We start from the raw sequence: 115186 nt of genomic DNA on the forward strand, positions 1-115186 counted from the left end.
AATAATTGAAATTTGCAATGAGTTTATTATTTATGAAAATAATTGAATTTCTAAAAAGCATTTTATTTATTTAGGAAAATAATTGAATCCCTGTAAAAATTTTATTATTATGAAAATAATGAATTATTGCGAAGAAATTTATAGAAAATTTGTAAATAATTGAATTGCTGTGAAATTTTTATTATTTTATAAAAATAATTGAATTTTTGCGAAGAATGTTATTATTTCTAAAAATAATTGAAATTTTGAAGAGAATTTTTAAAAATTTTGAACATAATTGAATTTTAGGGGAAGAATTTTATTACTTTTGAAAATTATTGAATTTCTGTAATAATTTGTAGTTTCTCTAAAATTCTCCCAAATTATATCGCACAATTTACGAATTTTGCATCCTTTTTTGAATCAAATACGAACTTTACGGATTTTTACGGACTTGAAGCAAAATTTACGAATCTAGTTCGAGCCCTGATATTCTACTTTGAAAAATTCAAAAACATTATTTTTTTCTTCCATTTTTAGATACGGAACGAAATACAACATCAAAACGGGAAATTACACAACACATCAGATTGATGATATGTTAAAAACTCTAAAGGACAATCATATGAGTCAAAATGTGACCTTTGCGGTTAGAGCTGGTTTAGCATTAAATAGTATCGACGCAATGGAGAAACTTGTCGCTAATAATACTAAAGCAACATTGACGATTTGGTCCAGTGAAGGCGATGAGGTCAATGGTGACAAACTTACGAATTTAATCACGAAATTGGATTTGACAAAGTATTTATCGATGTGCCAGAAAGTGTTTGGAAAACTTTGCACTTTAATAAACCGAAACCTGGTTCATCGAATTATCTTACTTCAAATGTTATTTTAACCTTTGCGACTACAATCTTGTCATTTTTACTTGTCACCCGGATGCTGTGAAGATAATGTGTTTTAGTAAATAAGTAAAATTCACACATAAAATGAAAGATGCAGGTGAAGGTTTAAGTTTGCTGATGATATGAACACTGCATCGTGGCAACGTCAGTTTGCAGAATATGCGAAGGCTTTTTTTAAATGCCTTCAAAAGAAAAACGAATATTTCCTGCAGTATTTTTCTTTCTTTAAAAAAAAAAAATCTTTCAATTTTTAACTAACAATATAGATTGATTTTTTGAAATTTTAAATTTCTTAAATTTCTTTAGATTATTGCAAAAAAATATTGTTAACTGTTAGTTAAATTTTTTATCATTCTATTTAAAATTAAGTTCTTCCATATTAAATGGTGCAGAATCTCGTGTGCTTAAAAAAAAAGGAAACAGTCGAAGAATAATTTTCTTTTTTTTAAAATAATTGTTTCCTGCAAAATATATCTACGTGTGCTTACAGTTTACATTTAAAATTCCTAGACACACTGGAAGAAAAAATTTATTTTAACTTCAGTAATTATTTGACAAGAAATAAATCACTTTTTCCAGTAAATATAGGTAACTTTTCGTATGTTTGTTCTTATAAAGACAAAATAGAATTTAATCTAAAGTGGGTCATTTCAATGAAAACAAATTCAATTTTCAAAACTCATTTAACTTTTCCTTGTAATTAAATTTTCAAATTTAAATTAAATAAATTTTTAGCTCGAATTTGAAAGTTTAGTGAATTATCATAAAAGTGTTAAATAAAAAAAAAAGTAATTTAGAAAATTTAATATTAAAAAAGAATGTTTCGAGACGAATATAGTTGAGTCTACATAATATGTAGTCACCTTTTTTGTCGAGCGAACTTATATTTTAATATTTGTGTCCGTGTTCAAATTTTTCCTTAAAAACCCATTTTCAACACACCAGAGACTTATAGAATTTATTAATAATAATAATTAAGATTAAAATAGATTTTAAGACAAATAATTGTGTAATTATCAACGAATTCGTAAGGTTCCATTTTTAGATACTATAATAAATATTAATGTAGAAAAAAAAGTGCCCTCCCCCCAAACCCTACCTGTTGTTATTATAAATAATGTTTCCTCCTTTTCGAGAAATATACAATTTAGGAATAAATGAATTTTGAACCTTACGAATTTGTAACAACTGTCGTTATATAAATATTCCCAAGAAAAAAAAAACAAGTAAATTCTTGAGTTTTGTTCAAATGAATATATTTGTCAATCAACGTCCAAAAATTTTTATGTCAATCCATTAAATTTTTGAAAAAAAAAATTCATTTTCAATTGACTGATGTGTTAATAAACCATTCCAACGAGATATTTAAAAAAGAAACAGAAAAATAATTTGCAACTGTTTTAATTAAACTTTTGCATTTCAATTGCAATTTACATTATTTTTGTACTTGATTATATTACATAGTGATGACTATTTTTTAAAATATTATGATTCAAATATAGAATTTAGTTTGTAAGTTGGTTCAATTTTCCAACAATAACTCTGTTATATTATTAAAAATTAATGAAAAAAGTAAATTGTGAAAAATTTCAATAATATTTTAGTACTACAATATTAGTACTATAATAAAAAAACATTAAAGCCAAAGGATTCAGTAAATGTCAAATTATTAACAACTGGACACACTGTGTTTGATATAATAAATAAATAAAAATCGTTTACGAAAATTACTCTTCTTTTTTATTTTAGTGTATTAGTTTTTAGAAATTATTTCATTATTTTCAATTTTTCAATTGTTTTCAGTGTAGAAAAAAAAGTATTTTAAAAATAAATTAAAATTAATTGATTAGAAATTTTTTAAAAATCTTTATTATATTTAGTAACAAAATATGTATGAGATCGACTTTAAGGCGCAAAAAAAGTCGCTTTAGTCTTTAAATGTACAATTGAAAAATTTCCAAATAATTGAAATTTGATAAAATCTATTAAAAATAATTGAAGTTTTGATAAATAGTTTTAAAAATAAAAGAATTTTTGAAAAATATAAAAAAATAATACAATTTTTAAAGAATTTTAATTATAAAATAATATGAATGTTTTTTTTTTCAAATTTTATTAAGTCTAAAAAATTAAATTTTTAAAATTTTAATTTACTTTGTTCGAAGATATTTGAATCTTAAAAAATTATGACAAAACATTTCTAAGAATTAGATTTTTAAAAATATTGTACGTGTAATTTTTTTAAAATAATAATTGAATTTCTTAAAAGAATTTCTGTAAGTTATAGAAAACTAACAAATTTTTTTGAAGAATTTTAATTAAAATTTTTAAACATAATTGTGTTCTCCAAAATGTTAGAAATAATTCTAACAAATTTTAATGTTATTATTTTTGTGTGTATTTGCATTTTTTTGAATTATGTAAGTGCGAAAATATTGAAATATTTAAAAATTTTAAAAATTAGAATGGGAAAATTCTAAGAATTTCTTTTTTCTAAATTATTTTAATATAATTTTTATGGAAGCAAATTTTCATTAATTTTCATTTTTAAATTTCCACTTGAAAATTTTTAAGAATTTAATTATTTTAAAAATTTGCATTTCAAATTCTTCAACAATTGTAATAAATACTTGAAAAAAATCCATTATTTTCAATTAAATTTTACAAAATTTCAATTATTCTAAAATTTTTTAATTATACGTATATTTTTTAAATTTTATTATCGTAAAAAAATTATTCAAAAATATAATGTTGAAAAATTTGTTTATAGTTATTTTCACACTATTTGAAAAAAAGTTGCAATTTTTTAAAAATAGTCGAAAAAGTCAAAAAAGTCATATTATCCGAGGCCTCAATCTGTAATTTGGTCAAATATATATTGTTATATTTTGATAAGAAAAATAAATGTACCAAAGGATTTTTCAAAATTGTGGAAGTTACGCCATAGTGGATTTTTTTAAATGTTAATATTTCCGAAACAATTTAACGAATTTAAAAAAATTGAAATGTTATACTTAAAATCAAGTCCTTTCAGAATTATGCAAAAAAAACTTTTTTTACAAAAATACAGTAAAAAAATTGTTTTTGAATCGATTTACTAAGCACGGGACCGATTTTTGAATATTTATTGTAAAGAATAAAATATTCTTTATAATTTCACCTTTCATTTAAAAAAAAAAGAAAGAACGATGGAGTTTCCTACCCATAATACTCAGATTATACGATTATAGGCTAGTATACACTGATCTCTTTTGTTTTAAATTTAATTTGATAATAATAATAATTATTGCTACATTTAGAAATTTACATTTCGTTGTAGGAGGGTTCCGCTTTTCACAAAAATAAATTAACAAATCAAAAGAAACAATAACAAAAAACAAAAAAAAATCTCTTACATTCATATAGACACTACTCATTTAATATAAAAGAACGCAACAGTAAACAATTAATTATGTAGAAGCAAATACTTTTAATAATTGCTTCATCCGACACGTTACAGAGTTCAGTCATTCTTTCCAAACCTTTGAAATCTGACGTTATTTTAGATAGATAGAACTTCCTGTACCCATTATAAATTGGACAGTCAAAAAGAAAATGGTTTAATGACTCTAATTTCATTTAGATTGCACAAAGTGCATATTGAATTTTAATCCCATTATATATGTTTCCCTTATATGTGAATCTAAAAGAGTAATTTAATTTGATAAAGAAACTAAAATAATTATTCAGCATTATACATGTAATGTTTTTAATAATACAACAGTGTGTAAAATATTTTATGGATTCTATGCAACAAATAAACAAAATATAACCTAAAAATATACACTTCAATAATATGTTTATGTATTTACTATTTAAATATGTACGTATTTGTGAAAAAGTTTCTTTTCACCTTTTGCCTCTTTTTACCAGAATATAAACAAATTAACACCATTTTTGTATTTATTTCCCAAAAGTTAAATTAAAATTATAAAAACACTGAATATTTCCATGCAGTTGCTATGACGACTTACCTTGAATCGTACGTCACTCGTTCCTCGTTCGGTTTACATCTGTTTTACACGAACTCACACGAAATTTGCCGATTTAGTAAAACACCACTAAAGTCAAAGGATGAAAATTTAAATAGTTTCTTATTGATCCCAGCGGTATTGCGTGGCAGTTCTGACGTCATTCAAAATACTCGTGACACCTGCTTGCTTGCTGTCAAACAAAATGAACTATAAATCCAACTAAATTATTATAAACGATATAAACACTTGTCTAGCTTGTCTAACTTGTCTACAATGGAAATATAATAAAAGAACAATTTTAAAAAGTGTGTTAAAAGTGTCACAATAAAAAAAAATTGTGAAGAAATGGGCATTGGCAAAGTACGAAGTGTATTATTTTTGCTAATAATTTGGAGGTTATGTTCTGTTTTCGTCGTACAAACATTTCATGTTCCCGATGAATATTGGCAATCTCTCGAAGTCGCACACAAACTAACATTTAATTATGGTCATCTAACATGGGAATGGACTGAAAGAATTCGTAGTTATATTTATCCCTTTCTAATATCAATTCTTTATAATATTCTTCATTTTCTATCTATCGATTACACGATACTTTTAATTTATCTTCCGAGAATTTTTCAATCACTCCTCACCGCTTATTCTGACTATAGATTTTACATTTGGTCCAAAAGTAAATGGAGTCTTTTTATTCTCTCTATAAATTGGTACTGGTATTATTGTTCAACACGAACATTAATAAATTCATTTGAAACATCATTGACAATTATTGCCCTCTCACATTTCCCATGGAGAGAAAAGGAGAATAATTATTTTTTCCTTTGGATCGTTGGTCTTTTATTTACAATTAGACCAACTTCGGCAATTATTTGGCTACCGTTGTGCGTCTATCATATTTGTACAAGATCAAAAATTTCTATCCTAATTAATTATTTTCTCATTGGAATTACTTGCCTCACAATTTCCACTTTCATCGATTCTTTCTGTTATGGAAATTTCGTGATTACACCTTGGGAATTTTTTAAAATGAACGTTTGGAATAATATTTCAAAATCGTATGGTGTTGAAAATCATTTTTGGTATTTTTTGTCAGCATTACCGGTTTTATTGGGCATTGAATATTTTACCCTAATTTCATCAGTTTGGCGAATTTTTCGACATTGGCGACAATTTCATTGTGAGACGATTTTATTGATCACTTGTTTTTGGACTATTCTTGTCTACTCGTGTCTTGAGCATAAAGAATTTCGCTTTATTCTTCCACTTTTGCCAATATTTATCTTTATCTGTAATTCGAGAAATTATGAGAGAAAAAGAATATCCGAATTGCGGAGAAAACTATTTTTGGGATTATTTATTGTCAGTAATTTAATACCCGGTGTTTATTTCTCACTGATTCATCAAAAAGGTTCATTAAATAGTTTGGAATTTTTGAGAAATAATTTAAATCAAGGGGATGATATTCTCTTCTTGACTCCATGTCATTCAACACCACTTTATAGTCATTTACATAAAAATGTTTCCACAAGATTTCTAAAATGTGAACCGAATTTAAATAACACCAAGGATTATATTGAAGAGGCTCAACAATTTTTTGCTAATCCTCAAAAATGGATTGATGAAAATTACACTAAAGGAATTCATCTTCCCACATTTCTTGTTATTTATGACAATTTTCAAAAACAAATCCAATCATTCTTATTAACCAACTATCGAGAAATTTACAAAACATTTGATTGTCACTTTCCACAAAAAAACTATGGAAATTATATGATTGTTTACAAAAAAAATCATCCTGGTTGAGTTACATTAATTTTTGAGGAAATTAAAAAATTCGTTCAGGTATTTTTTAAGCGAAATAAAATTTATAAATTAAAATTTTTAATTAGTTAAAAAAATTGAATAAATAAAAAATTAAATATTTAATAAAATTAAAAAAATTGAATTGAAAAAAATTTTGTTTGAAATATAAAATTATTCTTCTCTTCTTTTTTTGCAGGAGAAAAATATGGAGGCGATTTGTGAGAATCTGGATAAATTAACAATGAAGAATCTCGAATTAATGGAGGAGAAAATTTCCGCAAATATTGAAATGGAAACAATTTTACGTGATGGTCATATTGAATTGGCAAAGGCTCGTTATATACGTGGAAAAGAAAGTATTGGACGTTTACAAATTCCCACCGCAGACGAAGAAATAGAATCACTATTTCAATTGGAAACAATAAAATCAAATGAAATGGACGTTCCAGTTTTTGATATTAGTCTAAAAAAATCGACAAACACCGAGAAAGTAATTTCAAATCCAATAAAAAGATTTGGAGTTCTTGTGCCTCAGAATTTGAAGAATGCTCAGAAACGTTTTCAAGAATCACTATTTATCGCAGCTAAAATTGCAAATGTTTCCGCACAAATTCTCAACAATGAAAATGAATTTCAATCATTAATGAAGGAGAAAGAAAAAATTTCAAGTACCGAAAATAAAGAAAATAAATCCAACTAACAATTTTTATATTCGTTATAATTAGTAAAATTAATAAAATTAATAAAATTTATATATAATATTAATAAATAAGTTAAAATAAAAAAATTTTTACATAAAATTTTTTTAAAATAAATTAAACACTATTTACGAAAATTGAAAGAAACAAAAAAAAATAATGTAAATATTAAAAATTGTTTTTGTTTAAATATTGATATTTAATGAAAAAATTTTTAAACAGTTGTTTCTGTTAAGAATAAAAAAATAATTGAGTGATAATTATAGAAATACTTTCCTATGGACCCTAATTAATCACAAATTTATAGTAACGTTTTACAGATTTGAAATTGAATTTATTTTAAAATAATTCAATTCTCGAATAAATATCGAAAAATGATTATTTTTATAAATTATTTTGTGAATAAATTGTATTTAAAAATTCAAAAAATAATTAAATTGTTTAAAAATCATGCTTTTAATTTTTTTTATAAATAATATAAATAACTAGCAAAACCAGAGATTTTTAATTTATTATGTAAATTACAACATTTTTTATATCAACTTTAATTTTTCAATAATTTCAAAATTGAAAATTGAAAAAATCTATTCATTAACTAGGTAATTACTTGTTATTTTCAAAAATTGTAATAAAATTCTTCGAAAAAAATCAATAATTTTCAAAAAATAATAAATTTCTTAACAGAAATTCAATTATTTTTAAAATATAATTTTAAAAAATTTCAATTATTTAAAAGAAATTATAACATTTTTCGAATAAATTAAATTATTTTAAAAAATTTTAATTAAATTCCTAGAAAAAATCCAATTATTTTCAAAAAATTTTGATCAAATTCTTTATAAGAATTAAATTATTTTCAATACAATTGTAATTAAATTTCTCGAAAGATTATTATAATTTTAAATATTCTTTCGAAGAAATTCAATTATTTTCAAAAGTTATAATAAAATTCTTCGGCAAGAATTGAATTATTTTCATTAAAATTTTAATTGAATTTCTTAAAAGAATTTATTTCTATTTCAATTATTTTTAATACAATTTTAAAAAAATTTCTGGAAAAAATTCAATTATTTTGATAAAATTCTTTATAAGAATTCAATTATTTTCAAGACAATTTTAATTGAATTCCTCAAAAGATTTTATTTCAATTTCAATTTCAATTATTTTAAATACAATTTAAAAAAAATTTTCTGGAAAAAATTCAATTATTTTGATAAAATTCTTTATAAGAATTCAATTATTTTCAAAACAATTTTAATTGAATTCCTCAAAAGAATTTATTTCAATTTCAATTTCAATTTCAATTATTTTCAATACAATTTTAAAAAAATTTCTCAAATGAATTCAATTATTTTGATAAAATTCTTTATAAAAATTGAATTATTTTCAAAACCATTTTAATTGAATTCCTCAAAAGAATTTTTTTATTTTCAAAAAATTTTCATAAAATTCTTCAAAGGAATTCAATTATTTTCAAGAATTTTGATAACATTTTTTTCAAAAATAAAATTATTTTATAGATTCAAAATTATAAAAAGTTACAAAAATTAATATAAAAAGTTATTAAAAATGTTATCTTTTTAAAATAGAAAAATTTTCATATACGAAATAGTGGAAGACAAATTAATTTCTAAATTTTTTTTACCATAATATCATCACAAAATATATCAAAAAATTTTCTAAATTAAAATTAAGAAAAATTTGAATTATTTATTAGTAAACATTTATAAGTAACTATTTTTTTGATTTTAGAATGTTAAATTAAAAATACAAATATTATTAATATAGATTGAATTTCAAAGTTTCATATTAAAGTTTTTAAAAAGTTTAATTTTAAAAAATTTTAATTAAAAATTTTGAAGAATTTATTTTTTTGAAACATTTTTATTCAATTTTTTTTTAAATTAGTTTTATTTTTTTAATACATATTCAATTGAAAAATTTTCAAATTATTGAAATTTCACGAAATTATATTGCAAACAAGTAGATTTCAGAAATATTTTTGATCATCTTTTTTTTAATTAAATAATATTGAATAATTAAATTCTTAAGAAACTTTCTAGAAAATTATGAAAAATAATTGAATTCAAGAAAGATTTTAATTGGAAATTCTAGAAAATAATTGAATTGAAATCTTGAAAATAATTTTGAATAAGTTAGGTACAGAAGTAATTTTAAAAAATTAATAATAACGATTCAATATTGATCTAAAAGAACTTATATAGACGTTTTCGAATAATTTTATAATTAAACTAAAAAATTTCAAATATTAAATATTTTTCTGTGTTTTTAATTATATTTATAGAGTGAATTAAAATATTCTTTAACGTCAGGGAAACAGTAAAATTTCTATATGTAAATCAGGGGAAAATAAATTAAATTTGTATTTTTAATTTTATAGGGAAAATAATTTGAAAACCGGAAGTGCGTCATTCGTAAAGAGGAAGTGAGGAAACGTTGAGCGCTGATTGGTTGATGAATTCGGGACATTTCTCGGCAAGTGTCGTGTAACATCGCGAGTCGATATTCAGTCGATATCAACCGCATCGCATCATCGTTCTTTTCGAAGCGAGAATTTTCGATAATATATAAATTTTAAGGACAAAAACAAGTCCATTGTAAATACGATTAATTTTCCCGCTAAATTTCTCAAATATAAAGAAATTTACAACAATAAAAGTGATAATAGGGTGGAATTTATAAAACAAAGTGTTTAAATAGTGGACAGTAATTTCTAAAAACGTGTTATATGAATATCGCGTCCATTTTGTAAAAATGGAATAATGTTAAAAGTACAATTTTTCCCACGTTTTTTTTCCAAGTTTTATTTATTTGAAATATAAAAAAAAGAGGAAAATAATAATAATAAGAAAATATGTCGAGAAAAATACAACCTGTGCCTGTATTGAGTCCAGAATTCTTTGAAGAAGAAACAACTGGTGCCAATGTATCAGTGCCGAATCTCTTGGAGGAGAAACATGTTTACACTTACAAGAAACTCGTGGTGCCAATGTCCATGCGAAGTATTTATTGGAAATATTTTGGTTTTCCAGCAACGGACGATGGCAGTATTCTCACCAAAGTGAAAATTGTTTGCATTTTATGCAAAACACAAATTGCCTACAATCGAAATACCAGTAATCTTAGGTAAATTTATAACATTTTTTCTTTCAAAAAAATAATTTAAGTAATTTAAAAAAATTCTTTTTTAATTCCCATTATAGTTTTAAAATAAATTTTCCAGAAAATTTTTTATTTGAAAAATAGTCAACAGAGAACGATTTTTAACAATCGTTTTATTAGCATTCTTTTTATGTTTACTTCACGATTATTTATATATTGTGAAAAAAGTAAGAATTTTCTGGAAATTTTTGTCGAACTAATATTTGTTTTCTAATTGTAGGGAAATAATAAAAGAAATAATTTGGACAAGTCGTTTTTTTTTTAAATAAAAATTTGCTTCAAGGTTTTTTGAAATCTAAATGTTTTGCTCTTCAGCAAGTCTATCAAAATAATAATACAAAAAACAAAAGTTAACAAACAAACAAAACTAAATTAAAAAACAAGTTCAAAATAAAAATATCAAAAATACGATAATCGAGAAAAAATAAATTTTAAATGAAAATATCAATAAGAATTAAAAAATTATTTATCTTCTTCACCATAAATTTAATTCAAAAAGTTGAATTTAAAAATTTTGCAAACGAAAATTTTTAAGTTTTAACATTTTTTTAAAGTTTCTTCAAATTTTTTATTTCCATTTTTATTCTAATTGTTATTTATTGTTTTTTAAAAGACAAAGTACTCAAAAATAACATGAATTTGAAGCCAAAATAAAATTAATCGTTTCGTTTTTGTTTTAAAAAACGTTGCGTTTTTCAATTTGAAATTTTTAATGAATTTAACTAAAAATTTTAAAGAACTTAAATTTTTGAAAAATTTTAATAATTCAAATTCTTCTGAAATTAGTTACATTTTTAAATATATATTTAATAAATTATTAAAAATAATGAATTTGTAGAAGAATTTTAGGTGAAAATACTTATAAAATTTGAATAAATAATTATTGTAATAAAATTATTGTAATAAAAATTTAGTTTGAACTCTAGAATCATTAAAAATCTTTTTTTTATAATTGATAGAAATTATTGTAATAAAAATTTAGTTTGAACTCTAGAAACCTTAAAAATCTCTTTTTTTAAATTGATGGAAATTATTGTAATAAAAATTTAGTTTGCACTCTAGAATCATTAAAAATCTTTTTTTTTATAATTGATAGAAATTATTGTAATAAAAATTTAGTTTGAACTCTAGAAACATTAAAAATCTCTTTTTTTAAATTGATGGAAATTATTGTAATAAAAATTTAGTTTGCACTCTAGAATCATTAAAAATCTTTTTTTTTATAATTGATAGAAATTATTGTAACACAAATTCAGTTTGAATTCTAGAATTATTAAAAATCTCTTTTTTTTATAATTAATAGTTTTGTCTGCATAAAAAATTTATTTTTCAGAATGCATTTGCAAAATAAACACGCGCAGGAACTTCTTGAATTGGAAACGGCAAATCCACCACGAAAACCAATAATATCACAAGAGGCCAAAGAACGAAGAGCTCAAAAAAGACTATTGAAAGCTGGTTTAGCAGCAGCTCAACATATTTACACGACAAACACCGATGGGACAATACAAATTGACAGTGACATTCAATTTGTAACCGATCCAAATGTCAGCCTAACGGGCATTGAGGAAGATGTCAATGTAACATCACCAGTGCGTGTGATGATTAAAAATCCAAATAATTCCTGTAATTTAAATTCAAATGTCGCTTTTCTCATGTCCGACGATACGTCCGTTCAACAATGTGGCAGCACTGAATCAAAATCAGCAATTTTAGACGCAATCGCTGAATTTGTCATCGTTGATCTTCAATTACCAGAAATTGTTGAGGGTCGTGGTTTTCAAAAATTGGTCGCCACTCTTAAATCACCTTGCGAAATACCAAGTAAAAGTAAATTGGAAGACGATTTATTGCCAAAGATTTATGACAATTATAAAGAGTCAATTGTACAGAATTTATCGTGTCTCAATACGGAAATTGGACTCGCTATTGAGGAATGGAGATCGAATACTAAAGAGAATTTCGTTACATTTTCAACTTATTATCAACATCCTGGTGAAACAACACTTGATTATAAGGTTCTTTGTACATTACACGCGCCCGACGATTGGGATGATATTCAATGGGGTATTGTCGTTGATTCCCTACTAGCCGAATGGGAATTGAGAATTGAAAAAATAACTGCCGCTGTGATTGCAATTTCAATACCAGGATTGATAACAGCTTTGAATAATCGTGGTTTAACTCTAGTTCCCTGTTTACTTCACACTCTACAAGTTTGTGCCTTGGCCTGCTTTCAAGATTCGGATATTGCGCCCATAATCTCCAAGTGTCGAGCAATTATTGGAGTGATATTGGGACATAATGGAGCGTCCGCAACACTTGCAATGCAGGATCAATTATTAGAGGTTCATTACTTTTTTTTTATATTTCTTCGCACTCATCTACTAAAACCTACTATTTACTAATTTTCTTTACGTTATCCTACTATTTGGGTGCTTTTTTCGATTTCAGCTACTAAAAGATACTATTTCTGTTTTTTTTTGAGAATTTCCACTACTTTAAATTCGCTAATACGAGGACTCAAAAATTATAATCAAATTCTTTAAAACGATTCAATTATTTTAAAAAAATATTCGAAATTCAATTATTTTCAATATATTTTCAAAAAATATTCAAAATTCAATCATTTTCAATATATTTTCAAAAAATTCAATTCGAAATTCAATTATTTTCAATATATTTTCAAAAAATTCAATTCGAAATTCAATTACTTTCAATATATTTTCGAAAAAATATTCGAAATTCAATTATTTTCAATATATTTTTAAAAAATATTCGAAATTCAATTATTTTCAATATATTTTCAAAAAATTCAATTCAAAATTGAATTATTTTCGATATATTTTCAAAAAATATTCGAAATTCAATTATTATTTTTATAAAATTTCGCAAAAGAATTCAATTATTTAAAAAAAATTGATAAAATTCATCTAAAATTCAATTATTTAAAAAAAATTGATAAAATTCATCTAAAATTCAATTTTTTTATAAATAATAAAATTATCACAGAAATTCAATTAATTTAGAATAGCATTTTCAAAAAAAATTTCGAAAAAATCAATTATTTAAGAAAATTTTTATATAATTCTTCACAATAATTCAATTACTATCACTAATAATAATAACATTTTTCATGGAACTTCAGTTTTTTTTTTTTAAATTTTTGATAAAATTTTAAGCAAGAATTCAATTTTTTTCATAAATAATAAAACTCATCGAAGAATTTCAATCATTTTTAATTTTTTTTTAAATCAATTAATAAAAAAATTCAATTATTTTTACAAATAAAGTTTTCCACAAGAATTCAATTATTTAAAATAAAATTTTCATAATATTTATTATATTTCGAAAAAATTAATTATTTAAAAATTTTTTTTTGTAAAATTCTTATGAAGAGTTCAATTATTTTCAAAAATTAAAAAAAAATTTTCTCACAGAAATTTAATTCTTTTTGAATATTTTCATGAAATTATTCAATTATTTTTTAAAATTTTAATAAAATTGTTTAAAAAAAATCAATTATTTTAAATGTAATTTTAATTACATTTTTTTTAAAAATAATTCAATTATTTTTTTAAACTTTAAGAAAATTCTTCCCAAGAATTCAATGATTTACATAAATAATTCTTCGAATGAATTCAATTATATCAATAAATAACAAAATTATTTCAAAATTCAATTATTTTCAAAAATTACAAAATTCCTCACAGAAATTAAATTATTTTTAATTATTTTAATAAAATTTTTCGTAATATAGTTCAATTATTTTCATAAATAATATAAAATTCTTCTCAGGAATTCATTTCAAAAATAATAAAATTCTTCTCAGGAATTCAATTATTTTTCGAAAATTTTAATAAAATTCTTTGCAACTATTAAATTATTTTCATAAATAATAAAATTCATCGCAGGATAATTATTTTTAATACAATTTGACAGGAATTGCTGGAAAAATTTAATTATTCTTAAAAATTTAATTTCAATTCCTTAAAAAAAAACAATTATTTAAACAAATTTTCGTCAGAATTCAATTATCTACAACAATATTAGAATTTTTCACCAAGAATTGAATTATTCTCAAATATTTTAATAAAATTGTTTGAAATAAATAAATTATTTTAAATACAATTTTAATTACATTTTTGGAAATAATTCAATTATTCTTTTAAATTTTAATAAAATTTTTCCCGCAAGAATTCAATTATTTACATAAATAATTGTTTGAAAGAATTCAATTATATCGATAAATAATAAAATTCTTCTCAGGAATTCAATTATTTTTGAAAATTTTAATAAAATTCTTTGCAAGTATTCAATTATTTTTATGAATAATAAAATTCATCGCAGGATTTCAATTATTTTTTATACTATTTTACAGGAATTACTCAAAAAATGTAATTATTCTTAAAAATTTAATGATTCTTCGAAAAAATCAATTATTTAAAAAAATGTTTTTTTTTAAAATTCTTTGGAAGAATTCAATTATTTACAAAAATATTAGAATTTTTCACAGTAATTCAATTTTTTTAAAAAATATTTTAATAAAATTGTTCGAAAGAAATCAAATGTTTTAAATATAATTTTAATTAAATTTTTTTGAAACAATTCAATATTATTCTTTTAGATTTTACAAAAATTTTTCCCAAGAATTCAATTATTTACAAAAATATTAAAATTTTTCACAGGAATTCAATTATTTTCAAATATTTTAATAAAATTGTTCGAAATAAATCAATTATTTGAAATACAATTTTAATTACATTTTTTTGATATAATTCAATTATTCTTTTAGATTTTAATAAAATTCTTTCCAAGAATTCAATTATTTACATAAATAATTCTTCGGAAGAATTCAATTATATCGATAAACAACAAAAATATTCCCTGAAATTCAATTATTCTGAGGCATTCTAATAAAATTGTTTGCAAAATTCAATTATTTTTAAAAATAATAAAATTCATCACAGGATTTCAATTATTAAAAAAAATTTTAATAAAATCGTTCGCAAGAATTCAATTATTTTCAAAAAAATTTAATAAAATGACACACAGACATTCAATTATTCTCAAAAATTTTAATAGAATTCTTTGTAAAATTAATATTTTTTTAAATCTTTTCACAATTCAATGATTTTTAATATCTACTATTTTCATAAAATTTCCAAACAGAATTCAATTATTTAAAAAATTTTTTGTAAAAATCTTCGTAAGAATTCAATTTTTTTTCATAAGTAATAAAAATTTCTCAGGAATTCAATTATTTAAATTAGAATTTGCATAAAATTAGTCGAAAGAAATCAATTATTTAAAATTTTTTTATAAAATTCTTCTCTAGAATTAAATTATTTTTATAAATATTGAATTCTTTCATGAATAATAAAATTTGCTTGTTTAATTTTTTTTTTTTTTTGTTTAATTTTATAAGTTTATTAATTAGTTTTTTTAGTTACTTTTTTAAAATTAATTATCGAGTGCGAAGTTTTTATTTATGGAAATTAAATTTAATTTCCATTTAAATTCTCTTATTTATTATAATTTCTATTATTTTTCAGTTGGAGGAGAATTCGTTAGTAATGGACTATCCATCGGTGTGGATTTCAACTTACAATATGCTGGAGCAATTGGCATTGCGTCGTAGTGTATTGAGTAATATTCTCGATACCGTCGAGAGAGCCGATCACGATACAATTGATCTCACTCAAGATGAATGGAAATTAATTGAAGATCTTGTCACTGTTCTTGAACCTTTCAAGGTTACGATAATGACCGTTGGCGAGGAGAAAATCCCATTAATTTCCCTATTAAAACCATTATTGTGGCAATTGGTTTCTTCGCATTTGAAAGCAAAAGAAGCGGACAGTGGTACAACGAGAAATTTTAAGGAAAATTTATCAGACATGTTGTGCGAGCGTTATGCCGATAGTAATGTTACGTTACTTTTGCAAATTGCAACAACACTCGATCCAAGGTATGCTTTATTTTCTTTAAATTTTTTTTTTTTTCAATAATTAACCAGTTTTACAAAATTTTAATTTTTCTAAAACTTATTTTAGATTTAAGCAACTTCCTTATGCAACGGACGAGGATAAAACACTTGTTTCGGCACCAATCAAGGACATGTTGACGAAGCTAATTGAGGATGAAGGCGGAAATCGAATCAGTAAAATGGATGATATTCCCGAGAAGAAGAGACGAATGTCTAGTAAGAGAAAATATTTTAATGAATTTTGATTAGAATAGAGATTGAATATTTATTGAAAGATAAAAGGGAATTTTTTATCTTACAGGAATGGAACAATTGTTGGGTGATCAATTTTGTAGCTCTAAAAATCGAATGCCATCGGAAGAGAAAGCGGATTTGGAATTAGTTCAATATCAATCGGAAGCAACGGCTGCATTGGATCATTGTCCCCTGCAATGGTGGGCAAATAATGTTGCGAAATGTCCTCATTTATCGAAACTAGCACAAAAATATAATTGTGTACCCGCGTGTTGTCCACCGCCATCACGAATTTCAGCCGAGGCACAAGTTATCTATGACACGAAACGTGCAGCCCTACCGTCACATTTAGTTGATAAACTGCTTTTCCTCTACGGTAACTACAACGTTTCGGAATAATGTAAATATTTGCAAAAAAAAAAAGAAAAGAAATACTTTTGTACATCCTAGATTATGAGATTAAAATTTATTTGTAAAAAAAATTGTGATAATTGTCGAAAATTATTCGAAAACATCAATAACTTCATTTTTAAATAAGTATTTAATTACTATTTTTCCATAGGAATTAAAATTCTTCAAAACATTAAAATTCAAACATTTTTAAAATTCAACAACTTATAAGAATATTATTATAAAACATGAAGATATGAATCACTCCGAGTCTTCGACTCGGAGTAATTCATATCTTCATGTTTTATAAAAATTTAGATTTCCATAACATTAAAAAAAAAAAATTGAATTATAATAAAATTCGTTGCAAGAATTGAATTACAATTTCACAAATAATGAAATTCTTCGCTGAAATTCAAAAATTTTCAAAATTTACTATTTTAATAAAAGTTCTAAAAAAAAATGTAGTTATTTTAATAAAATGTAATAAAATTCGTTGCAGGAATTCAATTACTTTTACAAGTAATAAAATTTTTCACATGAATTCAATTATTTAAAAACAATTTTTTAATAAAATTCGTTATAAGAATTCCATTATTTTTATAAATTATAAAAATTTTCTGAGGATTTCAATTATTTTTAATACAATTTAAAATAATATCCCAGAAAAATGCAATTATTTTCTTATATTTTTTGTAAGAATTTAATTACATTTCACGAATATAATGAAATTCATGGTTGAAATTCAATTATTTTGAAAATCTACTATTTTAATAAAAGTTCTCAATAGAATTCAATTATTTAAAAAAAAATGTAATAAAATTGATTGCAGGAATTCAATTATTTTTATAAATAATAAGATTCTTTACATTATTTCATAATTATTTAAAAAAAATTTTTGATAAAATTTGTTGCAAGAATTCAATTATTTTCATAAATTAATAAAATTCTTTACAGGATTTCAATTATTTTTAATACAATTTATAATAAATTTTTCGAAAAATGAAAATATCTTCAAAAATTATTTGCAAGAATTAAATTACATTTCACAAATAATGAAATTCTTCGCTAAGATTCAAAAATTTTCAGAATTTACTATTTCAATAAAAGTTCTCAAAAAAAAATTTAGTTATTTAAATAAAATGTAATAAAATTCGTTGCAGGAATTCAATTATTTTTACAATTAATAAAATTTTTCACATGAATTTAATTATTTCCAAAAAAAATTTAATAAAATTCATTATAAGAATTCCATTATTTTCATAAATTATAAAATTTTTCTGAGGATTTCAATTATATTTTTTATACAATTTAAATTAAAATCCTAAAAAATGGAATTATTTTTTAAAATTTTTTTTTGGAAGAATTTAATTACATTTTACAAATATAATGTTTCGTTGAAATTCAAATATTTTGAAAATCTACTATTTTAATAAAAGTTCTCAATAAAATTCAATTATTTTTAAAAAAATGTAATAAAATTCGTTGCAAGAATTCAATTATTTTCATAAATAATAAGATTCTTTACATTATTTTAATTATTTAAAAAGAAATTTTGATAAAATTTGTTGCAAGAATTCAATTATTTTTATAAATTAATAAAATTCTTCACATCAGGGTTTCAATTATTTTTAATACAATTTATAATAAATTTCTCGAAAAATGAAAATATCTTCAAAAATTTTATTAATATTCTTCGAGAGAATTCAATTATCAATTATTTTTAAAAATTTATGCTATAATGCTTTTAATATATATTCATTAATATTCATTTTAAATCAATTTTTATTGAAAAATTCGACAAGAATTTTATAGTAATTAAAATTTATAAAATTAAAATTTTATAATAATTAAAACTTGCTACTTTGTTAGTGTAATTTCTTCAAAAATTATTTTCATCATTACGATTATTAATTTCTAAGATTTTAAACTAAAATTCTTCTTTAAGTCCATTTTTTAAAAATAATTTTTTCTTCAATGAAATATTTATTAGAAATTAAAAACTTCAAATAATTAAAAAAAATTCCATTTAACATTTTGAGAAAAATTAATTCTACAGAATTATTAATTAAAAGTATGAAAAGTTCAAATTTTCATAAATTTTAATTTGAAATTTATTTTTAAATTAATATTTATTAGAAAATTCTACTAGAATTCAATTATTTAAATATAAAAATAAATATTTCAATGAACAATTGAATGTTTCTTAAATATGAATTTTCACAAAGAATTTTATCAAAAAAATTTTTAAATAATTGAATTCTGTTGACAAATTTTAATAAAATTTTTAAGAATGATTGCATTTTTCAAGAAATTTGATGAAAATTGTATTAAAAATAATTGAAATTCTGTCAAGAATTTCATTAAAATTTTTGAAAATAATTTTATTCTTTAAAGAAATTTAATTAAAAATGTATTGAAAATATTACTTCAATTCTTATAATAAACTGTAGCAAAATTTATTAAAATAATTAAATTTTTTTGATAAATTTTAATAAAATTTATAAGAATGATAACTTTTTTCGAAGAATTCCATTAAAATTGTATTAAAAATAATTGAAATTCAGCAATGAGTTTTATTTTTTATGAAAATAATTGAATCCCTGTAAAAAATATTATTATTTATGAAAATAATTGAATAATATATGAAAATAATTTGTAAATAATTGAATTCCTGGGAAATTTTTATTATTTATAAAAATAATGAAATGTTTGCGTAGAATTTTATTAAAATTTTTTTTACTTTTGAGAAAGCGAGAAAGAGAGAAATTTTTTTTTTTTAAGTAAAGAAATGATTTTTTTCTAAATAATGAATTGTTTGGAAATATTTATTTTTAAATATATTATCAAAAATTATTTGTTATATTTAAAAAAAAGAAAAATTTGAATAATTTGATACAATAATACATGTATTACTTTTAATATTATCTTTTACTTAAAATTACCATTATTAATTATATTAATCATCTTCAAGCTCGAACACATTTTTCACGTTTTGTTCGCCTGTCTAATTCACATTTTTCACCTTTTTGGCATTTTACTCCTGCGCAATATTTAACATCTGCAAAACAGTTTATAATTTTAACAATATTTAACAATATATTAAGTAAAAATTTACAAAAACTTAAAAAATTATTTTGAAATATATTAATTTATTAATGAAATTTATTAATTTTGAATATAATTTTTTAAAAACAATTTAACATTACTTATTAAGTGAAAATCTAAAAAAAATTTTTAACTATTTAGAAAACAAAATCTAGCATTACAGGAGATAGGAAAGGACAGAAAATTTATCTAACCTTTTCTCTCTCATGTAAATATTCTATTACGATGTATGTACGTTTCATGATTATTTCAATTGGCCCAAAGTGCTCAATTCTAACGGTTTTCAAAGTTTTAATAACTCCTCGAAATTGACGATTCAATTATTATTTTAAATATTTTTTAATAGTTAGTAATTTATGTATAGTGAATGATAAATATTTATACCATCGTAAGATGACTTGTAACCTCCATCCGAGCCGGTGGAGAAAGCAGTAGCCGTGGCACATGAAGTATCGCCGCAGACATTTGGACAACATTTTTTATTGAATCCACAATCATAATCACTTCTACAGTGGGGAAGACATTCTTTCACGCTGGTTCTGTAAGGACAATTGCCCTCCTTATCTAAAAATAATATTTGCACATTAAAAATCTTAACCATTTTCATTAGAATGGAAGAAGGATAGAGCCATCATACTCTCCTTTCCATTCTAACGAAATTCTATGCTTTGCTAATTTGCTTTACGTTTTCTGGTAAACATATGGAACTAACCCCTAAGGATAGATTCTTAATCAATAACGTAAAAGTAACCATAACGAGTGATTCCCCGATTGCGTTTCCGGTTAAAAATTTATTATGTATTGGCCTTTAGAAAAAAATTGTTCAACAGTTCAACCCGAAGACACAGCAGCCCAGACAGTTATCGCCATGTGACAGAACCAAGGCTCTCATATGTACCAGACAATACGGGCAAGAGAGACGTTACAAGGCTTTTCCCGGCATTTCGAGTGTGACCTTCAAACTATTTTTGTCAGTGACGTGACAAAAGAAATGAACAGAGTACGTAGCGCAGTTATTGGAGAAACTCCGAGGTTATGGGTTTTATCATCGTTGGACCTCAGAAATAAGGTAAAAGTATACAATAAAAGTTTTTGTCGTCGACCACATGGTCGGCAAACTCGTTGGCCGTTAAATCTCCTAGAATATACAATTTCGACCTATGATATAGAACTACGGAATATTTATTTCCAAATGCACTATTGAGAATATATATTTGAAATCGGATTCCCATTCGAAAAAACTGAAGAACCGTAGAAAGTCCTCCAAATCCAAATAATTTTAATATTTCTAACCTATAATCTAGCGATGATCGAAAAAAATGTGTCTCACGGGGTGTTTTCGGCACTCGCTCTGAGTTAACTCTAGAGTTGACAGGGGTGCTCAACTAGTTTTATGAGTAAACTTTTACTGTTAATGCAGCTGGTGGTTTTCATTGGCGCAGAATTGAGAAATGACGGTAGCGTATGAAAATCACCTAATATTCTAGTTATTAAAAGTTAAGATATAAAATATTCTGCTTATTTTTCATAAAATTCCCTAAAATTTTGTTACTATAAGCCCCAGAGTTAACTCTGTTTTTTTGCGAGAGTTTAACGAACGGGTAATATCCTAACCTATAATTGACACACGTGATTTGTGAATTTGAATTACTGGATTTGGAGATTTACAAATTATTCAAAAAAGAGAATATATTTATTTGTATATTCAGGAAAATGGAAGAAGGTATGTATTGCTTAAATAAAATTAGAAAAGTTAATTAATGTTTGAATTCATGAAATAACAAATATTTATTAATAAATAAATTGCATTTAGCAATTAAAAAAAATTTGTTTTCTTTAATTGGTAAATGCAAATAATATTTATGAAAGTTTGTTAGTTTATGAAAATTTTTTGATATAAAAATGCAAATTTTAAATTTGATTTTTGTAAAAACTGTTATTTCGTAAAATAAATATTATTTTCCAGGTGAATGAAAAACATTTTAAAAAATATAATGTATGGAAACTTAACAATTTTTTTTATATTTTTTAAAAGATGATACAATTTTGAAAATAATAAGATCTTTCCGGGCCTCGCACTCTATCAATAATTAACTTTTAATAGTAGCAAAAAGTAGCTTTTAAGATTGAAAAAAGTAGTAAAGAAGTAGCTATCGAAAAATTAAATTTGACGACTGAAAAACTCGTTTTAGTCAATTCACAAAACTGCCACAAATTTGATTTTGCATTTCCCTGAGACATTTTCCTTATTTCAATAATAAAAAATTTACTTTTTTTCTTATCCTGGTAATAACTTTAATTCTACATTTTTATTACAATTATTTTACAGAGTTTCAGTTAGAAAATTCTACAAATTTTCTAACTTTCTAATTAGAAAATTTCACAAATAAGAATTCAATTATTTAAACACAAATATAAATAATTGATCGTATAATTGATTATTTATTAAAATTGAATACTTGTAAAGAATTTTATAAAATTGTTAAAAAATAATATTTATTTCTTTCCAAGAGTTTTAATAAAAATTTTGAAAAAAATTATACATATTCTTCAGGGAATTCATACAAAATTTTATTTTAAATATAATTGAATTCATGTGAAAATTTTATTATTCAATTAATTGAATTTTTCAGAAGAATTTTATTAAAATTTGAATTATCCCAGAATTTTTCACAAAACAATTGTCAATTATTTTACAAAATAATTTAATTCTTTTGAAAAAAATAGATATAAGAAATATTGGATTTCAGCGAAGAATTTCGTTATTTATGAAAATAATTGAATTTTTAACAAAGATTTTCCAAAAACTTTTGTCAATAATAGATTTATTTTGAAGAATAAAAAAAAATTTTTGAAAGTAATTACGTTTAAAAATTTATTAAATGAAGCATTTTATAATTTTTAAAAATAATTGAATTTTTGCGAATGATTTTGAAAAAGAATTTTATAAATAATTGGATTTTTTTGAATGATTTTATAAAAATTTAAAAGAATAATTCAATTAGGATCGAATAAGCTAATTAAAATTATATAAAAAATAATTGGATTTTATTACTTATATATGAAAATAATTTATTTCTTCTAAATAAATGTTATCAAAATTTTAGAAAATATTTAATATCTTTCAAAAAAATTCTTTGAAAATTATTTTAAACAATTGATTTTTTTCGAAAATATTTCTCGATAACACAATGCAACACATAACATTTGCACTAAATTTTGACTTTAGTTTCTGAGAGTACTTATTAAAACTAGAAAATACCTATTTCAGTTTTGCTAGATTAGCTCGGATTTCAATTTTATCGACTTATGAATTTTTTTTAAATTTTAACATTTTTCGGCCTTTGATACGGGTGGGTGGAAACGCTGGCTATTAAAAGTTTATTAAAAATATTTGCAATGGCCACATTTTGAAGAGCAAAAATGTATTTTTAATTTGTTCAGAAAAAAGAAAACAGTATCGTTTAGTGTCACAAATTTAAAAAAAAGTATCTAAATAGTAGCTAATCGTAAAAAAAGTAGTAAAAAATAGGTTTTAGTAGAGGAGTGCGAAGCCTGTCTTTCAGAAATCACTTGGCCAATATAAGAATAACTTAATTAAAAATAATAAATGGTTTTTGATCATATAATATTTTGATGTAATAAATTTTACGAGGCCTTATATAATATTTTGTTCAGAATAACTAAGTTTTATGTTGTATTTTAAGTTAATGTTATAGCAATGATGGCTATGGCGGCTTATAATGTTATTTTCGATGAGGAGGAGGAGGATGAGGATGACCTCGTTAATCTATGTCTTCGAAATTTGAAAGAGAAAGAAGAACATCCAAAAATTGAAGATTTTTTTGAAGAAACGGTCCCAAGATATTCACTTTCGGGTATAAATAATATAACAAGACTTATTTTCATTAAAAGAAGTTTAGGTATTACTGTATGTAACTTAGAACTAATTTTAAATTAAAAAAATTAAAAATTACATTCAAATATCTTTAATATCTCCCGCTGAAAAAGATACAATTGCATATTAAATTAATTTTTATTATTTTCTAAGCCGGCAATGACTGATTTTCAATTTTTTAGCCCTCTCAGGTGGAAAGATTTTATGAAAATTTATCTTCTGGAAATTTCTCGTAAAATTTTTGTTTTCGACTTCAACATAGAATATTTTTAATATTTAATGATTAAAAACGAGTAAAAAGAAGTTCTATATTTTTCCTCAAAATTAATAAATAGCTATTATTTTGGAATTTTAAGATTTCTATAATGATTTGAATCTAATTATAAGGTTTTTGTGTCAACTTATTTGCAAAATTATTCTTCCAATCAGTGTTAAACATATTATGTAAAAAAAGTTTGTGGAAGATGTAGATATAAACTTAAAGAATTTGTATAATGTTTATAAAAAGTAGAAACTGTTGATGATTTTCTATGGAAACTCCATTAAATTTTCCTGCAATTTATAAGGGGTATCTTACAAAAAAATTTTTCACGTGAAGCGTCTTTTCCTAATTTTCGAAAAATCAATCATAAGTGAATGCTTCGTCCATGGAGCTTTTTTAACGGAGGTCGCTTTGTTGTTCCTTGCAAAAACTTGTATTTAAAGTTTATGATTATCTATCAAAAGATGATTTATTTAAAAATTGTAATTTGTATAGTACTAAATTTAATTTGAAAATTAAAGATTTAAATATCTCAAAACTTATTCATATTTTTCTAATTATTTTGTATAACTCTTAACAGATTTTCAATCTCATTTTCGAATGACGAGAACGACTTTTGAAGCATTGAGCCTCATGTTTGGACCAGATTTAAATACGCCATATCTAAATGTAACGGTGACCAAGAAATTGGCTATTGCCATCTGGACATTTGCAAATCAAGAGGTCTATCGGTAAGACTAAATATAATTATTTAATGATATTTTTTTATTAACACGAAATTAGTTAGGCGATTCAAAGTAGAATGTTATTTTTATCAGTCATACGAGAAAAGTAATGTATATAAATTTATATAACGAAAGCATCTCAGTCAATTAATTTTTTTGATTATCTTCTTTCAATTTGAAACCTCTAGCTACAAAAAATACTTAAAACAAATTTAGCATACAAATTTCGAAAAGAAGTTAAAAAGTTTTTTTTTAAATATATGTTCTGTTCGCATTGAATGTCTAAGAATTTGTACTTAAATACATTTCTTACATTACTACGAATTCAAAAAATAACATTATTGACCGCAGGACGAAAACGCACTAGTTCTTAAAAATTAAATTTTTCTGAAAAAATTTAAATTTTTGTCCTTGACTTTTTTTAACTATTAATTTTTGCTCAAATACATTTGTCGGATTACTACGAACCTAAAAAACAACATGACACCGCGGAACTAAAATTGTAGGTCTTAAAAATTGAAGTTTTCTGAAAAAAACTCGATTTTAATTCTGAAAAAATCAAATTTTCTTCCTTGATAATATTGTTTTTTCTTTGTCCTTATTATTTTGCTTATTTTTAAAAGCTTTTTGAACTTAAATATGAAAATTAACTGTGAAAGAGAATAGATTCAACACATCTTATTTTGAATAAGTATACAATCTTAGGATAAGTTGTTTTAATGCAAATTTTTCCTAAAATAAAATTGGCTTCATAGAAATACAATAGATATTACTAAATTGCGAAGAATATTCATTCTTTTTTTGTAGCAGATATTTTTAAAGTTTTCTAAAAGCTATTAATTATTGATGTCTAATATTTGCTTTTTTTGCTTTTAATAACAGATCTGTTGCTGATCGTTTTGGCGTAGCCAAATCAACTGCTTGGCAGTGTGTTCGTGACGTAGCAACTGTTCTCTGTACGCGTTCATCAGAATTTATTAAATGGCCTACTGAAGATGAAGTGGAAAGGAACAAGCAAGAGTTTCAGGCATTTTCTGGCTTTCCAAGTGTCATTGGGGCTGTGGATGGATGCCACATCCAAATCAGCGCACCTCATGAAAATCCAGCGAGTTACGTAAATAGACACGGCTATTATTCAATAAATATGCAAGGAATTTGCGATGCTCAAATGCGCTTTATTGATGTTTATGCTGGTTGTTGTGGCAGTGTAAATGATGCAAGAGTATGGCAGATGAGTGATATTAGGAACGAAAGTGAACGCGATAATGAAAAATACTTTCCAGGGCAAACTCACATTTTGGGAGATAAAATATATCCAGTAAACTTTAATTTGTTGCCGCCTTACAAAGAGTACGGCAATTTGACCAGAGTACAAAGGTACTACAATCTGTTGCATGCAAGAACACGGCAAGTGATTGAAAGAACTTTTGCGTTGCTTCTGTGTCGTTTTAGACGACTTAAATATTTATACCTCCAAAATGTGGAGTACGCTTCACTCATTATTCTTGCTTGTTGTTGTCTCCACAACATTTGCATATCCTTGAATGACATTATTGATGACGTTCCAAATATTCAGGAAGATGACTTGGATGAAGAACTCAACGATTATGAGAATGAACCGATACCAGAGGGACAACCAGGAAATCAACGTTTTAATCCGGATATTAAGCGTAATATTATTGCCAACACGCTGTATATTAATCGCGAGTGATAACGTACATTATATGACGTAATTAATTCATGATTACGGCATCATGTATTAAAGCTTCGTATAGGAAATAAGTGAAAAGTGTCTAATAATAGCAAAACAATCTTAAGTGCTTTCAAACAGCAAAACAATCTTAAGTGCTTTTTTAGTACATTATATTGTAAATAGTTATTAGGATAAGATTTTACTAATGTAAAATTACTTACGTTTGCGTGCATGAGTGTGAATGTATGTATATATTTTGGTGCAACATTTAGTTATTTTTATTGTTTCTATATGCGTGTACGGGTGTGATTTATATGGAAGAGCGTAATACATATGCTATGTATAGTTTTTAAGGATTTGAATTTGTAAATATATAAGAAGGTTTACTTTCAAGTAACAGTACATATACATATAAATTTGTATTATATATATATATAAATTTATATATGGAAATATGACTTTTCCTTGAAGGGTTTCCCTTTCCGTTTAGTAACGGAAACATTGCCTTTATTCATTTTACCTTTTACACGCAGAAAAAAATGATTCGTAAGAAATTTGTACGAATTTCGATCAGAAATCTGGTCAGATTCGTACAGAATTCCTATCGAATTCGAATGAAATTCGTGCGGCGTATTAAAACGTTTTTTCGCACGAATAGTACCCAGCTTTTTTAAAATGGATTTTAAAAAAATTTTGGTTCGGAAATCCGTATGGAAATTCGCACGGAAATTCTTTTGAAAATTTCTTAAAAATTTTTTTGGACAAATTTCCTTACGGATTTCGTTTAAAATTCAGGCGAATTACGAACGGATTCAATTTGGAAATTTTTTATAAAATTTTGCTTGGAAATTCGTATAAAATTCCGCACGAAAATTTTTAAAGAAATTTGTAGTTAACATTTCGTGCGGAATTTCATACGAATTTCCGAGCAGAAATTTTCTAAAAATTTTACAAAATAAATCCATTCGTAATTCAATCGAATTTCATACGTATTTCGTATGGAAATTTCGCCGAAAATTTTGGACGAGATTTTTAGCCAAAATTTCGTGTGAAATTCTATATACGAATTTTCGAATGAAACGAATGAACACGAATTTTACTAGTAATTTCATTCGAATTCGATAGGAATTCTGTAGGGAGAAAAAAAATTCAGGTCTAGAGGCCTCAAAATTTAAAACGTTTTTTGGAGTAGGTAAAAAAGAAAGATTAACAATTTTAGTATTTACTTTTTTTGCAAGTTCTTTATTAATGTTCAAAGAAAACAGAAAAAAAGTAATAAAAAATTTTATAAGTTATAAACTGGTGAAGTGGAAACTGAAAAAAACTGGTTGACACGATATCTCAAGATCTACTCTACCGATTTATTTCAAATTTTGCTGAAATTTTCTTTGTATGTCTATTTATGGTCGGAACCTTGGATTTCTTTTCTTTTCTGATATACCGGCTGTAGTAAAGCCTTTAATAAAATTCTTTTTAGGAGTTGAAGTATTATAAAAAATAAAACTCATCACAGAATTTCAATTATTGTTAAAACAATTATAATCAAATTCCTCGAGAAATGTAATTAATCTTAAAAATTTTATTTACACTCGTCAAGAGAATTCAATTATTTAAATTTGTTTTAATAAAATTCTTTATAAAAGAATTCAATTTTAAAAAACATTTAATTATTCTATAAATTATTTATTATTTGCATTTAAATAATTTAATTCTCGTAGAATTTCCTAATAAAAATTGATGTAATAAATGATTTTCAGATAAAATTTTACATAGTATTTGAATATTAAAAGCATTATACAATATATAGCATCAATTTCAAGAAATAATTGAAGTTTGGAAAAGTTTCAATTTTAAATTAATTTCTTTGAAAATCTAAATTTTTCACACTTAAAAGTAACAATCTGAAGAATTAATTGTTTTGAAAAACTTTAGTTGAATTTATTTTAAAAATTATTTGAAGTGTTTCTTTTTTAATCCGTACTGAATAGAACAATTTTTGAATAATGGAAATTTCGTACAATTTAATTGTAAAAAAATAATTTGAAAATTGAAAAGAAATTTTTTAAAAATTATTGAAGACAATTGTTTTAAAGAAGAATTTTAGTTGCCATTTCTAGAAAAAAATAGTTGAATTGAAATGATGAAACTAATTTTGAAAAGATTACAGTAAAAATATTTCTATTATTCAAAATAATAATCTCATCACTCGGTTGTCTTTAATTTTATTATAAAGAATATTTATTTAAAAAAGTAGTTATTGATGTCTTCGAATAATTTTGCAATTAAAAAAAATTCGTAAATAAATGGAACAGAACATTTTTTGGATTATCTAATCATTTTTAGAGTAAATCAGAAAACTCTTTAGGGAAAAAGTCAAAATTTTGTCTGGAAATCAGGGAAAAACAAAATTAAATTTTTGTAACCTGCCTGATTGAGTAATACATAAATATAATATTGCAGAATATGGTATTATATGAAAGTTACATATATTTATTAAAATTTATTTAATTTATTATAATTATTATAAGCAATGTTAATTAACAAATATATAACTTGTGTTTTTTTTATAAATAAATTATCTTTGCTGACAAATTTTAGGTTTAGTTAAGTAATTTATATTCATAAATTATTCTCGTCTAAATGATTTTAAAGTTAAAAATTACGATATTGTTATTAATAATTATATGAACAATAATCAATTTTCTTTTGCATTTGTAAACATTTTCGACATTTTTTAAACATAAAATGTTAATATCATATGCACGTTTTTTATAAACTTTAAAAATGTATTAGCATTTGTAAACAAATTTGTTAAACAATTGTTAAACAATTACATTTGTTATAAACAAATTTGTCGGCAAAAAGGCAATTTTTTAATGAACAAAGACCAAAGTTATATAATTTGTTAATTAACATTGTTTATAACAATTTAAATACATTGCATTATGCATTATTATTTATTTGGAGATCATACTAGACTACTTAAAATTGATTTCGATGATGTGAAATGAAAAATTTTAAAAATTAACATGATTTTTTCTAAAAATATTGTTAATTGTTTAGAAGGATTTTTCAGAAATTTTATTCTATTCAGTTTAAGACTAAAAATATCAAAAGACGATAAAATTTGTAGACTGTAGACAATTTTTAACAGTAAATTGTAAAAAAAATTCCGCTGCTCGGAGCGAGTTGTAAAATAATATTCACGTTAGAATATTTTGTGAAATATTTATTTAAAAAATACAATATTAATAAATTACTCTAGATTTACACATTTTAAATTAAGTATTGCATCTCACAGCACTCATTTTCTTATAAAGTATTCTAATAGACTACACGAAAGGCTTGAATAATGTGCCTAATTCTTTGGGCATCTTACATTTATTTTTATCACAATGTAATCAGTCTTAACGTCATTAATACTTTCAACGTTTGCTTAAATTTTATCTAGAGAAATTATTAAATAATTAAAAAAAATAATAATAAAATAAAAGACTGAATCTGACACCCACTTATTAATATAAGATTTTCAAAAATTAAATTTTAAAGTAAAATATTTCTATTTTGAAAGCAACACAAAAATTGGAAAATTAACTGGGTGCCAGTTTTAGCTTTTATTTTGAATTGTGAACTGTAACGAAGACAGAATGGTCGGAAGAGATGAAGAAAGAGTTTTTTAATTATCAGAAAGAAAAATATTAGTTATTTTTTCCATTAATGTCTTTACCGACTTTTTGGTGACCCCAATAAAAAATAAAAACTGACGTATAATAATCAGTAGTATGAAATAAAAAAAACTTTTAACAAAAAAACGCTCCACTTTTACTGTTTTTTCTTCATCACGTCTACTAGTTCTGTAAAAGTTGAAACGAATTTATTCTTACACTCTAAATTTTGCTCATGGCGCAAGGCCGCATCTTTTCTCATTTCTTGCAACCATTCTGGTTCAGTTTTAATTTTTTTATTTTTTGATGAACATGACGGTTTTATTTCATTTTCTTCCTCCACTTCTTTGGCAATCCTTTTTTTGTACCCCGAGATATTGGAGGCTGTTGCGACCGGATTTATTTCCGGCTTTTTAAATAAAATTTCATGTAACTGATCAAAATATGGCCAAGTAATGGGCCCTGTTCCCGTTTCCTTCTTTTTGGCAAGATTAATTTTATAGGTGCGGTTTAATGACTTCCATTTTTCCTTGCATGAAAGCCACGTTTTTTTCAAACCATTGGAAGCCAATAAACCGCTAACCTTCTTCCAAAAATCTGGACTAAGATTATCTTTTGATGATTCTGCCACATGTGGATACATTTCAATTAGAACTTTCGTTTCGGCATCTGTCCATTGCCCTGAACTTTTAGTAGCTAAAACAAATAAATTTTGTCTAATTAGAAGATATCCCGATGATATTACCCGATCACAAACGCCAGAAGAAAGGACTTTAAAATGAATTCGATGAATATTATTACGGTTTATAATTTCTCAAAATAAATGAAGGTACTTTGGCAAAGCTCACAGCATTTATTATCAACGATTGAAAGAAAAAATTAATGAATTTTACTCGAGAAAGAATATTTTTTATTTATAAATTTTTCATTATTAAGTTATTCATCAAGAATTATTGTATATATTTTTCCAAACAAAAATTCCGATTATAAATATTTCAGGGTTGCCACGCTTTTCCTCATTTCAAATTCCCTGACTTTTCCAGGTTAAAAAACGGAATTTTTCCAAGTTTTTAAAACTACATTTATATTTTACCAAATTTTGTTTTTAATTTTAAATTTAATTTCACCAAACTCCTTGATTTTCAGCCAAAACGACTTTTTTCCTGTTCTATAATATTTATTTACGAATTTATTTAATTGTAAAATTACTCGAAAACATCAATGACTTCATTTTTAAATAAATATTTAATCATTATTTTTTTTACATAAATTGAGATTTTCAAAAAATTTTAATTCAATAACATATAAGAATGTTTGTTTATTATAAAACATGAAGATATCGATCCGAGTCGAACACTCGAAGTAATCGCTTTCTTCATGTTTTATAATCATTAAAACTTGATACTATAATTATTTTATATTATAAAAACATTATTACTGTAATTGCTTCAAAATTATTTTTATTTCATTTTAATTCTTTATTTAAAACAATTTTTTTTAAAACAATTTTTTTTAATAATTTTTAAAAAAGTTCTTCTTTGAGAATTTTAAAATCCATTTGTTTACAATTCAATTTTATCAAAATTTTCAATTATTTTGACATTCTTTAATTAAATAAATTAGAAATTAAAAACTTCAAATAATTAAAAAAAAAATTCCATTAAACTTTTTCAGAAAAATCAATTCTAAATTTCCTTAAAAATCTTGTCAATTTAATTATTTTTATAAATAATAAAATCATTTGCAGGAATTCAATTATTCTCAAAAATATGAATAAAATTCTTCGAAATAATTCAAATTGATAAAATTCTCAGCAAGAATTCAAATATTTTCAATATTCATTTTTACGTGATTTAGATTATTCTGACATTCTTCAATTAAATAAATATATAAGAAAATAAAAAAGTAAAGAATTAAAGGAAAATTCAATTAAACTTTTTTTTAAAATGAATTCTACAGAATTGTTAATCAAAAAAGTACGAAAATTTCAAATTTCCAAAGATTTTAATTTCAAACCTTTTCAAAATTCAATTATTTCTAAAAACTTACGCTATATTGCTTTCAATATTCAATAATAATCTTAAATTTTAACTGCAATTTATTTTTAAATTAGTTTTCATTAAGAAAATAAATATTTTACTAAATGATTTAATGTTTCTTAAAATTAAATTGTCATAAAGAATTTTATCAAACAAATTTTTAAATAATTGAATTCTCTGGACAAATACTAATAATATTTTATTTTTTGGAAAATATTTGAATTTCAGAGAAAAATTTATAAAGATTATTGAAATTTTGACGAGAAATTTTGTAAATTGTTGAAAACAGTTAAATTTCGGTAAAGAATTATATTATTTTTGAAAATAATTAAATTCTTGAGACGAACTTTATTAAAATGTTTATTTAAATATTTGGATTTTCTTTTTGGAAAATTTTATTAAAATAATAGATATTGAAAATCATTGAATTGAGGGAAGTTTTTGAAAATAATTGAAATTTTGCCATGAATTTTATTAAAATTGTTGGAAATAATTGAATTTCTAAGAAGAATTTTACTATTTTAGAAAATAATTGAATTTATGCAATCATTTGTAATTGCTTCAAAATTTAATTTGTTTTAGTGTTTTTAATTAACATTCTTCTATAAATCCATTATTTTTAATAATCAATAAAAAATATATACAAAAAAAATTAACTAATTTCAGAAGCATTGGAATAATTAAAATTTTTCAAAAATCTACGTTCTTTGAGACGATTGAAAATTGAAATTTTAAAAAATTTCGAATTATAATCTTTTGAAATTCATCTATACTTATGAAAATTGTAAAAGTAACTCTTTTAAAATTCAATTAATTTTGGAATGTTTATGTAAAATTAGATATCAAGAATAAAATTTAGAAAATAACAATTTTCCAGGATTTTGATCAAAATTCCCTGACTTTTCCAGGTTTTTTCAAGGTTTATAAAATTCCCTGACATTTTCAGGTTTTAAAGGTTTCCAGGTTGCGTGGCAACCCTGTTATTTTTTATTCAAAATCTTTCATAATAAACATGAACTTTATCAAATTATATTAAAAAGTAATATTAATTTCAATTTAATTGTCCTCCTACTTTCTTTCTCCACAGATTTTTGGTTCTCCATTTCTCCTTTTGCTATTTTATCTTGCCCCACGCCGATTTCTTCTTCTTCCTCAGTAGTCCCATCATTTTGTTCCTCATCGATTCTATTATTTTGATCTATTTCTGAAGATTCTTCTGAACATTGGCGGCTACATAACATTTCATGATAATCCTCCTGCGCAACGTAGCCCATTGTTTTTTGTCCTAAAACAATATTTTTAAGAAATATCTATTTAAACAAAACTCTCTAAATTTGAATAACTTAAAAATAACTGATTTAGAAGCAAAAAGGCTGATTTTTTAACTGATTGTCAGTTAAAACAATGAATTTTAACTGATTTAATTTAAGAAAGTAAATAAACTTAGGAAAAATTAAAAGCTGAATAAAGTAATTTAATAAATTAAATATGTCGAACTAAAAATTACTTTTTGGTTAAATAAATATTTAATATTTAAAATTTTTTTAAAACAATTATGTTTATATGTAAATAGTAAAATTTTTTGCAAAAATTAAATTATTTTCAAAAAACTTCAAGGATGAATTCAATTTTTTCTTTATTCATTATAAAAATTTTTCAAAAGTATTCATTTATTTTCTAAAATTTAATAAAATTCAATAATTAAATGTTCAATTTCGCAATTACTAACAAACAAGATTATTTTCAAAACTTCAAAGAAATTTTTCATAAAATTCAATAATTCTCAAAATTTTTAAAAAACAAAGAAACTCCATTATTTGAAAAAAATTTAAAGAAATTCTTAAAAAATAATTAAATTAGAATTTTCAAACATTTTAACTTAAATTCTCGAGAATTTAATTATTTTCCTAAATAAAATTCGATGATTTTCAATACATTAATTTTAAAATTATAAACATTTTAAATAGAAAAATTATTAAAAAAGTTACGAAACATAAAAGCAAACAATAAATAATATCAAATTGCGAACGGATTACTGGAATACAACGGTTATTAATACATATGATGGATAGAAGATAGATATAGATTGCAATTGAAACAAAAAGCTTTGTGGAATGAAACATCACTTAGTTATAAATAATTTATATTAAATAACAGACTAATTAAAAACAATAACAAACTAATTACAAACAAAATTTTAATAAATAAATATTAATTTAATTAAAAACAAAAAAATTGTAATTGCAATAGAACTTACCGTTATTCTTCAACAGATAACATAATACAGTTTTGTCACTTGGTCGCAAAACTAATTGCCCCGTTATATCGACCACAGCATTTATTATTTCAAATGTCTCATTGGTCTCAGCCATACTTTTTAACTTTTAAATTGAAACTAATTAAAATTAGGGATAACAAAGTTTGTACCTTGGTTTGTACCTTCAACGTGCTAAGAAATTTTAGTCAGGTTGGGTTAGGCAGATTACCTTAAACACTGTTCACAAGTGAATTTCACGTTCATTTTAGAATGCGGTTGAGCACCCTTGTTAACTCTAGAGTTAACCCAGAGCGAGTGCCGAAAACACCCACGGTAACAAAAATATCTTTCGACGGAATTAGCTTCAATCAATGAGTAAAACAAATTCTATTACATAGTTTGTTTGAAAAAAAGTTGTCCTTATTCGAAGGAATTAAAAAAATATCACTTTTTCACAAAATGTCAGCTTCTCAAAAAAATTTCATTTCCATGAAAAAAAAATTGTCTTAAATTGTTGATTAAACTAATAATTTTTATCGTATTTAAAAAAAACCTTTGATCAATGACAACAATAGTAGTTGTTGAGCTTGTGTGAAAATTTTAGCTAAATCGGTACAGCGATTTTTGAGATATTGTGGTCAATATTAAAAAAAATATTAAAAAACGTAGTTTTGAGAAAAAATAAGATTAAAGTTTCACAAACAGTCTACACCGCACGGCGCCGCATTGCTAATTATGTCTGTAGCTTTAAAAATATTTCTCGAATCTCAATAAAAATTATTTTTACAGCAGTCAAATATATATACGTTAAGAAACTGAAAAAAAATTTTTTTTTTAAATCGTGACTATAACCTCTTAATTTTTGTCAATTTAATTTTTCCGGAATAAATTTTACTATTCGTCCAAAGTGCATTTTACTAATTTTTAAATTTTACTGAGGAAATAATACAGTCTATTAGAATTATAAAGGAGCTGAAAATATTAATTCTTAATTTTTAGTAAAAAAAAAGTAAATCTAGGAAATATTTCTAATCAACCTAGACCTGAACTAAAGTATGTATTTGATTGTATAATTAATACTCATTTTTCCAATTATGAGTTAATAATTAAATAATAATACTCGATCATCAACTTATGAGTTAATAATTAAATAATAATACTCGATCATCAACTTATGAGTTAATAATTAAATAATAATACTCGATCATCAACTTATGAGTTAATAATTAAATAATAGACCTTGACCTTGCCAGAAGCTTATTGTTACAATAACTCTGAGTGTGCGTAGGTGGAAAGTGAAATCTTTAAAGTTTTCTTTTGACTAAGAAATTATGAGTCAGTGATGAATAACAAAAGAACATATACACGTATAAGTTACATTTACGTGAAGACGCTTTTAATAAAGAGTCGTTAAAAAGACTATATTTTTGTTTTTAAAAAAATCTGTTTCCATACTCACGTGACAAAAATGATTCACTTGAACCAATCACTAGAAGTGCAAGTAAAATTGATATCTTTCCTTTAAAGAAAAATGAATAAGTTAATTAAATTTATTTATTATAATTATCAAATTAGAACAAAAAATAACGACATTAAATAAAATAGGAAATTTTTTTTGAAATATTCTACAACGCGATACACAAGTACTCTATTAAATTAAAATCTAATTGATATTGAATATTAATAAAGTGAATAATTGTTTTTATAAAATTATTAAAATCATTAGTGTAGCTATTAAATAGCATTGCATGAAACTTTTTATATTCTACAGGTACTTATTAGTAATCCTCTAAACTTTAATTTTCTCAGTAAATTATTCAACAAACAAATCAAATGTGTTTTTCTGTTAGAAAACTACATATTCTCATCTTAATTACACTTTTCTGCTAAAAATATATATTCCTTTTATTTATTTATATACACACAAACAGTTTTTAATTTCCAGTTTTATTATAGAATATAATTACGTACTTTTCATCTCTAAAGTTATTTATTTAAATAAATATTACATACCTATCATGACGTATGTAGCGATGTTTGAACAATTGTATGAATCTATATTAAAAAAGTGTTTTCGATGCGTCGAAATTGGAACTGCGTAACTTAATAGAACAGAAAAATGGAAAATTGTAATTATAAATAAAACGTTACTCTATGGTTTTATTGTTAATAATGAATACTAAAAACATGAATAATTAAGACAGTACAATTTTTCTCAACAAAGAATATATTTTTTTGGATAAATCATTCAAGAACAAAAAAAGAAGTTTTTTAGTGTCAAAATTGAACTGTCTCATATTAACTAATATTGGTAAAATTTCTGTTATATAATAAATACTATTAAGTAGCAAATATTAAGTACTTTTAATGTTATTTATACTTATTTACTTACTTACGACAACTAAGAAAGTTAGTTGATATAGGGACAAGCAAAATCTAAGCACTGAGTTTCAGTACCAAGAAGAGTCGTTAGCGGAAGAGTTTTATGACTCTGATAAACCCCACCTTTCATAAAATTTCCATATTCATTCTACCGGGGATTTCCGTGCTTTCATTTTTAACAATAATTTTATAATAAATTTTTTAAAATATTAAAATATTAATAATAAATTTTCATATTTCATTTTATTTAAAGCTTATGTTAATAAGTAAATTAATAATTTACAATAAAAAATAATATAACAGTATAAATTTTTTTACTAAAATTTTATATATTTGTGTATAATTTTAAAATTTTATTTTCTTCTTGTTTTCCACACTTAAAAATAAATATATGTATAAAAATATTTATTTTAGCAATTTATTTACATATATAGTGAAAGTATTAATAAAGTTTATACATTTTCATAAACCAGGTGAGGAATTGAAATAAATTTATTTATGATCAGTAGAAGAAATGAAATTATCCAGTTGGAATTAAATTAAAAGTTTTAATTCTTTAAAATAAATTTATTTGTGATCAGTAGAAGAAATGAATTGTCCAATTGGGATTAAATTAAAAATTTGTTGTGTAAATTTAAAAAAGATAAAAGATTAAAATTAATTTAGTTATCGACTTCTTTATAAATAGTGAAAGTATTAACCTAATTTTTACATTTTTAAAAAATTGGCACCGTTAAACTATCGAGTATAGTTTTTGAGTTGACTCTTAATCTAAGAGCAGCAGATGTAATTACTTTGTCAGATTCTTGATCTCTGCAAGTTTTTTCTTATCTATTTAATAATAGACAAAACTATTTAAGATTAAAAGTTCCACTTATTATTCTTAAATTTGTCGCACAAATTCGTTTAATAAATAATTATAATAGCAGAATTTTTGTTTTAAGAGGTAAACGGTTTCAGACTTTGTTTTTTCTATAAGGATAATGATGTGAATGTAGAGAGTATATTATATCGTGTTTTCGTAGAATGAGAATTACACAGCAACCTTTAAAAAACCTATTTTTTCGATTACAAAGGAATACTTAGTTTGACATCTTATAATTAAAATCTTAATTAAAATTATAATTACAATTAAAAATATATTTTATAGGAATTATTTTTTAATGTTGAATATTAGTTTTCTGAAAATAATTTTCAATATTTCTTTGGCACAGAACATCGCCGATTGGAATGTAGGATCCAATTCCAACCAATTGTAAATCTAATTCTACATCAAGATATGCGTCTAAATTGCATGATTCTTCCTTAACAATTTGCAATGTCCACTCGGTATATGGACTCAAAAGAAAATCATTTTCATCTTTACTGGTTCCAATTATGTTACGCCAATTAGTATAAAATTCATAACTTCCCGTATTGATAACATACATTTCGCCATTATATCTATAATACGATTTTCCACTATGAGTTAAACGAAAATCACATGGTTTCACACTTTCGACGATATTAGATTTTACTTTATGATCCTTGGAGGCAAGTTGTAAATTAATTTCTCGAAATTTAATAGCATCGTAATTGGGATGCATTGTAATTGTTGAATTCAACTTAATTTTTTCACCCTTCAACAATTGAATAATATCCTCTCGATATTCATTATATTTCCAAATAAAAAATGGTTTTACATAAAAATCATCCTCCTTTCTAGTTGCTATAACACCTTGTGATGATGTTTTCTCAAAAATTTCATTCATTACATTTTTAGCAATTGAAACGGCCCTGCTTAAATCCATCGCACTACGAAGATCCAAATCTAAATTTTGAAAATAGAAATCTCCACAAGGAAAAGCAAATAATTTAAATGACTTCACAAATTGACGATAATCATAAATCAATTTATTGTACTGTTCATAGAGTTCAATTTCCGGTTGAATTGTTCTTAATTTATTAAATGATTCATAGAGAAAATTTGAATCACTATAGTCAACGGATGTTGCTGTATTAGTTATAAAAGTTGCGAGGTCAATTGTATCATTTTTATTTTTCATATCCTTATAAATTTCGATCATTGTTTTAAATGTATTTTGTATTTTATTGAAAATTCTGTTAATATTTCTTTCATTCTGAAAGCCTTTAACCGATTCAACAAGATTGTATTGCATTGTCTCAAGATTAGAAAGAATTTTCCATTGTAGATGTTGTAAATTTTGATTTTGAATATTAATATTCCTTAGGTTTGTTGTATTGTGAAGTGAATCTAAAACTGGTATTAGAAATTCATAAATATTATTTTCATAATCATCCAAATGAGTTAAATCTGTTTTTGTTTTTGTTAAAGCAGCATCTACTTCCACTATAGCTTGATCATTAATTTGTGAATGAGCCCACGATTCACCTTTGTAGAATGCTGCCTTTGAGAGGATTATCAATCGATCCAATACACTAATTGATATTTTATATCCATTTTTAAGCATCAATTCATCTTTTTCCTTTATCATTGTATTTGTCTCATTTCTGAACGGATTTTGCCAGGTATGAGACGATGCTGTATCCAATTCTATTTTCTTCAATAATTTAATAATTTTATTTAATTCCTCAATTTCATTTGGTGCATCCAATTTAACTTGTTCAACATAATCTACATGACTTTTTAATATTGAAACCCAAGAATCAACATATCCTTGATTTATCAGATTTATTGTCTTCAAACTTGTTTCTACAGCTTTTGGAATAAATACTATTTTTGGTTTTTCTTCTTTTTCATCGAATATATAGGGTTTAATTGTCTCTTGAAATGAACTTACAATACCGCCAATAATTGCAGCCTTCGGTCCAGCTAAACTCGCTACTTTTGTGCAGAGCTGCCAGAATGCATATATTCCTTTTAATATCATCATTTTTTTTATTTCCGCCTGCTTCTCTTCTAACTCTTTACCATTTTTTTCCGCATCCTTCTTTAATTGGATTGTTTCAGTAATCAATGATTCGATATTACGATCAGCTTCATCATCAAGTTTTTCAAGTTCTTCAGTTATTTCGTTATCAATTTTACTTTGAGCATATTGAATTTCCGAATTAATTTTACTTTTAAAGTTTCGCAAACTATTAACAGTGTTAATGAAACGTGTTAAATTTTGAATGTCATTCAATTCAGATGTATATTGATTAAACTGCTTTTTTAGATTTAATATAATAATATTTTCCTTTTCGAAATAATTTATGTGATGAATTTTTGCTGATACAATTTTTTCTAAATTATCAGCTATATCTTTGTAGAATGGATAATGTTGAATTTCTGTGGATGTATTTTTGTAGTTATAAATACTTTCCTTTAGAATTTGATAAAATGGAATAGTATCTTTCTTAACGGTAAAATAAAAATATTGTTTTTCTAGTAAAAGTAATTCGTTAGCTAATGCCATTATATTATAAGTATTTTGTACTCCTTTGTTACTACTTATTAGATTGTAAATATTAATAAGTTCTTCCTTTCTTAAGGACTCTTGTTCCTTGATGAAAGTTGCCATAAGAAAGTTCTTATACTTATTAATTAGTAAAGGAAAATCTTCAGGAATGTTTGCTTCCTTAAGGGGTCGTTGCTTGAAGGTGCTGGTTCCATTAGATCCATCAGGAGATTTTGGACTGTATTCACCGGTTGAAAATTGACGGTCTATTGTTTTATCATATATAATTTCGTTGTCATTAATTCTAAATGACAATGTTGTTTCATCTCCTTTAGGTCCATTTTTACCTTTTCCGCCAATCCCATCAAGACCGTTGGATCCCATTTTAGCGATTACATTAATTCCTGTTGGATTTTTAAGTCCAATTAGTTGAACATCTCCTTTTTTGTTTCCTCTTCCTCCAATACCACCGTCACCGCCTCTTCCACCAAAGGAAAATCGACCAGTAATATTATATCTTTGATAATCAACGCCATCATTTTTAAGCAGGCGAAAAATGTTTGGAATATACTTTTCAGGAATAGGATCAGTGTCTTGAAAATTTCTTGGCTTTTTACCTTCAGCTCCATCACCACCATTTTGTCCATCACCTCCATTTCCTCCATTAGCGAAAATTTGTAAATTCTCACCAGAAATAAATAATTCTCCAATTCCGTAAAATGATCCCGATGGTCCACCTGGTAGTCCAGCTTTTCCTCGTACACCATTTTTATTTCCATTTTGATTACCATCTCTAGCTTTATTATCTTTCTGAGATTCTGGAGAAATTCCATTTAGAACTATTTTTCGTTTGCCAACAATTTCCCACACTGGAGAAATGATAACGACTTGTAATTCATCACCAATTGCAATCAAATCACTGTCTATGTATACTTTTTCAATGGCAAATAACATAATTTGTTGTATTTTCAATTTATGTTCGTTTTCACAATTATTAATTGCTGCTGGTATGTCAAATGTTCGTAAAACATTTCCTAACATTGTAAGTTTTAAAATATTATTCTCATCAATAACACAAGTTGGTTCTTCGTTATGCACGGTTTCAATTAAAATTTTCACAGTGTTTATAACTTTTCTCTTAATTTCCGTATCGTAACCATTCATTGCGTGAAATTCAAATTCTTTAGTTAAATTATTATTTTGTTTGATACTCACTATTGATTTATTATAATATCCAAGTAAATATGAATACCACATTTTGTTTTTAACAAAAAATTCCTTTAACGTTGAGAAAAAGTTATTATCAATGTATAAATCCTCTTCCAAAAAATTAAGAATTTGTAAATTTCGCACTAAATCCAATTGAATATTTTCCGATAACTGAATATTGTAATCTTTTACAATTTTCATAATACTTCTGTGATAGTTTTTAGAATAAATTGCCATATTTGCGTGCTCTGTAGAATAGTTTTTGTAAACATCTGGCAAAATATTCACAACATTTTCCATTTGTTCGTAAAAATAGAAGATGTCTGTTAATTTTGAACTACTGTTATCTTCCATTTTCTTAAAATGATTTAATATCTGATTTGACAAATCTTGTTGAACTTTTTCAAATTGAACTTTATCGAGTTTATTGTTTATAATTTGAGCTATAGAATTAGTTGAATTTCTACAATTATTGTCGGCCATGTAATTAAAATCATTATCCATTGTTTCGTTATTATAGTTGATATAATCCTTTAAATGATCGTTAAATTCACTTCCATACATAACACTATAAGCATAATGTGCCTTTGATTTTATTCTTGAAATTATCTTAACGGCATTGGAACTAATATCCGTCATTTTGTCAAGAAATTTCATATCAATTGGCTTCAAATATTGAGCATCAATATAATGGACTTGTTCATGAAGATTGAAATCTTTAACTACTTCGGCTTCAATATTATCTATAAATTTATCAACATTAGGAATTAAACGTGAAGCATATTCAATAATATTTTTCCAATTTAGTTCTGTAATATAATTATTAGGATTATATGGTCCTGGTAATTCCACAAAAAGAAGAATGAATTTTACATTCTTGGCGTGATCTATTAACATTTTTGCCAAATATCGGGTCATCAATTCATTACGATCAGAGCATAAATTATAGTACAATGTGTTTGTTTTGGATGCAACATATGCTTCGAAGTAATTTTCCAAATGTTTCAATTCTTTTGGAGCCAAATTAATTTTATTCCCTGTTACCCATTTTAGTATGGAGAGTGAAGCATATGATTCTGAACCCAATACTAATACGATGTCATCATATTTTGGCTTAAAGAAAGTTTGTACTAGGTAAAAATCATCTAATTCTGACGTTCCACATTTATCAGTTTCTTGACTAGATGAATTTGTTGCCTTAAAAAAATAATAAGATTGTTTTTATTGAATCATTTTAATACTGGATTAAGTTAACTTTATGTTGCTTACCTCTGTTGATTCGCCATAGCAGGTTTGTAGTAACAAAACTACCACAAGGTAGGATTTTAATCCCATTATGCTTCTGCTTTAAATTGAATGTAGTTTAACGTTTTAAGATTTTAATTTCATAATTCATGTATTATATTTATGAAAATGTCTTGACATCAAAGAATAGTTTCGAATAGAATTATATAGTGACAAAAATCTCCCACCGTTCGCAATTTTTTGACGCATTTTATTTATTTATTATAATACAAATTAAATTCGACAGGAAAATGAAAAGGATTCAGAATATTTACAATAACTAAATATAATAATTTGAATAAAATCGAATTCATATGTAGTATATGTTGTTTATACAATTGTAATTGTATATTTTCTAGTCAAAATTATTAGTCTAAGTTTAGATCGTTCTAAAGTTCGTAATGTAGAATTATTTATCAAGAAAAATGGAAAATGTTTGTACAACTGTGAGTGTACATTTCCTTATTAAAATTATAATTGTTTTGAAGTTCGTAAGGTAGTATTATTTTAATAGAAAAATAGATAATGTTTGTACAATTGTGATTGTGAAATTGATTAGAAGAGCGTATAAAGTAAAATTTTTATGACGCAAATCTGTTATCTGATGTGCTTCTCCATTTATTAGGCATATTTTGTTTTGGCTACTTGAAGTTGGAAAAATCTGCATATTTAACTATTACCGCGTAATTTTTACGCCTTTCGTTTGTAGCGAACTTCGCGAGACTTTAAAATTTTTGAATTTATAAGAAAGGATAGGGGTTCTGCTCACGCTCACGTTTAACCTGGAGTTCAATCCTATGAGCAGTCGGAAATTAGTTCTAAGACGAAACCAACACTGTAAAAAAAAGGTTCTAAATTAGAGATGATTTCGGTTTTAAAATAAAACAAAGTTACGATTTAGTACAAAAATTGGTACTTAATTAGTAACCTTTTTACAGTGAAGAGATGAGAAAAGAAAGAATTGAACAAACTTACCAAGTCGTGGATTGTTTAATCACAGCGCAAATATTTTCTTTGAAGAAGAATTCCTATTAATGTATGGAACAAAAAACACAAACAAAATTAATTGTAAACTAAACATTTAATTAATATGAATAAAACGCATTAGAACAATAAAAATAGGATTTATAATTCGTTTGACGACCGTTGGACTTTAGATTTATAATCAGCGACCCCAAAAACCTCCGAATAATAAGTTTCAAGCGAATCTAATAAGTTTTTAGAAAGATTGTCCGCCATATTGGATCCGCCATTTTGAATTTTAAAAATTGAACTTCATATTCATCATCAGCGACCTCTAATACTCCCGTGTAAAGATTTCAAGCTAATCTAAACATTTTTAACAATTTCGTACTTTCGAGTGAAATTTTGCAAAAAAATTTGAACTTCAAACTCCATTTTTGAGCCGCCATTTTAATTTTTAATTTTCTCTACAGTCCTATCTTGTAGCTTATGTATTTTTGTCACGTTATTTGTAACATTTGGAATTATTTTTCTGCTATTTCGTAGTAGAAAAAATTGAAAATTAAACAAAAATTTGAAAAATATCAGACTTTTTTAAAAAAAATACATTAATAACTTTTTGATTTTTTTTATAACGCCATTCGATAGAACGCATATGAAAACATAAGAAATGATGATTAATGAATTTTTCTATTGATTTTTAACTACCGAAATAAGTCGTCAAACTTCATGCCAACATTTTGCATATTTGAGCGTTAAAGGGTTTAAGTACATAGGAAAGGTTTTTGACATAAAGTGGAATAATAAAGAAACATTTTTAAAAACTGTTGACGGAACTAATTTTATTAACTAAAAATAACATAACATCTCAGTCTCAAATATAGAGTTAATAAATTAAATAAAAATAAATAGTGTCATACGTAGAGAAAGAGATTTACACTAATTAATCACATATGGTCGCTTAACAATTATAAATATTTAATGAGCATTCTTTAAGTGAAAGGCATAATTTATAAACGTATAAATTAACATCATTATAAAAATTCATGACAACACTAGCATAGTCCGGGAAAATTCAATTTAAAAATGTTTGTATAATTATTTTTTTTCAACACGGTATACGTATAAGATAATGAATAAGTACTATAAAAATTATTTTTGACTAAAGTTATCAAAGTTTTAATGACGGAATGAAAACTAGAGAATTTGAAATTTAATTTACATTATGGGGGTAATAAATTATGTTTAACGAGATCGTCGAAATAAAAATGGATTATTTCGATTCGCCCGGAATGCAACGTCAAAATTATTATTGTTATTATTGTTGCCATTATCAAATGATATACTATTTGAATATATATCAATATCATTATTAACAGTGTCTTTTTCTACTTCTTCTCCTTCTGTTATATGTGGTTTTTTACATATATTACCACCGCAACGAGTTTTACAACATTTCTTTTTCTCTGGACAATCACTGTCATCAATGCAGGTCGATGAGCAGATCCAACGTTCGTTTGATGTTTGTGGACAAACCCCTGCTTTTATTGTTCCTGAAAATAAAACATTTTTTTCTGTTTAATTATTATATTATTATTATGTGTAAAAAATAAAAGTCTTTAACTTTTGTATACACTTTCCATAATCAGCTTATTAATCTAATTATTTTGAAATTCGTAAAGAATTTGTTTCTTCACACCTAATACTATTTAGAATTAAATAAGACTCGCAATTAGATCATTTCAACTTAATTCGCAATTGCGCTTTTTTTTAATTGGCATTTAGTTTAATTATCCCCGACAATAGAAAACGCAATTTCGAGTTAAAATTGGCTAATGAAAAGGAGAATACATCTTCAATTTAATATAATAAGTAACCGAAGAATTCATAATTTCTGCGAGAATAATGAAATTACAGGCTTTGCACTGTAAAAATTATAATCAAATAAAATTTTCAAAAAAATTTCGAAAAAATCAATTATTTAACAGAATTTTTATACAATTCTTCACAATAATTCAATTACTTTCACTAATAATAACATTTTTCATGGAAATTCAATTTTTTAAAAATTTTTGATAAAATTCTTTGCAAAATTCAATTATTTTTATAAATAATAAAACTCATCGAAGAATTTCAATTATTTTTAATGATATTTTAAATTAATTAATCGAAAAATTCAATTATTTTCAAAAATAACAAAATTTTTCACTGAAATTCAATTCTTTTAAAACATTTTAATAACATTATTCGCAATAATTCAATTATTTTCATCAATTATAAAATTCTTCTCAGAAATTCAATTCTTTTTATACATTTTCATAAAATTTTTCAATTATTTTTAAAAATAATAAAATTCATCGCAGGATTACAATATCATTTTCAATACAATTTTACAGGAATTGATCAAGAAATGTATTCATTCTTAAAAATTTAATTTCGATTCCTCGAAAAAATCAATTATTTAAAAATTCTTTGGAAGAATTCAATTATTTTTTCAATTCAATTCAAATACAAAATATTAGAATTTTTCACAGGAATTCAATTATTTTTAAAAATAATAAATTTTGTTTTGGAAATTCAATTATTTTAAAAAATTCTAATAAATTTCTTTCCAAGAATTCAATTGTATCGATGAATAACAAAATTATTCCCGAAAATTCAATTATTTTGAGGTATTTTAATAAAATTCTTTGCAAAATTCAATTATTTTCAAAAATTTATCAATAAAATTCTTGACAAAATGTTTAATTATTTTCAAAAACTTTCCTCAATTCAATTATTTTTAATATCTATTAATTATTTAATAAAAATTCCTTAAAGAATTCAATTATTTAAAAAATTTTTTGTAAAAATCTTCGTAAGAATTCAATTCTTTTCATAAATAATAAAAATTTCTCAGGAATTCAATTATTTAAAGTAGAATTTGCATAAAATTAGTCGAAATAAATCAATTATTTAAAAAATTTTATAAAATTCTTTGCAGGAATTAAATTATTTTTATAAATATTTAAATCCTTTCATGAATAATAGAATTCGTTGCAGGAATTCAATTTATTGGCAGGATAAGAAAGAAGTAAATATTTTTGATAAAAATTAGGAAAAAGTCAGAAAATAAAATATACAATGGAATTTTTGTCAGTTTTGAAAAGTGTCTAAAACGAGTTTTTTCGGTCGTCAAGTATAATTTTTCGATAGCTTCTTTTTTACTACTTTTTTCAATTTGAAAGCTACTTTTTGCTACTTTTTTAAAATTAATTATCGAGTGCGAAGTCTAAAATTACGATAATCAAAAATGAAAAAATAAAATATGTTTTAACAAAAAACTACTTTTAAATTAAATATATACCTATTGTTGCCGGATTTCTCGTTGTCACCGGTCTGGAACAAACGGATCCACCACAACTTGTAGGACAACATTTTTCAATTCCTAAACATTGATTGTCCCAATAACAACTTCTTGAGCACACATCCACTGCCAATGGTGGTGCACAGGATCCAAGTTTCGGTCGAGGATTATAGCTCCCATACATTTGTGCATAACTCACGGTTATAATTACCGTCAATATTAAAAATAATACCAATGACGTCATTGATGTTTCTCGGATAAATTTTTTATGATCAAATGTGCAACCTGAAATTCTTTGAAAGAAGATCTCACGTCAAGAATTAAGATATACTTATTCAAAATGGTTAAGCCATTGGATGTGAATTTAGTGCTTCATGAATATGTAATTCATTTTACTGTGAATATTTCGAAAGAGGAAAAAGAATCTTTTCTTAAAAAGTTGATGATTGGAAATTCCCAATTTAATTTTTATTTATATCCCTTTAATCTAATATTAGATTATTTAATAATTAGAATTAATTCTGAGTATCAATAAATTAGAATTAATTTTTGCAAAGCTACAATTTCAAAATAATTATAGAAATTTTTAACTATAAAAATTAAAAATACAATGTCCAATAATATAGGTATATTACAAATACATTATACAATTGAGGAATTTAATTTTTTTAATTTCAATTTTTTACGACTCTAAAGAATTATAAATTTTTTTAAAAGTATTACTTAATATAAATTAGATACAATATGTTATTAAATTTAAAAATTTATGTTTTCAATATTATAGTTTTTATTTAAAATATTTAAATATATTTTTAATTTTTAATATTAAGTATCATCCTTATTATATTAATTTATTGTATAATAATAATAACAACTCGACTTCTATTGTTATTATGATAAAAAATTAATTTATAATTATTGTAATTATCATATTATTTGGTCATTATAATAATATATAATAATATATTAAATATTAATATAATAATGAATAATTATTATTTATAAAATTAGACAATATTAATAACAATAGTAAATAAATTTATTTATGATTTATAAATTAATTAATAATTAATAAAATAAATCATATTAAAATTGGTTGTTTATTAAAAAAATAAATTTTAAATAAGAAAAAAAGAAGTTAAGAAAAAATGTCGACTATTTGAATTTTTTTGAACAATTTTTTAATTTTATGTTTAAATTAAAATATAAATGAAGAAAATTAAAAATAAAAAAATAAAAATACTCACATTCGAAAAAACTAAATACGTCATAGAACAACAAATAACAACACTACTGGACAAATGACAAATGCTTTTTGCATGAGGCCAGAAACATTCACTTCTATTTATGTGTCCCCCTCCCTCGTGCAAAAAAGTCCTCGTGTCGATCAATTTATAGAGTAACTAAATTAATTCATGATGGACATCCTTCAAGAATAAATTTATTGACAAACTATAAGAAATTGACGAAAAAAAAAGTTAAATTTCAACATTATAATTCAAATTTTTCGAAATTTTTTTTGTCTTTCAATTAAAAGAAGAAAAACAGTTTCTAAAGTGTTTATGAAAAAATTATTCAAATTAATGAGTGAGTATTAATTAATTTGTTTAATATTATAAATTGCGTTGGCGTCGGAAGGAAGTTGTTTCTGGAATGACGACTTCCTTCCTTTGCCTTGAAAGAAATTTTCGCGATAAAAGAAAAATATTTCGTTTATTTATTTTTTTCCACTTCATTTGTTTTGAATATTTTTTTTTTTTGTTTCTCGCGTAAATTTTCAAAACGAAAAATTGTAACTAATTTAAATCTAATTAAATAAGTTAATAGATAAATTAATATTTAATAAAATTGATCTTTAATAGCCTTTATTTTATAATTATATAAATTAATTAGTAGTAAAAAATTAGATAATTAATGTATATGAAATTAAAAAGACAAAATAATTTGTTTGAATTTTAAAAAATGCTAATAACTTATTTACTAGAGAAAGAGGATTTCATTAAGGAAAATAAAATTAGTCACAAATGTTAGGAATCTTTTAATGTTTATTCTTAAATTTCATTTACTAAACATTTATAATAACAATTGATTTTAGACATAAAAAAATTTTTCTTCGAATGTTTTTTTTAGTGCTTTTTCAATTTCGTAAATATCTTTTCTTTTTGAGGTGAAAAAATTACAAAACTTTATATTTTATATTGAAATTTTTGGTATATTTAAAAAAGACACCACAAGTTCAAAAAGTACAGCGTTTATTATGCAATTGATAAATATAAATAACATAATTATAATTTCTATATTTGTATAAAATAAATGTAAAATATTCTATAAAATGAAAATTTTAAATAAAAATAATATATTAAGCGGTAGTAAATGCACATCGGTACATCAATTCAAATAATTTCTAACACTAATTATTTATGTAATCAGATACAACGAAGATAGTTTTAAAAATTAATTTTAGACATTCAAATAAATCAATAGTATAATACATAACGCTATAGAAGAAATTAAATAAAATTACTTAATACGCAAGAAAAATATTAATTACAAAAATAACTACAGACGAAAAAATTATAAATTATAATGTATATTGTGTAAAATATTTCTAATACAAAATACATAAAAAAAAATACATGCGAAATAATACATAAAGTAAAAATTTAGGTCTAAAGCGAAAAATTAATGACGACTCTATATAATATTACGAAAACATATTAACATTTTTATTCATTTTAATAGATACAATAATTGTTACGTATGATTGAAGGCTACTCTGTGTTTGACGTAAAAACAGTTCGGAAATTCCGCGCGCGAAGAAATAAAGGAGATAAAATAATTTCTATTCACTTTTTTACAGTCTTAATTCCTTTTTTTATTAAACAAAAATTATTTTTTTTTATATTGTAAAATAATATCAAATAGTTTAAATACAAAAATTATCAAATAATTTTAATTAAAATATATTTATATAGAATTTATATAGAAATTAATAGAAGTAAATTAATTAAAAAAAAAATATACATTATCTATCGGCAAAATTGCCGAATTAGTTAGGAAAAAAAGAGTTTGATTTGGTGCTCGCTAGCTTTGTATATATTTCGAATTTTCGTTCGAAATTTAATTTTATATCAAAAAACGATCATTTATTATAATTGTTGAATTTTCATCGAAAACTAATTTTAATTAATACTGCGGCAAATATTAAAAAAAAATTGTGAAATAAGATAAAAATTTAATATAAACAAAAATAAGTAAATAAATGACGAATATACAAAGTAAATTTTTAGCAAAATCTTATAATCAATTTATTTTAATTGTAAAAAAATTATAAATTTTTTTAAAATTATAATAAGATTTTTTTAAAATAAATGATCGTATTTTAAATAAATAGACTAAATATGGCACAAAGTGTAAAAAACCATAAATGTAATACTATCGACAAAAAATTCTTAATTAATGTGTAATATGTAAATAAATATAAAAAAGATTTTTTCCATATAATTATGACTGAGAGGTGGGGGAGAGCGTATAAATATTGTTATTTAAAGGAAAGTTTCTAAAAGTTAATGCCATAGAGGTATAAGAATAGAGGAGGCCGAATCAGGTCGATAAAAAGAGTCATGCGCATGCGTCTCTAGAGAGAGAAAGAAGAGGGGACGATAAGTACACTTGCTGTCTCTTTCTATCGACTTGACGCTTCGACCGACATGCGTCCTACATTTCTATAATTATATGGCTAATGCATGCAAGATATATTTTACATTCTTTTGAATTAATATTCTAAATAGTACCCAAATGACGCAGAATAATGCAACTATATTTACAACATATTGCCATAAGATTGAATGTATTGCCACAATACTGTCCTTAATATTATTGCAATATTGCCACATTACTGGCTGTATATTGCCATATTGCTATTGTTGTATTGCCACTATTTTGCCATAATACTGTCTTTATATTGCCGGAGTATTGTCCCATAACTGTTTTTATACTGCGACGAACTTTCTGAAATTTTCATTTTTCTCTGACTTAAGAATGACGAATGCTACGCCTGCTAATTGCTTCTTCAGGGATGTCGTCATACATATTTTTTGTGAACTACAAATTAGATATAAAAATATAATAGAAAATCGACTGGAAATTTATTAAATACTTATTTGAAAAAAATTAATTAGTCTCGATGCTAAAAGTGATGCTAGTAACTAATATGGCCGACCGAAAATGCAAAACGTTATTGGGTCGGCCATTTTGAATTTTGAAAATCTGACATCAGATTCGAGGCGCATGATTATTCCCGAACTGTCATTTTACCGAATTCCATTTATCCAAACTGTTATTTTGACGAAATGTCACTTTTGCGAATCGTTATTTTTACGAATTTCCACTTTTGCGAAATATCATTTTTACGAATTGTCATTTTTAAGAATCGTTTATTGTTCCAAAATATCAGTCTTTCGAATTGTCATTTTTACAAAATGTCACTTTTGTGAATCGACATTTTTACGAATTGTCACTTTTGCGAAAAGTCATTTTTGCGAAATATCATTTTTACGAATTGTCATTTTTTACGAATAGTTATTGTTCCTAAATGTCATTTTTGCGCGAATTGCCATTTTTGCGAATTGTCATTTATGCAAACTGACATTTTTTCACTGTTGACAATTGTCACTGTTGCGAATTGTCATTTTTACGAAAATTGCTATAGTAAATCTATATATGCATACAAGTTTACTATAGCAATTTTGGCAAAAATGACAATTCGCAACAGTAACATTTCGTAAAAATGACTTTTCGTAAAAGATACAATTCGTAAAAATGGTGATTCACAAAAGTGACATTTCGTAAAAATGAGAATTCGAAAAAATGACATTTCGGAACAATAACAATTTGTAAAAATGGTATTTCGCAAAAGAGGCAATTCGTAAAAATGGCGATTCGCAAAAGTGACATTTCGTCAAAATAACAGTTCGGATAAATGCAATTCGGTCAAATGACATTTGGGAAATAATCATGCGTCTCAGCTGTCATACAGGATCCGCCATATTAAATGATTAAAATCGGACTTCAGATTCGTAATTATAGCGACCCAAAAAACTTCAAAATAAGTAATATTACCTAATTTAAGCCATTTTTCTGGTTTACAGACTAAAATTTGTGATATTTTTGATGAAATTTCTGACTTTTGACGCTGATTATTAACCTTAAAATTTGTTAACCTCGTTTTTGTATAATTTTCCTGTATTCTGCATTTATTAAGCTTTATTGTCGTCCAAGAACCATTCAATTTCGTTAATTTCTTCAAGAGATACTAGGTTTTGAACACATTTTTAGAAAAAGGCACACATTACTAATGCCATTCGACGCCTTCTTCACTGTGCTGAGATTAGGAACTAAAACGGTTCCTCAATAAGACGGGACTCGTCACTGTAGTACCATTTTTCGACACCCCGTTAAAAAGCTACACTGATTGGTGGAAGCTGATCAAAAATTAGAATTAGACAAAACGATCTAATCTCAATGGTTACAAAAATTTTCAACAGAGAGCGTCTCGCAGTACAAGAGATCCCAAAAGATGTGCCTAATTTCTTGCAAGCAGAAGAGAATTAGGCACATCTTTTCGATACAGAAATTCGACTCATCCTTATATTACTTCTTGATTGTCATAATACTGCTGCAATATTCTGTCCCATTTGGGTAATTATTAATAGTTAAAATATATTCGATTTCTGAAAATAGTGTCTGTATTAAAGTCGTTTAGCAGAATTAAAGATTTCTTTTTATTAGATGCACAAATACGAAGCGCATTCATATTAAAATTAACTTAATATCTGCCTAATACAATTGAACTTTATATTTTTATTATTTACATAACTGCTGTAGGAGATAACAATTCGAAATTGTAGTTCCATTTTGCTTATTTTCTCATTGGAGTAACTGAAATGAAAATTAATTTTTATTTCTATAATTTTTATTAATATGTAGGGCCGGTTTCACCAACACCGATTAAAAGTTAATCAATGATTAAATCCTTAACCGAATAATGAGCGGTTAAACTGACGTTAGTCATTGATTAAGTTTTAATTGGAGTTGGTAAAACTGTCCTTTAATGTTTAGAAAAGAAATTGTTTTAATGCTTACATCGTGGAGGAACAGGTGGTGCGATTTTTTTCTGTACCACTCCTACAACTTGAACACCTTCATTTCCCGGTTGAATGTTCATGTAATCATGAGCATCCGCATTTGATACTCCATCGACAACATCTATGGAAATCTCCTCTAATTTCCCTTCCATATTCTCTTGCAGATTTTTTGCACTTTCTTTGAGTTCAATATCGATAGTGGTCTTCAATTCTTTTTCCATATTTAGCGACTCTTCAATTTTTTGTGTTTGTAAATCAGTTTCTTTATTTTCAATTTTGTCAAAATCTTTGGTGATGAAATTGTTTTCGTTTATGGTTTCAATATTTTTTGTACATACTTCATGATCAATTGGAGTTATTGTGTGCTTTGTGTCGATTTTATTTTCCAAAGGCGTTTTTGGAGTCGATGGTGTAATGTTCATGTACTCGAAGGGAATACACATTCCTGGTGGTGGTGGAGGAGGAGGAAGTGGGACTGATATTGCGGATGGATTCAAATTTGCGTAACTGTGCGATTTTTTGGGTTCATCTAGATCGAGATAATCTGAGTCTTCAATTGGGGAACTTGACATTTTTAGATCCCTTAATGATCCGTCTGCTTTGAAAGCTGGAAAAATTTCAGTGTTTCAAATTTGCTTCTTCAGGAAGAGCAAGTATTTTTAGGGCTAATTCCACCAAGCTCAATTAAAAGTTAGTCGATGACTGAAGCCAATTTAACGATTCATGATTGGTTGATTGAGGATATCATTTAACTTTTAATTGGTATTGGTGAAATTGATCCTTAGTTTTATATACTTACAGTGAACTGGTAGACCAGATGGTGGAAAAGCGATGTAATGTTCGCTATTTTGAGGATTTCGAAATTCGACTTCATTGTTAATTGGAGCACGAGGCGATGGTGTATAACGTGCAGGAGAGTACCTTCCAGTAAATGGTTTTGGTGCAGGTGGAATTTCATAAGACATCATGCCTGATTTATCCTCCCTCGTATTTTGTATCTGTAATTAAAGTTTCTTTTTAATTTCACTCTTGAATTCACACTTGTATTTTCTCAATTAGAATCAAGAAGAATGTAAAGCCTATTAGTATAAATCAAAAGTTGGAAACTTTTAAAAATGAAATGATGTAATTTACCCTTCTGTCTTCAGTGTCAGAATGAGTGCCACTATCTCCAAGACTTGTTCCACTGCAGCCACTAACTGTACTCATTCGCCCAGAAGACGAGGAACCTGCAAATAGGATTTTAAAATTAATGATCATCTATCATACCTAGAATTTTATTATTTGAATAAAAGCGAAGAAAACTCACTTGAAACGCTATGAAGACTTAAACTGCTGACCGGTCTTCGTTCAGCTAGCGTTCCATTGATGTTTTCAATTTTACTGGTCGATGATGAATCATCATTAGCGTGAGAAGTGTCTTTCGAGGAATCTGTAAAATGAATCGCTGATCAATAAAAAGTGTATAAATCTAAATATAAAGGGTAACTTTATAATGGTAACCCTAGGCGTCAAAGCGACATTCTACCTATTCTGAAGATGCTTCTCAAGATGCGGTCATTATCTCCTTCAACTAACTCACCCTTAAAAAGTAAATTCGCTTATGTCAAAATGACCCCTAATGCAGATATTTGCCTTAATGCAGAGGGAGGAGATTCAAAGAGTGAGGGAAGAATAGAATCACGTCTATTAGATATAGAAATCAATGTGTCAACGGTTTACCGTCGTGGAATTCCTACCATAATTAAAATCCCTCCTCGGAAACGCACATCTACTTTTACAGTTTAGATTGAGGCGTGTAAGAAGTAACTGTTGTAATTTAAGAGTCTGGCTTAAGGGTGACAGCCAATGGCCTTCCTGCATCCTAATAGAGGAAGGCTACAACACTTTAAACGTTCCACACACCATAGTGGAAAATGGAGGAGGAAGTAGAAAGGAAGTGCATCTAGCCTCTTTAAGTGCAGCAGCAGCAGCATAGCTGCTGTGATTCTGGTGCCTTTGAAATAGGGTAATCAAAAAAAAATAAAAACCACAAACCTTTCTTTCCTTTCGAAAATAATTTCCGAATTCTATCAAAAGGTGTTGGTGCTTTCATATCATCCTTTATTTTCTTTTGAATTCTCTCGTACTCCTCTCTCATTGCAGTCAATTGTCGTTGTTTATCCTTGAAACTCTGTTGAACGTCATTTCGATTCTTCCAATTATCAACAAGTCTCTCGAGTTCCGATATCGTGAAGACATTATTTTTGAAATCATTTAAAATCTCCAATAATTCATCTTGTGGTCCCGAATTTTCTCTTGAATTCGAGCTAGATGGCGATTTATCGTAATGAAATTCTTCACGAATTCCCGCCGACGAACAATCTTGACGTGACGATTGTAAAGTTAAGCGGGACGATGACGGTGTACTGGACAACATTGGTGTCCTCGAACCTTGATTATGTAAAAATACCCAATTGTTTTTAAATTCAATCACACAACTGGTTTAAAATTTAATTACTAAAGTGAAATAAAATTTACCAGCTGGATGCATTTGTAAATATCCAGCAAATGTTTGATCCAATTCATTAAAATGATGTGTCGAGGTTGGAGTTGATGGTACTGTAATCGGAATTGGTGATGGTGCTATAGAATAATTTCCTTCAATTGGGGAATTAATTGTGGGATTTGGCGGTGGTAATTCAGGAGGTGTTGTGAAACTTGTCGATGATGTAGTAATTGGTCTTGCAGTAGGCGGAACTGAATAAGCCTCGCTAATTGGTCGCGGACGACAATAATCCTCTTTATCACCGTTTCGCAAAAAAGGCGATACACTTTCATTTCCTAGGAAAGTAAAATTTTATTGCTTTAGAAAACTACTTATTTGAAAAATTGTAATTTTGTTTCAATGAGATTTGATTTCAATGAGATTTTCTATGCAAATATTGCTTTCGCCCCTCACCTGTTTCTTCGACTGGTGTTTCGCTCATGATTTTCAGATAACTATAAATGTTGGTGAACTCATTCATTTGCTGAAAAGAAATTGAAAATAAGCATTCAAGTATGAAATTCGATATTAATTAATTACAAAAATGTCTAATAATTGCAAAACAAGGAGTTTCTGTCTGGGAGAATATTTTTTTATTTTCGTTATTGATGATGTAATTTGAAAACAAGAATTAAGTTTAGATTTTTTTTAATGATAGAATGTAAAAGGATTCTTTTGAGGAAATATTTGTTGAAAAATCACCGAAGTGTATTGACAGAATCACTTGGTTGTTTAAAGCCACGTTTTTAAAGGCGATGCTTAGTGTACCATGTAGCTGCGAAGTTGATGAGCCAATCGAGTGTGACCCGCTTGTTCAGCTAAATCCGCTGGACTTAATTCCGAAACATTTTTAATGTCCGATGCCTGTTCTCCACCAGGACTCTCCAAAAGTTGGAATGCCAATTTCTCGAGACCAAATCGTGCCGCAAAATGCAACAAGGTTGGATACTCATCCGGACCTGGTAATAAGAAAATTAATAAATATTCTCTCGAACACTTCGTTATTATTTTGTTTAAAAAAAAGAAATTACTTGTATAATTCTTGGCAGCTGGAATCGTTCCACTGGGAGTTGAGAGAAGATTAAATTGTGGCGGTAAATTCCTCCGAAAGGCATGGACCATCCAGTTATCCAATTGTTCCCGATCTCCCGGACTGAAACCTATTGTCTAAACAAAAGAAATTTGTAATCTTTTATTTTCTGGTGGATCTTAAATTATGTATTGCGAAAATGATGAAATAAAAAATACCTGACACATGAACTCTAAAGGATTATCGTGTGCTCTTAATATTTGATCCAATTCTCTCAATCGACTTTCGCACTTGATTTGACGAATTCCTAGAGGACTACCATTTTTCAAGATTTTTACTCCAACTAGCATCGATTTTTCTAAACACTTTTCTGGAATAGAAAATTGCAGTGAATAAGGATTTCGCCTCTTTACGTTTCCCACTTCAATCGCATCACCACAGCGATCGACAATTATTGTAACATTATCTTCCACTCTCAATGGATCGTTCAAAAGGGCGATCACTTTACTATGACCCTGAAAGATGAAATTTTTTAATTTAGAAATAAAAAAACTTCGAATCAATTAAAATATTTATATAGTTTTTTCCCCTAACCAGTTTCACTTTCTTCGGATGAATCGTAAAGGCAATTTTGTCATTCTTTAATGTTGTCGGTGGAGCAGTGCCTAGAATGGCAAAAACAGCACCAAAAAATTGACAAACAAAATCCTCATCTTGATCCTTGACGGGGAATTTTTTCCAATTTTGAAATGAAATTAAAGCCGACTTGTGACAAGATGTGAGATGATCCTCCTGTACACCAAGCATCATTGCCAAAACTTTATCCGGCATCAGATGCCTGGAAAGATTCATTGCCTGTTCGGGTCGCGTTAAAATACGTTTCAAAAGAAACGGACAAATGACGACAATTTGCAAACGTGAAGATTTCAACCTATCCTCTGTGCTTGCTGACAATGAATCCTCCACTGTCACATGCCGCACTCTAAAGGAAAGATATTTTAAATTAATAATTTTTCAACAACATTTTTTCGAACATTTGTTTATTTGTTCAAAAATTTATTTCACCTGAAAGGTGGTCGTCCTTGTTGCCTGCTAATTTGTTCAAAACTTCCCGTGAGATAATTGACCCATAATGTTGCCGCTTCACTCTCCCGACTAGAAATTATCACAACATCATCTTCAACTGTTGTTTCTTCCTTTGGTGTCGTTACCAACCCATGACGAGTTCCTGATAACAAAAAAGAGAAATTTATTTTCCAATTTTTAAAAATACTTATAAATAAAATTTATATAAATTATAAACTTATAATAAAACAAAATACGGTGATTATAAATAAAAAAAAACAACTGAATCACATAAATCTTCTTTCTCCTCATAGACAAAGACATGGTGAAAATTTCTAAAAATAAAGAAATTAATTACAAATTGGGAGACAAAAAAGGGACTCTCGTTGGCTTTTATCCAATGAATATAACAGCGTATGAGGAAGTGTACGATATGAGAATTAAAAGAAAAAAGAATAAAAATTGTAATTTAAGAAATAACGTATCGCTAATAGAGTTGATGATCGAGAAAAAGAGAGAGAGAGAGACCCCTTCTGCTTTTAAACGCCGTATGTCTGTATCAATTAAAAGCAGTTAAAGTGTCTCAGAAATAAAAGATTATATCTACAAACACTGACATTCCAAAGGCTAAACCATTGCAGTATAGTTTATTTTATTTTCACCACATTCCAGTATATAGCTAAAGGCTAAATTTAAATATTCACCATTATTTTTACATCCTCAAATTCATTACAATTTTGAAGCTCAACAGTTATTTCCTGTTTAATACAATCGAGGAATTCAAATAATCAACAAATTTGAATGGCAAAGTTTCTCTTTAATTAAAATTTATCTACTTTCTAACAATTTTTGTAATAATATAATAATATTAATAAAAAAACAAATATAATCACTGTCGATAGATAGACGCTATCAAGAAGCTCAATTTAGAGCTTTTCACTAAAGGACATCGAATCAGTAAGAATAGAATCATCAAATTCGAGTTCACTGACAATAATAATCCTTTCCGATGAATATCCACTACCAACAATCTCAAATATTTTTGATAGACTTTATGCTGGGACTTTTCACTAAAGGACATCAAAACAGTAAGAATTGAATTATCGAAGTCGAGGTCAATGGTAATTTTAAAAATAATCCAAATCGTTGGACTGTGGTTCAAAATTACAATTTAGTGTTCATAATCACAGGCAGCAATTTTCGATGAAATTTAAGGGGAGACCCCACCTTTATTTTGACCCCTTTAAAATAAAATTATTAAACGATGTAATATTTTTTTTCTTGCACCATTTTTAACCTGAAAACATATAAGATGGTCAAAAATATTTAATTTTAATTTTTGAAGAGGTTAGAATTTTTTTTCTTTTTACCTATTGCATATTATTGCAAATCCATGCGAGAAGTTGTTTAGAATGATAAAATATGTATGGAAAAAAATTTTCGTTGAAAAATATTAAAAACTGTAAGAGAAGATCAATTTTTAATATTCAAATCTTTAAATTTTGCCGAAATGTCGAAAGTCCTGAACCTTTAATTTTTTCCAATTTTGATGCTCTGAGTCGAAAAAACATATAGTTAAAATTGACAATTAGCTCATTTTCTAGGTAAAAACTATAAAAATCATGGCTTTTTTGCATTTATTACAGTATATATAAAGTATACCATAAAAACTTCGGACTATGATTTTTATGGTTTTTACCACAAAAATGAGCTAAATGTCAATTTGTAACTATGTTTTTTCGACTCAGAGCATCAAATTACGTAAGTATACACAGTTTGGAAAAAAATTAAAGATATAAGGCTTTCGAAATTTCGGCAAAAGTTAAAGATTTGAATATTAAAAATTGATCTTCTCTTACAGTTTTTAATATTTTTTAACGAAAATTTTTTTCCATGCATATTTTACCATTCTAAACAACTTCTCGCATGGATTTGGAATAATATGCAATAGGCCAAAAGAAAAAAATTCTAACCTCTTCAAAAATTAAAATTAAATATTTTTGACCATCTTATATGTTTTTAGGTTGAAAATGATGCAAGAAAAAAATATTACCTCGTTTAATAATTTTATTTAAAAGGGGTCAAAATGAAGGTGGGGTCTCCCCTTAACATTTCTTTTTTTAAAATCTTCAGAATTTTTTAAATTCCCTATTGAGCCGGAATTTTGAATTTCATTTTGCAATATTTTTTATTTAAAAATGTAAGTTAAAAAATGAACCTACAATGTCAATGTTTGTTGAATATTTTTGAAAAAAAATTATTAAATCAACTATTCAAGTATCTTAACAATAACATATATGGCCGAAGACAAAAAATTCATAATGAAAAATATTATTCCAATATTGTTGTTAACAATAGTTTTAAACAAATATACCTATAAATAATCCAAAAAAAGAAAAAATTGCTTATTTTTGCTGCAATTATTGAAATAATAGTTTAAACAAAAGTTAGGATAGAAAAATAAATGTTGGATTGGCTTTAAAGGTTTTTAAAAATTGCTAAATTTTTATTAATTTGTGTAAACAATTGAAAATTAAAAACAAAAGAACAGGTATATCTTTTTTTTTCAATTTTCCTCTGAATCCAATTTGTTAATTTCAGTCCAAGTTGAACTTAGGATTTAATATCTTCTCTATTTTTAAAAATTTTTCTATTCTCAAAGTTTGAAACAAAAAGGACATCTTTTAGAGAACTTAAAGTTAATATCTAATGGCAAAGAAGAAAAAAAATGTTTTTTTTTTGCGCACGACAAATTGAACACAATATTTATAAGTAGATAACTACAAGTGCCATCCGTTCGTAAAAGGTAATTAAAATAATTTTCCACGCAATGCTTAAATTGTGTCTAAAAGTATAATAATACGACAGTTGCATGGAATTTCTCCGCTGATGCACACATATATTCCACATGTACAATATTCTCGTTAATCTAAAATGACATGCTATCTTTGCTACATTGTCTCAGTTTGTTGACTACATCAAAATTACATAATTTAAAAATAAATCATTTTTTTTTTTAATATAAAAATTACTTTTTTTTTAAGCAATCATTTTTTTTAATGTCGCGAAATCTAATTTTTTTAAAAATAAAATAAAAATTGAACAAAAAGTGTTTTTTTGACAATATCTTGCCATATTTACGTAAACAAAGTGACAATATTTCTCCCATTAAAAAAAATACTCATTGAAATTTATTTTTAAATGCATCTCTCAACGTTACAATGACTTCTAATTTGCATTTAAACAGACTGACCGCACAAAAGCATTATTATTAGCGGCTTATTTTATTGCTCTTTTCTTACACGTAAAGTATATTTGAAAACAAAAAACTTATAATAATTTAAAAAGAATATAGATAAATTTTTAAAATATCGAATATTGAATGCAATAAGAGTATAAAAGTATTAAAAATAAACAATTTTAATCTTTTTTAAATTAATTCTTTTTATATTTTTATCAAATGAGAGACACTAATTAATACGTTTCTAAGGCCTTGTAAAAATATTTAATTCAATAATTCATTAAGTGATGGACGTAAAACTATATTTAATCAAAATAATTCATTGTCAATAAATAAAAAAAAAATAAATAAAATAAATAAAAATAAAATAAATAAATAAATAAATAAAAATAAAATTTCTATAAGTATTTTAAACTATTAAAAGTATAACACGTATGCTTCCTTTATACAAAAGTAGGTTAGTAATTTTTTGTTTATGAATAAAAAATTATTGATAATTTTTCTTTTTCATATTTGAATAATGAAATTTTCAATTAGCTGCACAATTAAATTAATTGAAAATATTAAGTAGTGTGTTGAGGAAGGTGTAATGCATTAGCATATAAAGGGCTAGGCAGGTCAAAGGCCACACCTATATAAGCCACCGACTTAACAATAAATATAATACAAATAAAAATTTTTTAGGGCTCGCACGTGACATCCTTATTATAAGGAAAGTTATTTTAAGACTATTCTTTTTTTTTCATTACTTTTCCATCGAAATTTATGGACTCTGACATTAAAAAATTTATGTAATTTAATTATAAGAAAACACGCTTTTCTTAAATTCAAAAATTATTATTTACATCTATTGATTTTCATTTATTAATTGCAAATAATGTACGTATAATTAACGATTAACAATAGTAATTAAAAATCAACAAAAATTGTTTTTTATAATAATATTAATACACTAATTAATACAAAGAAAACATTATTAGATAAGATTATTAGATAAGAAAAAAATATTAATACAAAGATAATACAATAATACACTGAAAAAAAAAATTATTATTTGATTCAAATTTGATTACATGTCTATTATCAAATAAACATTTACTTAAATAAAGTAATTTTTATTTAAATCAAATAAAAGTTATTTAAGCAAATAATATCATAGTATTTATAGCAAACACCATTTAATTGATTCAAATAAAAATTATTTTATTCAAATAAAAATTATTTGATTCAAGTAAATATTTATTTGTCAATAGACAATTAATTGTTTATCTGTATAAAATTAATTTTTTTTCAGTGTAAAAACTAATTTTGAAAAAAAATTTTGAAAAACATTTTAAGATCGTTTACTGATCAATAAATTATAAAAATATTTTTAAAAAAATCAGATTTATTATGCCACTATATATATTTATGCACGGTCATAGAGCATTGAACGTTTATACTTTTCCAATATTCATATTGTATACCGGAAATATCGAAATCACATGTCACTGATAAAAGCCAAATTAGATAAAGAGACATAGTATATATACACAATTTATGGCAAATTTTATTAAAGAATATATGATGAAAATATCACACATTTTTATTGGCTATTAAAATTTTTTACGATAAAATTATAAATAAAAATTGTAATTATATTTAAATTAAATATAAATATTCTTTCGACTAACCGTCCATCCCGTCTTTCCATTTTATTTTTTATTTTATTTAAAAATTTGAACCTTTTGCAAAAAATTAGCTTTATAAATTATTAAAAAAATGTTACACCGTAGCTAGAAAAATATTTTTATTATTAAGTATAATTTTTTTTAAATTATGCCGCCATTTTGAATAAGGTATTTTGAATTTTGAAAATCCAAACTCAGATTCTTATTTAGCTATCCAAAAAAAATCCCGAGCAAAAAGTTTCAAGTCAATTAGAGAAAATTTTAAGAATTATGCCGCCATATTGGATCCGCCATTTTGAATTTCCAAGATAGTAATATACATTGCTTCTTAGGGACTTTAAAAACCTCTTGAAAGCCATTTTTGTAGTTTTTAAATTTTTTATTATTTATTTTTTATTTAATTATTTATTATTATTAGTTATTTGTTTTTATTAGTTATTTATTATTATTAATTATTTATTATTATTAATTATTTATTTATATTTTTTATTATTTTGCAACCGCATTGAAACAATTTTTTAATAATTTATAAAAACCACTTTTTTCGATAAAACTTAATTTTAAAACAATTTTCACTTATAAATATTATTTATTAATATATTTATAAAGATTTAATCACTGAAATCAATCGTCTTTCAGCGCGTCACTCGAAGCTTCCGTTTTCGGTATTTCCGGTCACTTTGTATAAAATGCAGTTAACTTGCGAGACTTGCCTATAAAACACAATTCCTCTTTAAAGCAATCAATAAATATTAAGTTTTATTTTGAAAAAAAAAATGTTTTTTTTTAAATTTACAAAAAATATTTCTTTAAACTATCAAATTAAATAATAAAAATTCAAAAAAAAGGATATATGAAGAATTTATTTTTAGAAAAATATGAATTATAGTTATATACATTAAATAAATAAATCTCAAAAAATACACTGAAAGAAAAGTTATTTGATTTAAATAAAGTTTTGATTAAATAAATTTTGATTAAAGTAAATATTTATTTAATAACAGACAAGTGTTTTTTTTAAATCAAATAAATTTTTCTTTACAGTGTATATGATTAAACAAATAAAGAATTCGTTACACTGAAAATATGGGTGTGTGTGAGACAAATAATTTTAAGATAAATAATTTTTTTTTGTCATAAATTAAAAATATTAAATTTTTAAAATATTTCAAAATGCACAGAATTTTTCAGGACATAAATTTCTTTTTATATATGCTTACAAACACATACGTTGTGTTCCTTTTACGGTGTTTCATGGGTTAGTTTTACGGTACTTCCGCTCCTCTTTTTTTTTTTTTGTTCTTTTTATTATATTTCTGCGAAATTTTTTGTCTCAATTATTAAAATCAAAGTATCCATTTACCAGTGCGAATGTCAAGTAACTAACACATGGAAGTAATAATTTTTTAAATTACTAATTAAAAAAAATACTCCCTCCACATCCCTTTGTAAAAAATTATAATTTTTTATTTATTAACTTACGATTACAAATTCCCGATAAATCCAAAAATGTTGGTCTATTTCTTCTTCGAGTTCGTGGCGATTCACAATACATTTTTTTAAATAAAAAAAAAAAATTTTTTTTTTGACAAAAAGAGAATATTTAATTATATTCAAATTTGGCGATTCATTCAGACAGAAAATTTTATAAAAAAAAAAAAGAATTGAATTTTTGTTGAATACTTTCGCTTGAAAATAAACGATAATCTTAAAATTTAAAAAAAAAATAATTTTGTTTGTATATTAAAAATTTTTTTTAAATATTTTTAATTTTTCTTTGTAAAAGTTTTTTTTGTAATTTAATATTTTTTTGTGCTCGACAATTATTTATTGTAATTATTTAACATTATAGTAATTATTTAATAATAAATTTTTTTCTCAAAGATCAAGAAAAAAATTTTTCATCACTCGTGTCAAATGCTTGTTTCATAGCTAACCACTGACTGAAGGAATTGCTGACAAGAAACCCCCCACCCCCCTCCCTCACATCAGTTCACATATTATTCAAACCATTGTTTTATGTTGCGCCCTCAAATTAGGCGATGACCACAATTTTATTATAATGCGAAACCCGAATGGAATTGTAAAATAATATTCTCACTCCGCCCAATTCAATAAAGAGAAGAAAATCCATCATTCATTAGAATATTTATTTTATTATTTTTTTCTCTTATTTTTTTTTTTTTTTATTTAGTTTTTTTATTTTTATTTATTTTTTTATTTATATTTATTTTTTATTTATTTATTTATTTGCAAAAATTGTTTTTAACCTCTAATTATATTTTTAACATTAATAGGTATAAAATTAAACGAGGGAGAGAAATTGACCAGATTTTATATGCCCAGCAATAGACCGTAGACACTTTTGCAGACTTCGTTTCCGGACAAAAAAGAGCGAAGAGTATAAAAATAAGGTCCAAAAATAATTTAACCATCAAACTAATTTGAATTAGATGAAACTGTCTGTTTCTAATTTAATCTTCCTTAAATGACAATTAATTGGTTGAGCACCCAAAGGGGAAATTTTTTTTTCTCCTACAATTACAATCGTCTTGAACATTTAATATTGCCATATTGTTTAATAAATTTATTTAATAACAATTAATAGAATGTTAATATAATCTATTAATTTATTAATAAATAAATTTAATAAATTTAGAAAAATTAAATGAATTTTAGAAAATAAATAATAAAATATTAAAATAAAAAATAAATTCTAGTTTCAAACGTTCACTTGAACGACAAAATAATTCTTGTTTACTTCCTTTCTATTTTTTTATACAAAAATTATTTTGTTTTAAAATATTATTATTTAAAAATATTTTTTTATCTAATTTTAATGTTAATAACTAAAATAAATGAATATATTTAAAGAAACAAAACCTTCTCATTATTTATGAAAATGTTTATTTTCTTTATTTATTTAATATTTATTTATAAATCCTACAGTCACAAAGACCAAATAATAATAAAAAAAAAATAATAATAAAGTATGGAAAAATGAAATAATTATAATTTAAAAAATATAAATAATAATAAATAATATATTTAAATAATAAATAATAATAATAAATTAGTCGAAATCTTCCTTAATTAAAATAATAAATTAAATTTTAAATAACAAAAATTTGAAATTTTTTTCATTTGAAACATTAATTTTCTTAGCTAGACATTAAATGTTAAATTTTAATTACTTTCTTAGATTAAATAATATTTTTAAAAATATTTTAACACAAAAAAAATTGCGTTCATTGAACGCTATCAAAACTTTAGAAAAATTGATATTATGTTTATATTATTTTTTATTATATGTTATAATTATTATATGTAATATATATTATAATATGTATATAAAAAGAATAAATAAATACTAATATTATAATAATTATAATAACAATAATAATAATAATAATAATAATAATAATAATAATAATAATAATAATAATAATAATAATAATAATAATAATAATAATAATAATAATAATAATAATAATAATAATAATAAATAATAATAATAAAAAGAAAAAGACATTTTTAATGTTATAAATAACATTAAAAATGTAGAATAAATAGTTTAAGTTGAAATAAAAATTTAGTTAAAATGCAGTTAATTTAGAAATATGTACAATTTCCTAAAATGGTAAAAAAAAATATCAATTGTTAATATAATTATATTAATTTTCAATAATGTTACATTACCAAAATAACTGAGACTTCGTTTAATATAATTACTTTCTTCTTTAATCTTCATTTTTCCCAAGTTAAAAAAGAATTTATTTTTCGCTTAAAACTCTTATTACGAAAAAATGCGAAAATCACATTACAATTTTTTTTTTTATTCAAATAATTTTTCTCGTCACATTTTTACACATAATTTTTTTGCTATTTTCATTGTAATCACTCGCGAAGATGAACTCGCAAAAAAAACCGAAAATTTAATTAATTGAATGTAAATTATTACATATAGAAATAATTACACAATTTAAATGTAAAAAAAATATTAATGCATATTTGCATGAAGAAATTTTAATGAATATTTAATTTTCTTTTTTTTTAAGACACTACATATCACTTGAAGGTAAAAAAAAATGATTCCGTTTACGTGTAAATTAAATTCAAGGCTATTTTTTAATTTTTCGGAAAATAATAGTAATTTAATGTGACTGCGATAAGAACCGACGAGGAAAGTTGAGTTTCAATGTCGCGCTCAACTATTATACTAAAAACTATGCTGGACTGGAGAAAAACGCGCCCCGCATTGAAATATGCGTTTTATCACTGCGCACGCGCTCTCCATTCAGCGACTGCGTCTTATCGCTGGACCAAAATTTCAATGTCAAAAAAAAAAAATGAAATTTTTGTTTTTATTCAAAAAAGAATAATTTTTCTTTAAAAAATAATTAAATTTCTTTTTTAGCTAATTTTTTGGATTTTTATTTTCATATTTAATTTTTACATTTAATTTCATAATTTATGTTTGACTTTTGTATTTAAATTCCTATTTAATTTATACTTGATTTTTGTAATTAATTTCATATTTAATTTATATTTGATTTTTGTAATTAATTTTATATTTAATTTACATTTAATTAACATTTAATTTAAAAATTCGACTTTGCAGTTAGATTTGCAAAATTCAAAATGGCAGAAACAATATGGACCGCGTTATATTTTGCAAAACGAAAATTTCGCTATGAATATAAAGCAATCATATAAAAAAAAGCTGAAAATAAATTTAAAAATTTTTAAATTGCAAAGTAAAATTAATTTTAATTTTTTTTTTTTTTTTGCTTCTTTATGGCTTATGGCCAAACATTTCGTCGAAATGAATGAAAAAACAAACAAAATAAGAAAGTTTTTCTATTCTTTCTAACACTAACTGTTGTGATTAATTTATATCAGGATAGAATTTAAAAATGAATTTAAAAATGAATTTAAAAATGAATTTAAAAATGAATTTAAAAATGAATTTAAAAATATAAATAAAATAAATTTAGAAAATTTTCAAAATGACAAACTTAATTCTTGTTAAAAATTAAACATCTCATTTTTTAAGAGACCCCTAATTTAAAAAAAAAAAAAAAATCGACGCTTTCCCAGAAATAAATCGTCTTTAAATAATCTCCCTTTAGATGACACATGTTAAAGTCGTTAAATCCCTAAATCCACGAATTTGTCACGAATGAGAAAAATTGGCAAAAAAGAAACAAAAGAAACAAAAATTTTTCTAATGAATCACACCAGAGAATAAATTTAATTGTATAGAAATTTCTATAATTGTTAGTATTTTATCTTCTTCAAAATTCTTTATTTTTTTTTATTTTTTTTAAATTACATTTATTTTTATTATTTATTGCATGATATTAAATATATAATTAGTATTAATTATAAAATATATTTTATATTAATTATAAAATATTAAAAAATATTATTAAGGGCATTTGAAACATTGTGGCGTCACAGCTTTAAAACACATGCTTTGCACAAAGTGTGACGTCATAATTATTCAAATGCCCTTAAGCAATAATTTTTTAAATAATCGAAATAAAATTTTAAATTGAGAAAATTAAAAAATTTTTTTTAATTTTGTATTTATTATTATTATTGTTATTATTATTATACTTACTATTACTATTATTATTATTATTATTATTATTATTATTATTATTATTTTTTTATTATTTTTATTATTTTTATTATTTTTATTATTTTTATTATTTTTATTATTAATTATTAATTATATTTCAAAAAAATACTGAACTGATTTTTTCAAAATTCGTAAAATGACGAATGGGAATTTTTCCGGAAGAGAAATTGATACGCTCGAAAAGTTAGTTTTAAGGGGAAAATCTATATATATAAATATGAAGCAAATCAGGGTGGGTCTTCTTTTCTATAGACTTGTTATCGTTGTATTAGAGATAATTACATCACAGGGACCCTTCTATGGTCCTATACAAATACACAAACTAACGAACCAAAAAGGAAGAGACATTGGTAAAAGAATATGTCAAAGTCTATCCGATCTGGAAACAAACATTTCCGTTTTATCACTTTTTCCAGAATTATATAGGGTGAAATATATTTTATTCGAATTTTATGTTTCCTTCAAATAAAATGTGTAGTGATAATAAAAAAATATACAATTATTTATTTACTTAGAATTAGAAAGAATAATATCTTTTACAAAATTGCTCTCATTAAATTTTCGTTAAATTCTATGTGGAATTCAAATTTTCACGCAGATTTTAATTCAAAACCTTTTCAAAATTCAATTATTTCTGAAGATTTAATAATGCTTTTAAAATTCAATTATTATCTCAAATTTTAAGTGAAATTTATTTTCAAATCAATTTTTATTATAGAAAATCCTAAGAGAATTTAATTATTTAAATACAAAAATAAATAATTTATTGAATAATTGAATGTTTATTAAAATTCAATTCTCATAATTCTCTAAGAAGAATTTTATTATTTATGAAAATAATTAAATCTCTATGAAAATTTTTATTTGTGAAAATAATAATTTAATTATTGCGAAGAAATTTATAAAAAATTTGCAAAAAATTGAATTTTGGAAAACTTGATTAAAATTGTAGGTATTGAAATTTTGTCAAGAATCTTATTCAAATTTTTGAAAATAATTAAATTTCGGAGAAGAATTTTTTTATTATTGAAGATAATTGAATATTTAACGAGAATTTAAAAAAATTTTTGAACTTAATTGAATTTATGAGAAGAATCTTTTTAAAAGTAATTTAATTTCTAAATAAAATAATTGAATTATTTGTATAACTTCTCAAAAATTCAATTTTTACTAATGTTTTAATTAAAATTATCCAAAGAAATTCATTATTTTTAGTTAATTTATTGTTTCTCAAAATTTAATACTAATAAAGGATTTTATCAACAAATTTTTAAATAATTAAATTCTTTTGACGAATTTTAATAAAATTTTTAACAGTAATAATTACACTTTTCTTCGAGGAATTCGAATAAAAATGTATTAAAAATAATTGAAATTCTGCGATGAGTTCTATTATTTATGAAAATAATTAAATTATTGTGAAGAAATTTATAAAAAATATTGTAAATAATTGAATTCCTATGGAATTTTTATTATTTATGAAAATCATTAAGTATTTGTGTCAAATTTAAAAAAAAAATTTTTTAAATAATTGAATTTCTGCAATCATTTGCAACTTTTCCAAAATTCAATTATTTTTAGTGTTTTTAACTAAAATTCTTCTCTAATTCCATTATTTTTAATAGTTTTTAAAAAAGTTCTTTGAGAATTTTTAAATCCATTTGTTTACAATTATTCAATTTTACGAAATTTCAATTATTCGGAAATTCTTCAAATAAATATTATATTATAGAAAATAAAAACTTGACAAAATTTTTAAAAAATCTAATTAAACTTTTTCAAAAAAATTAATTCTCAAGAATTATTAGTTAAAAGTATGAAAAATTCAAATTTTCAAACATTTTAATATGAAACCTATATTCAAAATTCAATTATTACTCAAAATTCAAGCGTTAATGCTTTTATAATATTCAATTATCTAAAATTTTAACTGAAATTCATTTTTAAATCCATTTTTATTAGAGAATTTTACGAGAATTCAATTATTTAATACAAATATAAATAATTAATTGAATAATTGAATGTTTCTTAAAATTAATTTCTCATAAAGAATTTTAAGAACAAATTTTAAAACAATTAAATTCTTTTCATAAGTTTTTAAGAATAATTTACATTTTTTGAGGGATTCGATTTAAATTGGATTAAAAATAATTGAAATTATGCAATGAGTTTTATTATTTATGAAAATAATTGAATTATTGCGAAGAAATTTATCAAAAAAAATGGTAAATAATTGAAATTCTGTGAAATTTTTATTATTTATGAAAATAATTAAATATTTGCGTGGAATTTTATTAAAATTTTTGAAAATAATTGAATTTTAGAAAAGAATTTTATTGCAAAAAAATAATTGAAATTTTGAGGAGAATTTAAAATGAATTTTTGAACATACTCTCTAAATCTGAATATGTGAAAATTCACATATTTGTACGTTATAAGTCGTCTTCTCGATCAATAAGTGCATATACACTTATAATAAGTGAAATTTCACTCAGAATAAGTGAAAAATTCACTTATTTATAAGTGTATATGCACTTATTGATCGAGAGGACGACTTATAACGTACAATAAGTGAAATTTCACATATTCAGATTTAGAGAGTACATAATAATTGAATTTTTTGCAAAGAATTTTATTATTTTTGAAAATAATTGAATTTCTGTTATCATTTGTTACTTTCTTTAAAGTTCAAATTTTTTAAGTGTTTTTACCTAAAATTCTTTTATAAATCCATTATTTTTAATAATTGAGGGACTAGATGCTACAAGGGGTTACGCGCCATTCACTTAACATGGCACGTATCCCCTTATTGCATCCAGCCCCTCAATTAATTAAATATATATTAAAAAATTAAATTAATTTCAGAAGAAGTTGAATTATTAAAATTTTTCATAAATCCATGTTACATTTTTAAAATTTCTAATTAAATTCATTGAAAATTTAAATTTTATAAAATTTAAAATTAAAACCATTTGAAGTTCATCTATTTATGAAAATATTGTAAATCTTTCAACAATATTGCGGTAAGTTTGCAATAATTGTAAATAAGAAAGATGACTCTAAAAATATTTGAGTCTAAAATCATTCTTTTTAAATGTAATTTATTTATGCTGACAAAATGAATTAATAATATATTATTTTGAAAAATGCTTCTTTCTTAAAATTAAAATATTGCTCGCCTGCTTTTGTCTTTGAAGATTGAAAATAAAAGCTCAATAACAGGGCAAAACTTGAGGCAAACGATCTCTACTTAAGTGTTCTTTTTTACTTATTAGTCTTTTTCTTTCGCGAAAGAGTGGATGAGGAGAAAGATTCTCATGGCCATGGTCAAAGCAACAGGGACTTCATTCACTTATATACACATATATTTGTTCATATATATATTTAGGAGAATCGAAATTCTATGGAGGAACTTCTAACTGAGGAGTACACTTATCAACTGTAACATCCGTGCGTCGTCGTCGTCGTCGGTCAAAAACCTCATTTTATTTATCAACATTTTCTTTTCCTTTCTTTTTTCCAACGGCGGATTCAGAAACAAGGGTTTCATTTCAGAGGTATCGAGAATTTTAAAGTTTAATTATAACAGAAGAATAAAATTTCCAATTTTTCTTTTTATATTTTTTAAACTATAATAATAATAATTAATTAATTAATTAATTAACTATATGTTAATCCTCATATTCTTTCATTCATTCTGTCCGCAGTTTGAAGTTAGTTTCTGTGTATGCTTTTGTTTTTTTCCTTTAAAAAAATATTGTTTGACAAATCGAAAATATGCAAGTATTTTTTCATGATTTATAATAAAATAATATTACAAATTAGAAAATTAAAAAAAAATTATGATTAACAAATAAAAAATATACTCATTTTGTTTGTTATATGCTTTTTTCTATAACAAATTTTGTTTGACTGATCTAAATTATTAGGAAAATTATTCTCCTTTTTATTTATAAAAATACTAGAAAATTGTTAATTGTTAAAAATTTTTAATTAAGAAGTAGGAAATATACCCATTTTATGCATAATTTTTATTTCTTGATAACAATATTGTTTACAAACTCATTTTTTTTCTTTTGGAAAGAAAAATATTAGATATTCCCGTTTCTTAATATTTTTATAGAAAATTCTCAATTTTCATAAGAAAATAATTTGCATCAATTCTATTTCTTAATTTTAATTGTTTCAATAAAATTCAAAGTTTTTTTAAAAACAAAGGAAAAAAAATGTTTATAAATTCTATTTGTCAATTAGAAAATTTAATTGAAAATGAAACTGAAAGTTTTTGAATTTTTAGAAAATAAAGGAAAAAATGTTATTGAAAAAAATGTTCTGTTAAATAAATCTACGAATATCTTTAATTGTACAATTATTCGAAAACAATAATTTCTTTTTTAAATATTTAGTTATTATTATATTTCCGTAAGAATTAAAATTCTTCAAATTCTGCCATAAGTTTTATTATTTCTGAAAATAATTTAATTATTCAGAAGAAATTTATAAAAAAAAAATTTTTTATTTATAAAGATAATTGGATTTTTTTCGAGAATTTAAAAAAATTTTTAAACTTAATTGAATTTACGCGAAGAATCTTTTTGAAAATAATTTAATTTCTAAATAAAATAATTGAATCATTTGTAACTTCTCAAAAATTCAATTATTTTTAGTTGTTTTTAACTAACATTCTTCTGTAATTTTATCAACAAATTTTTAAACAATTAAATTTTTTTGACTACTTTTTAAGAATAATTATACATTTTTCGTGGGATTCGATTAAAATTTTATTAAAAATAATTGAATTTCTGCAATAAGTGTTCTTATTTCTGAAAATAAATTATTTATTCAGAAGAAATTTATAAAAAATTTATAAGTTAATGAATTCCTGTGAAATTTTTATTGTTTATGAAAATAATTAAATATTTGGATACAATTTTATTAAAATTTTGAAAATAATTGAATTTTGAAGAATTTTTTTATTTATAAAAATAATAATTGGGATTCAATTATTTTTTAGTGTTTTTAACTAAAATTCTTTTATAATTCCATTATTTTTAATAGTTTTTAAAAAGGTCTTCTATAAATCCATTATTTTTAATAATTAAATAAATATATATTGACCAATTTAACTAATTTTAGAAGATTTTGAATTATAATAAAATTTTTCAAAAATGTAAGTTCATTAAAATTTCTAATTAAATTCATTATACATATTATTCATGTTTTATTTTTATAAAAAAAAATTTGAAATAAAAATTTTTACGTTCAATTATTTTTAAAATTGCTAATTTTATTTTTTAAAAAAAGTGGGTGAGAAGTTAGCTGCGCGCGAATTGTTGCTAGTAATTAATAATTATAAAAACTTTAAATTGTAAATATACATGAATTTTTTTTGTTAAGGATGGAGAAAACTATTTGAGACTCCAAAGATTATGTTTTAGGTGTCTTATCTTTCTAAAGATACTAAGCCTCTTATAGAACATATAGTTATTGGATAAAAATATTTGCATAGAGATAAAGATCATTTCTAGCCGTATATTGAATACTATACTTATTGATAGTTTTCCCTTTTTTGAAGGTGACATTCAAGTATTTATAGTTTAATATTCAAGTTCGCTTTACCAGTAGAGAAATATTAAAAAATACTCTAGTTTTCCAAGTCAAATTCGATTTTAAGTTTTGGTACAATTAAAATTTAGAAATAACAAACAAGAATAAAATTGCCCACGAGGGGAATCGAACCTTCGACCTACGGACTTGTAGACTAACACTCTAACCACTAAGCTAACGATGCGTACTTGCAAATACAAGTTTTAAATTTTTTTTATCAACATTTTAAACTTACAATTATTAAATCTAAGATTGGAAAAATATGGTTAGGTTAGAAATAAGAAATTGAGATATAAAGTAAAATAGATCTTTAATTATTAAATTAAATAACTTGACTTATTACAATTAAAATTTTACAACTATAATTTTTAAATACATAGTAAGTTTAATAATATTTTAATAAATACCAAAGTATATATAATTCACATTGAAATTAAAATTTCGTTTACAATTTTAATTTATTAAAACAATTTTTTATACACAAGATTAGAAAATTGTATTCAATTATTATTAAGAAATTGAATAAAAATAAGAAGTAAATTATTTGGAAAGAATGGGGTCGTAGTGAAAAACACCAAACTCAAAACACGATATTTATAATATACTTTGAGTAATTATGGAAAAAATTTGTATGATTAAAATACAATTTCGTCTCCTCTAATTGCCTACATGGTATGATTATAAAAATTCGTAATTTTATTAACGATGTGGAATTTATTTCTATATAGAGTAAAAGAAAACATATATATGTATTGTGTGGGTGCGACGATAACTTATAACTAAAGAAGTCATGATAACCTTATGAACGGAGGATTATATTAGAATAAAAATTATTTCTAAGAAAAAAAAATAGTTCTAGACATATGAAAATTCGATTTCAACTCCTTTAATCTATTTATAAAAATATAATATAAATTACAATCATTAATATTTAGTATCCGAATGACATGAATAGAAGAGTAAAAAAAATCTTGACTTTTCTTTCTAATTTTCATAGATTATTTTTGTTTGTAGTAATAAATTTTGATAAGTGATCTTCTGTTAATATATAGAGTTATAATAATATAAAAAGCATTTTTCTATGATTGTAATTTTTTTCGATTGTCAATTATTTCGTTTTGTTTATAATAATTAGACTAAATTTGTTATTATATTATTTCATAATTAATTACTTTTTTTTTATTTTTTAAAAATTATTATATAAAATATTATATTATAAGAAAATGTTAGTTTTGAAAATATTTACTATTTATGAGAAAGTATTATTTGAATTTAAAAAAAAGTATAAGAAAAGATTTCATTAAACGCCTGTTAATAGGCATCCGTGTCCAACAGTTGTGCCCTTCGGGTCACCGTTGACTTTTTCGAACATAAATGCTTCAGTTCAATAATATAATACTAAATATTTACAATAAAAAATATTGTTTTCTGATTTTATTTAACAATTTATTTTAACAAATTAAAAACTATGGACCAAAATGGTAGAAAAAAAATAAAAAATAAAAAAATATGAAAATTGTTTATAACATTTTTAAATATTGCTAAATAATGTTAAATAAAATTTTATACCTTCAACAAACACTTTGAATACAATAGAACAATATTATAATTAAAATTTATATTTTTCTACTATTGTACTTCATAGTTGTCAAATTGTTTTTAAATATTGTTAAATAATTTTGAATAAATTTTTGTAATTTGAATATTCATTCTGATTGTAAAAAAACAACTGTTGAAAAAGATTTTTTCTAGCACTTTGTTCCATGCATTTTAATTTGTTTAAATAAATTGTTTATAATATTGTTAAATAAATATTAACTTAACCTTTAGACTGCTGTAAAACCTAAATAAAAGTTCCAATGAGTAAATAAACTAAATCAAATGAAACATATTACTCGGGGTTTTTCGGGGTCGCTGATTACGAATATAACTTCAGACTTTAAAAATTCAAAATGGCGGATCAAATATGGCGGATGAATTTTAAAATATTAAACGATTTCGCAAGAGACTTGTTACTCGGGAGTTTCTGGAGTCGCTGATTACGAATATAGTTTCAAAATCGTGATAAAAAACCTTGAAACCCATGAAAAAAAATTCGAAACTACTTCTATAGATTTTTTATAATTTAGCTATATCAGATCCGTTATTTTGAATTCTTAAAATTTAATGTCAGATTTATTGGTTTATGTTAGTTAGACGATGAATTACGGAGGCGTATACATATTCAAATAAAAGAACCTAATAAGCACATTTTTTTTAAATGAAAATTTTATACATTTACATTTCGAAATTATGGAAAAATCAAAAAATTTACAATAAAAAATTATTATTGTAAAAACTCTAATTCGTATTATTTAATGACGATAGATAAAACATCTGTAGAGGTGTGCAAACTTTTTACCCCACACATTTATGACAAATTCAAGAAGAAAAACAATTATTGCCAAACAATAACCAGTGGAAAGAACGTACAACGATATTAGCAAAATTTTGTCTTTCTCAACCGCTTCTAGTGATGAAACACAGCTGGTAAAGACATCATACAACAAAAATTTGATTAGCAGTCCAAATTCCATGGCTCTGAGGATTATTTCGTTAAAGCGATCAATATACGGAGAATAATATTTTAGAAAAAATCTTCTTGTTGCATAGTCAACTGGTTCTGTTAAAACTTTCAGATTTATTTGTCCGTAAAAAGAACAATATTCATTAACCACATTCTGAGCATTGCGAATCATGCAAGTTACGTTTCGATATTGAACCAAATAGTCCATACAGTCACGATCTGTTTTTTCTCCGGGGGGATTAATTGCCTTCATTGCCATTTTTCTGATGATAGGTGAAAAACTATTTAGCATTGAATTCTTCAAGACCGGATGTATCATTGGGATCAAAGAGGATGAAGCCAGTTCTTCAAGAGTTGATATTTTCGAATCGGCTTTTAGAGAAAGGTCCAGAATAGCGGAGTAGAAGTAGCCTGTGTAAGCTATGCAACCAATTACCATTGAGCCAAAGGCCATTCTTTCTAATAAATTTGTTGGTTCGTGAACTACGGATGTTCCCATAAACACTCGGCTGATGTTCAAAGTTTCCCAAACATTTTGCTTAAATCTTAACATGTAAGTTGCCATTCTAAGTATGCAAATTGAAGCAATGGTTCCCAGAAGTATATACAAAAATTGTTCCGAAACAACTAGGACTTTGAAATGTTTTGTTGACTTTGGAATTACAGCTTGAACACTTTCTTGTCTAAAAAAGTGGGTATTTATAACATCTTTATTGATGGGCTTATAACGAATAAAATGATTTAACCACATTTCCGCCCTCTGCTTTTCTAATACTTCCCTAAAACGAGTTGACTCTAGGTTTAGAATTTCAACAATGCGGGGTGAAAAGTTCATCGCTTGTGCCAAAAGTTGAACAAATCTTGTTTCTCCTTTCCAATGTTTGTCAGTTTTATTACTCACAGCAAACAGAATCTTCATAGGGTGTCCATGTAAATTGATCAATTTATTCGGAAACCATCGACTTTTCGACGTCACTGGACGAGCAAAATACTTCCTTTTGAAGGGATTCATTTGCATCAGCACTGGTAATTTTTTCTCGGGTTTTTCAAGCAACGCATTTCGTTGACGTTCGTGTGCCAAAATTGTCACATCCAAAAAATTATTGTTCCAGCAAGAATCTAAAAATATTTTTTGATGTTTTTCATTCAGAATGTAAGGGAACAAGAACAAAAGTTTTGGTTGTTTTGTATTTTGCGTCAACAGATTTATACGAAATATAGCATCTACTAGTTGAAAACTTGTTTCATTTCCAATATTTTGCAGAACAAACAATGTTGTTCTACCGGGTTGTTTCAGAGTTGGTAAATAATTCACATTGAGATTAGTTCTTATGTGATTGAAGTCGATACTCAATGATGGAAACTCTTCTGTGACTGATTTTACCAGATAATTAAATTCAAGATCCGTGTTATTGTATTCACTGTCAAGAATGAAGAATACCTGATGCAGTTTGGATTGTTTCTTTAGATACTTAATTAATCCGTTATAGTAACTAATGTTTGAAGAGGATCCAAGTATACTTATCCCGATTAAAATGTTAATGATCCATAAGACACAATTCATGATCTTCATCGTGTCCTAACCGTTTGAAGATTTCTATTACTCCTAGTCACAAGTTACCGTCAAAGACACTAAGTCTAAGTCACTCTTTTAACCGTCTTAGTTTTTGCAATGTGTCATTGGGTTTTCAAATTATAAAACTTCAATACTATTTCTAGGTCTAGAGAAGTTGGTACAAGAAAATTAGCAAAACGTTTATGTTACATGGGTTTAGAAACATGTCCGATGCTATCTTTCACTTTATTCTTGCGGATATATTTTGAAAAATTATAAAATATTCTGTAATGTTATAAATTATTGCAAGTCATCTAACACTGAATCCCAAGATCCCAGTAAACACATATAAAATTTGCATAACATCTATGGAAAATTTCTTTGCAAATGTCAGCTTATAGGTGTAACCTGTTACTGGTGCATAATGGTTCTATGACGATTATGTACCATTAACAGGTTACACCCATAAGCCATAATCCCTAATTTTCCAAAACTGAACTTTTGACCCTTTAGTAATTCTCAGACACCTTAAGAAAGAAAATTGTAATATAATATCAACAGAACGTTAAATGATGAAAATAAATGTTTAAATACACAAGTAAAAAAGGAGAGATGTTAGTTCACTATAAATCCGAAGACAACTTGTTGGGAACTAAACTACTTTTTGTCAGTTGTCAACCTTATTTTATTTTTTTATTTTTGTTACAAATAGTATCCACGTACGCATATGCAACGTGTAATTTTGTGTCATTTTTCTTCTACTTAGTACTTTGTAATTATACGTCAAAAGCAAATTTTTAAATCTTTCGTGTTACTACACAAAAGCATATACATGAAGTACATGAGATTGTATCATTTATTTATTGAAATAAATCCCCGCAGTCCTAAAAGGAACCTAAATGAACCATTCTCAAAAGATCTCTTTATTTAAAAGTCAGTATTAATCTACAATTTAATGACCAAAATACCATAAGAAGAAGTACCTATCACAAAAATTTTTTCCCAATTATATTTTGCTCTTGGTTTTTAAAAAATAATTTTTTCCCAATAGGGACAGTTGACTTGTTTTAAAATGCAGTGGTAAAGGTACGAGTCAAGTTCCTATTTCTGTTTTTACAGTCGTTCCTTATTATTTTTATCTTTCTCAGTTGCTCCATTCCTGCCCCTTTCTCATATGCATTTTCTCCGGTGCGTCGACTTCTATTGCCTCCCTTCTATTTTTGCATTATCCTCATCTTGAGAGGGTGTCCCTATGGAATTTATTATATAGAATCAACAGAATATTTAGGGAAAAAATAATTTGCGTCCTTTCCATTTTTATATTTATTTTCCTTTTCATCTATAAAGTCAATATTTTTTCAATTAAAAATATTTAGCATTCTACATTGTCAATATTTTTTTAAACCTTCTTCTTTAATTATTTTCATTAGAAAAAAAAATGTAAATATTGCGACCAATTTTCTAAAATTGGTTTTTGGTAATAGTTTATAGTCTAATTGGTAAAAAAAATAAAATTAAACTTCCGTTTCTTGAGTACATGATGTTCCCCGGAAATTGCGTATTGAGCAATCAAAGCTTGTTAGACACTTGACACGTATTGAATTTCTCATATGTATATATATTTGAGACATCTAATTTTTGATAATAAATATTTTCAAATTATTCTCTCGCCAATTTTATTAATTCTCTTTTACATCACTTCCGGTTTCGATGTATATATGTCTATTACATAAATTTTGTCAATACAGAAGATAATAAAGTTGATATATAAATGAAGGAGTCATTATGTAGAATTATTATATAGACAATATAATAAAATATACATGATAGAATGGAAGATTGTAAACATAAGTAGTAATAAAGTTTTTAATGAGTTAATCTTAAACACAGACAGTGATTGTCGGCGATTTCAAAAGATAGAATAAAAGTATTACTCCTTTTTTTCTCTCTCTCCCCCTCTCTATTGACTCCGGAAACTCTGAGATTCATGAACTCGATTGCTCGATACGCAGGACCGGAAGCAACGAACTCTATAACAACTGTTCGTGAGTGGCAAACACCAGGAAATAAACTGACAAGTGTATATATATCAACCACGTTTGCTACCAACATTAATATAATTAATTAATTAATTGTTATTATAGATATATACTTATTAACAATTTTTAATAAAAAATAAAAAATTTTTTGACAATATGTTACCATCTGTTTTGTATCTTAATTTTTCAATATGCGAAAAATTGGACACAATTTGAAATTTAATTCTTGTATAAAGTAATAATAATTTTCTTGCAGCAAGCTTGCGGCAAGATTGAAATTTTGTGGTAAGATGGGCGCAAGCTTACGACAAGCTTGCTACTATAATGCCAAGCTTGCAGCACGAGATTGTAGTAAGCTTACTATGCAAGGTTTCTACAAGCTTATCATGAATGATTGCTACAAATTTCTTGCAAGGTTGTTGCTAGCCTGCATCAATCTTGCTGCAATTTTCCAAAAATATTTTTCAAATTAAGGAAAATTTAATTTTAACTTTTAATTTTTTTTAATTTGAAGATTATTCTAACATTCATTTTTATTAATATTATACCTTGCTTGCTACATTTTGCGGAATTAAAAAGATTGAAGGTTCTTCTATAAAAACGTTTCATTTTCTAAAAAATATTTAAAATACATATTCAGGGTTGACAATGGTCAGGGAAATAGGAGAATTCAGGAAAAAGTCAACGAATTTTATCAAAAGTACTGAAAAAATATTCAATTTTTAAAATATTCTTTAAAAAAATTCTGAATTTTGTTATCCAACGCAACAGCCCTTAAAAACAAAGAAAATATTTAATTTTATTTTAATTTCTTTTTATTTCTAACAATAATAAAACTTTACAAATTTTAAATAATTTTGCGATTAATTTTATTTAAAAATTAAAAAAGTAATTGAATTTTATAAAAGTTACGCTTTTAATTTTTATAAATAATATATGAATAACTAAGAAAACTGGCTATTTGATTTATTATAATTATGTAAATTACAACATTTTTTATTTTCAAAAATCAAATTCGATTATTGAATAATATTTTTAGATACAAAATTTTTAAAAAATCTATCTTAATACAAATCTTTAAAACAATTCAATATTATTTTCAATACAACTTTAATAAAATTTATCAAAAAAAAAAGTTATTTTCAATAAATTTTAATGAATTTCTTCGCACGAGATTGAATTATTTTCAAATACAATTTTAATTACATTCGTCGAAAAAAATTGCAAGAATTCAATTATTTTCATACATATACTAAAATTCTTCGAATGAATTCAATTATTTTGAATCTAATTTTAATAATTTTAATAAACATTTCTAAAAAGATTTCAATTATAAGGATCTAAATATTTTCAATAAAATTTTAATTGAATTCCTTGGAAGAATTAAATTATTTTCAAAAATTTTCTAAGTAAAAATTAAACTTATTTCAGATTCAAAATTATCAGAAATTACAAAAATTACAAGAAATAATATAAAAATTTTAATTACATCAAAAAAAAAAATTTTTAATATTCCATAATATTATTTTTACTGTAATTTTTGTAAGGAATTCAGTGGTCATAAAAAAAAATAGTTCAGAGAATATTTCGACCCTTTTTCAATTTTTATTTTTCTTAAAAATGTTGTATGTTTTGTATTTAAAAAATATTATCAAATGCAAAAATATTGATTTTTTTTTTTAATTTTTGAAGCATTTATTTGAAAAAAAAATTTATTTTTATGCTGAAAATGCCAAAAATACCATTATTATTCAATTTTTTAATTTGAACATAGATTTGTTTATTTTTCTAACTAATTTCATATTATAACTTCATCATAACTTTTTTTATATTCTTAAATAAAAATTATGATCTGAAATTAGTTAGAATACACAAGTTTGAATACAAAGTTTTGTGTTAAAAAAATACATTAAAATATGTATGTAAAAATCAATATTTTCATTTGGTAATTTTTTTGTGTATTTCAAAACATATTTTCTACAGAATTACAAATGGATTTCAAAATCTACCAAGTTTTAAGAAAAATAAAAATTGAAAAATAGTTAAAATATTTTCTGACCGATTTTATTTTATTTTTATTTTATTCTACAATAATTTATAAGTAACTGTTTTTATATTTTTTTATATTTCAAATTAAACTTAAAAGTTTAATTTGAAACTATAAAATTATAGAAAAGATGAATTTTAAAACATTTTTATTAAAAATCCTGAATAAGTTATGTTTTTTGAAACATTTTTATTCCCATTTTTTTTAAATATATGTTTAATTGAAAAATTTTCGAATTATTCACAATTTCATGAAATTCTCTTGAAAACAAGTGGAATTTAGAAATATTTTAGTTTTAAGTGAACTTTTTTTGAAATAATTAAATTTTAAAAAACTTTCTCAAAAAATACAGTAAAAATAATTGAATTAGAGAAGAATTTTAGTTAAAATTTCTAAAAAATAATTGAATTTGAAATCTTGAAAATAATTTTTGATTAGTTACAGTAACAATTCTTATTTTTTATAGGTAAATTTTTAAATTTCAAAGGATTTAAAATTAAACTTTTTTTAAATTTTATTTTTACAATGCTTCAAGCATGACTTAAGCTTTCGACAAGTTTACAATCCAATATTGTGGCAAGCTTGCAAGCTTTCTTTGTGTAGGACATTTGATGATAATAATAATAATATAAATAATAATTAATTAGTTAATAAAAATAATAATAACAATAATAATAATAATAATAATAATAATAATAATAATAATAATAATAATAATATTAATTTTATTATATCTTTATTTTTATTAATTTAGAGATTAATCTTTAGAGGTACTTCATTCCTATCAACTGCATAACGTGTTAAACCGCACCTATAGTCTCCCCTACTAAAATTAAATGTTTGCTTGTTCTCTAGAAAGCGAGATAGAAAAATATATTTTTAAATTCATAAATTACTTATTCAAGTCTAGATTTTATTTCACTAAGAAAGAATCTGGGAAAATGTTTTTTTTTCATTTTTATACTCTTTTCTCTAATTTTTCCAGATGGCTCTCGGTTTTATTTAAAAAAAAAGCGGATGTGTCGTTCGTCCGTTCTTCTTGTACAACTATGTATACAGATTTACAAGTATTACACAAACAATTTATCCTTTTTGGTCTCGCAAAGAAAGAGGGGAAATAAAACTTCAGGGTGGTTCAACGATACTACCAATGTTGTATGTAGCGTCAATAAACCCAGCATCACTTCCGGAGTTGAGTTTATCTGACTTGAAACTTTTTTCTTTCAAACATTTTTTATACCCCAAGAAGTGTATTTTTCTTTTCTTTAAAATAAGCCTTTTAAACATTTAAAACTAATAAGAGTTTCAAAAATAAAACTTCTTTTTGAAACCAAATACATATATTCAAATAATGGGAAAATTGCCTTTGAGACCGTACGCACATTAAATAAAAAAATTAAAATCTGAATTTCAAATCGAAGATTGAATTTAAAAGAATAGTTACATATTGTAAATCACAAAGACTTCAAAATTTGAGAGTGGATTGAAATTATAATTCTTTTTTAGAAAGAGAAAAAAATCCCATACTAGTTAAAATTTTTATAGGAAATTTTACGACTAGATCGTGATTTTTATCACGTACTTCCGTCACGCATTTCCTGTGCTTATGTGCACTTTCGCTTCTTGAATTTCCGAAAGATGTTGTCTGAAAGGAATATTTAGAATGACCCTTCTCAAGCAGCACGTGTTAATTACCTAAATACCGTGGCAATATATTCAAGATTCGTAAATATTATGATGTGCAATGTTTTACAATAAAGTCATTTTTAATTATAGATCAAATAATTTTATTGATAATATATAACTTTATATTGAGAATAGAAAATCATTTTTCTGTTTTATAATCAGGGCTCAAATTAGGTCCGTAAATCCCGTAACAGTCCGTAACTTTGCTTGAAGTCCGTAAAAGTCCTGATTTTAAAATACTTTCACTGGTTCGAGCCCTGTATAATGAAACAAATTAATAAGCATAATTCGCAAAAACTACTAAATCGATTTGTGACAATGAAAATTGTTGAAAGCCTTGAATTTTATAAATACTCGCAAATACTGAACTATTGATTTTCAAATTTCTATAGTAACCAAAATTGTCAACACACTACATGAAAATTGAAAAAAAAAAAATAAAACTCATCCAATTTTATAAATATACTCGCAATCACTGAATTATTGATTTTTAAATTTCTATAGAAACCAAAATTGTCAACACACTACATGAAAATGAAAAAATAAATGAATAAATAAAACTCACTTAAAAAATTTTTGAGAAAAAAATTATGCCAAACTGTATTATATGTATTAGAGTACTGTTTTTTAAAGCGAATACGAAAAAATAATGCAAAAATATATTTTATTTCGGCTTCAAATTCAAACATTTCAAATGTTTGATTTTCATTTAGCCCTCAACCTCTTTTTTACCTTTTCTAGTCATTTCAAAAACCATCTAAGAATTACTTTTGACCATTAAAAATTCCAATATAATAATACAATGATATTAGTTTTTAAAAATTTCAAGAAACTTTGAAATTGAAACCTAATATTGCTTGTATTTTTTTTAATTGAACGAAAGACACCCTTTTTTGTTAGGTTCTCAATGGTAATTTTTTCGACCACTTTTCTCTTTAAATATTTCATAAATTGAGCTGAAATTTTGAACGAAAGTCTAAGATACAATAAAGAAGGGCAGTGATGAGGAAAAGTTTTAATATTTTGAAAAAATATTAAAAAACTGAGTCCGCCATATTTGATCCACTATTTTAAATATGAAAAAAAATTTTCAATTCTTTTAATTTAATTGCCTATTTAAGGAAATTCTAAAAAATTTTCCACAAAACAAACTTTTTAATTTCTTAGGAAAATTTTATAAAGCTTAAATAATAATGCTTACCAGGAAATATTGCCACAGCAAGCTTACTAAAGGTGAGTCATTTAAAGCTTGAAAGCAATGTTGCGATAATCCAGCCCCAAAAGATTCCTTATTGTCTAAATGATGTTTAATGACGGTAGATGAAACATCTGTAGAGGTGCGCAAACTTTTTACCCCACTTATTTATGACAAATTCAAGAAGAAAAACAATTATTGCCAAACAATAACCAGTAGAAAGAACGTACAACGATATTAGCAAAATTTTTTCTTTCTCAACCGCTTCTAGTGGTGAAACACAGCTGCTGAAGACCGGGAAGTCCAAAGACATATATTTTAAAAGCAGTCCAAAATCCATGGCTTTGAGGATTATTTCATTAAAGCGATCAATATACGGAGAATAATATTTTAGAAAAAATCTTCTTGTTGCATAGTCTACTGGTTCTGTTAAAACTTTCAGATTTATTTGTCCATTCGAAGAACAATATTCATTAACCACATTCTGAGCATTGCGAATCATGCAAGTTACGTTTCGATATTGAACCAAATAGTCCATACAGTCACGATCTGTTTTTTCTCCGGGGGGATTAATTGCCTTCACTGCCATTTTTCTGATGATAGGTGAAAAACTATTTAGCATTGAATTCTTCAAGACCGGATGTATCATTGGGATCAAAGAGGATGAAGACAGTTCTTCAAGAGTTGACATTTCCAATTCGGTTTTTAGAGAAAGGTCCAGAACAGCGGAGTAAAAGTAGCCTGTGTAAGCTATGCAACCAATTACCATTGAGCCAAAGGCCATTCTTTCTAATAAATTTGTTGGTTCGTGAACTACGGATGTTCCCATAAACACTCGGCTGATGTTCAAAGTTTCCCAAACATTTTGCTTAAATCTTAACATGTAAGTTGCCATTCTAAGTATGCAAATTGAAGGAATGGTTCCCAGAAGTATATACAAAAATTGTTCTGAAACAACTAGGACTTTGAAATGCTTTGTTGACTTTGGAATTACAGCTTGAACACTTTCTTGTCTAAAAAAGTGGGTATTTATAACATCTTTATTGATGGGCTTATAAAGAATAAAAAGATTTAACCACATTGCCGCCTTCTGTTGTTCTATAATACTTTCCTAAAACGATTTGCCTCTAGGTTTAGAATTTCAACAATGCGGGGTGAAAAGTTCATCGTTTGTGCCAAAAGTTGAACAAATCTTGCTCCTACTTTCCAATGTTTTTCAGTTTTATTACTGACAGCATACAGAATCTTCATAGGGTGTCCATGTAAATTGATTAATTTATTCGGAAACCATCGACTTTTCGACGTCACTGGACGAGCAAAATACTTCCTTTTGAAGGGATTCATTCGCATCAGCACTGGTAATTTTTTCTCGGGTTTTTCAAGCAACGCATTTCGTTGACGTTCGTGTGCCAAAATTGTCACATCCAAAAAATTATTGTTCCAGCAAGAATCTAAAAATGTTTTTTGACGTTTTTCATTCAGAATGTAAGGGAACAAGAACAAAAGTTTTGGTTGTTTTGTCACTTGCGTCAACAGATTTATACGAAATATAGCATCTACTAGTTGAAAACTTGTTCCATTTACAATATTTTGCAAAACGAACAATGTTGTTCTACCGGGTTGTTTCAGAGTTTGTAAATAATTCACATTGAGATTAATTCTTACATGATTGAAGTCAATACTCAATGATGGAAACTCTTCTGTGACTGATTTTACCATATAATTAAATTCAAGATCCGTGTTATTGTATTCACTGTCAAGAATGAAGAATACCTGATGCAGTTTGGATTGTTTCTTTAGATACTTAATTAATCCGTTATAGTAACTAATGTTTGAAGACGATCCAAGTATGCTTATCCCGATTAAAATGTTAATGATCCATAAGACACAATTCATGATCTCCATCGTGTCCTAACCGTTTGAAGATTCCTAGTCACAAGTTACCGTCTTAACAATAGTTTATGCAATGTGTCATTGGCGACTTTTTAAACGGATTTTCAAATTGTAAAACATCAATACTATTTCTAGATCTAGAGAAGTTGATACAAGAAAAATAGCAAAACGTTTATCTTATATTGGTTTAGAAACATGTCCGATGCTATTTTTCATTTTGTTCTTGTGGATATGTTTTGAAATATTATAAAATATTCTATAATATCGCTAATTTTCCATGAACTTTTGACACTTTTGTAATTCTCAAACACCTTAAGAAACAAAATTGTAATATAATATCACCAGAATGTTAAATGATGAAAATACAGAAACTTCTGTTTAAATACAGATGTAAAAAAGAAGAGATATGGATGTATCTGTTAGTTCACACCATATTTTATAAACATCTCTATAACATAAGATGTTGGTGTGTAAAAGGCACGTGAGATTTTATTGACCTGACTCTATTAACACGCAGGGCTAACAAGAAGAGGGCTGGCTTGATGGAAAATGAGATTTCGTACAACGAATACTAAGAGTCGACTTCCGGAGTGACTTTCGAGCGTTCCATCTCTAATCTACGATCTCTTCTGCGGCTTAAAGAGACAAATTCTCCTCTTCAATCTTTAAAAGAAACCTTCCAAAAGGGATACAAATCTAACAAAAAAAAAACATCTTCACAAATATTCTATTCCAATTTCCAACTGAAATAACTTCCTAGTATTTCTATTTTTCCCAAGCATAAAAGAAAATTTACTATCTTAAATTCTAGATGTATAAATATAAACACACCAATACAATAAATAATCAAGAATCATAAAAAAAATTCTATTTCAGTGTTGAATAATATTTAATACCAATTAATTCAAAACAAGATGACGTCTCTTTCACTCCCTTTCGTAAATTCGAAAAATTCTCACAAGGAAGGTTAAAATAAATTATTCATCTACTTTTTATTTCTCTATTAAGTTTTAAATTTATTTTCTGTTTAGTAAAAAAACCTAATTTTACTTTCTTTCAATAATTATAAACGGTTTATTAAACTTCTCTCCACATTTGTAGAGGGAATAAATATTAACATTCCTTTCATTCGTTCACAATAAAATGTAAAATTGAAATTTTTCTATATTCTCATCATTCCTCATGTCAATTATTATTACAAAATTGACCATTCATGAGAATTGCATTGTTGCAAAATTGATTTTGAATCAAGTGGCATAAAACGAGACCATAATTGATAAACCACTGATGCGGGTATATCGATTCATAAAATGTATAATCAATCTTTGCGACCTATATTAAATTTGTTATTAAATATTTTTAGTTAAATGTAATGAATAATTAATAATAATTCGATTTTTATTTATTAATTGCTTGCTGTTTTTATTTTACCTAATTACTAATGGATTCGATTTTAATTTATTGATTAACACCGACTAATTATATATAATAATATAGATAATTAATATATAATTATAATTTCAAAATTATTGTCAAAAAAAAAATGATAGAAAAATTATTTTTATATGTATATATATATTTTTTCCTGGTTGACCCAGTATTGATCAATTAGTGGACAACTTGCAAACCCATACACAGCAATGTACTTTATTGTTACACGTATATTTGTGAATTGATTCTGACACATGGAAACAATGCGCTCAACGAACTATGATCCTTATATATTCTGTATTTTCAGTTCCCACGCAAAGTTGATTGAGAATTTACATATAATGAACAAACCCGCATCATTGGTCCATTATAATAGACGATTTTCGTAAATGTACAAATTAACAATACTTGAGTAAATAGCTAAGAGTTGAATAAAAATTTAAGAAATTATCGATTACAGCCATACAGCATCAAAAATTGCATCAATATCTGAGAATATTTCCCCTTATTTCATAGAGAAATTGTTGAGAAAATTTTGTTAAGTTTGCTGCAAGTTTCAATGCTGTGTAAAGTGGGAAAATTTTTTAAAAATATAAAAAATTTAATTAAATATGTTAAATGATAAAATGGCAATATATAAATGTCAATATCTAATCTGCAAGTACTTTGAGAAAGATGGAATGCGCTAGACGTCATTTTTAAACTATAGTCTCATTTTCATAATCAGTTGAGCAAGACAGGAAGTTCATTATTTAGCGCAACTTGAAAAGTAATAAACGCGTCAGCCTAGTTTTCAAATAATTTTACAAGATAGGGAACAATAAAAAACTAGTATCAAAAATTTACTAAAAAAAATAAACGATATTAACATAATTTTGCGGCTTCAAATTTAAATTCTTTGTAAGTCACTGTTAGGTGAAGAAATAAGTTAAACACATAAAAATTGGAAATAAATTTCTTTTCTATTTTTTCGTTTTTAAAAAGGAAGTCCTCCAAGGAACATTTTCATAGAATTCATTTTCGATTTGTAACAAAAATTATAATAATAAAACTCTAGTTTTATGAAAAGAAGAACTTAAAAATTTCTATACAAACAATAGCTTAAAAATATATATATAAAATAAGATAATAGCAATATAATGACAGGAGAAGATAGTCAGGGTTGGACCATCTTTTTATAAACATTTAAAAAAAATTTAGTTAAGGTTGGACCATGTCTGAAAATCGAAGCCCATTATCGGTAAAAAAATAAATTTTACTTTTAATCCACTTTTGATTTTTATAATATTGGTTTAAATTACTGGTGTTGTCTTTTTTGTTGATGTTATTTTTTGAGTAAATAACTTTTAAGTAATAAACTATATAAAGTCTTTAAATTTAAAAAAAAAAAATAAAAAAATAAATTTAATAAAAAAAAAAAAAAAAAAAAAAAAATTTAAAAATTTAAAAATTAATTAATTAATTAATTAATTAATTAATTAATTAATTTTTAAAATTTAAAAAATTAAAAAATTTAATTTAATTTAATTTAATTTAAATTTTTACGAAAATGAAAAGTAGAGATGAATTAAACTTGACAAAAAATTCTTTCTTGATTTTTCGTTTCTTTAAAAAACGGACTTCAGCCTCAATAGAACTTTTAGAAAACCCAGAAATTTTAAGATTTTATTCATTGTTATAGGTTATTATCCAACTCTGAATAAAATCTTAAAAGTTCCGGGCTAGATTGTTAAAAATTTTTACGATCCGGTATTAAAAACGCTCTATTTTACTCCGGTGAGATCGATTCTGAAATCTGTTTTTATTATATAGGCCCCTATTATATGAAAGTCACCATAAAATACAGCTCGAGAGGGTCCTGAATCATTTTCTCAGATTTTCGGATATAGATGAGATTTTATTTTAGTTTCACTTTGGAATAACGAACTTCAATTGTATTTATTTAAAATTTTGTAATCCCCAATGCAAAATTTTTAATAAAAGAAAATAACTATAGAGAGAATCGCTAAACATACAAAATAAAATGTATTTTTGAAAGTATTTCAGAAATTCAAGTACCTATTTAAAAAAAAATAAAATTCTTATAAAATTCAACTATGTTCAAAATTTAAAAAAAAAATTCTCATAAAAATCCCAATTATCTTTATAAATAACAAAATTCTTCTCCAAAATTCAATTATTTTCATAAATGTCAAAAAAGTTCTTGTCCTAATTTCAATAATTTTCAATATCTACTACTTTAATAAAATTTCCAAATAAATAAATTTTCTATTTCTTAATCACAGTTGTTTAACAATTCCTGGGGTGAATTTTATTATTTATAAAAATAATTGAATAATTGCGAAATATTGAATTAAAATGTTTTAAAAAAATTTAATTCCTGAGAAAAATTTTATAATTTATGAAAATAATTGAATTATTGCGAAAAATTTTATTAAAATGTTTGAAAAGAATTAAATTTATGTGAAAAATTTTGTTATTTTTGAAAATAATTAAATTCTTCAGAAGAATTTTATAATTAATTCTTTTTTAAATATAATTAATGTTACGAAAATATTATTTTAAATAATTGAATTCTTGTGAAAAACTTTATTTGTAAAAATAATTGAATTTTTCGATTGTAATTGATTTAAAAATAGTATTAAAATTTCCATGAAAAATATTATTATTAGTGAAAGTAATTAAAGTATTGTGAAGAATTGTATATAAATTTTGTTAAATAATTGATTTTCTTGAATATGCTATTCTAAATTAATTGAATTCCTGTGAAAATTTTATTATTTATGAAAATAATTGAATTTTGCAAAGAATTTTATTAAACTCCTTATAATATAATTGAATATCAGGAATAATTTTGTTATTTATCGACACAATTGAATTCTTTCGAAGAATTATTTATGTAAATAATTAAATTTTCAGGAAGAATTTTATTAAATCTAAAAGAATAATTGAATTATTTCAAAAAAATGTAATTAAAATTGTATTTATAATAATTAATTTCTTTTGAACAATTTTATTAAAATATTTGAAAATAATTGAATTTCTGTGAAAAATTCTAATATTTTTGTAAATAATTGAATTCTTTCAAAGAATTTAAAAAAAAAACATTTTTTTAAATAATTGATTTTTTCGAGAAATTGAAATTAAATTTTTTTAAGAATAATTAAATTTTTTGATCAATTCCTGTAAAATTGTATTAAAAATAATTGAAATCCTGTGATGAATTTTATTATTTATGAAAATAATTGAATATTTGATAAGAATTTTATTAAAATTTTCAAAAATAATTAAATTCCTGAGAAGAATTTTATTAATTATAAAAATAATTGAATTATTGCAAAAAATTTTATTAAAATGTTTAAGAATAATTGAATTTCTATGAAAAATGTTGTTATTTTTCGAAATAATTGAATTCTTTATAATAATTTTATAAACATTGTTTTAAATACTTAATTTTTTCGAAATATAATAAATATGAAATTTTTTATTTTAAATAATTCAATTCTCGTGGAAAACATTATTTTAGAAAATAATTGAAGTTTTCGATTAATTAATTTAAAATAGCATTTTAAAAAATTGAAATTCTTCTATGAGTTTTAATATATTTATGAAAATAATTAAATTCTTGGTTAGAATTTTATTAAAAAATTTTTTTTTTAAATTAAATTTTCATGAAAAATGTTGTCATCAGTGAAAGTAATTGAATTATTGTGAAAAATTGTATGCAAACTTTGTTAAATAATTGATTTTTTCGAAATTTTTTTGAAAATTCTATTTGATTATAATTTTTGAGAATTGTTTTTTGATTTCTAGGATTCGCGAATCTAAAGTAGTTTAAATTCTCAAAAAGAAACAGAAATAGTAGCTTTTAGTGGCTAAAATCTAAATAAAAGTACCCAAATAGTATCATAACATAAAAAAAGTATTAAATAGCAGATTTTAGTAGATGAGATCGATTTGCAAAGTCTGCAAATTGATTTGAAAAATGTTAATCAATGGTGTTCAGATAATAATATGACACTTGATATAATGTTCAGTAATTTCTTTTTCAAAAATTAAAACCTTCGCTTATTTATAGATATGAAATAAATAATGATGAGATGGATATATAGGGTGACCCAGGTAGTTGGCCTTGGAATAACTGTTGACAATGCTATAACATTTCATAGTCACATAACTGATGTTATTAGTAGAGCACTTAGATCCCTGGGTTTTGTTTTAAGAAATTCATCAATGTTTCGAAATGAACTAACTCTCAAAACTATATTTTTCACTTGTCAAAAGCATTATTGAATATACATCAATCCTTTTCCTTTTTACACATATTTTTTAATCAGATTGGAAAGAATACAAAATCGATTTTTGCGTTTCGCTGCAAGACAACTCAATTTGCCTTATAATTTACATGAGCACAAGTATAAAATCCTTAGATCAAGATTAAATATTCCCAGAATCACATCCAGATTCTTCTACGCTGATATGCTGTTCTGGTTCAAAATATTAAACAGCTCTATTCTTTTGTCCGAAATTAATTTTTTGGTACCAAGAAGATCATCGCGTCACTTCTCTCTATTCAATATAATGTTTTTTGAGCCAATTACGTTAATCAATCATTAATAATTAGACTAAGTAGAGAAGCTAATAGTTTATGTGATTCAGTTGAATTATTTTTGTTTCATCCATTGTTAGATTCACTACCAATTTGCGTCAATTGTTGTTAAAAACCTAGGTAAATGTATAGCTTAACCTATACTAATTTAGAAAAGCTTAAAGTATCTATTTTATGATCTATTATGATCATACCATATATCTATTAAGTACTCTTGTAAAAAAGGCTCGGGTTTCTTTTAAACCCGTGAAAGATTGAAATAAAATGGAAAACTCACCTTTTCCTGAGATCCTTTGTCTTCTTCGTTTTGTTTTCGAATTGGTTCGTCGTTTCTTCACCTCACTAGTGGGAATTGGTGGCGCCATTACACTTGGTTCGATAAGTATTTCCGACTCTTGTGTTTTTCTTCTTCCAAAGCACACACCACTATTATGTACACTTTTTTCCTTAGCTAAAAATGTTCCTATAGAATGCCTCCTTCTCTCGGCTTGTCCCCCAGTCGGCAATGTTGACGATAAATTATAGTACCTCGCATCATCAACACCAAGAAACACTTCACCAGAATTATCCTGTTCGTTATCGATATTCCTTCCATCGACAACGTCTTCACCTGAGAGACCACAATACACCATATCATTACTCAATAGTTCACTAGCCGATTTTAAAACACGTCTTCTGGGTCTTCGTCGATCATTCTCCGAATGAGAATGCGATCTGTGAGGTAGATACGGCGATGGTGGTGCAACATCCGATGGTCTTGGATCACCCTTTAAAAATTGTTGTGTCCTCTCGTGATCCGCATGATTTGCACTCACCGAACGAAATAAATTTCTAAAATTCAATCGCTGATGACTACCATTGTTTTGACGTGACAACATTGGAACACGTTCCTCGGTCGGTGTGGACGGAACTGAGAAACCGGAATTACTACTTCTATTGCTGTCGTGACGCATCAATGTCGATGTTGTTGATGCTGACGTGACACTGGCCGATGATGTTGATCCCATTTTGCAATTTTTCCTACGGAAGAATGAGCTGAAACCTCTTGAGGTCAATCCAGAATTGACAAAAGATGGTGCAGTGCTGGGATCAGTTGTTGTACCCCCGCTCGATAGCGAGAAGTACGAGGGATTGTCTGTAAACATACGGGAGAATCTGTTAACACATTAGTCACTCGATTTTTCAAAATCAATTAAAATTCAGGTCAAGATTAGAATTTGTACCTCATAATTTAGAAATATTATTTTCAAATACCGTAAGCTATTAAGATAACTACTAAGATATTTAAAAATATCAATGCTATTGAATTAGATGAATCAGATCATAATTGAGAAGACGTCTAATTAGAACTACTGTTAATTAACATGATGAATCATTTTTTAGGCCTGTTTCAAAAACAGAATCAAATTAATCCTATTAAAAAGATATTCTGGAGAAATTAAAAATTGCGAAATTGAAAGCTACTACAAAATTATAAATTATTTGTAATACTATAAAAGACTCATATTTAGGAGGAGAAATTTTTGCATTTTGAATAAATTTTAATTCGCAAAAATTTATCTTTGGTAAAATAAGATCACGCGATGCGAACTCAATCTCGATAACCGAGGATAACCGCACCTGAGATCGCATTTAAGACTGAAAGAGCTGAAAGTCGAGATGCGACAGGGCGTTATGGAACGTAACACACGCGACCCAATAAAGAATAGGGTGGGAGAGAAGGGACCGGATGTTGCATTGTTCCCCCTTTTCCTTCTTCATCATCGTCACCACCACCTCCACCCCCCGACTTGAGAAGAGAGACCGAGAAGACCGCCGCCGGAAATGCACCACCACGTTTCAATCGACGAATTCGAGGGAATCGCGGTTTGAAGAATATCAAGAGAGGTTGTTGCGAATTTAAAAACAATGTTGAATTTTAAAACGAATTCCATGAACATATTTTTGTTTGTTTGTTCCATTCGATTATTTGTAATCTACTTTCTACATTTTTTCTTCTTCTTCACCTTCTTCTTGAAGAAGAAGTCACAGGCTTCGCACTCATCTACTAAAACCTACTATTTACTATACTTTTTTTACGTTATGCTACTATTTGGGTACTTTTTTTAGATTTCAGCCACTAAAACCTACTATTTCTGTTATTTTTGAGAATTTCCACTACTTTAGATTCGCTAATGCTAGAAATCAAAAAACTATTCTCAAAAATTATAATCAAATTCTTTAAAACGATTCAATTATTTTTAAAAAAAAATGATCGAAATTAAATTATTTTCAATATCTAGTATTTTCATAAAATTTCGCAAAAGAATTCAATTATTTAAAAAAAATTTTTTTATAAAATTCAATTATTTTCATAAATAATAAAATTTCCACAGAAATTCAAATTAATTTAAAATAGCATTTTCCAAAAAATTTAGAAAAAATCAATTATTTAACAAAAAATTTTATACAGTTTTTGACAATAATTCAAATACTTTCACTAATAATATTTTTCATGGACATTCAATTTTTTCAAAAAAATTTTTTTGATAAAATTCTAAGCAAGAATTCAATTATTTTCATAAATAATAAAACTTTTTCAAGAATTTCTATATTATTTTTAATTTATTAATCGAAAAATTCAATTATTTTCACAAATAAAGTTTTCTTCTATAGATGCATTATTTTTTTTTTAATAATTTTTGAAAAAATTCTTTGAGAATTTTCAAATTAATTTCTTTACAATTCAATTTTAAAAAATTTCAATTATTCACAAATTCCTCAATTAAATATATATTAGAAAATAAAAATTTCAAATAATTTAAAAAAAAAAATCAGCAATGAAACTTTTTCAAAAAAATTAATTCCACAGAATTGTTAGTTAAAAAGATGAAAAATTCAGATTTTCAAAAATTTTAATTTGAAACCGTTTCAAAATTCAATTATTTTTAAAAATTTACGCTCTAATGATTTTAATATTTAATTATTATCTTAAATTGAAACTGTACTCGCCATTTATAATTCAATTTTTATTAGAAACTTCTACTAGAATTCAATTAAAAATATTTAAGAGTATAAATACATTTTTCGAGGAATTCAATTAAAATTGTAGGTATTAAAAATAATTGAAATTCTGCAATGAGTTTTATTATTTAGGAAAATAATTGAATCCCTGTAAAAATTTTATTATTTATGAAAATAATTGAATGATTGCGAAGAAATTTTTAATAAATTTGTAAATAATTGAATTCCTATCAAGTTTTTATTATTTTATGAAAATAATTAAAGGCTAGCGTAGAATTTTATTAAAATTTTCTTTAAATAATTGAATTCTTTTGGAAAATTTTATTAAAATATTTTATATTAAAAATCATTGAATTTAGGAAAATTTTTGAAAATAATTGAAATATTGTCAAGAATTTTATGAAAATTTTTGAATATAATTGAATTTCGGAGAGGAATTATAATTATTTCTAAAGATAATTGAAATTTTGACGAGAATTTTTAAGAATTTTTGAATATAATTGAATTTCTGCGAAGAATTTTATTACTTTTGAAAATAATTGAATTTCTTTAAAGAATTTATTACTTTTGAAAATAGTTGAATTTATGTGAATAATTTTATTACTTTTGAAAATAATTGAATTTCTTCAAAGAATTTTATTACTTTTGAAAATAATTGAATTTCTGCGAAGAATTTTATTACTTTTGAAAATAATTGAATTTCTGCGAAGAATTTTATTACTTTTGAAAATAATTGAATTTTTGCAATCATTTGTAATTTCTCTGAAATTCAGGGTTTGCAAAATTCAATTATTTTCAATCATTTCGAGAAAATTCTTTGCAAAATTCAACTATTTTTATAAATAACAATATTCATCACAAGAATTCAATTATTTTTAACAGCAATAAATTTCTTCTTGGAAATTCAATTATTTTAAAAAATTCTAATAAAATTGTTCGCAAGAATTTAATTATTTGTAAATAATAAAATGCTTTTTAGAAACTCAATAATTTTTAAAAAACTGTAATAACATACCACACAGTCATTTAATTATTGTCAAAAATATTAATAAATTTCTTTGTAAAATTTAATTATTTTTAAAATCTTTTCGAAATTCAATATTTAAATTTTAAATTAAATTAAATCAATTTTTAATATCTACTATTTTCATAAAATTTCCAAACGAGTTTTTTTTTTTTGTCGTCAAGTTTAATTTTTCGATAGCTACTTTTTGCTACTTTTTGAAAATTAATTATCGAGTGCAAAGTCTGAGAAGAAGAAGGGTTGTACTAGACACAAATAAAAGCAAAAAAAGTTTTATCTCCATTAGTTTCATAAAAAAAATCTCTAAAGTAGCATTCACTTTTCGCCTTCAGCGCGCGCGCAAGAACACTGCGCATTAAAGCAATAAGTGGGGATGACCCCCCACTCCTAAAATTCAGAACATGCGCAGTAGTAACATGCGCTTAACTGTAGTAAAGAAGATGAAGAAAAGAAAATTTTGTGAGAATGTACGTTACCAACGTTATAAAAAGAAAAAAAGAAGAAGAAATAAAACATTTAAACAGCAGGTGAATTATTAAATTTTAAAATATGTTCCAAAATCTTTTAAAAAATAAAAATCGTCAAGTACATGGAGAATAAACACCTGTTTGCTACTCGTGAAAAAAAAACCTTTTTTTGCTCTCAGTAGAGATGAAAGATTATACCGATTCAGGAGAAATTGAAAGTCGATATGGGTGAGAATATAAAAAAATCAATTCTCACGACCCTTATGTTAGCGATCAGAAGAATCGTCTTACATGAAAATTGAGAATCTTTCTTCAAAAAGAATTACATTTATCAATAAAGGTATATTGTCATAATAAAAAAAAAATTTGTAATTCTTTCTGGATTATAATTTCAATATAATAGCAAAAAAAATTTGATTGAAGAATAAAAGTTTTTTCTTTTAAGAAAAATACTATATTTACGTTATAAAAAGCATGCGAGTGGATAGAATTTAATCAAACCACGTGATTATATACGTAAAAGTACGTGGTTTGAATATTTTTATTATTTCTTCATCACTAGAAGGATACTTGTACATACAACAACGACTTAAGAATAAAGTACTTACCAACAGCCATGACGATTTTTTTCGTCAAGTATTAGTTGCAATCTGAAACAAAAATTCTTTTTAGTAAACCTATTTTTTAATTTAATAATAGTTTGCTTTCTCTATTTAATCGTTTTTGAGAAACGATTAATATGCACACTTGCATCGTATCGAAATAATTTTATTACACTTCAGTTTCCTTTCTCTCTCTCTCACTGTATGTGAATGTGATTCGAGTTTAAGTTTCATTCATCTCTGGAAATAGTCGTCAAGATTATATTTATAGATCGGTGGAAGCAAGGGACATGGTCGGTCCATTCACGATTTGCAGCGTGCAATCAGAGATGCACATTCTATTATACAGATTTACTTCCAAGATTGCCATCTTACTGGTTAATTTATTCTTTTTCATTTATCTTCAATTATATAATTAGCTAATTATCAATTTGTCTAAAATACATTTTCTTTCTTTACACAAAGAAAAAAAATGCTATCTCTGTCGCTTTTTTAAACTTGTTTTTTTAACAGCATGTGACTGTTAAACAATATTCAATTTTACGAAATTTCAATTATTCGTAAATTCTTCAATTAAATAAATATTCGAAAATAAAAACTTAAAATAATATTTATAAAATTCAATTAAACGTTTTCAAAAAATGAAATTTCAAAATTCAATTATTTTTAACAATTCACGCTATATTGCTTTTAATATTCAATTATTATCTAAAATTTTAACTGAAATTAATTTTTATGAAATGTAAATCAATTTTTATTAGAAAATTCTACTAGAATTCAATAATTTAAATACAAAAATAAATAAATTATTGAATGATTCAATGTTTCTTAAACTGCAAATCTCATAAAGAATTTTACTACCAAATTTTCAAATAATTGAATTTTATCAACGAATTTTAATAAAATTATGAAGAATAATTACATTTTTCGAGAAATTCGATTAAAATTGTATTAAAAATAATTGAAATAATGAGTTTTATTATTTGTGAAAATAATTGAATTCTTAAGAAGAATTTTATTACTTTTGAACAATATTTAATTTTTGCGAAAAATAATAATTTGAAAATAATTGAATGTTTGCAATAATTTGTAACTTTTACAAAATTGAATTTTTTTTATCGTGTTTTTAACTAAACATCTTCTATAAATCCATTATTTTTTGTAATTTTTAAAAAAGTTTTTTAAGAATTTTCAAATTCATTTATTTACAATTCAATTTTACAAAATTTCAATTATTCGGAAATTCCTCAATTACATATATATTAGAAAATAAAAACTTTAAATAATTTAAAAAAAAATCCGCAATTAAAAAGTTTCTCGAAAAAAAAAATTAATTCCACAGAATTGTTAGTTTAAAAATATGAAAAATTCAAATTTTCAAAGATTTCAATAAGAAACCTTTTGAAAATTCAATTATTTCTAAAAATTTACACTCTAATGCTTTTAAAATTCAATTATTATCTAAAATTTTAATTGAAATCCATTTTTAAATCCATTTTTATTAGAAAATTTTACGAGAATTCAATTATATTATTTGAATACAAATATAAATAATTTATTAAATAATTGAATGTTTCTTAAAATTAATTTCTCATAAAGAATTTTATCAACAAATTTTGAAACAATTGAATTCTTTTCATAAATTTTTAAGAATAATTACACTTTTCTTCGAGGAATTCGATTAAAATTGTATTAAAAATAATTAAAATTCTGCGATGAGTTTTATTAATTTCTAAAAAAAAAATTGAATTATATTGCAAAGAAATTTACAGAAAATTTGTAAATATTTGAATTCCTGTGAAATTTTTATTATTTATGAAAATAATTTAATGTTTGGGTACAGTTTTATTAAAATTATTTTTAAATAATTGAATTCTTTTGGGTAATTTTATTAAAATAGTAGATATTGAAAATCATTGAAATGAGGAAATTTTTTTGAAAAAAAATTGAAATTTTGACAAGAATTTTATTAAAATTTTTGAAAATAATTGAATTTTGAAGAAGAATTTTTTTATTTATAAAGATAATAATTGGGATTTTGTCTTTTTTTTTGTAAATTTTGAACATTTTTATTTTTTTGAATTTTGAGATAAGAATTTTATTATACCTTTGAAAGTAATTGATTTTCGTAAATTTATTTGTGACTTCTTCAAAATTTAATTTTTTTTAGTGCTTTTTAACTAAAACTCTTCTATAAATCCATTATTTTTAATAATTAATTATTTTTAAAATTAAACCTCTTCTAAAAGCAATTAATTTAAAAATTTTATTCTAAAATGCTCTTAATATTCAATTATTATGTAAAATTTTAACTAAAAATTCATTTTTAAATCAGATTTTATTAGAAAATTCTACTAGAATTCAATTATTTTAATATAAAAATAAATAATTTATTAATTGAATGTTTCTTAAAATTGAATGCTCGAAAAAAATTTTATCAAATAAATTTTTAAATAACTGAATTCTCTCGACGAATTTTAACAAAATTTTAAAAAATAATTTTATTTTTCAAGAAATTTGTTTAAAATTGTATTAAAAATAATTGCAACTCTGCAAAAAGTTTTATTATTTGTGAAAATAATTGAATCCCTAAGAAGAATTTTATTATTCTTGAACATAATAAAATTTCTGCAATAATTTGTAATACAAAAAAATAATTTATTAAATAATTGAATGTTTCTTAAAATCCAAATCTCATAAATAATTTTATCAACAAATTTTTAAATAATTGAATTCTTTCGAGGATAATTTGATTAAAATTGTATTAAAAATAATTGAAATTCTGCAATGAGTTTAATTATTTATTAAAATAATTAAATTCCTAAAAAGAATTTTATTATTTACAAAAATAATTGAATCCCTGTAAAAATTTTATTATTTATGAAAATAATTGAATGATTGCGAAGAAATTTATAGAAAAAAAATTTGTAAATAATGAAATTCCTGTGGAATTTTTATTATTTTTTGAAAATAATTAAAAGTTTGTGTAGAATTTTATTAACATTTTTTTTTTTTTTAAATAATTGAATTCTTTTGGAAAATTTTATGAAAATAGTAGATATTAAAAATCATTGAATTGAGGAAAATTTTTGAAAATAATTGAATTTCAGAGAAGAATTGAATTATTTAATAAAAAATAAATAAAAAATGAAAATAACTTTGCTGGCTAGATATAATAAAATGGCAATGGAAAGGGGTTTTCTTAAGAAGCACCTGCAAATAAAGTGCGCGCAAGTTGCATACTTCCGGTGCATTGGCGCGTGCCCTTATAAACGCAATTATATCCTATGCATTTACGCCTACAAGATATCACTTGTGATTTTGCATATACACTTTATATTCTTTTAATAATAATTGTATATTGCACTTATTACTATTAATTTTTTTGTTAATTTTAAAATCTTAATTTTTTCGATTCAATCAGCAAGCATGTCGCAATATTGCCGGCAAAGCTTTCAGCAAGTTTGCCATGAAATATAATACGACAATATTGTTGTGAAATTGGCACCAACCTACTGCAATATTGTAGCAAAATTGCCCCAAGCTTTCGGTAATTTTTTTTTTTTAATTTGCTCGAGTGCCAAAACGTAGAGCTTCAGTCATTTACCGATCTGCATAACTGTAATTTAAATACCTATCTGATGATATTATATGTATACAGCTACTTACAATAATGTCTACACGATCAGCCTACATTATTATTTAACGTTTTTATCGTTCATTGTTCTCCCATTGTGTAATACCCGCACATATCTCACATTACTCACAGATTTTTGAATAATAATTCTTCTTAATTACGTCATTTATAACGACATTCAACATTGTACACATTATTTTTAAAAAAATAATAATATAATATATAATATAAATAATATATTTATAATATATTTATAATAATATATTAATAATAATAATAATAATATAATATATTTATAATATATAAATATAATAATTAAAAATTGTAAGTTAAAAAATGCACTGACAATTTTTTGCATCGTATATTTATAGTAAAACAACAAAAAATGTAAAATCACCCTTTAGACTTTTTTTTTGGTTTTTAAAATAGAAAATTAAAAAAAAGTTTGAACGTAAATTGCCATTTGATAATAAAAAAAAATTGTTTCAAGTTCCAATTATTTTACTGATAAATAAGTTATTTTTGTGAAAATTTTTATCCAGTCTTTGTTGGTCGCGATGCTTAAAGATAGGATTTCTAACAAACATATTAGGGTTCGATTCCTAGTCCATGAGAATTTTTTTCTTGTCTGTATAACAAAACAACAAGAATACAAACGTAGATATTCAAAACAATAGTTAAACAATTAATAAAATAATTATTAACTTTAATTATAATAAATAAACAATATTAATAATTTTTTATTAGTTAAGGTGTTAGTTAACAATTAATTACCATTTAAGTTAATACATTATTATTAATAATTGAACCCCTTGATGCAAGAACCAGACATAGCTTATTGAAATTAAATGGGCTGCGTCTGGTTCTTGCATCAAGGGGTTCAATTAATTAAGTTAATAATTAGTAATTAATAAAGTTAATAATGAATAATTAATTAAGTTAATATTTAATTATTAATTCATTTTTTTTTTATTTTTTATTTTTTATTATAATGAAATTTAACATTATTTAAACACGACCCATTTTGAAGCAGTGGAAAATTTCTTACTTTAAGACAACATTGCAGTATTATATTGGGCTTTATGGTTGATATGTGTTGATTATGTAAATAGAAAAACGATTATAGCGCCACAGGGAGTTGACAAATGAAACTGTTTTCAGATCTAAATTTGTTAAAAAGAAAGTGAAAAAAAAATGCTTTTTTTGTGTTGAAAAACAACTGACGAGATTAAAAGCCAAAGCCGATCTTTGAAAGCATCCACACGCTTTTGGTTCGACTTCGACTGACAGTTTTCGGGATCTATTAATATACCGGGTGAGCAACCTACCTAATTCTTAATGGAATACTACTCCTATAGGTTCTTCGAAATTCCACCTAAAAATATTTCAAGAATTCCACAACGCAAAAATTGTAAATTTTCCCTCACCAAAATCCAGACAATTTCGCGCTATTTGCAACATTGCCTCGCAATATTGTAATATTATATTGTAATATTATATTATAATATTATAATTATAATAATAATGATATTAAAATAATTATATTATAATTATATTAAAATAATTATATTATAATTATATTAAAATAATTATATTATAATTATATTAAAATAATTATATTGTCATTATTACCATGCAGTATTGACGTAATATTTAGATCCCTGAAATTAGCGTCGACGCTGATCATCAAAAACAATTTTTTTTTTCACGTAATCGAAAAAAAATTAAACAGTATTGTTTCAAAGGCCTTAGGTTAAAAAACTGCCATGACGGTGTTTTAATTTCTAAATTGAATCAAAAAAAATGAAATTAGTGACATTTTCATCTCTAAAAACCCCAAATAATAGTTTTCAACGCTGAGCGCATCGACGCTATAACTTCAACAAAATCAAAATTAAAGTTAAATTTTGTCCGATATTTGAAAACTATAATATAAATAAAAATAGAACCTTAAGCGGATCTTGTAATTATAATTTAAAAATTTTGACGCTAATAAATTTAAATAAAATTTGACACCAAAAATTATTTTATTTATTAAATCACAATAATTGACAAAGAATTTGTATAAAGCACTAACGAAGAAAGAATACAAAAGCTGATAGGTTATGTTTGTTATTGTTTGTTATTACATCTAAAATATATCCAATAAAAATTATTTTTCATTTTACAAAATCGCAAAATAGATTTTTTTTTTTTTTAATGTTTCAGTTGTTTGGATTTAGACATTTTAGTTTAGATGTAATTTTTGTTTTAAAGTAAAATTAAAATTTCTTTTAAATGTAATAAAACTTACATCTAAACTAGAAATATTATTATTATCGAATATTATAAACAATCAGAAACATAACCTAAAAAATTTATACTTCTTGGGTACCTTTCTTCGTAGTGCGTCACATTAATTATTGACATTAAAAATAACGATTTTTGCATATTAATAATAGTTAATAAATCAGAAAGAAAATATTTGACATGCGTGCATTGTGCGTGCTTGTACTTTTAAAAATAACGTGGCAACTTGTTCAGAATAACTTCTTATGCACCACCAGGCGTTCCTTTATTATTATTATTATTATTATTATTATTATTTTTATTATTTTTATTATTATTATTACCAATTTTTTCTTATAAAATAAAAATAAATCTTATTGCGAGCCCTTGACTATAACCGATTACATTAGAAACATTTTTGACTGAATTTCAGCCTTGACAGTATAATTCTAAGTCTTGAAGTTAACTTAATCTAATTTTAAGTTTAAAAATAAACTATTCTTTTTAATCAGTTTATTATTAGGTTGTATGACATCCTAATAATTAGTTATCCTAATAAATCATTAGTTTATAGCATGTAAACAGTTTGAGACTTTGTTTTTTTCTTTATAATAGTTTCAGAAAATAAATTACTAATGAAGATCCAATAACGGATCGAAGCATAATTTAAAAAAACATGAATGATTTTAAATTTACTATTTTTTTAAACAAGGCCCTGAGACTTTTAAATATTTAACATTCATACATAATTGCTAACTAACTTGAATCAAAATATCCCAAACTTTAGTGCATTGTCGCAATTGTTTGTTATTCATATTATCAAAAGCATTTTTGTAATTTTTCAAAATTTTATGTAGAAATTAGAATTCACTTAAAAAATTACAAAAATGCTCTTGAGAATATGAAAAATAAATAGTTGACAATGAATTTAAGTTTGGTATGATTTGATGATAAAATAAAAGCTTGAAATTGAAATTATATGCATTTAAACCTCCCGGCAGAATCTAAATTTGACATTATTATTTCTTCAATAACAAAACATATATCTTTGAAGCACTTTTGTAACAATTTTAAATGAGAGAAGTATAAAATTATTATAGTTTGCTACAATTCTAGATTCTAACGTTTTGATTGAAAATTAACCAGTGTTTTTTTTTTTTTGAGTAAACTTATAACTGTTTTTTAAAGACTTACCGTATAGAGTATATGAAAATTAATAATTATCCTTTATATTGTCATTGCACTTTTGATGTGAAATTTTTTCCATTTTATCCGCAAAGAAATGAAGAGATTTTTTTGTTGCAAAATAAGAAACAAAATTGCATTTAAGAGAAAACTGGTTTGTTATTTTTTTAAAAATGAAAACGTAGGGCATTTAGGAAAAAAAAAATGTGGTGATACTGGATTTACCACGCAGAGAATATTATTGTGAAGAAGAGAAGAAGAAGAAGATTAACAGGGCAGCACAGTAGAACACTGCACAAGACACACTGACAGCTTTTAGTATAGAGAGCAAACTATAGAGTATAGAGTAGAGCTGAGTTTACGAAACGAAAACGAAGATATATACAACATGTATATAAGCGAAGGGGGCAGAGCAAAAGCAAAACTGTGAGTTGGAAGTGAGAGACTGCTATATAGCATATTGCTTCTATACCGGCATGTGATCGCAGCACGTTTTCTCTGGTCTTCTTTTCTTCTACTGCATGTGTATATATATACTATACAAACGAAAGCCAAGAGAGAAGATTCGTCGTTCGTCTTCAACTTCCATAACGACGATGCGACGACCCACCCACGCATCTGGCTTTTAAAGAAAAAGAAAAGAAATTGTCCATGTGCTCAGACTGCACTCGAGACGAAAGCGAAACGTCACTGCGTGGCGCGAAAATGGCTAAACGATAATGACACCAAAAAGACGACAATGACTAGCGAAACATTGTCAAGGTAATGTCCTTTGTTCCATATTTGTTGGGTTTCTTTTTTTTTCTTTTCTTTTACTCTCTAAATCTGAATTAATCACTTTTGACTATATAATGAAACACACAGTAAATTGTGAGGGATTAAAAAGCGCTGCAGATTAAATCAACATCAAAAAGGATTAAAATAATCCATTTTAGTGTTATTTTTTACTATGAATGAAATTTTACTTCAAATCGAAACCAAGTCAACGATTGCTAGCAACTAACTAATTAACTTAGTTAATAAATAACTAGCTAACTAACATACAAACGTAATTACTAATTAAGTTACTAACTACCTTACGTACTTAACTTAGTTACTAACTAACTTACTAACTAACTTATAAACTTACCTACTAATTGACTTATTAACTAACTTAAAAATTAGCTAACTTACTTAAAAATTAGCTAACTTACTTACCTTAGTTTCTAACTAACTTACTAATTAGCTAACTTACTTACTTAACTTAGTTACTAACTAACTAACTAGTTAACTTAGTTGCAAATATATTTATTAACAAACTAACTTAATTACTTACTACCTTATTCTAAGGGCCAGTTTCACCAACTCCGATTAAAAGTTAATCAATGATTAAAGTAAATTTAACTGTTCATGATTCGTCGGTTAAGGATTTAATCATTCATTAACTTTTAATCGGTGTTGGTAAAACTGGCCCTAAGTTAGTAAGTTAATTAGTAATTATGTTTGTAAGTTAGTTAGTTAATTAGTTATTAAGTTAGTAAGGTTAGTAAGTTAGTTTGTAACTAAGTTAGTTAGTAAGTTAATTAGTAATTAAGTTAGTGAGTTAGCTAGTTAGTTATTAAGTTAGTAAATTTTTTATTAAATTAGTAAGGTTAGTAAGTTAGTTTGTAACTAAGTTAGTTAGTAATTAAGTTTGTAAGTTAGTTAGTAAGTTGGTAAGTTAGTTAGTAAGTTAATTAGTAATTAAGTTTGTAAGTTAGTTAGTAAGTTTATTACTAAAAAAATTTGTAAGTTAGTTAGTAAGTTTGTAAGATAGTTAGTAAGTTAGTTAGTAAGTTAAGTAGTAAGGTTAGTAAGTTAGTTTGTAACTAAGTTAGTTAGTAATTAAGTTTGTAAGTTAGTTAGTAAGTTGGTAAGTTAGTTAGTAAGTTAATTAGTAATTAAGTTAGTGAGTTAGCTAGTTAGTTATTGAGTTAGTAAATTTTTTAGTAAGTTAGTAAGGTTAGTAAGTTAGTTTGTAACTAAGTTAGTTAGTAATTAAGTTTGTAAATTATTTAGTAAGTTGGTAAGTTAGTTAGTAAGTGAATTAGTAATTAAGTTTGTAAGTTAGTTAGTAAGTTTATTACTAATACAATTTGTAAGTTAGTTAGTAATAAAGTTTGTAAGATAGTTAGTAAGTTAGTTTGGCAATTAGTTTGTAAATTAATTAGTAATTAAGTTTGTAAGTTGGTTAGCTAGTTAGTTAGTAAGTTAGTAAATTAGTTAGTAAGTTGGTAAGTTAATTAGTAAGTTAGTAAGCGTATAACTTGTAAAGGGTTATACAAATACAAAAAATAAAAAAGTAATACTTTACTGTTACAAAAAAGTAACACGTAACAGTTCAAACCAACTTATTAACGAAATAATAAACGAAATTTATGGGATTTAATATTATTTTTCTAATATCTTTGGCAATTTATTTAAAAAGTATCTATTAAATTCATATTATAAATGGTGGGCCAACCTTGACAAAAAGTACCATTGCCGAATTGTTCTAATCATAAAGAAATACGTTTCAGGATTCGATTTTTTCGAATAATTGAGGGCGTGGAACGGATAACTGCCAGTAACGCATGATCGAAAGGGACTATACCAGTCAGACAATAGTGAGCGCCTCTAGGCTTCTCACTGATGTCTGACTGGTATTGGTATAGTCCCTTTCGACCATGCGTTACTGGCAGTTATCCGTTCCACGCCCTCAATTTTAATAAAATTTTTAAGAATAATTGCATTTTTTCAGGAAATCATTTAAAAATCTTGAAATCCAGGATGAGTTTCTTTTTATGAAAATAATTCAATTCTTGAGAAGAATTTTACTATTTTTAAAAACAATTGAATTCTTAAGAAGAATTTTATAAAAAAAAACTAAATAAATAATTGATTTTTTCGAGGAATTCGATTAAAATTGTATTAAAAATAATTGAAATCTCACGATGAGTTTTATGAAAATATTTGAATTCTTGCAACAAATTTTATTATTTTATTTTTATTATTTATTTTATTTTTTCTTGTTTAACTGAATTCTTGTGAAGAAGTTTATAAAAATCTTTTTAAGTAATTGAGGCCTTGGATTCAATAACTCGACCGACGCTCGGAGGAACGCGCAACTGCCAGTCAGTGAGCAGTGAGCGCCTCTGGGCCACTCACTGCTACCCGACTGGTATTAGCGCGTGTCTTCGAGCGTCGGGCGAGTTATTGGATCCAAGGCCTCAATTGATTTTTTTGAAAAATTTGTATAATTTCAATAATTGAATTCCTGTGAAAATTTTATTATTTATAAAATAGTAATTGAATTTTTGCAAAGCATTTTATAAAAAATTTATAAATATAATTGAATTCTTTTGTGAAATTTTTTTATTAAAATAGCAAGTATTGAAAATAATTGAATTTCTAAAAATTTTTTTTCAAAATAATTGAATCGTTTGAAAGAATTTGATTAAAAATTTGTTTATTGTTGTTTTTATTTCAAAAAAAAAACGTTTATTCGAATAAAGTTTTGTATTAAACCAATATTTGATTTTGAAGAATTGTTTATTTTGTAAAGCTAAAATTACATATATACGCAAAATGTTTTAAATTATTTCACATTTTGAAGTAAAACTAGGTCAAATAACTATTAAAATAGAAATCAAGGTAATGATAAAAATAATTCAAGGCAAATACAATAGAAAAAGGAAGTATAATGAATTTTATTATATTAATATTTAAATTATACGTAAAAACAATTTTTTGATTCTATTATCTTTTGAGTTTTAAAAGAAAAACAACATATTCATAAAAATAAATCTAAAATTTACCTAAAATAAATCAAATTAAATAAATTCACTTATTTATACCTAAATTCTCCAAATTTAGGAAGTGTATACATTACTTATATTTTTGTGCGTGTATTTGTGCATATATAATAGAACGTGGATCATCGATCGCAGTTCTGCGTTCTACCAGTTTATAAAGCAAGTTCCTTCGCTTTATTTTTCTTCTTTTATCTTCAAAGAAGAGAAGTAATTCTCTCATTGAGGTAAGGTTAGTGTCAGTAGCAAGCATGCGTGTCTTTCTCGCATGTGCATTTACAAGCGGAACAAGGCTTCTTTGATATGTGAGGAAAAAATTTTACATTTATGGACAATTAAATCGAATATTTTAAAATTTAATATTATTATAAATTTTAATTTTACAGACAATTTTCTTCTTTATCATTTATTTAATGATCGTACAATATTCTAATCTAAATTATTCAAGTCCTTTTCATTTTTTTCCCTCGTAAATAAATTAGTAATGATAGTAGTAATTAAACTTTTTTTTTTATCAAAAACCATTAGTAAAACTCATCTTAAACAATCGGTTTTAAATGTTTTAATTATGATTGTTTTTTTTTTATTAAAACATTTCTACTCATTCATTGTTTCTATATCTCTTACAATCTTCTAGTTTTATTAAATTTTATTCTATTTTTTATACTCTTTTCACTAATTTCAATAAAAAATAAGAATTTAATAATATAAATTAATAAATATTAAATTATAATTTAATATTTAAATTATTAAATATCAATTATATTTTTATAAATTAATAAAAAAATAATTTTTTAATATATAATTTACGTTATATATTACCTAGTGAGAGAAGTTTTTATCTTATTAAAAAAATTGAAAAATTTTTTAAGGTAGAGAGTTATGAAGTAAAGTAAATATCATCTTTCAAAGAGAAAAAAAAAAGAAAAACATCTGTCCACGCAATTAAGCGCATATACCTATATAGTTGTAAATGAATTTTTGAAATGAAGAAGCATGGTTTGCAAAACACATGTCCACCAAATGTCACAGATTCTTTCGAGACAAACCAACTTTTGACCTGCTTGCCTGCCTCGCAAGTTTCGTTCTCAATGAAAGAAGGAAATGTGACGACTCCTCGGCACGAGCCACTCTGATTTCTCTGGTTATTAGTGAGAGGAAAAAAAAGGAGAAACAAGAAAAAAAAACATGTTCTTGTTTCCGCTCTGTACTTCTTCGCCCCTCGAACTTCAAATATATTATTCACTTGACAAAATCGTTGCGGAGCAGTATACTTAAAATATAAGTGTTAAGTTAAAGAGTAAAAAAAAATAATTTAATAACTTAAAAAAAAAAACAGGAAAAAAGATATTAATTATAAATTATATTTAACAGTTTATCAATTATTCTTAGCAGATTAAAAATTTTTCTGTATTCTGCATTGTTATATTTATCTTTTTTTAAAAAAATATTTAATTTTTTATTATTTTCATAGGAATTAAAATTCTTCAAAAGATTCAAATTGAAATCTTTTTAAAATTAAACAACTTATAACAAATTAAAAATGACCGACTGATAAAATCATTATTTTATAAAAATATTATTATACTCTAACTTATTCAAAATTACTTTCATCACTTCAATTCAAATTATTGTTTTCCAGCATTTTTAACTAAAATTAAAATTTTCAAAGAAATTTTTCAAATCCTTTTGCTTACAATTCAATTTTACGAAATTTCATCGATTATTAGGAAATTCTTCAAATATATATATTAGAAAATTAAAACTTGAAATAATATAAAAAAAAAATTCCATTAAAATTTTATTAAAAAAATTAAATCTTAAAAAAAATTAAAAGTATGAAAAATTCAAACATTCAAAAATTATAATTTGAAACCTTTTTGAAATGCAATTATTTCTAAAAATTCACCCTATTTTTCTCTCTAAATTTGAATTAGTACAAATGTTTTCTAATTGGAATTAGTGACTGACTTTTTGCTTTTAAATTAGTAAATTTTACTATTAAATTAGTAGAAACGACTATTTATTAGTAAAATCTGCTAATTCAATTAAACAAAAAGTCAGTCACTATAATTCAAATTAGAAAACATTTTTACTAACTGAAATTTACAGAGTTAAATATTCAATTATAATCTACAATTTTAACTGAAATTCATATTTAAATTAATTTTTATTAGAAAATTCGACGAGAATTCAATTATTTAAATACAAAAATAAATAATTTTTTAAGCTATTGAATTTTTTTTTAAATTGAACTCTTATTTAAAGAATGTTATTAAAAAATTTTTAAATAGATAATTAAAATTCTCTTGACGAATTTCAATAAAGTATTTTAAGAATAATTACATTTTTCGAGAAATTAGATTAAAATTATATTAAAAATAATTGAAATCTCTGTAAAAAAAAAATTTCATTGAATTGAGAAAAGTTTTTGAAAATAATTGAAATTTTGCCAAGAATTTTATTAAAATTTTTGAAAATAATTGAATTTTGGAGAATAATTATACATTTTTCAAGAAATTCCATTAAAAATTTGTATAAAAAATAATTGAAATTCTGCGATGAGTTTTATTAATTATGAAAATAATTGTAAACCTATAAAGTTTTTTTTATTATTTATGAAAATAATTGAATTCTTGTTAAGAATTTTATGAGAATATTTAAAATTAATTGAATTCTTGACTAAAAATTTATTACTTATGAAAATATTATAATTCTTGCAAAGCATTTCATTAAAATTTTTATAATAATAATTTTGAATTTCTCACAAGAATTTTATTAAAATATTTAAAAATAATTAACTTCCTCTGAATTTTTAAAAATAATTGAAACATTTCGAGAGATTTTATTAAAAATTTCTTGAAAATAATTGAATTCTTGCCTGTAATTTTATTATTTGTGAAAATAATTAAATTTCTACGGAGAATTTTTAAAAAAATTCTTTTCAATAATTGAATATTCCTGTCAAGAATTTTATTATTTATGAAAATAATTGAATTATTTTAAAGGATTTTATTAAAATATTTGAAATTAATTAAATTCCTTTCTGAAAATTTATTATTTATGAAAAGAATTCGATCTCTGTAAAAAGTGTTATTATATTTATGAAAATAATTGAATTCTTGCGAAGAATATTTATTGAAATTTTTAATAATAATTGAATTCTTGTCCAGAATTTTATTAAAATATTTAAAATTAATTGAATTTCTGTCACAAAATGTATTATTTTTGGAAATAATTGAATTCTTGCGAAGATTTTCATTTAAATTTTTTTTATAATAATTGAATTTCTGACAAGAATTTTATTATTTGTGAAAACTAATTGAATTCTTGTCAAAGAATTTATTACTTATGAGAATATAATTGAATTATTGCTAAGAAATTTATAAAGAATTTGTAAATAATTGAATTCCTGTCACAAAATTTATTATTTTTGAAAATAATTGAATTATTGCGAAGAAATTTTAAAGAATTTGTAAATAATAGAATTCCTGTGAAATTTTTATTATTTAATTAATTAATTAAAAATTGAAATTTTCTAAAATTTAAAATTAAAACCTTTTTAAGTTTATCTATTTATAAAAATTTTAAACGCAACTCTTTTAAAATTGAATAAATTTTGAAATATTTAAGAATAATTAAATTTCAAGAATAAGCAGAATAATTTTCGAAAACAATAATTTTTTTGGATTCTGTATGAAAAATTAAATAACGCTTGTTTCGTACTAAAAATACTTGATTTAACACGTTAACAAAAGTAGCATAACTTAATAATGAAACAATTTAGGAGTAAATAGCAGCAATATAACTTTATTTATTCTCTCTGAATTCGTCAGGGTTCGAGGACCCAAATACAATTTGCTTACAAGCTAAAAATGTATCAAATTATATCATAAAATTATATAAATATATTATAAATATATTATATATTATTATATATTATATATTATATATTATATTTATATCATATCATATATATATCCTCTTTAATTAACTGATTCAATTATTTGAAAAGTAATATTATATATTATAAGCACAAAGTACAATAAAGTAGCTATTATTACCCTAGGGTAATAATGAATACACACGTGGATAAAATAGCAATAAAAAGCCTGTTACATAAGAAAACTAATAACTAATATTATGCATATTATTCATAATACATATAAAAAATAATGCAATTTAATACAATTGAAGTAATTTTAGAAAATTGCTGCAAAGTTAAAGAAAAAATTTTTCTATTCAATTGATTCACATTTTGCTTTCTCATGGAAATTTTTTTATTTGAAATCTACAAATGTAAATTTTAAAATGAAATGAATAAAAATTAGCATCTAAAAATTATTTATTTATTTAGTATATTTATATTAAATAATTTATTATATAAAAATACTTTTGAAAAAAGAAATTCTCATATTTTTTGTGTTCTAATTTTTTTAAAATCCAATTATTTTCAATATTTTCAATTACATCTTTCAAAAAATTCAAGTACATGAAAAAAATAATAACATTACATTTTTTTAGAATCATTTTCAGCATTTTGGAAAAAGCAATCATGTTAAAAATTTCAAATTAATATTCCTCAAAAAAATTAATTTATTTCTCTAAATTAAACAAACATTTTTTTTAAGAATTTAAATTATTTTCGAAAAATTATATTACAATATTTTTAGAAAACGAATTTTTTCAAATTGTTTATCATAATTAAAAGTAGGTAAATTAAAATTTTTTTAAATTTACTTTTTTATATTTATTAAAGTTTCGAAAAAATCATGTAGATATTTTTATAATTATAATCTCTTCAAAAGTTTGATTATTTGAATAAATATATTTTGATTTTAATTAAAAAATATACCTACATATTTTTCAAAAATTAAATTACTTTAAAAAAAATTTTAACAAATTTCAATTGTTTGGAAATTTTTCCATTGTATATAATTGAAAAACTATTGTTTTTCAAAAATTTATTTAAAAATATTTGCAAAAAATTAATTTTAAGAATTTCTTTATTATATTTTTTCTGAATATAATTATTATACCTTAATCCATGGACAGTTACAACTATTATAAAAAATTTAATTTTTGTATTTAAATAATTTCGAAAAGAAATTAATTATTTTTAATGAATTTAATAAAATTCTTCATGATAATTTAATTATTAAAATAAAAATTCCTTTATTTTCATAAATAATAAAATTCTTGAATGGATTTCAATTATTAATTTTAGGAATTCTTTTCTTCTTTTTTAAATATACCTTAATAACGTTTTTAAGAAAAGAAACATGAAAAGTTACAATTGCAATTATTATAAAAAATTGAATTTTTATATTTAAGTAATTACAGGGTTGCCACGCTTTTGCTAATTTCACATTCCCTGACTTTTCCATGTTTTCCAGGTTAAAAAACGGAATTTTTCCAGGTTTTTAAAACTACATTTATATTTTACAAAATTTTCTATTCTAACCTTTTTGAAATTAAACAACTTATAAAAAATTGTTATAAAAACATGAAAATATCGATCACTCCGAGGCTGCGACTCGGAGCAATCGATATCATCATGTTTTATAAAATAATTAAAAATGTTGGACTGATAAAATCATCATTTTATACCTATTATAAGAATATTGTTACTGTAACTTATTTAAAATTACGTTCATTATTTTTTGTCAAGAATTTTATTAAAATTTTTTTTAAATAATTGAAATATTGCCAAGAATTTTATTAAAATTTTTTTTAAATAATTAAATTTTAGAGAAAAATTTTAATATTTAGAAAAAAAATTGAAATTTTGACTATAACTTTTATTAAACT

At 24.1% G+C, this 115186-nt stretch overlaps 8 protein-coding genes across 14 annotated transcripts; 4 read left to right on the forward strand and 4 right to left on the reverse strand.

Annotated features, from left to right (window-relative positions):
• The first annotated feature begins 5119 nt into the window (after positions 1-5119).
• On the forward strand, positions 5120-7424 carry LOC122511415 (coiled-coil domain-containing protein 115-like). Its single transcript, XM_043626618.1, has 2 exons — positions 5120-5257; positions 6897-7424. The coding sequence occupies exons 1-2, from the start codon at positions 5243-5245 to the stop codon at positions 7398-7400; spliced, it is 519 nt and encodes a 172-aa protein (XP_043482553.1). The 5' UTR covers positions 5120-5242; the 3' UTR covers positions 7401-7424.
• LOC122511414 (GPI mannosyltransferase 3-like) lies at positions 5243-6740 on the forward strand. Its single transcript, XM_043626617.1, has one exon. It carries the CDS (start codon positions 5243-5245, stop codon positions 6698-6700), a length of 1458 nt encoding a protein of 485 aa, XP_043482552.1. The 3' UTR covers positions 6701-6740.
• Positions 7425-9711: 2287 nt separating the features above from the next.
• LOC122511416 (E3 SUMO-protein ligase ZBED1-like) lies at positions 9712-17286 on the forward strand. The gene is made up of 5 exons (XM_043626620.1): positions 9712-10545; positions 11915-12929; positions 16137-16552; positions 16638-16786; positions 16872-17286. The coding sequence occupies exons 1-5, from the start codon at positions 10274-10276 to the stop codon at positions 17201-17203; spliced, it is 2184 nt and encodes a 727-aa protein (XP_043482555.1). The 5' UTR covers positions 9712-10273; the 3' UTR covers positions 17204-17286.
• Positions 17287-20082: 2796 nt separating this feature from the next.
• On the reverse strand, positions 20083-37340 carry LOC122511419 (waprin-Phi2). 3 transcript variants are annotated; one of them, XM_043626625.1, is made up of 5 exons: positions 37234-37340; positions 36855-36943; positions 36301-36360; positions 20687-20866; positions 20083-20255 (listed from the first exon to the last, which is right to left on the reverse strand). In XM_043626625.1, the coding sequence occupies exons 2-5, from the start codon at positions 36859-36861 to the stop codon at positions 20164-20166; spliced, it is 339 nt and encodes a 112-aa protein (XP_043482560.1). In that variant the 5' UTR covers positions 36862-36943; positions 37234-37340; the 3' UTR covers positions 20083-20163. The 3 variants fall into 3 exon arrangements, with proteins under 3 accessions (XP_043482560.1, XP_043482561.1, XP_043482562.1); XM_043626626.1 differs by having other exon boundaries at positions 37238-37297; XM_043626627.1 differs by lacking the exons at positions 36301-36360; positions 36855-36943; positions 37234-37340 and adding an exon at positions 20988-21040.
• Positions 21283-27385, forward strand: LOC122511417 (putative nuclease HARBI1). 3 transcript variants are annotated; one of them, XM_043626622.1, is made up of 4 exons: positions 21290-21371; positions 24010-24180; positions 25043-25193; positions 26070-27257. In XM_043626622.1, exons 2-4 carry the CDS (start codon positions 24024-24026, stop codon positions 26896-26898), a joined length of 1137 nt encoding a protein of 378 aa, XP_043482557.1. In that variant the 5' UTR covers positions 21290-21371; positions 24010-24023; the 3' UTR covers positions 26899-27257. The 3 variants fall into 3 exon arrangements, with proteins under 3 accessions (XP_043482558.1, XP_043482557.1, XP_043482556.1); XM_043626621.1 differs by lacking the exon at positions 21290-21371 and adding an exon at positions 21597-22025 and having other exon boundaries at positions 26070-27385; XM_043626623.1 differs by lacking the exon at positions 24010-24180 and having other exon boundaries at positions 21283-21371; positions 26070-27260.
• On the reverse strand, positions 30358-35282 carry LOC122511418. The gene is made up of 3 exons (XM_043626624.1): positions 34842-35282; positions 33657-33869; positions 30358-31241 (listed from the first exon to the last, which is right to left on the reverse strand). The coding sequence occupies exons 1-3, from the start codon at positions 34954-34956 to the stop codon at positions 30703-30705; spliced, it is 867 nt and encodes a 288-aa protein (XP_043482559.1). The 5' UTR covers positions 34957-35282; the 3' UTR covers positions 30358-30702.
• Positions 37341-44902: 7562 nt separating the features above from the next.
• On the reverse strand, positions 44903-48810 carry LOC122511422 (WAP four-disulfide core domain protein 2-like). Of its 2 annotated transcripts, none has more exons than XM_043626629.1 (3): positions 48674-48810; positions 47427-47719; positions 44903-45633 (listed from the first exon to the last, which is right to left on the reverse strand). In XM_043626629.1, exons 2-3 carry the CDS (start codon positions 47668-47670, stop codon positions 45326-45328), a joined length of 552 nt encoding a protein of 183 aa, XP_043482564.1. In that variant the 5' UTR covers positions 47671-47719; positions 48674-48810; the 3' UTR covers positions 44903-45325. The 2 variants fall into 2 exon arrangements, with proteins under 2 accessions (XP_043482564.1, XP_043482565.1); XM_043626630.1 differs by having other exon boundaries at positions 47427-47711; positions 48674-48777.
• Positions 48811-52472: 3662 nt separating this feature from the next.
• LOC122511423 (phosphoinositide 3-kinase adapter protein 1) lies at positions 52473-105993 on the reverse strand. Of its 2 annotated transcripts, XM_043626632.1 has the most exons (16): positions 105576-105993; positions 98483-98524; positions 93658-94515; positions 58195-58357; positions 57724-58111; positions 57348-57644; positions 57131-57266; positions 56868-57058; positions 56514-56583; positions 56093-56395; positions 55610-56005; positions 54882-55004; positions 54707-54801; positions 54372-54570; positions 53571-54179; positions 52473-53366 (listed from the first exon to the last, which is right to left on the reverse strand). In XM_043626632.1, the coding sequence occupies exons 2-16, from the start codon at positions 98490-98492 to the stop codon at positions 53347-53349; spliced, it is 3858 nt and encodes a 1285-aa protein (XP_043482567.1). In that variant the 5' UTR covers positions 98493-98524; positions 105576-105993; the 3' UTR covers positions 52473-53346. The 2 variants fall into 2 exon arrangements, with proteins under 2 accessions (XP_043482567.1, XP_043482568.1); XM_043626633.1 differs by lacking the exons at positions 93658-94515; positions 98483-98524; positions 105576-105993 and adding an exon at positions 64588-64727.
• Positions 105994-115186: the final 9193 nt, after the last annotated feature.

The sequence above is a fragment of the Leptopilina heterotoma genome, unplaced genomic scaffold, assembly GCF_015476425.1.
Source record: "Leptopilina heterotoma isolate Lh14 unplaced genomic scaffold, ASM1547642v1 Lhet_82, whole genome shotgun sequence".
In the NCBI taxonomy this organism is placed as follows: domain Eukaryota; kingdom Metazoa; phylum Arthropoda; class Insecta; order Hymenoptera; family Figitidae; genus Leptopilina; species Leptopilina heterotoma.

Bases quoted from the DNA above. Each gene is read 5' to 3' on its own strand.
- LOC122511414 (XM_043626617.1), top strand. From the start codon at position 5,243: ATGGGCATTGGCAAAGTACGAAGTGTATTATTTTTGCTAATAATTTGG.
- LOC122511416 (XM_043626620.1), top strand. From the start codon at position 10,274: ATGTCGAGAAAAATACAACCTGTGCCTGTATTGAGTCCAGAATTCTTT. The intron at 10,546-11,914 runs GTAAATTTATAA...TTTATTTTTCAG, and splicing joins CGAAATACCAGTAATCTTAG to AATGCATTTGCAAAATAAAC. The intron at 16,553-16,637 runs GTATGCTTTATT...AACTTATTTTAG, and splicing joins GCAACAACACTCGATCCAAG to ATTTAAGCAACTTCCTTATG.
- LOC122511417 (XM_043626621.1), top strand. The intron at 24,181-25,042 runs GTATAAATAATA...AACTCTTAACAG, and splicing joins CCCAAGATATTCACTTTCGG to ATTTTCAATCTCATTTTCGA. The intron at 25,194-26,069 runs GTAAGACTAAAT...TTTTAATAACAG, and splicing joins GCAAATCAAGAGGTCTATCG to ATCTGTTGCTGATCGTTTTG.
- LOC122511418 (XM_043626624.1), bottom strand. From the start codon at position 34,956: ATGGCTGAGACCAATGAGACATTTGAAATAATAAATGCTGTGGTCGAT. The intron at 33,870-34,841 runs GTAAGTTCTATT...ATATTGTTTTAG, and splicing joins TTATCTGTTGAAGAATAACG to GACAAAAAACAATGGGCTAC. The intron at 31,242-33,656 runs GTAGGAGGACAA...TATTTGTTTTAG, and splicing joins AAAATCTGTGGAGAAAGAAA to CTACTAAAAGTTCAGGGCAA.
- LOC122511419 (XM_043626625.1), bottom strand. The intron at 20,867-36,300 runs GTGAGTATGGAA...TATTATTTTTAG, and splicing joins AAGTGAATCATTTTTGTCAC to ATAAGGAGGGCAATTGTCCT. The intron at 20,256-20,686 runs GTATAAATATTT...ACTGTTTTGCAG, and splicing joins TTACAAGTCATCTTACGATG to ATGTTAAATATTGCGCAGGA.
- LOC122511422 (XM_043626629.1), bottom strand. From the start codon at position 47,670: ATGACGTCATTGGTATTATTTTTAATATTGACGGTAATTATAACCGTG. The intron at 45,634-47,426 runs GTATATATTTAA...TTTTATTTTCAG, and splicing joins GAGAAATCCGGCAACAATAG to GAACAATAAAAGCAGGGGTT.
- LOC122511423 (XM_043626632.1), bottom strand. The intron at 54,802-54,881 runs GTGAGTTTTCTT...TCCTATTTGCAG, and splicing joins AAGTCTTCATAGCGTTTCAA to GTTCCTCGTCTTCTGGGCGA. The intron at 54,571-54,706 runs GTAAATTACATC...CTTTAATTACAG, and splicing joins CTGACACTGAAGACAGAAGG to ATACAAAATACGAGGGAGGA.